This window comes from Oxyura jamaicensis, chromosome 4 (assembly GCF_011077185.1).
Source record: "Oxyura jamaicensis isolate SHBP4307 breed ruddy duck chromosome 4, BPBGC_Ojam_1.0, whole genome shotgun sequence".
Taxonomy (NCBI): domain Eukaryota; kingdom Metazoa; phylum Chordata; class Aves; order Anseriformes; family Anatidae; genus Oxyura; species Oxyura jamaicensis.
Window position 1 is genome coordinate 2,314,900 of NC_048896.1, and position 144,179 is coordinate 2,459,078.

Consider the following 144,179-nt stretch of genomic DNA (forward strand, 5'->3'; position numbering starts at 1 on the left):
TTCTGCGCTTCGGCTTCGGAAATCAGTTTCTCTGTATTTTGTTTCGGTAGTGGAGAGGAATGAGGTGTCTCATCGATTCCGGGGGGGGGGGGGGGGGGGAGGGAGGGGGCAGAAACCGCCCGCATTCGGTTCACGCTGAGCTTGTTTCCGCGTCACAGGGAGCTGCTGGATTTGGTAGAGAGCTTTCAGAAATACAAATATAAAGAGAGAACAGGGAGAAAAACGAACGAACAAAGCAAAAGTCAACGCTAACGACCTAACCCGTTTTTTTCGGCACAGGGAAGCGCGGAGCTGTACCCGCCCCCCCCAAACCCCGCGGGCACCGCCACGGGCACGGCCGGGCCGGGCCCCGCGCAGCGGCTCCCCGGGGCTGCGCTGCGCTACGCGGGGCCTGCGCGCCTCGCCCGGCCGGGGGCTGCCGGGCCGGGCCGGGCCGGGCCGGGCCCTCCCTAGCCCCCATTCCTCCCCCCGGCTGTCAGATTTTTCCTTTCGACTTTTATTTTTTTAAACTTTTTTTCAATAATCTCTCTATAAAAAAAAAAAAAAAAAAAAAAAAATGAAAAAAAAAGAAAAAAAAAAAAACAACTCGACACTGAGAACCTGCCTATTTCTGCCAACTTTATAACTGTACAGTTTTGTATATTAAACGTTTTTTGGAAGTTATTAATTTAAAGAAAGATCATTTAGTTTATTCATTTAGTAACTGATGTATAATAAACGCTATTTTCATTAAAGGTTGCTTTTTTCAACTATTTTATCCAAAATTGCCTATTGCAGTTGCCAACAATTATTTATTTTCAATAAATTCCGCATTATGTTTAAAAAAAAAAAACGTTTCAGAAAGAAAAAAAAATAAATGGGTGTCGGAAACAAATCACGGAACACTGAAAAAATCACGGAGTCGCTGTACGCTTGGTGGTCGACCAGTTTCAGTCAAGGGGTTTATATCGACGCAATATTTTATTGTTGTAAAAGGAAAACAAGAATTAAAAAAAAAAAAAAAAAGGTTTAAATAAACATTTTTACAAAAGCCGACCGGACAGCTTCGTGCCGCCTTGTTTGAGTGCCGGGGGGCGGCGGGGGTCCCCCCGGCCTCGCCTCCTCCCCCCCCCCCCGCATCTCCCTGCCCCTCCCCGCACCTGCCGGGGGACCCCCCTGGGACTCCCCCGCTCCTCACCATCCCTCGGCGGGGCTCGGGGGGGCTTTTGCCTTTTGTTCCTCGCCCCCCCCACCCCGCCGCCGGGGGCGGGTTACGGCGGGGCCGCGGCTGCTGCGCCCCCGGCCCCCCCCCGGGCGGCCCGGAGGAACAATGAGAGCGGCACGGCCCGGCCGGGGCAGGGCGCACAATGCCCGGGGGGGCCGTCCCCGGCACAGTCCCCCCGAGGAGGGGCAGCGGGGCCCCGAACAATGGGGCCACGCTTCGGGGTTCGGCCCCGAGGAGCGGGGCTGGGAGAGAGCCGCAGCCGGCACCGCTGGGGGGGCTCGGGGGGCGACGGGGCCGCGGGCAGCCCCCGGAGGGCACCGTTTGGCCGCGCTCTGCTCTGCGAGGGGATGCTGCTCATCGCTGCCTGGGACGACGAGCTGCAGCTAGGGCAAGATGGGTTAAAACGGGAGAAGAAGGAAATAACAGCCCCCCCAACACCCCATTTCGCAGCCGGCTCCAGCAACAAAACAAACGAGCCCCGAGCAGCGTGTGCCGCGCCACCGGCTGCAGCCGCTACGGAGACGAGGAAAAGCTCCCCAGCCAAACACAGCCGCGGTGGTTACACGGCTCTGGATACCCAGGGTGCTCAGAGGTAATGCCCTTACAGCCAGCGTGGGCTTGGACAGACAGCATTTCTCTGAAATTAGCCTATTTTAGAGCCCTCTGGCCGTTCTGTAAATACAACTACAGCAAGCGCGGGGCTGTTTTGTGATATTTCTCAACAAATTGCATCAAGAGACAAAAGAGACGTGATGAACGAAGAAATAACGTTTATCAGCAGAAGTGCTCCGAAGACAACCCGAAAGCCAGAAAAATCGGGAAGGAGAACGGCATTGAAATGAAGAAAAGGAAATTCTCCCTTCATTATTCCCCCGCACTTCAGTATTCCTGCAAGCAAAAGGAAACTCTTTTGTGCCACCTAATGTTAAGTACACATCACTGTTGTCTTCGCTGCCCACCGCACGCCATGTGCGCGGGAGGCCTGGGGGTGCTGCCCCCGCACAGCACCCAAGGCACAGCACCCAAGGCACGGGGGGGGGGGGGGGGCGGGCAGGAAGAAGCCTTGGCTTCGCTCTCAAGGACCAGGGATTCTTCTGAATTCAGGAAATTATTAAAAATAAATAAATAAACCGAGAGGGGGCGGAAGGAGGCCTGGGGGAATAATCATGAGAAGGACAGATTCCAAATTAGGTCTTGGTTATGACAGAGCAAATCCAGAACGAGCACATCCAGGCTTTGGGAAGCTGCCCACCACCGCTGGAGCCCAGCTCTGGCTGGGAAGCCCTGGGCTTACAGCAGCTCCTGCAGCCGTTCACACTAGTGGAGATACTGAATCCATACTGAAACACCTCATACACTCCTGCAGAAGAAAGGGCTGGAGGAATGCATTTCTCTGGTAGTGATGAATTGCACTGCTCTTGTGATTTTGGGGGAGGGCGTTAAGCATTTTTAACAATTTTTGAGGCTGAATCTCCTTTGCCTTTTAAGTTATTCAAGCAGAAGAGAACCAGAGGCTTCCTTCATATTTAATTCTCAAAAATCCTTAAACCATACTCTCCTCCCCCTTAGAGAAGGCCAGAACCATACGAGGGTGTTCACCTGAAAGCAAAAGTACTAAAAGGAAGCAGAGATGCTGTCTCACCTCACAGCAGTCCTTACCACCATGCACACAGCGTAGGGACCGGTAATCCACACCCAGACTGCACTTGACCAAGAGGCTTTCACAATCCTTCAAAAGAAAGTAGTTGGAGTTTTTCCTTCTTTGTTTTTAAGCAGTAATTTTATAGCTTCAGGCAGAGCAGACCCACAACATCTGGCCACACTGGGCCCTGCACTGGCGTGCCAAAACACGGCTGGTTTTTAGGGCAGCCCTGCACCTGGATGGAGGTACGCTTCAAACCCAAATCCTTCCCCAACAGCCAGGCAGCACGCAGCGTTGGAGGGGGGTGCAAGCTGCAGCCCTTCAGCCAAGGGTCCGGTCCCCAGACACAGTTCATCGTTTCACTCACCAGGGCAGTTTCCATTTAATTTAGGGAGATCAGCCACGCAAACGAAGTTACTCATTTGTGTCTTCGCAAAACCTGACTCCAAGATCCCTCCTGGAAAAGAAGATCCTAGGCAGGTGAGTGATCCTGCCGAGTACCCCTGAAAGCAGAGGTCAGGTCCACATTTGCACTTGCTTTCCCCTTTTCCTAAACCAGTGTCCTGTAACCAATAGACCAGAAAGGCTCCACAGCAATTACATATTTAGGATATGTGATAGCTGCAGTTAAGATCTTTATGACTGATTGCAGGATAAAATTTATTTCAAATGTGCAAGAGCCCGTTTTTAAACCACAGTCTTTCAGCTGGTTTCCATTATATATATTCTGAAGAATCAAAAGCAATTACAGTGTACAAAGTATAAATGGTAAATAATTTCCAAATCAGAACTGTTATTAAAGCAATAAGCCTCTATTTTTGTTAACACTGTAAGATACGGAGAGGGCCAAACTAAATAATTTTTGGTTTAATACAATGAAAAGAAAGCAAGACTTCTGCTCCGATGGCAGGTATGTGAAATCTCATCCCAAATTGATTTTGGGGTGAGTTTTTGAAGATTTTGGAAAGCAGGCAAGGTACCCTCATAGGTGGTGGTGATGTGCATGGTACCTTGGTTTAAACTTGTACCTGTGACCCGCGGGTGACGTTGCCAGCTGCTGGCCATGGGTAGGATCAGGTCCTCAGTTACACTGGTAACCCGGCGTTAAATCCTGGGAGAGTACGGGGGGAAGAGAGCATCATTGATAAGAGCCTGCCAACAAGAAGTTAAAAAGCTAATGGTAAATATCATTTCTGCTGGCTTGCATTTGACTGTATTATCGATTGTCGGATTCTGGCTCCGCAGCCTCGTGCTCTCCCTGATCAATTTGATGCCAGAAAGTGGCAGCACAGAGCAGCACTAAAACAGCACTGAGAAGTCTGCTTCTGCAAAAGGATTTTTAAAAACATAAATATTTCTAGCAGTGATTGTTCAAAGGCAGGCAACAGCCTTTCTCGCCACTGTTGGTTGCTATTAAGGGACTGAAAATGCGACTCCATTCTTTTGCCCCTGGATTTTTCTTTTTAAAAGATGCCAGTCCTTGACTCTGCACCTCGAGTACAAATAATATTTACCCAATGTGGAAACGCCATTTTTGTGCTGAAGCTCTTTTCCTTCTTGGCCAAGGCATGAAGTTTTGTTTTGCATATTTATCTGCCGACTTTGGGAAGACAAATAAATAAATAAATACAAATCAGCCTGCGGATCTGATTAACCATAAAGTGCAGCGGGGCGAATGGCAATGCCTGAACTCTTCCCGCCGTGTCAGCTGGAGTGCACACGGAGGTAACACGAGCTGTGGGGCAGGCCTCCCCATTCAGGGTTTGTAGCTCTGTCCAGATTATGGGATTAGCCTCTGTTACATATATCTACAGTTAGGAACTTGTGATCTAGTTAAACCAGATTGAAAGCCTCCCAGCAGGTGCTGGGAGTCAGGCTCCGCAGCACAAATTCTGTGCAATTGCTGTGGTAAACCTGGGGCTTGCATGGCACGGGGCTTCTGCAAGGCTCCATGCTGGAGGGGGGGGGGGAAGTAAAGTCAAAATCCCGACAAAAAACACACTTGAAGGCGGGGAAAATTAGCCACAAGTTTTCTTTTTTTCTGGCTCCTGAAAACGGAGCTGCTATCACAGAATTACAAATGCCGTTGAAACGTTAGTTTGTTATACTTTGCTGCTCCTGGCTTCGCGCACATTGTACGAACACAGCCCGCCTTTCAGAGCTAAGAAATGCTAATTCTGTGCTAGAATTTCCAGCTTGCAGAAACTGTCCTGTAAATGTCATGGGGGATTACTAAACCTACAGGAAGATTATAGCTCTGCATATGTTTAGACTCTGTTGATTTAAAACTTTATTACCTTTGATATAGCATCTCAGGAAGGAAACAACTAGCAGTGGCAGTTCAGTCCGAATGCAGATTTTGCAGGGTCGAATCCTGCCGTACAGATCTGCTTTCCAACAGCACCGCAGGTACTCCTGCAGCAACCCAGCAAGGATGCAGGAACAACACGGCACCTTGCAAATATGAACCCAGCTCCCAGATCCTGCCCTGCTCAGGCATCCAAATTTTCTCATAACCACAGCAGAGAGAGAATACAATGCACCCCAAATTATATAGCCATGGCAACTTTTTAATTGAAAAAGTAATGGCATAAGTTATACTACTATGTAGTCTCCATCCGATGGTAAGGCTGTAGAACAGCCTAAGTTAATCTGTCTGTAACGGGACCTGGGGAGAAGTGAATTCACACACTCATGTGACTGCAAATGGTTTATCACAAAAACATGCAAGTGCATAGACAGCAATTTAAGCCCAACTCAGCAAAAGATAGAGCCTGTTGCAGTCATCCTAAAGGCAGATTAAAAGCTAAAGCCTGTGGGTTTTTTTGCAAAAAAGTCTTGGAGGGGACAGCTTCCCTTTCTCCTGATGCAAAGGAAAAGCCAGGCGCAATCTGTTGGGAGCTGCCACCACCTCTTGTGCATGCCAGCCGTGGGACCAGCCGGGAAGTGGGGCGAGGAGGGCAGGCACCAGCCCGGCCATATGGGAGATGGGTTCAGGAGGTGCTCGCCTCCAGCCACAGTACGACGATTGTCCTCGGAACAGATTTACGGCAGGCCATTTCTCCCTCTTGCCCCAGCCCAAGCCCCAGAAACGCGGTGTCAGGGTTGTAACGCCTCATATATCCTAAGGAAGATAATAGTAAACTGCACCGCTCTGACCTTTCCGGGGTGTCTGCTGCTTGATTCACTCGCCGCGGCCATCCCTCGTGCTCGCAGCGGTAACCTGTGGGGATGCAGTGCAGCGGGGGCCAATCAGACCGACGAATATTGAAAAGGTTAAAGTCTATGTTTATGAGTCTATTAAATGTTTATAGTCTTTCACAGGCTATACTGGGCATTAAAATTATGATACCTCATTCTCATAACAAACACTGTAACGAGAACAGAAAATGGCAAAGCATGAAGCCATTCTCAAGGCAAAATTTGTAATGAGACCACAACAACAGCACAGTATTAATTCTCCCCTTTGAAGCAGCCAGAAGGGAAGAGATGGCACCACCACCGTGACACAGACGACACCACCACCAACAAATGGCCGCGCACAACATCCCAGTGATCCACCTCACCCAGCAGCTACATCTACATCTTCAGCACAGACCCGCAGCGCATGCTCCAGAAGAAACCTGAACAGAGACTTCAAGTTTCGTTCTGCCCTCAGAGTTGTTAAGCTAAAATGTGGAAGAAATAAAATAAAAATAAAAACCAACCTTTTTGGAGACTCTTGACAAAGAGGAGGGACACCGCTCCTGTTCCCACAGCCTGCTCAGACCACCGTAGGCTATCCATTTCACTTCTACACAGCAGCAGGGTTTACAGGCCAGTTAAATACTATGCATACGTTTGGTTTTTTTTTTTTTTTCTTTGTATCTGTTCTAAATATATCCCACCTTAATCTCGCTCTGTGTCATAACGTCCCAGGCCCTTGGTTGCACCAAGAGAGTGCTGGTTTGGTGCCCCTTGCTGACTGCAGACTTCCCAGTGATGGATGGTTCCTGGAAAGCTGATGGAAACTTGGAAAAAGTGCAGTCGGAATGGGAGTGAGCTTGCAGGAAACAAATTCAAGTCTGAAATAACCAAAGCTGGGAGGAAAGGAACCACACCAAACTGCAGAGCGAGCAGTGGGGGACTGTGGGCACACAGAAGAGCAGCCGAGTAGAGGGCAAAAGAGACCAACAGGGGGTTGTCAAATGAAAAGACAGTTGGCCAATAAGTTACACAAAGACATTTTAAGGATGGTCCCCAAAAGGGGAAGCAGTATTCTGCTTAACTAACCCTTCAGAAACAGCACAGTATGCCTGGTGACTGAGAAAACAAATGAAGAACACCTACTGCTAATCCTCAGTCAAACAGGCTTACCAACGTTCGGATGTGTTACAGAACAAATAACAACCACCCCAGTGGTGCCCTGAACCCACATATAGGATGAAGGGGAAGGGATTTACCCACCAAGCTATGGGTCTTGAAAAACTCCAAGTAGTGGTATTGTTTAAGGAAACCATCAATATGAACCCAATCATGCTAGTTTATACCAGCTCTCCATGTATCAAAACAATATATGGATAAAATCATACAAATGCAAGCATCCTTTCCTCTAAAATTCAACTTTTTACTTGCTGGGCATCATGCTTAATAAACCTCTTGCTAATGTTCAGCTTTCACAGTGGTGATCCCACTGAATTCTTTAAGGACAGGAATATTGTGGTCAATGAACTCGTAAGAAAAGTTTGAGTGCATTCAGAAATGGTAAAACCTTAAAAAACAGTATTTCACCGAATGGGAAACAACCCCGACACCTCTTCCCTAAAGATGAAGCACACGGCACAGCAGGGTCTTGCTGCCTAGGGACCTGGAGATCCGAGCAACCTCATAAGGTCTCATCCCACACCCTGTAAAACTTCTGTCACCGTGAATTGCTGTATCTGTACATAAACTCTCCTAGGAAAAAAATAAAAATAATGTCCCTTTTTGCCAGTTGTAAATGATGAAAATACCAATCCAGGAAGCAAAAATACTCCCAATGAAAAAATACCTTGTGCTCTCTTGAGCTCCTCAAAGGATGAACTTCCCTGAAGTAGTTTCTCTTTAAAAGCAGCCATGAAAATAAAACATGCAAAATCAGTAAATGGATTATGTCCTAGTATTACCTCAAAGAGATTGCTCAGGAAAATTGAACTATTTTTCCATTTTAAAATCACTTTTGATCTCATAATTGGTAATGAAAATAACAGGTCATTTAAGTAGCAGTTATTACAAGTACACGCAAGAAATAGAAACAAGACATCAAATATAACGATGCCATTGCTATTTGTTCTGTGTTCTGCTGGAGCACTAACGCTTTTTTGTTTTATAATAGAGTATTAAAAAACTATGGGCATAAACTATTCTATATGGCAAGGGATTAAATAAACAGTGTCAGCACAACGGCAAGGTTAGCATTACTTACACAGAAATGCCTGATTTAAAGCTAAGTCCCATGCCAGCCCCAGCGAGGACTGAGGTCTCGCAACGCAGGAGCAGAGGACACAGAATGAGGTGGCTGTGCGAGGAAAGACGCGTGCTGAAATGGGCTATCGCAAGGGTTACGTCATGAGTGCTTTATGAAAACCAGACGTTTTGTGAAAGAAGGTCCCCCAAGACTTCATAGTCTTCATAAGCTGGTCACAGGAATTCAACGTTATTTCTTGGCCCGCACCCGTCGTTTGCCTACTGTGTTGAAATGTCGTGAAATTTCCAATTAGAGCCAGGTTCCCCGGTGCAGCTGCCCCGCGCGAGGCGGCTCCGTGGGTGGCAGCCCGGCACCGCGATGACAAGCCCCGATTGCCCTTTGGGGCAGCAGAAATGCCTCGGGCTCTGCCAAAGCCAGCGAGGAGGAAGAGGGGACCCAGAGGGAGGAAAGCAGGAGCACCACAGCCTGCGAGATGGGAGGTTTCCCAGAGGGCAGCCTCCCCACAAGAAATAAAAATGAGGAAAACCTTTAATTGGGGCAGGGGATGTTGCGGAAGGGCAGTGGGAATTTTAGAAGGGAAAATAAAATCCCAGAGTTTTTCCAAATGGCTTGTTGAAAACAAGCAAAATTACTGCTCCTTCCTATGCTCAAAGGAGAGTATTTGCACTCAGTTCTATAGCACAAATATTTTTTTCTGAAAACCTATTTTAGGGTCTCTGAGCTCTTCCACAGAGAAAGCAGGCTGACCATTAATTTTTGCCATCCTTTTTGAGGCTGAAAGTATTAACATAACATGTTCCTATAGCAAATCTGCAAATATACCGGCATGAATCAAAGCAATAAAGAGAATACAGTGGGGTCCTAAAAGGAAGAGCTGCCGAACTGAGCCGACAAGCTTATGATTAGACAAAAATTGTACTTTCTTAACAGTGCTTAACATCTATGCAATGCATCTGAGCAATATATTGTGCAAACATCTGGTGTTCCAGTGGCAAGATGGATCACGTGGATGTGTGATCAAATATTCCGAGTCTCAGAGCTCTTCCGTCGGAGACGCATGGTCACACAGCAAACGCGCATATTTCTCTTGCTCTCGCTGCTGATCTATTGATTTTGAACTGCTCTGATTCCCCCTGTGTCTGCCTGTAGATGCAGAAGAGATGAAGCAACTGGGAAATCAGCAAAGCAGCAAGCTGAGCAGTACAAATTGGTAAAAATTATTTAATACTGGGAAGCTGATCTACTCACCCCCTGGTAATACTGTCAATTAAGTGTTTGAAATTAATATTAATTATCAATAATGAATTGTTTGCAAGTGTAATAATGAATAGAGAAAATAAGAAGAAACACAGCACATTTACGATGCAAAACTGTTGGCTGTCAGTGAATATATCCTCTGAAATCTGTTTTGGTTCCATTAAGAAGTACATTCATAATTATATTTTCTTAGTATTTGAGTTGCAAATCAGCCTAGACAGATTAGTGAGTGCCATAACACAAATGTATACACTGAAATTCTGTCTGATCCACAAAGTTATATTCATTTAAAAAAAAAAAAAATCAGAAAAAAACCCCCACAGGGATGCTCAGCAAGAGCAGTCTTCTTTGGAAAAGAGGAAACCAGCAGCAGTTGGAAAATATTTTAACAAGAGAAGCACACACTGGAATATCACTCCCAGCCCGTGCTGATGCCTATCAACAGATCGCAATAACTTTCTTCTCACATCAGGAAAAAAAAAAATAGGCTAAAATGAAAAGGTAACCACATCTACAAGCACAGAAATCTTAATCTCTGATACATAATTTACAATTAGATTTTCTTTTTTCTTTTTTTTCTTAAATTCTTGCCTAATTTAATTTCTGCACCCAAATTTGGGGACTTGAAGGTTTCTAGTACAAATTACTGGAGTTCTGCTCTGGGACCATGGGAAGCAGAGTGAGGGTTGGGGATTACATCTTTTAAGCCCTCAGGCTCTTACTTGTGTAACGCCACGAGGGGCATTACAAGCCGGAGAGTGAAAGCAAGTTCCTGCCTGAAACACAAGTTCCCCAGCCCTTGGAGAGGATAAGCACACTGCAGACCTTGGCTTTATCAGCCTCCTCTGTCTGAGGTACTGCTTTTTCTTCCGTTCTAGTAATGCTGGTTTATACTTTAACTTCATGATTAAAAGGACAGAAGCCTTAAAAAATGGAAAAAAAAAATCTGCTGCATCCAGATGAAGTTTTGGAGAAGATGCTCAATGGCAAATACTTTCAGTATTGGTAAAATAGCACAACTACTTAAACACAAGTGCAATTCTGTGCTTCTCCATCAGCCTGCAGGAAATGCATTCCCCTTGGTATCATGTCTGCTAGAGGGAACTTTCTCCCTCGCCGCTAAAGCTAATTATATCATCAGACCATATAGTGTATCACATGCTTTTGTTTTGTTTTGATTCACCCTTTCAATGAAACTATTACAGAGCATCAAAAGGCAAGTAAGTATTAAAACCAAAGGACATAATTTGTACCCCAAAAATAGGAATGCAAAATGGTTCGGAATGCAGCTGTTGGTAGCGAAACAGCATGTGCTAGTTCCCACTGAAGCCACTTTGGGAAGCAGAAGCTTCAGACAGAACTCAGTTTGCACCATCCTTTGAAATTGAGGAAAATAATTCTAAATAATATAGGCCCTTGGACATTAACTTTTTTTTTTTTTTTAATAAATTAATTGTAGTTTTATTTCTGAGTCCAAGCCTTCTGCAGCTCACATCACTCCTCAAGGGGGAGGAGTGTAGACATTCAGCTGGTGTAAATGGTGTAAACTGGAACTGGAGCCATTTATGCTTAATGCAGGTCTGTTCCAGAGTACTGCTCCAGATCATCTGAATCCCTTCTCATTCAGTAGAGGGGCTGTCTGAATGTCATTCACGTTGCCCTTTATTTTTATCCATTAGACAAACAAAATGAATGATCACATTTATGCTGCGGACAGAAAGCAGACCCCACAGGCTATATGTTGTGAAAAGAACTCTTTCTACAGAGCAAGATAATGCTTGAAAAGGTGAATGAAAAGATTTCAGTAAGGAGGAAAATGTCCCTGTAAGACCCTTCCTAATTCTGAGCTCTTCAGTAACGTCAGCCTCGCTAATCCATACCTAGCTGTGAGTTCGAATGAAAAATTCATTAACTTTGTGTCCTTTAATTTATTAGGTGTAGCAACACTCCTCATCAGTGGAAGGACTGAAAGGAGGAGACAATCAGTGCTCTTTAATGCTTTTTTGCAGATCTAGGGCTCACAAAGGGAAAGGACCCGTTTGTGAGAAATTACGCTCGCCTAATTAGAATAGCTGCTGTTTACTTCTCGCAGGCGTGCCGAAGCCATCCAAAGTAAAATGTAAAATCTGCCAGCAAAGACCTGAATTGGCCGTGGCTAAAACCATGCCAGGACCAGACAAGAGCGGTGGTACCACAGCAACCATTTCATTCCACAGTGCTACATGGAAAGGGAACACATTAGGAGCACAGATAACAAAGTCTTTTATAGAGAAAATTAAAACTGGAATCTGGACTGGCTGCACTGCAGCAGGACTGGATGCTGGTTTACTTCCACTATGCCAAAACCTGCTCAATGACTCTCATACTCACGCTATGGCTTTCTATAGAGCTTTTCACGCTAACTGCATAGGAAAGCTGAGTTTGGGTGCAGGAAGCAAGAGCAAGAAATGCGAAGGATTTTTCTCTCAGAGCGCTGCCTCTCTCCAGGGGCTCGGGGCTTCCATCCCAGCCCCTCTGCCCGGGAACCTGGGGACAACAAACCGCTCCTGTCTTTTTCATAGGGCTGGTGTTTCAGTTTTATTCACAGCAACACAATATTTTGTCCTTACATGACCCTCCCCGGTGTCCCTTCCCTCCCTCTTTGGAAAAGGAGAAATAATTATCCTTATTTTGTGCCAGGAAACACAGATAGCGAGTGGGGTGACATGGACTGCAGCCAGGGCAGAGCCAGAAGCAGAGCCCTGCCTCCAGCCTGCCAGAACCAGGACCCATTAACATTAATGCTTAATTAGTGTTTACATTTTCAAAGCAAAATGTAAACACGTATCTGCACCAGCCAATACCAGCTGTGATGGGACAGCGATGTTATCCAAAAGCAATTTCTCTCCTTTCACAGGGGGCATCTCCAGTAGGTAGGACCACAAAGCAGGATCTGAATCGCGACATTCGTATTGTGCGTTCACAAAGCACAGCAGCAGGGTCGTATCACCAGTTACAAACTATGACCAGCAACTATTTAGACTGACAAATAAAGACTAAGTAATGTAGTAGGAAAAAAAATACACACAACAAAATCTCCAAAACCCTTCCAAGGATCCTGCAGCAAGTCATATATGATTTCAATTATGGAAATATAAACTGTCTTGATAGCCATATGGATAAACTCTTTGAAGAAGCAAATTATTAATACCAGAATTAATTGTTCTTTGGAACACCAGAAAACTCCGAACAGCTGTAAAAAATGTTCACAATGAAATCTGAGTCTAGTTGAGGTTAATCTGGGTTTAAATTTCTTTACAGATATTAAAATGGAGTTCAGTTGAGCCAGAAGTCCATGAAATCAGCTTGTTTCTCATGCCTCTATCTTGCTCACAAAAGCAATACAGATTCTCTGGCTTTTAGCCCTCCACCCCCAAAACTCCTGCCCTCTTTACCAAAATGCCCAGGACTTCCCTCTTTTGCCACTGGTACCTCCTGGAGGCTGGCTGCCAACACGCCTCGCTCCTTGTGGTCCAAGCTCTCCCACTGCAGGGATCATGTAGATAAGCAGCTGAAAAAGAAAGTCACACAGCCAAGGATTTTCTGCTGCAATTACTGAAAAAAATAAATCCGCAAATATTCTGTCACCGATATTTCTGAAACCTCTGTCACATGGGTGCTCGTATAGCAACTGTTCATGGCTTCATGGGGGATGGATGTGATAGCGAAAGGCTACCCTGTGTCCATCTTTCACCAAGTGCTTTTGTTGGTTTTTGTTTTTAAATATTGAGAATTAGGGAAGGCTTAACATCACCAAAAAATGGAGGGGAAAAAAAAAAAAGTCTCCCTTCTCCAAAGACACTCCTGGAAGGAAATGTTAGGGGCTGTAGGAGAGCAAGTTTCTTGAGCAGCAGAGCTGAAGCAAGGCAATTCTTCTGGAGGGGGAGCTGCACGGTCACCTATTCCTCACCAACCACGTGCCATGAGGAAAACCAAACGTACGTGTTGATTTTGCTGAGGGTGTGTGTGTGGTGTGTGTGTGGTGTGTGTGTGGTGTGTGTGTGGTGTGTGTGTGGTGTGTGTGTAAAATCAGTATTGAGAACCAGGAAGGCCAATGCAGAAAAAAAATATAGTCAGCAGTTAATTACTGACATATGGCCATCGGTGCTCACCTACAACATCCATCCAGTGATGGGCTATACATATATAAGGTGCAGTTTCTTCAAGGAGGGAGACTTAAAAAATATCTGACATGGCATCATCTCTGAGGTCAAAGACAGCTATCCCATAGTGTTACCTAAATGGTGCATAACCTAAAACTGTAAAAACTAATCTGGTTGCTTGGCAAGAACAAGAGATCATTCAGGCTCAAGTGAGCAGCAGCACAGGAAGAAAACTGGCAAGAGACTATAAGCTATACTAAGAAAAGTAAATAACACAGTAATATCTTTATTTCTTCTTATTGTATGGTGGAATTCCAATTTTGGTACTGTGACAAGGAAACATCTGAAAGCAAAGGCACTGGGGAATACAGCCGTTGTCACCTCGGCTTACATAGTCAGCTATAGCGACTTTTCTTCAAGCGTAGCCATAAATATCTCTACTCTAGAGGAATTCCCCATGCAATTAAGAACATATTCATGACTCCAATCTATGCCCAGTCTTTCTTTGACTTCTCCCACAGCCTAAACCCTGCTGACCTCTTGGGGCAAGGAGTTCCACATGTTACATGGCACATACATAATTATGTGTTAGCTTCAAAAAATGTCTTGTGATGCTTTCACATTCATCGCCTTTCACTTTCCCTGAGTTTCATCATTGTTAAACAAGAGACTAATTAAATAAAATGATTTTAGAAATTCTTACCAGTCGTAAGCCTCCCTGGAAGTGAAACGAGCTCAGTTATAGAAGATTTCCCTCCCAAAGACAAGAAACTGTCCACAGGGTCCCTACATCAGTCTGTATCCCTGAAAGCAGGACACTTGAGAGCGAAGGTGTAGAACTGTCCCCTCAGCCAGCAAGGTCACCCTTATCACCAGCTCATGTGTCAGTATGTGCCATGGCTCCCGGTAAAGCATAAGTCATGGGAATCACAACACAAATACCCTATGTATGATTTTCAACAGCACTTGTATTCTTCTCTAAAAGCTTGTATTGGAATCCAGTTGGGTGATTGTCCCCTGAGCGAGGACCACGTCTGACACAGAGCACGTTGCGTTCTGTCACTGACGTGTGGGAATAACCAGGCTGGCTAAAAACCACAAAGTAAGGATTTGCAAAGGTTTCCTCAGTGAAACACAAAAGAGCTAACAGCTTAGGAGAACAAGACGACGCGCAAATACAGTCATCTTCCGCCTGTGAGGAAAGCTTCTGAAAACCTACATAGCCGTAGCAAAGCTTTTTGGAGGTTTATTGCTCCTTGCAGATCTTGCCAGATTACTACGGGTCCGATGTCAGTCTTGCTATAGAATTTACTCTTCTGGATGGCTTTCTCAAATATCATTTATTCTGCAGCATCCCACAGCCCTGAGGCTGGGCGATAAGTGTGTTGCACAAAGCAGGTCTCTCCCAAAGAGGTGACACCACGGAAGCTTCTCAGTAACCTGGATGTTGTCCCTGCCAGGGACTCTGCGCTTTGGAAGTAACAGCTTCCAATTACAGGGGGGTGGTGCCATCTGAAGCACTTATCTGCATGCCACATCGAGCTCCAGAGGCAGGTTGTGCGTTTGTGAGGGCACGAAGGTTGAAAATTATTTATTAAGAAACATAACTTTGCAAAGGCTTAGCTAGACACCTTTGATGTCTCTGAAGAGCACTGCCTAAGCTCATTTTTGGAATAAAGTAGCTAGCTCAATGATATCTTCATTTCTTGAAGACAGTTGTTCAGTCTCTTTTCTATACTGTATGTTCCACATTAAGTCATTATCTATGCTGTTCACTCCATTAATTCTGCTAGTTTTATTAGCAAAGTTCTGCTGCCTGGTCCTGTAGCAGTGACAAGCATTTCTAAAAGCTAATCTGACAGATAATGACTCCATTAAGTGTTGAATACTAATTGGTTTACATCAGGGGCCTGAAATTAATTGATGTAAATAAATTAGCACCTGAGCATGCATCACCCCAGCTTTGGATTTTCCTAAATACCAATGATTTTTAAAGCTTGTATCTTCAGCAAAACGCAACGGAATATAAACAGACAGGATGAGTAATTAAAATGTGGCAACAAAATAAGACTATCAAGATGAGCTTAACAAAGATTGTTTACCTATTGATGGAAAGGATAGTGCCTGCCTGTACAGTCTGTTTACACTGCTCTGACTTGTACAAAAGATACTTTTCTGACAGCTTCCAAAAGATATAATTATCATTATTATTAATAACAGTGAAACTGACCCCACACCATTGCTAAGATTTAGCAAAGTTAGGTGAAGCACAGTGAATGCATGCTATTAATCACAACAAACACCTCCCTCCCTTGAAAGTCAAGCCTTCGATTATTAATTCAGGGAATTAGTAAAAGTTATTTTGTTTTAAAAGGATAAAAACTCATTATAGCGGAGATTTGTCACTGGAATGACACAAATAATGAGTAATTTCTAATGCTTAACTGTGCAGAGACATCGGGGAGCAAGAATGTGTGTTAAGGGCATTTCTAGAGCAGCCAATAGGTTAAAAGACGCCAACAAATACGCTCCACTTTTATAGAGAGATTTACTACATTTATTTTCACCTCTATAAGGAAAATAAAATCCAATATGAAGCAATAAAAACCTGAGAAAATACACATGTCTTGGGAAAGCAGATGTGGTTTGGAGCAGGAAAGTGCATTAAGCTGAGGGCGACACCTGGGCAGTGCCGGCCACCGTGTGGGCATACGGCTCCGCCACCCCGGGGGGCTCTCCCCTGCGGTGCGGTTGTGGTGGGGAGTGGGGGGACAGCCACTGAGGCTGATCGAGAGACACCCATTAACTTCGGCTTTGGATCAACTTTCTAATTACTCACCCAGATTTCAGATTGGATACGCAGATTACTTTACATGCACCAAAGAGCACTTTGTTTCGACAGCTATCACCACTGTGAAAGTATTAACTGACTTCAAGTTAGCTTGTAAAGGATGCAGTCAGAGCTTCTGGGGGCTGGCATCATCTTCCTAAGGGAATTAGGAAACACGAGATTACCAGGAAGAAATCTGCTGAGAAAATTTGTGAGGAACCTGAAGAGAGATCTCTTCAGATATCCAAAAGGCTTTTCTATGATAAGCCACGGCATCCCCACTCCTGCACCTCCACCCCAGCCCTACCACCTGCCCCTCTCCTGAACAGGGAAACCCTTTGGGCAGAGTTTTGCCAAGACATTAGGATGTTGTCAAGTGCTATCTCACCTGTGCTAAGCAAAGCAGGGGGTGGCCGGCAGGCACATGTGCTTGGGAAGCTCAGGCCAGGAGCGCTCGTGTCCACGCGACGCAGCATCACCAACAGAGTAGCACCGGGGATGTGGCTGGGGCTGACGTCTACCTCACAGCAGCCTACGGGCAAAAGGGCTTGTAACAGGTTCCTCACATGCTGACAGAGCCAGACTGCAAGGAGCAGGGGAAAAAAGACCTCTGGAAAGCAGCTGTAACAGAACCAGCCTTCCTTGACTGTGACACCCCTCAAGATTCCTTGTTTCAGAGCTATTAACCACTTTGAGTAATAAAGGTAAAAAATGAGAGTGTTAATAACTGTGAAGAAATATAGGAATGAGTATCCTTTGCCACTTACAATAATACAACTAAAATATACCTGTGAGTGATTAAGCAGCTTTTAAGCATTGCCTGAAGCTAAATAATAAGTCAGAAACATTTTGTAATATCATGTTTTCTGGCACATGCCTCCTTTAGAAGTGTTCACCCGAGAGTGGTGGAAAGCACCAGACAACTCCTATAAGCATTCAGATACTGGGCCCAAACTGTTCCTTCAGTTTACACCTTTTACATACATAATGAGCTTTTCCCCACATAATGAAGCGGCAGAGCCCACCGGCTCCAAGGCAATTCCTTGGGCTGCAGAGAGGACAGCCTTGCGCAGGCGTGAGGAGGCACGATGGGGCCCATCCTCTTCTCAGAGCATTGCCAGAGCAGCCCTGACTTCTCCTGTACACAGATTCTGATTCAGCCACCATCAGAGCAACGCTGGAAATTAGCCAGGAACTAAATGGTGAAAATTAATTACAGAAATAAAACTTCCATGGCTTTCTCCTATTATCAGCATTTAAGAGCAATGGACAACAGAGCTATCAGCCAGCGTGACGGACAGCAGAGCTTAAAGTGAGCTGTTTTCTAGAAGTCACTGTACATACGCTTAATGAGAATTCAAAAGACGTAATGAATTAGGATTGCCCTGTTGGGCACCGAGCATTTCCTCATTAAATTCTAATGAAGCAGGAAGAGCATTAGGTTTGCTCACCCAGTGTACTTCTCCCCTATTTTGGTTATGTTCAGATGCTTTTAGCTGGTCCTCATCATCTTCCTGACAAAGATGTATGCTGAAAGAACATGTTTGTTATGAATGGAAGAAATACGAATACTTGAAGACAGAAAAGTCAGCAGCAAAACTCTGTGCAATAACAGTTGGAAGAATTTTTGCTGCACCATACAGAACCCATATTGCCCGAAATGGCAAGTTGTTTTTGTCTTCAGAAATTATAGGATGAGATGAAATGTTGTCTAGCAATAAGATTACGGCAAATGATGATGTCATCTCACTTGATTACCATTTTTAGGAAAGAAAGGACTAACTCCTGAAAACAGCCAGCGCACAGTGGCAGCCCTTTCACCATCGCTCAATGAGAGGCCTTCACAGGGACAAATCCAAATGGCTCGCTACAGAACCGATGGCAAGTGTGTGGTAGCACTGCCAAAAACAGCACAGGAGAAACAGTCCGTCTTTCCCTACAGTCAGTAATACCACTTTTCCCAGTCATTTTGTGCACATAAGCAATCACAAAGTAAGAAACACATAGTAGGTAGCTGGAGCAAAGGGTTTCCATCCATGAGGAAGGTGATTACGGGCTGCAGCTGCACAGGGCAGTGATGGGTCACTCTGGTTGTTGATGCCTTTAAACATTTGGAACGTTCCTAACGTCCTGCCTCCCTTAACAAAGGGCTTCAGAAGTGTTTTGCCAGAGATACAACAGGAAAAAAAAAAAAAAAAAAAAAAGAAGAAAGGAAAAAAAAAAAGGAAAGGAAAGAAAAGAAAATCACTGATAAAATTTTCACTGCTGAGCACAGCTGGTGGATACCTTCCAGTCTTATATTAGCAGTCCTGCTGCTTGTTTTCCTCACTGGATGATAATGATAAAACATTAAAAGCACCAGCTCCTTCAAGAACTGCTTCAGGCAAGACTGTGGCGCTGCCCAAATAGTGGCACAGGGCTTGGCCACACAGAGCCTGTAGCAGGCAGCCCCACCAGAACCCCGCCGTCACTGAGCACCTCCCTGTTTGGTGCTCTTCATAAGGAAGTCAAGCAGCAGAGAGGAACAGATGCTCCTGCAGCTTTGGGAACTGTTATCTCTGCATCCCGAGTCACTGAGGACTTAAGTGTGTGGTTATTATGAAGAGTATGCAAGTGCAAAAAAATCCGTGCTGCCATTACGTTAAGAAATGATTTCAGGAAGGCAATATGAAGTTGGAGGTTTTAAAGGAAAACATGAAAGCAGCTGCAAGAAAACCACAACTTCTCCACATTTCTTCCAGTATTACAGCACACTGGAAATTAACTGGGGGCAGCCAGACATTTGCAGGCAGGCCTACCTCTGTGCCACCTGCAGCTGGCTTGGCAGCAGCTGCCCATGCAGCCCCCAGCACCTCAGCACACCTCCCTTCATTGCTGCCTCCCATGCCGAAATAAAGGGGATTACAGCACTTTGTGTTCTCATTGGCTGCTGGCAAGGCAGCCAAAGCAATTAGGCCGCTATGGTAATTTTATGGTGCTTATAAAATTCATTACTAGCCAATTAATTAAATCTTGTCACTATTATTATTATTATCTTTTAATGTCTTTTCTGCTCAGGTCTGTTTTTTTTTGTCCTTTTGCTTTACCTTTTTTATTTACTTCCTCACAGACGCAGCCCCAACTTTGCACTCCAACTTGGCCAGGAAGAGACGGCTTTTAGGGCTCCGCTTTGCTGCTCACAATGAGTGTGGAGCAGCAACAGCCAAAAAAGCAGAGTGGATCCGGAGAGCAAAAGCAACCTGGGCAGAGCTGGCACAAATTTTTACCATGGGAAGCATCACCTCCAGCATCAGAGCCAGGGACACTGATTTGTGCCAGCAAGAGGAAAGCCCTCCTGGAGATGCTCATCTTCTGCAGAATGGGCCAAGCATACCCAAAGGGCTCCAAAACAGGTTTCTGAGCATCTTTCAGGCGTGATTTATCTCCAGCTGACCATTCTCGGCAATGTACACTCGTCCAATTTCTGGAAGGAAAACCAAACTTTTTAAACAAAGCCCCTCTTGCATGTTCTAGGTCAAGTTCTTGTTTTTCTCAGATACCTGTGATGCTTCAAAGCAGTGCCTTTTTTTTTTTTTTTTTAAACTGACAAAACAGATAAAACCTGTGAAATGGAATCTTCCCAAAGAGGTGATTTTTAGCGAACTGTTGTAATTCAGAGGTTAGGAACCAGACCACTTGTTCCTTGTGGACACCAGCCAGCTTTTTTCTTTTTGTTTGCATGTTTGTATTTTAACTCTGTATTGGGAATAATCTCTGAGAGACAGTTTTGTAATATTTTACATTAGTTTAAGACCGAAGTGTATTTTATTTGTACACGTGCCAGGATTTTGAAGTCTCCCTCCCAGGTTCCTGTCCTCTTTTCAAACATCTCCCGAGACTCCTTTGATGCTCCTAGCATGAGAGATCCCACACCCCACAACGCAAGAGATTGTCTGAATTGGAAACTTTCCCAGAACAAGTTTGCTGGGTAAGGGGGGCTCTGGTTGCGATGAAATACAGCTTAGTCCACAGGGTCTTACCTTCAGTACTTTCAGGCCGTTGTCTCAGACGGTGTTAACCAGTGCCATGCCAGATGTGGTCCTCTCTCCTGCACAGAGGCCGGAGGACTTACTCACTTCCAAGAGGGGCTGGAGGACATGCTCATGTCCCACAGAGGCCGGAGAACTTTGCTCCTGTCCCACACCAGCCTTGATGTTACCGAGCCGGGGTTGCACAGCCCCGGTGCAGCATCGCCACCTGCAGCGCGGCCGCCAGCACTGCACCGATAAAAAAATCACGGTAAGAGCACTTGTTAAATGTGCGGACAACACACAAGCTCCACATCAGCTGTACGTAACGTTATTTAGGTTGGGTTTCGAGCTTTAAAACTCACTGCTTGCTCAAACTTTCATCGGGCCCCAAAGTTTGGTTTAGGTTTTGCTTTTCAGTACTTCAGGCAGGCCAGTAGCCACTGCACAGTACCACTTGCTATAAATTCAGGCCACATTTCTCAGCACAGAAATCCAGTGAGCTTATAATGCATTTTGTTTGCTGTGCCCCCGAGCTGCACAGAGCCCTAGAGAAACCCGATAGGATTTCCCCCAGGCTGCAGGAAACTCCAGCCTAACTCTCCTGCACACACTTCCTACCAAACAAACCAGTTATAAACTAGTTTTGGAAGTGCATCCCCAGCACCTGAGGTGTTACATCTCACCTGTGCTGCAGCCATCGTGTCACTGAAGCCAAAGAATGCAAAGCGGCCTCATAACATGGCAGGGAAAAAAGGTGAAACCAATCATTAAAATGGACTAGGTGGAAAAATCATATTGGAAAAAAAAAAAAAAAAAAAAAAAAAAAAACAGCATTTGGACACCATAAGCCTGATTCAACTCATACACAAGTCATCAAAGCACTTAACACTTAAATAAACAACTTGCCTGTGTCCTGGCTCTGAGACATGCCAGCAATATGGTTTTGGAAGAAAATGATCAGGAGGGTTAAAAAAAATATATCTGTCCTTATAGGTGGAGGCTCAGCACCCAAAACACACCTCACCTGCTGGGCCTCCGTGGCCTGGGGAGGAAACAGAAAGCAATGGGCTTTCTTTTTATCAGCTTTTAATTCTTAAATTTGCATGGGGAGCAGAAAATGAAAACTTGGTTCTATGGTGCCTTTTTCTCTGTAAGGCAACTTTACGAATCCTTCCCTGTTCTCTGACAAACGCTGCTGAGTCTTACAGGGATGAGAACAGCAACACGAACGCTCCTCCAGCAGCGCGTCCAGGAGGGGAAGGTGTCTGCGCAGGAGGGCAAGTGCTACCTTTAACTCAATATCGCTGGTGGTAAGATCTGATAAATCACTGTTATGTGTCATTTTAAGGGTGAGTTAAGGGGCCACGAGGCTGTTAAGGCATAAAGCACAGAACTGTTGCTGCTTAATAACAAAGTCATCCTTTCGGCTGAAGTCATTTTAATATAGTGCGTTGTTAACTCAGAAAATCATTTGTCTTCACAAGTGATGACCTTTCTATTCTATTAAGTCTTCATTGTTTCTAACTTTCTTCAAGATTAAAGCTCCATCGTATTTAAATAGACAAAAATTGCCCAAAGGTTATTGCCTTCACATTTGGCTGCTTTAGGTGACTGATAACATTTTAACCTATTGCTACATACACATTAGGACTTTATTGCCCTACATTAGTTGAGAAATAAAATTTTTTAGGAACCCAAACTGAGCCCTGACTTACGTTAACTCTCCCTTGTACCAGCACAGTTGATTGGCAGCCGAATGCACCGGGAAGTTCATGGAAGGAAAAATCTGCCTGGCGGTCAGCAGTGTGCCCACAGGACAGCTCCAGTCCTGGCCTGGTTCACCTTCAGGGAACGCCACAGCCATGATTGCCTTCATCCTTCATTTTGTGATACTGAACTGCACCAAAGGTGGTAATACAATAAGCCTTCACTGTTATAGCGGAAAAATTAAATTTGCTGTTATTATGCCTTCACACAAATCCTCATGGAAGAGTTAGCTTTTATTTGCATTAAGCAACTATATTTCATATTGCACTGTTTAATACCAATGTCTTTAGAGGTCATCAAACTCAACAGTTAAAAAAATTAATCTGAGAATTTACAGCAGTTAAATACAGCTAAATAATTAATGATGAGGAAATTGAACTTCCCGTTGAGATTGGATTAGGAGCCAATGTGGGACACCACTGCTGTAGAGCCCGTTTCCCTGGGGAACCTCCCAGCCAAAATCAGCCGCCTTATTGCTTTCCATATCACTAATAAAATATGAAAGCAGAGAATACAATAAGATTTTCATATCATATTAATGACCTTCAGAATGCAATCAGACTAGCAGCTCTCACTGAGCAATTTGCTAACATAATATAAAATCGTTAAGATGATATGAAGGTCACTCAGACAGTATAAAAATTAGTGTAATGACAGCAACTAACCTAGGCCTTTCAGCAGCAGGAACAATTAACTTGCAACTTCAGTTTTGCAACTCATACCTTGTATGCACGTGGCAGGCACGATACCAGCAGGAAGCAACGGGGTGTCTTGGGCTTGGAGGACTTCACCTCCGCAGGCTTTCAACTTGGCCGGCTCCGACCCAGGGATCACAGGCACCTCGCTCCGGTCCTCAACCAGCTCAGTGCCAGGGCATAAAGACAGAATGAAAGAGGAGGAGGAGGGAGCAAATACAAGAGCTGAGATTGGTTTTAGCTCCCGTTTCTCCTTCTGCAAAACTGGAGAAACACTTCTAATCAGTCCTGTCATGCAGACCAGGTGCCTCGAACTCCTGGGAGGGACAGCGCTGCAGCAACGTAACAGAGCCTTTGAAAGGAGGAGATGGACACCTCTCACTGGGGAAAGCTTTGATATAAGGGCATTTATGGGAAACAAGAGAACAATGGTACTTTTAATGGAACCACGTACTTAAAAATATTTTGAAATTATGTTAATAATTTTCTTCCTGAATAAACCAGTGTGTTTAGACTCCATTTTGATTAGCCTAAACATAAGAAATGGAAAAGTTTCTGTGAATCTCTTCTAAATACATCAAATCAGAGCTTTATTTCCACAAACAGGGCTTTTACACGGGTACTTTAGTATTTTGACAGGCAAATACAGCGGGAAGTCATTCTTCAGCTGCACAACGTGGAAGAGGGGTATCTCTTCTTGGAGACTCATTTTACGTTATAAGTCAAAGCCCTTTTATATTCATTTTATACATGAATTGATTGGTATTTAATTAACCTACACTTTATGCCATAGTCAATCTTTAATTAAATGAATCCTTAAGCATAGAATTTAAAGCGTTACCAGAATGGCTTAAAGTGCAGAATGCGTTTTTATGTTTTCCTCATAAACAAGAAACCAGGAAAGCAGCAAATAGCTGTTCAAAAGCGGGAGTCTCCTCAGTCAAGGGCAAAATTTGTTGCAGGGAAGACACCCACCTAAAGCAGGAGACATCTGAACATTTCCCTTTCAGAATGTAGAGTTATGTAGATGTTACCAAAAACTTCCTACAAATTAGTTATTAATTCTAATGTCTTAAGTAGCTAAATACTGTCCAAAAGGTTGAGATGCTGATGGGCTCACGTGCATTTATTTGCACACTGACTTCCCACCTCCAATACAAACGCCTATTTGTATTATTGAGAGACTGTCCCAGGGACAGGGTAACCCTTTTCCTCCCCAGAACAACAACTGTATAGCTATTATCAATGCAACTATTACCAGTGACTGAGTATTTTCACATTTGTAACCTGCTGTGGATAAGGAAGGGTGCCAGGCTGCTGGGGGGGCTATGGATGTGGCCAAACCGGCAGGCAGGCAGCTCTGGAGGAGCCCCCACACTTGGTCAGGTCCCTGGCCCCAGCAGTCGTCATAGCTGAAATTTTGAACAAGTGATCAAATGAAGGATTTACAGATTTGGGCAAGCAGAATGGGACACAAACAGGATAAAAACTACAGGAAAAGCCATTATTTAAATCTATGTTGTTAATAAAATTTACAGTTATTCAGAAGGAGTCAGTCTCCAAATCTCGTTTGCTTTTCAGTATGAATTTTGCTCATTGCACTGTACAATAAAAATAAATGAGCTAATCTGCTCTGTGACGGGGTCCAAGGTTTCAAGGATTATCCTTTAAATATTTCTTCCCTTACCGTTTGTGTTTTCTGAATATTATCACCTCTTGCAATAAATTATGCCTAAAGAGAAATGTTTGCAGCTATATCAGAGGCCAGATATGAACACCTGATTTAGGAGGTCTGACATTAAAAGAAAAGCTGCCACTAGGTACATAGATATGTGTATTTTTTGTCTGACCTGCATCAGTTGGGCTTGGCCTGTCTGAAGGTGAGGCTGTGAACACTCGGGTGGCAAGCTGGGGGTGGGAGGAAGGGGCAGGAGGGAGCTGGGAGGTTTTGGGTGCATCTAGCTGCTCAATAGTCCTTTCATTCAATGAGTCACAATGCTGCCATCAAAGAGAATTGGGTTTTGTTCTTGTTTTGTTTTTTAGGAACTTTAAAAACCACCCAGCAACAAGAGACCTATTACAGTGTCATATCTGTTGCTGTATCAGTCTTGCTAGCTAGATATATATACACACTCAAAGCCACTTCAAAATGATGCCATCAAATTATCAAATTTTCATTTTTTCCATCCTCTGCCCCATCTAGAGTATAAAACGATATACCACCTCTAACTCAAATACCTCATTCAACCTGAAGTTTTTCCACCTCTGAGACAAGGGTGCAATAAGAACAAGCAATGCCTATGCTCCAGGTACTGCACTGCAGAGCAATGTGGCTGCTGCCACAGGGCTGCATTCCACTTTCCTGGCTCTCCTGCTATCCCAGCTGCCTAAAACCCAGAAAATTACATGTGATGTCATAAAATCAATGCTTTATCATGTAATGATGCAATAATGCTGCACGTGCCAGTTGCACAGCCCTCGGTTTCAAGTCTGCTCACAGGAATGATTTCTGTTGACCAAAGAACAGCACCTATATGATGGAGAACCCGGAAAAGTAAGTCACAACAATTTGCTAAGAGTGCTTATAGATGAAAGTTTTCACTTAGGAAATTAAAACCTGCTTTTTCTAACAGGAAAGAAAGAAAATAGGTATGTTCACATGCTGTGCCTAGTCTTTCAGTAAATTAACTCCACTAGAAAGTAAACAATTTGTATGTGCATACAGCAGTATGACTGTATTTCCTCAGTAAAGGGAGGAGATGGAGACATGAAAAGGCCAAGACAACGCTAATGAGCTTCGGTCGGGTCCAAAAAGGACTTACAATACGCTGTTATCTTACAGAAAGAAATGTGTAAGAGTTTCAGAAGAGATGAGATAGCTTTTCATCCATCTGAGGCTGCGTGCCTGTCTGCTAGGACCTTCCTACTATTCTGTTAATAAACTGAATCAGAGAATCCTAGAACGGCTTGGGTTGGAAGGGACCTGAAAGGCCAAAAACGACAGAAGTCTTCCGAGCCCAAGAGCTAAGTTACAGTCCACTGTTTGTTTGTTTGTTTTCCCAGATATTATGAGGAAGTTTATGAATGGGACCCAGACAATGAGAACCTGGACAAAGCAGCAAAGGAAGAAGTAGACAGAAGCACAAAGAAGGAACCAGACTTCTTAGACACAGGCAGTAATTCACCCCCTGCAGCCGAGAGAGATTCTTCTGAAGGGCTAACCACACAGCAGGGAACCACAGGAAAAAAATCATGTAACACATCAAATCTCTAACATACTATAGTCTTGATAACATATATATATATATACACACACATATATTAGAAATAGGAAGAATCCTGACTTTCTCAGAGTCCAGAATAACTGTTGCAAAGCTCTGTGAAAACAATATAGGTTTGGGCCATGTAAGACAGAGTATGTTCCGCATACACATTTCCTACAATAATCTGTACAAAATGCCACCTCCTTTCCCCATTTTATTTTATTTTACCATTACCCAATACAATACAAATCCCAGCATCTTCTCCCCCTGGGCTGCAGTTACCTTGGGGGTAAACTGACTCAAAACAACACAAATAAGAACGCATTGAATTTATTTTGGCAGCAATGCTGACATTTTATATAAACTTGGCCTTTTTCCACTCTAGCTTTGTTAACAACCTATTTTTTATTACCATTCTAATAGTTCTGAAAATAATGTAATTAGGAAATACAACTTGAAGCATGGAAGCAGAGAAATTAATGTAAATAAGGTGAAACTATTTCAAGTTTCCCTGCCGCAATTTTCTCCCCTTCCCCACTCTGAAGCAACCACACCCAACCAAACGGCTCTCAGTTGAATACTGGGAAAATCAATGATGAAGAAAAAATGACAGAAGAGATGGGTTACAGAAATGGCCACTGCTAATTTCTATTTTTCTCTTTGTTTCTAATCCTCAGAGCTGTCATTTTTGGTTCAATTTTGAAACTGAATTTCCAAGATAAGAATGCAGCCACACCATGTGTGTCTGAGGGGTAGCTCAATGGCCATCTCAGTACAGACTCAGTACTCAGAGCAGCTCCTCTGCTATCGGACAAGTTCCTTCTGTACTTCTCTGGAGCTTTAAAATCCATTCTCTGTGATGCTGCACTGAAATTTCTCTAACAAACAACATCAGTACTATGTCTCTCAAGTTGAGATGTATGCTATAAAATGGCAGTCAAGATGTGACTGTAAAAGAAACAGACGTTTCCTCTTCTCAAACTGTGACTCTTTTCTAGATCTAGATTCAATTTTCGGTGAGTTGCCACCAAAGTCACTGATCGAGACCAACCTTCTCTTTGCAAAACCTCCACGTCCAAAGATGTCACATAAGCCATCAAGCAGACTTTGTCCCCTTTCCATTAACACACAGGTAAGCAGCTGGTGTAGACCTGGTGTGCTATGCAGAAGAACACTGATTTCATTTGCTTGTTTTGTTTTTCTCTAAAGCTGATCATGATGTGCTTTCATCAGAAAGCAAATCAACGTAAGGACTTTAAATTACTGATCAAGCTCCACCATGGAGAAGGTAGTTCCTTCAGAAAAGTCATCCTCATTCACAACTCTCAAATTAGCATGAAAACAGCCTGGAAAATTGCTATATCCTAAGAAACACCGAAGATGTATTTTCGAGTATATAGCACAATATTAGAACTTTGACATACTTCAATGCAAATGCACAGAAATAGCTATCCTCTTTTCCTGCAACAACTTAACATCAAACACATTTTCCTAAGCAGCAATGTCTTAACCAACCAAAAATTGTTTATTTTTTTTAAAAAAAAAAAAAGGAGAAAAAAGAGAAACAGGTGGACAAAAGTGTCCTGGAAATTCTTGTAAAGTTGCTTGTTAAAGGTCACTGGAGGTAGAAAAGAAGGCATTCCGGGGAAAGGGGACAGCATCGGTGCCTGCTCGCAGACCCATGACCTGCTCCACATGCTCCACGCTGTTCGAGGATGGTCACTACCACCACGTCCGAAGCACAAACTCCCCGCACTGTAGAAATTCCCTCCCTAGCAGCAGGCAATGGAGGTTTTGATCCATGAGTCTCAGTAGGCTCATCCTCATCTCAGACTTGTTTAGAGTCTGTGCTTTTGCAGTTGTGGTAAACATTTTGCAACTGTCAAATACCTGATCGCTAACGGTGAAAAGAGACCCATTAAATTGTCTTGAGGCACATATCTCAGCAGTCACCGTTCTCTTTAAATGAAAATAGTGTACTGGGAGCCTCCTGGATGCCATTGTGGTCCCATAATACATGTGCATTCCTGGGTATACTTTGCAATTTTCTTTGTATAACAGAAGGAAATAAGCGCTTGAATTTTAAACCCATGACAGCCTAGGTTTCAATACCTTATTATATTCCTAATAGACTCCTATTTTCTGAAATTGAAGATCGTTATGACGGATGAAAAAGGAGACCAGGGCACGAAAGCGGGAGTCCTGAAAACTTGCAAAGAGCCTGCACAAAAACGTGCAGTGCGTCGGTCGGACGCTCCTTCCTCCTGCACCCACCCCAGAGCTGCTCTTCGCAAGTGAACAAATACAGCTCACCACGTGCGATACGCACCTGGGCAGCAACAGCCAGGAGAAGGACGTTAACTTTAGTGCACTTGGTTTTATTGCTGCTTTCTCCCAGAACCACCACCCACTGGGAAATTCTGAGGAGACACCACTTAATTCCAACAAAGCGTCTGAATAAAACAAATAACCCGCCTCTGAGACTGATTTTTTTTTGTGCTATGAAGTGTTAGCCGTATGCAGTTTTGTACATGGTACATACAATTTGTATACAGCAGCAAAAGTTGGGCAGATAACCTGCAGGTAATCCCCTCCAGCTTGGTATTTGTTGGGGAGGGATCGATGCGGATCAGAGCTACTTGACTAACAGAAGCCTCTAGCTGTGCTCACTATGTGGACCGCAAGTCAGGCACAAGACTTTGATCGAAAACCCCACTCTGTTCACCTCGCATCCTATTTTAAAACAACATGAAGATGGCACAACTCATTTTCCTCTGAATGCTGCCTTATGTAGAGGTAGAGAGTAACCACATGGGCTTTGTGTCATTATTTGCCAACTCGCTAATATCGATGTGATCATTTAGAATTTAACATCACGGATGTGTGAATGAAACACAAGAACATGATATTCTACCCTACAAATCCCAACAAGGCAATTTCTAACTAGGCCCAGTCATTTCTGAAAAAAACACATTATCTCGCACAGAAAAGAACCTTCTATATACGACAGCACGTCTCCTGCATTTTCATACAGATTTTCTTAAAAAGCCATTTCTCAGACATCCCACGGGCAACTGTTCAATGCTTTCCCTGCCTGCAGCCTCGCATACAAATCGTGTCAGTCCCAGCACACGGGCTGCCCGAGCAGAGCTACTTGGCATGCCTGGCAGCAGTGGGGCCGCAGCACCACGCCAGGCCTAGCACACCAAAGCACATCTCCCCTTCATTCCTTTCAATAGAACACAAATATGAATTAATCAGTAGAAATTTAAAGCTTGACATGAAGTCACGATGAAGCAGTGTTTATCTTCTCACATTCTCCATATTGATAACAAATGGATAAACAAACTTTGTATGTTAATCTTGCCATACTGAATATTTCACTTGTTAGCGAAATACTGCATTATAGAACTTATTTTAATGCAGTTTTGTCTTTGAATTTGCTTGACTCCCCCCTGCACACCCAGGAGCCCCGTGCTGCCCTCACGCCCTCCTTGTGATGTCACCTCCTGCGGCAAGGACGTGGTGTCACAGGCACCTGCGTGCGGGCAGTGCCGCAGGAGGGACCCACACAAGGACAGTAAGTACTTGAGGGCACTCAGGGAGTGGGGAGCAGCTTGTGACACAGGGCTTTGAGATGCAGTCCCACTTTAGGGGAAAAAAGGGAGAAAAAACAAGTGTGGGGCAAAACAGTAATCGTCAAGTATTGCAAATGTCAAGCTGGAATTTCACGTGCCAGAAACATCCACTGCTCACTGACGTTAGCACAGGGTTCAATGTATGATAATACCCAAGTTAAAAATAAAAATGGTGCTTTGAGTATTTTCCTTATACGATCCCAAGAACTCAGCTAACACAACTTACTTCCAAGAGATCTATGCGTACCAGCAGATCTGTGCTACAATCTGGCCTCGCTGTAGCTCTACATTAAGGGTTTTTTTCTGAGGAAAGCATCTCAAGTGCAACCATTTCTTTTCAAAGCGTTGACAAACATTTCTTTGGTTCCTGACTTACAGTGGTGGAAGGTCACAGCTCAGCTCTCGCCACTCGCTCTCTTTTCCATAGCCGAAAGGTCTCACTGGGCAGCAACTCAGTCTGAAGACAATGATCCATGAAGAGACTCATGGCTTTCCTAGAAAATAAAGTCTGTCTAAATCATTTAAGCGGGATAACACTTTCCTCCTTCGTGGAAAAAAGTCTTTCATGGCCTGTCTTATCTTTGTTATGAAAAAAAAAATGCCTTTCATTCAAGCAGCAACACAATGATCTCGTCCTACCAGTACTAGACATTCCCCCTCACTGAGCCCATGTTTCCTAGCATTGGGTCTCCAGCATGAATAATTGCTGTGCAGGGCCTGGCAATGGACAGAACACACGTTTTCTTGCCATCTCTTCAACAACATCCGATCGCCCCCGGCTGGCTCAGCTCCTTCCCTGGCGGGGCCGGGCCGACCACGTCTCCACATGGTTGCCAGAGGTGGTTGCAGGGAGCTGCTACACCGCTTTGACCCAACGTGAGGAACGGGCGAAACCGCTGTGACAAGGACAGGATTCCTCTGGCTGTGGGTGGTGGAAACCATGCCGGGATTAGTTAGCAGAGATGTGATCAGTAACGCACAATCCTACAGCAAGTCTCGCTGCCAGGACTCCTATCGATCAGTGGTGAAGCTCTGACAAGGGACGTGTCTGTCTGGGCTTTTGCCACCTTTATATGCTGGCAGAAACTCAGCAAGTATGACCGGACCCAGTGGCTGTCACTCGGGCTGCATCCATCTCCACTTCAATCCCCAAAATTACTTCCTGTACTCCTCAAGGCTGGCTACGAAAATAAGCCATTTTTGGCAGAGCTAAGAAAAGGGAGAAGGAAAGCAGCTGCTTAAAGGTAAAAAAAATAAAATATTTAAACAACAACTTTAAGTCAGTTTTAACAGATTATGCTCATTGACATACTTGATGTAATAAAACCCACTACCAATGTTCACACGTCTAAAATGGAAGGTGATGTACCAACACAGAGAGGCATGCCCGATCCTTGGTATTTTGACATTTGAAAGAGCTTTTCACCAGGAAAACAGCAAACGGCATGCCATCATGGCAAGCTTCAGGACAGCCTTTTTTTCGGGGACGGACTGCAGCACAATGAAAACTTTCTGCCTGCCTAAAACAAACCTCCCTCATCAGCATCTGTCTCTGCCCATGTCCTCAGTCTCTGCAATATACTGTTATTTGCTTTGTTTTCACAATATTTAGGATTAAGTTATTACATTTCCAGATATTTCCCCATAGACATTTTCTTAAACAGCTTATGTTGAAATAGTAATAATCCCTTGGATGGTCCAGCTGATTGTTCACCTTATTTCTTTTCACTAAGGTAGGTCTGTAAATTAGATCTCTCTTCTCCAAAGTTTTCTTGGATGAATGGTTTCATTAATAAGAAAAGAAACAGAAATCGATTCAAGCATTCTAAAGGCTCTGAAGAAAAATAATTTCAAAGTAAAAAGAATTTAGGAAATTTCAAAACCCAGAAAATAAAAGGACTTTTTAAACTAGGATTTATAGAAAACAGATAAAGTATGGGAAAAAATACAGCAGATTATAGAAACTTGCCAAGAAATGCAAGACTTCACAGTCAGATATACTGAAATATATTTTTGCACTGGATTTTCTAGTGTTTCTTTCACGATGATACCTTTTTCTTCTCCTCTCAGCTTTATCTTCCAAGACATTAAGAAATTTTGTTTGATCTTCTAAATTAAATTTCCCTTTGCTAGTTTCATCCGAGCACTAAATTGCATGCAGCTTTTTATCTTTGCATCCCGAATAATAATTATCCCCCCCCGATGCTCACACCTTTGGAAAACTGTTAGCAAGGATACCTTTGTGAGACCTCTAGCCTTGTTGAGTATCTACATTTATTGTTCTCAAAGTATTTTCTGCTGAGAAGGAATAGTGCCTGCAGCATGTAAAACCAACGCCCTCTTCATGAGGTAATGATGATTTTGCATATGGGTTTGTATATGTACACGTGCATTTCTGCACACTCAAGAAAGGAAACATTCGGAAGGAGTTTGTTTCATCGACCCCACTGATTATCAGGATATTCCTATAACAAGATCTGCAAGCACACACTTTTGCTGAATGTACCACAAAGCATCACTGGCAGCACATCATCCTATTCTTAGCTCCATATAATTTGTAAGGACATTTGAAGGCATGTACTAGGGCATAAATCATTTACAGTACACAGTTGATTCATGTGAAGTTTAAGTTAGTTCACTCTGAACTCAAAACAATTACCACTGCGGTGATTTTATAAAATGTCTCTTCCCTTGGGAAGAAGGCATCTAAATCAAGCTTGGTCTCAAGCCACAAAAATTAATGATAGGTATTCTCATCTCAACGTGCAGGAAGCCACGCACATAAATCCCCATGTCAAGATGAGGTTCATATAATTTTAAGCATTCCACAAGCCCCAGATTCAAACATAAAATAGGAAACTTAAACTAGGAAAACCTCTCCATTCTAATCTTTTCACTTTTAAGAAAATAGATTATATACGGTCAGAAGAATATGTGCATACAAAATAATTTGTCTTTGAAGTAGCCCAGGAAAATTTAGTTATGTCAAGTCTAGACTGGATAAACTGCAGTCCTAAATGCTGCCCCACACCCAGCTGGCTGGGATTGAGAACAAGGTTGTATCTAGTTCTGTATTGCTTTCTTCTGCCTCATCTAAAGGATATGCCCAACAAGTTTGGGGCTGAGAGAAGACAATAACAAAGAAAGCAGTGACACCAGCCCCAACGCAGGGCAGAGGAGCGTTCCAGCCAGCAGTGGCACATGCCCCAGCAGCAGCACGACCCTGAGGCAAAGCAGGATGGATGCCTTTATTTAACCAAAAATGCAATTTTTGTCCTACAACATGCTTAAGTGTTGTTACTTTTATTTAAAATACCATACAAACATTACTGTCACTAGCAGTGTATGACTTGCCAGTTATTTAGAGCACATTAGAAAAATTCAGAGCGAACACCATTTTGTCTAATTGATTTTAAAAGCAGCAAGAAATGTTTCATTGCCCAAAAATGCCTAGGCCTGATTATCATGTGTACAAGGTAAAGCTTTTTCTCTCTGTGTTCCCCTCTCTCTTGTTTGAGTTTCAGATACCAAAAGGTCCAATCCAATGCAACAGCCACGGATGAATTTTTCCCTGAAGTTTTCGAAGCCGTGCCGACCAGGGTCAAAGCCCAGATCGAAGCCATCAGACTTACACGTGAGTACACCCAAGGCTCACATCTGACAACGTGCAGGGCCTGCAGGGACTGGAGCAGGTCCCTGCACCCACGGGGGGGCGGGGGGCAATGTGAGCAGCGTGGGGCAGTTCAGTAATGTGCCAAATTTACATCTTCCAGCACCAGAAGCACACAGGGCCGCCGGCTGGCCAAGAAGCCCCTGCCACACCAGTCACTCCCTCCCAGCCCTGGGGGGAGCCCGCAGGCTCAAGCCACCCACTCCGGCCTTTGGTGGTGAGCGTGCGGCGGCCGGGGCCACCGAGCCCACGGGCAGGCCAGCCCAATGCTGGCTGGCAGCAGCCGCTGCTCTTCGTGTTTGAGCAAAAAAAGGCACCCCTCACTGCGGCTGCAGCCAGGACCTCTCCTGCACCAGCTTCAGCAGCTGCTCGGATTCCTGCAGAGCCAAATCCTTCATTTTCTTTAGAAATAAAAGCAATGCCGCAGTGGGGCCAGCCGGCATCCCCCTCCATGCAGCAAAGCCCACAGCGGGGACATGTTCAGCAGCACGCAAACCACTCCCCTCAGCTGTTCTCACCCTGCGATAAAGCCAAGGAGCCTCCGGTCACCTGCCAGCCCCCTGCTGCAGCCCCCAAGGACAGCCAGGGGACAGCGAGGGGCAGTGTCTCCCCGCCCTGCCTGGAGATCATCTCGCTGAAGAAAGGCTTCGCTGTCAAGGCCTTCCCTACCTTCAGCCGAAGCCGCTCGCCCCCAGGCCCTGCCAGCCCCCACAAGGCCCTGCCAGGGGCTGCTGCATCAAACAGGGCCGAGGCAGCAGGTGTCCCCGCGGGCAGCCGAGCACCGAGATCCGCACCCTTGGTAAGGCTGAAGGGAAGAAGCAGAATTTGGTTCCCCTGGGGGTGGCCCTCATCCATCGTGGCGGTACCCAAGCGGGAGGGTGGCACATCATACGCCCCCCAGGGATCCCCAGATGCCATGAAATCATGGCTATGTACCTACCCAAACGTTAACATCCTTAGAAAAGACTGACATCTCTTCTTTCACAGCCCGGAACCAGGTGGGTCCACAAATTCCTGTAGAGAGAAACCTGCCCCTTCAGCACTCAGATCCTACGAGGACACCACAGCTCGAAGCACACAGCAGCTCTTCCTGGCCGGTTCACAGTTTAAGAGTGCTTTGATTTTTATTTTTTAAAGCCATGTACAAGACATTAGTGCCACACTGCTTGTTAACATGCAAAGGTTAAAATGTCTGTGTATCACCTAGCTAAATCAATTTATGCATATAGTTAAACAGCACCAATACTGTCAGTGCCTTCTTCCTGCAGAAACAACCCACTCCAGAAGCAGCCTTCCCATAGACTTTGCTTTTCACTCAGCTTGCCCAACACTGGAGCTGTACGGATAATAGAGCAGTTCCCAACAGCAGCCATAAAACACACTCAAAAGCTAGTTATGTATCAAGCTAATAGAATTAGGAAGTAATTTAACACTGAAATTTCACTGCTAACAAAAGGTCATGTTCAACCAGTGAGCATTTTACAAGCGTTTCTAAAGCAACAGTTCTGAAAACTGAGCATTCTCCTAAAAGCAGCTGCTGCAATTCTTGTGATGGTAAGACCAGCAGCAACAGCCCTTAGTAGCAGCAAGTATCTTTAAAAAACATTTTCATTAAGCAACAAACAGGTGCAAAGACCTGGAAGGCAGACCAGGCCACACCACCTGGTTGTGTGTCATGGCCGCGGCCCAAAGGCTGAGCCGCTCATCCTTTGGTAAGCTAATCAAAACTTGCATTGATCCACTGTGTTTTCTTTCTCTTCACTTTCCAATAATTTAAGACATTTTTTTTTTAATTAAATACAAAGGCCTTTCCACATTTCAGCAAATTAATCACTTTTGGCATTTATTAGTTATTCATTTCTGTTTAAAGCATGTTTTATAATTCATTAAACTACCTCAAAAATTAAATTCTTAACAGCCCAAGGCCCAAAATATGTTTAAGTAAGAAAATTAAGCATAGTAATAAATAGTGAAGAATTCTGAAATATTAATTTGGCCTGTAGCATTTCAAATGCTTATTTGTGATAATTAATTTGAAACCAAGTTTACATTGCCTCTCTCAGTAGTTTGCTAGGAACTTTCAGTTATGTTACTAATTTCCTCAGATTTGCCCTTCTGGTAGTACGTTCCATCACTGACAACCCTTCCCAATGCATTTAAATTAGTTCTTTCAGCTGTTTCCAAATTTGATCATTTTCCATGAGACGCAGAAAATTAAGCAGACAGCTGAAGGATATGTTCCCGGCTCGGTGCTGGGGGAGTTTGTTACCTGAGGCCAACTATTAACGCCATGCAATGGTTCTGTGCCCCTCACCAACCCGCGAGGAAAGCACTTATTTTACCGTGTCACAAGCACCACAGTGTCAAAAACTAGTGCACATGCCCCACACAGAGGTAGCCTCTGATACAAATAAATGTAAATTCAGGTGTAAGAAACAACATGCACCTGAGAGAAGCCTCACCCAAAGCATTGCTATGGCTTCCCCCTACGCTGGGGCCTTAAAGGATGTAGTGACACAGGTCAGTGCTGGCCCGTCGCTAATCAGCAAACCAGCCAGCACACTTCTTAACTCAGCCAGGAAAGCTCTTAAATAATTTTTATTCCTGAAGAGTTTTCTTATTCCCTCAAGTGCTGTCTGGTCACCAGCAAGATTATTAAGAACTTTTCTACTGTAGAATCTACCCCGATGTTGAATCCTGCAGAATCACAGAACATTAAACTGCAGTAAGTTCCCTAATCAAAATATCAAAAACGTGCAAAGTTGTGTTCACAGGCACCTAAGTACACATCTAAGCCAGTTCTGCCGAAGCAGAATCCAGAAGCTTTGTACAGTTCACTAAGTGAACAGATTTGATCTCTATTTTGTGGATTTTTAGATTTTTGCTCCTCTAGATCAGAAGCTCCCAACGCCACCCCTATAAAAGAAACCTTATAAAATAAACCCTCGCAATTAAAAACGAAGCACCGGAGCACAAGGCCAGCGGTCGCCGGGGCCGCCCCCCCGCTCCGTGAGCACAGCCCGGGCCGTGCTGCGCGGGGCTGCCGCCACCTCCCGGCCGCCGCGGCCCCGGCTCCGGGCCAGCCCCTCGGTACTGGCACACCGCCGTGAAGTGCTTATGTCGCAAAAGCATGTTACACATGAGGGAAGGCAAACTAATCCTCCTCTTCGCTCACCTGTGTTTCTAACACGCAGGAGAGGAGAAAGTTTGCCATGATTTGTCGTGAAGCCCTGCAGAGCAGAGCCTGTGCGGGCACCAGACGAGGAGCGGTCCGGAATGGCAGGACCCCCTCAGGGCAGGGAATCTGAACCCGGCCTAGGCACCCCCAGGCCGCTCAGTGCCCATCGATGTGCCGTTGCCTCCAGCACAGCACCACACTGTGCCATCAGCGATGGCAACTTGATTCGGTGGCTGCCTGAGGAAAGCCACTCAGCTAAAGCAAGCACCTATTTTAAGGTGAAAATGAAAATGCTCTCAAAACACATTTTTAACATTTTCTACCCCGTTAATTAACATTTTCTACCCCGTTAAAACACAGAAGAAGTAAACAAAGCTTCATAAAGCTTCAGAGATGAATCACAGGCAAACCTGAGGCCAAGCCAAGGTTTGGCCAAGGTTTGCAGGAAAGCACAGCACTACAGAATGTACCTTATTTAGTCTTTTATTTAGTCTTGTTCCTAAATCTCCTCACTAGCATCTCAATTTTATTATTATTTTTTTTAATTCATACCTTGCCTTTTTTCCCAGCAGCAGTCAGTCTCTACCAACCATATAAAGAACACACTACTTGAGAGCTTGGGTTTGTTGGCAGCTTTGGAAGTTTTTTAGTCTGATGTCCCCACCATCACCACCACAATCAAATGGAGCAAGCCACCCTCCTCTGCAAACCTGTTTCTTGCTGCCTCCTCTATGGCTTCCACCACCCCTCCAGGCACCACCAGGGACTTTGGCCATCATCCAGCCCCCACAGCAGCTTTGGCAGCCCCCCGGGGCATGGCCAGCCCCTGGGCACGCTTGTGGCTGCCTAGGGAAAGGCAAAAAGCCCCTGCCACAAAGCACTCGGTCCTCATTTAGCTCCTGCTTCCCCCTTCCTATTTCAGTTACCGACTTACTAATGAAAACATCCCAAAATCTGGAGCACTCTTCCAGACTGCTCAGCAGTTATCTGAGGGCTCCTTCCTCAGCAGGTGATTTCCTCAGCAGGTGATGCCAAGGGCCAGGTGACTCCTGCCACGAGACAGGCCTGAAGGAGACTTGAAAAAGCGCCTTAGGGAGGAAAAACATGAGCCGGGAGATGGATTTACTTCAGACAATTTTAGAAAAATCCTTTATGTGTATTTGGACCAATACGGTAACTGAAAAACGCGACTGCAGCATTAGTTACCAAGTACCTTGTTTTAAAACCACATAATGCACTAAAGTGCAATTACATTGACTTACCTCATACTCATCCTTTGATGGGATTAGCTACATAGCAAAGTGTGCTGCCACCTAGTAGTGATGTTTCAACTTTTGGCTTTGTAGTAATAGCTCAGATATAGGACAAAAGAATTCTATCAGCTGAAGCAATGTATCTTAAATTCAAAACCAAACCAATGGTAGTAGGAAGAGCTTTTCACTACAACTTTTTATGACCTCACGTGGCAAACACTGATGCAGATAGTTAACTGTGCAGGTCACTGCTGTTAATGCGATTACTCTCATTTGCAATGTAAGTGCCTTTATTTCAAAGGACCAGACCTTTGTATAAAATTGTTTCTTGTATACATGAAGTCAAAACTGAATACCTAAAAAAACGTACAGAAGGTAGATTATCCCACCCTGAAGTAATACATCAATCCTATCAGTGAATGTACGGTTTATTGAAAGTGTAGCATGAAACACTTTACTGTGAATATAAATTTATAAACAGCTCTTGATGTATGTGTTGTTTTTGGCAAGGCTTACCAAATAATGCAATTCACAGTACATTTAATTTAGGAATGTTTGCTCATTGATTTTTATATCTTTTTTTTTTTTAAAAAAGTTGAACTTCCAAATCATACATGACCAATTTTTGTCAATTATAAAATATTATGAATTTGCAACCTTTTTATTCTGGTACTCAAAGAACTGCCATCTATTTAAAACTGTACCTTTATCATTATTCACAAAGTTTAACAAAAATAAATACAATTTTGAGGTTCTCTTTGGCATGTCGTAATTCAAGGCAATAGTATCTTTTAGCAGCACAGTGCAAAGAAAGACAACATACCATACAATGCACTACTAGATTCAGCCTTACAAGGAGAAGAGAACGTAGTACAATGCAAACTTTAATGTCAATATATACAGAGCTTTAAAGAAAACATTTTTTAAAATTAAATGAAATAAATACAATATGATACAAAATCCACAATATGCTTAGAGAAAGAAATGACAGTTACAATATCTGATAACGGGGACCTTTTGTATAGTTTCATCTTTGAAGTACCTCAGAGAGCATGTGATTCATTGCACGCTGTTTTCAATTAATGCCCTTTTGTATATTGAGATTTATAGCCAGTCACGTGCCAGAATAGTTTTAGCTCTAATCAGAGTATCAGTGCAAGACGCCAAAGTGCTTGGGATATGATGACACTGCAATTAGCAAATGCTGCTCATAAGCCTAATGCAAAACATACAAAATAGGAACACTTTGTCCTGCAAAGGAGATCCACCTTGAGCATGTTTTTAGTTCTCACACACACACGCAAAAAAAAAAAACAACCAACCCCACAAACCCAGATCCAATGTTATTCAAACTCATTATTGGTAATAGGCTATCTCCCAAATCTTAATCAATAAGAGACATAATCAGAGATCACTTATCATTTAAAGCTTTCAAAGTAAGTTGCTTTCTTTATATAAGAAAATCTCAAGAAAGCCTGTCATCGATTAACGGGGAGGGGCAAGGGGGCAGGTGAGCAACTTTATTTACATAAGATACTGTAATACTCAAATCAACTTTAGCTATACACTAGGGCATTGGTTTTTGTTTTGTTTTGGATTTGTATTGTTTTGTTCAAAGGAAAATACAGGCTTATCAACAAAATAATTTTGGGGAGTAAATGTTTGAGAAAATACACTGAAGTAGGGACAAAATTTATTCAGAGGGTACTTAACTAAAGAGAAGTAAATGCAGAAGGATGGTACATGGTGTGTAACAGTGTATGCATGTTACCAATAGGTATACCAATACATACTCAAGAAAAAAAAAATGAGTGAACTTTCAACGAGCAGCTTAAAAAAGCCTGTAGAGCTGTGATAGCATTACATAAGGACCCTATTATCATGGCTTAAGAAGCCTTCTGAAATCTGCTCCTCCCTCCCCTCCCATAAACATTAGGAAAGTTTCAACTCTGGTAGGATTAAAAAACTTAAGTGCTACACAAGTACATAAAACCCCAGAATAGCATTGATGCATGAGCCTTATTTCATTTATATGAATCAGGATAATTACTATATTACTACGTAATTCATTTAACCCAATCCTTATAAGCTCTCCTAACTTTTTAATTGCAACATTTGACAGCAGAGAGAACACTAGATGCAGCCATCTGTCACTGCAAATGACCAGCATATACTGCAAGTAATTTCCAATTGCTAGATGTAATTTTAACTACTGCACAAATTAAATTCTTCAATACATATATTAAGATTAGCTTTGGAAAATGAATTATAACATGGAAGACAATTCAAGCTCAGTATGACTGACTTGGGTAAGGTTTTGGATACCTTCTCTGAATGCTAGCAGAACATTTAAAACCATGGAACACGGGCCTCAACTAGAAGTATGCTTAGACCACCTACACCTTAGGCTCTTTACAGGGTCAAGAAGAATTTACTACTTTTAAGCATAATGGGAAAAATACACGACATGCTAACAACAGCATTTAGACAAGCCACAGAACAGTAGCTTCAATGAATCTACCCCGTGCACTGGTGTGGGGACTCTTCTTTATGCACCACTGGCAGATGTTGATGCCACTGCGTAGCTTTTGAATACAATACAGGAATACAATAGAGTTCTTTGGTTTTCATCAAAAGAAAAACTGAAGATGATAATTGCAATATCCAAGGAGTGAAAAAGAAGCAGATATGTCAAGTATGGGCTCCAGCTACAGTTCAGGTCTGTAGGTATCTACTCCTTTCAGTGAAAACCACAGACTGCTAGTGAGAGCTAGCACTCATTTATAACTGCCGTTATCAAAATCGGAGTATATGTCATTTTGCTGGCAGTAACGGAGATCACATCCAAAATATCAGAGCAGTGAAGAAAGTTTCTGTATTATAGTATGACCATACCTAGCCTTGAACTGTGAAGAGATGATATGAAGATGAAATACATTACACTAACCTTTCACTCCAACCAAGAGCATGTTCAATAAGTGTTCTTCCATTTCAAACACTGAACTGATAATGCATCATCTGTTCATGAGTATTAATAATTGACTGAACAAAATCTGAGCTTGAAAAAAATATGAAGTTACAAAAGAAATAAAGATAATCATTAAATACCATATTAGAAGTAAATGTGTAAGAACTCTTTTGTATCCCCGTATATCCAAAATGTTTCAAAACCGATATGCTGAAATATTCGTAGCAAGTTAACTTCTTCCCCTCAAGTGATTTAAGGATTAAAAATCAGCATACGCTCATCTTGTCAGATATAAGGATGTTTGTCCATATGTTTTCCTTGTGATAAGACAACTTGTTAACGTTGCAGTCACTGAAAACTTGCCTTTGCCCCAGGAGTACCATTTGCACTAAAGGCTAGTAACGATATAAAAACACACCAGGGATAAACGTATAGATGTTTAAAATTCTTTGCTAAGAATCAGAATATCCATCTTGTTTGCACGTATTTCTTCTAACCACCTTTCTTTTGACAAGAACTTGAGTATCTTCAGCTGCTTACAACTGTATTTGTGCAAAATGCTTTTAAGGTGCTTATAATGTGGTGCTTCTAAGCAAGTTAAAAGAAAATACCAATATAAACACTGTTAAATGATTCATGAATAAAGCCATTAAAGACCGGCTGCTACCTTACGGGAAAGCTGAAGACAATTCAAGTTTGACATTTCAGTTCTGTTCCACTCCTTGCATTACCCTCTACCAACACAGTTTTTACTAGTGCATTACAACCCACGTTATACCTTGACCTTGGTCAAGGTAGCTTATTTCTACCACATTTATTCTACCCCTCTCTACTCAGTGAATTCAAATTCTTCTGGTAATTATTTATAAGTTGACAAACAAAATTACACAGAGACTGTAAATGAGAGGTTTACACAAATACTTCTGGGTCAAGGTCTCTGATAATAAAAAGGATGAACCAACTGCATAAGGCGCAGATTTAGTACTAAACAATAAGCTTTCCAGGAAGCAGTCATGTTCTTTGATAGCTTTCAAGCATTTCAAACAGGCACCTCAAAATCAGGCACAAATGGCCCCAGTATGTTTCCAACATCTATCAAACACTCAAGAAATTTAGTATGGGGTATGTTCTGCATGATACAAATAGCACACCTATGTTTGCTATATTCATTAAGTCTCAAATCTACATATATTCATACCTAACTATTTGGCCAGATAATTTCCATCTTCCCCCACCACAATAGAAGAAAGCAGCTCACCTAACAGTACTTTCAATGCCACCAAGTACTTCACAGGTATAAGCAAAAACCAGCCAGCACCCTCTGCATTTTAAGATCTGAGTTGCTATTGCCATTCTTGGCAGTTAGGCCAGAATTCTTTGGAAAGCTTTTTCTTCCTTTTCTTCCTGTCTTGAAATGCAGAGTTCTGCCATCATAGATGTCTTGTAATTTGCCAAAGCAATCGGGAACAGGAAAATTCAATGATGGCAGATCAGTCAACTACAATTTTTGGTCATTTGCATTCTCCAACTGTTCACAGTTTAACTGTTGGTCACTGATATACTTACCTAATGTTTAAAATGTGTACCATCCTACTATGTCAATACAATTGTAATGTCTACAACTTGTGAAAATATTTTACTTTAAGCTTATCATCTCTGAATATATTAGTTCCCAGTCTACGAGCAGATGCAAGTCAGCACTGGATTTGAGTCAGAAAACTCAAAGGTGATTCTGGCCCTGAGATTTGTTTCCTGTCTATTACAGCACGTAGAAAGAGCTGAAGTCCTAACACTAAGACAGAGAGAACAAGTGAGTGCCGGCAACAGGATATTGTCAGTAACTTGCCCATAACTGTGAAAATTCTTGGTCAAAAATCCCTTATCTGGGCACACTGCAAGGCTTATTTATTTTCCCAAGCTACCCCTACAGTTAGGGGAATAGAATTTTGCATTTATGTTCTGTAGTATTTGTACATGCGGCTAGAGATTCAGATAGAAGCAATGTTCTATAAAAATCAAATAAATAAAATTAAGATCCACATGCCAAGTTTGTTATAACAAAGTGTCAGTTTGTCTCATACACCAAACATACTAAATATTGGATATATTCAGTGGAAACAACTGCCAAGGAAACAGTAATATAGCCATTGTACAAATGGATAGGCAATATATATATATATATATGTTTAAACAAAACTGGATTGCATGATGTTGTCTTAAAATAAGAACAATATTATTTCAATCCTTAATTTTGACTGTTTATACACATACTTACTTTCTCCAGCTCAGTGCAGGACACAGTACCGTTCATGGTAGTAACTAGAAATGTTCATTTTCCTGTAAGAGGCCATTAGTTAACCAGCATTTCTTTTGGGTCACAAGTGATCAAATTGATTTTACAGGTAAATTGCGGGAACTTACACATTGCTTTTGTTTATATTTTCCACATAAACGTATCAGTTACTGGCACCATGCAAACACAGACCTGTCAAATTAGCATTAATGCATTTAATATTGGCATAATACATCAGTCAGGTTTTCAAAGAAGTAATGAAAAAGATAAATGAATTAAGTTGAATCAGTTAAGTGTCCAATTACAAAATTAAGAATTTGTCCTTCACAACAGGATTTAAATATGTGAAGAAATGAAAAAACTTACACTGACACTTTTTTATGTACAACTTGGTCATTGACAACGGTCCCCTAAACCATTTTTTTTTTTAAATGAACCCAGCAAAATTATACAGAATGTGAAATAATATTTGCAACAGATCTCTTAAAGGACGGTGTAGAGAAATTCATTATGGTGTGTACCTGATGTCAAATTAACAGATACAGCCTGTAAAACAACACAGTATGAACCTGTGGATTTTTTTTTTCTTTCTTAAAAAAGGACTTTTACAGAATTCAAGTAGTGTAGCAGGAAACCATAGATGCCTTTTGATCACAGGTCAGGCAAAGTAGAGCCACTTATTGGATTTTCCCCTTGCTTCTGTTTGCTAAGGTGTCCCAGTGGATCTATAAGTCTGTAGATGTTAGCTTTTTCATGCTCCGTCGTTGAGCTAAACTCGAGGCTGCAACAGGCTCTAACACTGGCTGAAATGTCTTGTGATTCAGTGCAGAATATGTAGCAGCCATGGCTCCCTAGAGAACAATGAATTACATGAAAGGTTGTAAACATCTTTTTTTTTCTAAATCAGAAAAAAAAATCTATATTAAATTCTTACAGAATTCTATAAAAATAGGGCTTACAGTAGGTCATATACATTTTCTAAAGTTTGTTCTGAAAGAAAAAAAGATTTATTGCTGAATCCTTCAGGTTTCTAAGCATGGGTGTATGACATCTTTTTCTTTCCTGTATATTTCTTCTACATACCTTAGATGTAGCAGTAACCTCTTAATGTGGGTCAGAATCAGTATCTTCCAAGCAATATTAGCATCAATTTATCAAATACAGCCACTTAAGTGGCTATTCAGGTTCTGACTTATGAACACAACATAATTAAGACTAGCTTTCACAGGTCTTTGCTTTTTAATCCTACAAAACTGATGGAGTCTTAAAAGCTGTTCACATATATTAGAATTTTCTTGTGCATCATAGGTCAGAATCACAGATACAAAACAAACAGATAAAGCAAGTGCAAAAACTGTAGCTAGATTGCTATTTTTTGTTGTTGTCAGGAGACCGTAATACAGTTAGAAACAAATCTTAAAAGGTTTTGTGGAATCATAGACTAATATACTATTCTGAGTTGGAAGGGACCCAAGAGGATCGAGTCCAACTCATGGCTCCACACAGGACCACCCAAAGAAAAAGTAAAAATAAATCAAAACACATCTGAGAGTGTTGTGCAAATGCTTCTTGAGCTTGCCATAACCCCTTTCCTGGGGAGCCTGTTTCAGTGCCTGAATTTCTTGAGTAAGAACGCTAGGGGACCTGTGGAAGTCTCAGATAACTGTCTGAGCTGGCTGCTGTATGGCCAAAGCTACCTTAATCTTTGAAAGCACAAAAGGAACAAACAGAAAAGTCTTAAAAAAATTTACTGATTATTCGTCTGCTTATTGTAACTTAAGTAAGGATGTACATACTAGCAAAGAGAAAAGAAAGCTAAACACAAAAATCAGTTTGCCTGCAGCTCCAGAAGTGACCCAAATCATTGCACATCCATCAGCTCAAGCAGTATTCACTCCCCATGTTTACCTTTACTAGATGTGGTGCATCTTGCCTGTTTAGTTGATAATGTGGCAACTGGTCCCTACATGCTATCCACGAATGTTTTAATACTTGCTCTGCTGTATACCTCTGATGCGGATCTACATGAAGCATATGCGATAACAAGTCCTAGAGAAAAACAAACACATACTGTTCAGTTAAAATAATCTTAATACAGACTATAAGACATTAATTATTGCAGTAATTTAAAAAGGATCTTATGTGGCAAGGATAAACAATGCAAACACACAAATCAGCAGATAAATTGGATCATTTTGTGCCTTGACACTGCAGAACTCTGAAAACAATGTGGTGTACTATAATCAGTTTAACAGAGCAGGCCTTTATTGTAAGGAAACTTACTGTTGCTTCCATGTTTCATATTTCAATTTGTTTATAACATGTCTAAAAGACCAGAAATACTACTAAAATCTAACAAAGTGCTTATGGAAGAATATTATTGGCAAATACCTTTCCTCATTCCTACTATGCACTTGAGGTCTGCAACATACTACAGTTGAATTCGTATATATATTCATTATATACTACAAACAATTTTTTCCTTCTAGATATATAGAAAGTAAAACCAAACAAGAATGAACATTTGTTTTTCGCTGTTTAGAAGTATTAGTAACAAGCTAGGAATTGTAGTGTTGGTCAAAAGATAAGTTGGATGGGAAGTACACAGAAAAGACAGGAATAGCTTGAAAGAAAACAAAATATGAACAAGCTGACAGAATGTTCCCTTTGTTTTAGGTACAAAATGTTAAATGTTCTCGACTATGCGGAAGTGAATTACTTGTGCGAAGGCAGAATCAGCCAACAAGTATTCTGAATCACTCCTATTGGGATGAACAAATAGCATAGTCCCAAAGGATTAGTTAAAAAAATTAATATTAACACCAAGATTTATAAAAGGTAAAAATAGTGACTAAGATACCTACAGAGTAGGCCAACACGAAACCCTGAGAACACATACAGCAACTGATATGCAATGCATGACAGCATCTTTAAACAAAGCAGCATAATCAAGCTGACAGACTATTTGCAAAATATCCAGATATATCAAATTATTAGTTTAATTGCTGAAAGTAGTAACAAAAACACAAGGACCTGAGAACTTCAGTGTCAAACAAGTCAAAAAGAGTGAGCTTATGCTACAGGAAAAAAAAAAATACAAAAACTAGTTGGCTACTATAACATAACTGTAAAAAGACGTCCTTCCATTTAAGTAATACCACATACATGTGGTTTTGGTCCAATATAAACAAAGAATTAAATGATTAGGAAAGTTTATACAGGGACCCATCCTATCTAAAATGGGTATCAGTGACCTGGGTGAAGCAACAGAGCACACCTGTCATGTTTGCAACAAGAACTGAACCAGAAGTGTGGGTAAAGAGCTGATGAGTTCAAGGGCCAGGCAACCACCCAAGAGGACCCAGGCAGGATGGAGTTTTGTGCCAGCCAGCACCTTACAAAATTCAGTGCAGAAAGCAAAAATTTCTCCACTTGGGAAGGAAGAAATCCTTGCCTAGATACAAGCTAGGGACTGACTGTTTAGAAAACAGCTTTGCTGAAAAGGACCTCGAGGTCTTCGTAGGACAGCAAGCTGAACTACCACTGTGACCTGCTATCCAAGAAAGCAGACAGCATCTTGGGTTGAAGCACAGCAACTACACTGAGGGAGGTGATTGCATTCCTTCAGTCAGCACAGCCAAAGAAATGGAGATAGAGGACAAAATAAAACAAGAGGTGTTCTGGCTTTAAATCAGAAGAAGCTTCTTCCTCATTAAGGTAGTCAAGAGAAGGCTGCCTGGGCAGGTTGTACAATCTTCACCCTTGGAGGTTTTCAAAATCAGACTAAATAAAACCCTGAGCTATCTACTCTGATCACAAGCTGACTCTGTTTTGAGCAGGAGGTTGGTGACCTTTGTTGTAATAAACTTTGCAAACAAGACTAGCAAACTAGTGTGTTAGATTAGTCTATTTTATGGCACTCAATAGATGTTTGTTTGAACTCTACAAAATACAAGGAAAAAAACAAAACACATTTGTACCTTTGCTGCATCTGAAACAGTGTCCCAGTTGCCTCCACTTAAGGAGAATTTTCCACTGCCTATTCGTACCAGGATCTCCTCAGGAGTATCATTAGGACCATTTGCAAATGGCGTATAGCTATTGGAAGGGAAAAAAAATGTTAAAGAAACTCTTAAAACCTCATAAATCATTCTGACAAGTTATTACACTACTGACAGTAGCACACTCTATACTATCAAATAAAGCATACATTAGATCACCGTTTCATCTTTGAAACTATTATTTTCTTTTTCCCTGTAATTGTTACTCAACTGTTACTCGAGTAGAATAAATAGTAACACAGCTAACAAGATGTTTTAAGTATCTTAATGATACATCCTAACTAGTGCAGACTTTCAAATCAAGTGAAAATGTTTCATAAAGAAAAAAATGTGTTAGATAACCAGAGCAATTAAGTAATCCAAACCTAGAACAGTACCTCAATAGAAAGCCTAATGAAGCTGGAATAATATAGAGTTTGGGGTATGTATGCACATTTTAACAAAGAATGAGCAAAATGTATTTACATCTATGACTTCTGGGAAAAGCTATAAGAAAAATCAATCAAGATTTGTTTTTTTAATTATTTTTAAGTGAGTTTGGGAGGCTTAAACCACAGATTATTGGTTTGGGAGGCTTTTAATAGTTTACTGGATTTCCTGTAAATTCAGATTATTTTCCTATAAATCCTACTGCAGAGAACAAAATGAAACTGGCAATTCTGAAACCCTTATCTTAATGACTTTTGAGTCATTCATTTAGATATTCAAAAAATACACCTTTTAACAGTATCGGAAGTAGTACAATGTTTTGGCATCTCCTATGGTCATAGCCGAGTACTAAGTTAGTTTTAATTTTTAAAAAATAAAATCTCACTCAAATTAATTACATCATAAAACCCCTCAGATATCATATCAGCGTGACAGCATTAATACATGTTAACATGTTGTATCTTAGTACTCTGAAAGCTCTACATAGAAGTCAACCAACAAAGGTTTAGGAAGTATCCCAACCAGTTTAGTTGTAGTACTTCAGATGATGAGCTTAAGGGGAACAAAATGGAAAGCTAGGAAATCAAGTTGGACCATTCTTCTCCCTTACTTGTTACCTGCTGTGTCTTTTGTTCAGACAATGTTTCTTACACATGCGGGCAGTGTAATACCCAAGATCTGCATGACTGCATATAAATCATACAGGAAACTGAGTTTTGATGACAAAACTCTAGTGGTGGTAGTGATTTTACCAGGAGAAGTTCAGTATGATCAAGAAGTTTCCAAAAGATAGTATTTATAGATAAAGACGGAAAAAAATACTTTACCTGTCAGAACAGAATTCAATGGCAAATTGATAAACACTATTAATTTTTGAAGTACTTTCTAGTCCTTAATGAAAGTTTAGAAGTTTAGAAAACTGAAGAGGTTACAAGCCAGTTCATTCTGTAAAAGGTCCATGAATCAAGGCTGCGGAAAGAGATACGAGAGGATGGACTACAAGGGTAGGGTGGGGAGGACAAAGGGCAGAAGGAAAAAAAGAAGAAAACCAATACATGGTTTTACAGACTAAGAGCTCTCCCCTAAAGCTAGGGAGAGTCATTGGCAACCTCTAGTCACGTACTAGGGAAGACAGAATCCCCGAAACAACCTGCAAGATAAGCCTTGTTTATGTACACATATATAAACTCACAGCTTCCTGTTCCTCTTCAGAGCCTTTGTTATTCTGCATTCAAACCAGTGAGGTAATATCTTACAATTTTAATAAAAGCATGGATTCCTGCAGCATGCTGTAATTTTAGGTAAACAAAATAAGCTAATATTTCTCACCCTGCCAACATTGTGTAAAGAAGAACACCCAAGCTCCATATGTCACAAGCAGCATCGTAACCTTGTCGCATGAGAACCTTTTTTTTAAAAAAAAAAGTTAGAGACTTTTCATATATTAAAAAAAAAAAAAGCTACCCTCCACCCTCAAACCACTACACACACAGGCTGAGGAAGGATAAGTCTGTCCCAATACAGTTTCAGAGGCTTCATTTCTTGTTCAATATACAAGTTACAGTAACTATTGACAATATTTCTGGTTCTCAGAAAGTCGTCTTAAGATCCTTAACAGGCAACCATCTTATTTTTGAGGACAGACTCTACTATTTTTAAAAAGACTTATTATAAATACATATGCACTAGTATTTATAGACACATCTAAGGAAAACTAGCAGGGTAGGTTTCTGTTCCGTTTTAAAAACTGCTGAAAGGATTAAGTATTTGATACATCAAAACCAGTGTGGACAAACTGCATGGCAGCTTAAGATACCTCTGGTGCCACGAAATTTGCAGTGTAGCATGGAGTTAGAAGTAGTCCATTTTCTCCTCGAAGTTGTTTTGCAAATCCAAAATCACAAATCCGGATAGAATCAGCATTATTTGAATCATCCGTATATAAAATATTACTAGGTTTAAGGTCTCGATGCACTACCTTTAAAAAAAGATATTTTAAAATATTTTATTTCAAAGATGTACAAACATACATACATGCAAATTTTACAATTTATAACAAATAATAGGTAGAGTAAGCTAGAGACTAACACTTCCACACAATTATCTAACTTTCAAGTAATGAGAATTGTATTTCAGTAACCTCATAAAAAAGCATACTGGCTCATAATGCAACTGGAACATAACCAACTCGCAAACAAGCATAGAACAAACATCTGCCGTTTCATAGTGAAGTTAAAAGGTTTGCAGAATAATTACATGGGTCACTTATATTGTCTTTTATAGAAAATACTCAAATCTTACCTTCTGCTGTTAAAAAAAAAAAAGCCACTCAAAGCACATAACCAATAGCATTTGTTAATTCTAAGAGCTGTGAATAAAACAAATCACTCACTCCTTGGCAGTGCAGGTAATCCACAGTCTTAGTTATAGTGTATAATACAGCACTAGCCTCTCGTTCCGAGAAAAACTTCTGTCTGAGAATTCGATCAAGCAGCTCTCCTCCTTTCATCAGCTCAGTGACGAGGTATATGAATCTACCGTCATCATACACCTGAAGAAGTTTAAGAAGCACACATATATACACATATATTCATCCAGATCATCCATAATTATAGAACCTGAAAAATCTGAAAATTACAGACTAGATTGTTCACCCATTCACGTATATGAACATAAAGTGCAAACAGCAGGGGCTGTCAAATTTAATTCTGCAATTCGAGAGCTTTAAAGCATGAATTCTAAAGAAAGCTTGTGTCGTTCTGTGAGATGTTCAGATAATAGATTATTAAATCATGACTCAGAATGACATTTCTTCAGTCTAGGAACTTCTGTTTGTAAGAGGAGACTAGCTCTATCACTCCCTATTCCTCTTCCCCTCCAGAGGATTTTTAGCTGCTGATACTTTGCACATAAACGACACATGCAACAGCTTTTTCAGATTCAGATCACCAACACTTTAACTAATTATTTGAAATTAGACGAAATGACTTTTTAACATGTATATCATTTCTCACTTCATTAAACAATCTTTATAAAATATTGGTATCAGGACACTTAAAATACTCTATACTTTACTATATATACTGCTGTCAATATATTTTGCTATGCAAAAGAAACGTAAACCCCAATAAACTCCCTACATCTATATTTATATATAAGTATGTATTGAGTAGTGTGTAATAAGAGGTAGCAGAGATAAGTACATACATCCTTTAAAGTAATAATATTTGGATGCTGTCCATAACGCATGAGAATCTCAATTTCTTCTGAGGGATCCCTCTTACTTTTATCAATGATCTGCAAAATACAGTAACATGAAAACAAATTTTGCAACAGTTTCAAAAATGTCAGGAGTTGATTACTTCTTATTAATTGTGACTAATTCATCTTCCAGCTTCACATCCCTGTTTACTCAGTTCTTGTTCTATCATTGCTACCAGTTAAATATATTAACGCAGCCTAATCTGCTCCAGTGGACAATGGAATTCACTCAACTGCCTGAAGCATCACTTCCCTGCAGGCCAGTCCCAACCTACTGGATCTCATTTATTTTACTTCAGGTGTGCTCATCATACAATATTTTCAGGCTTCAAAACTGAAGTTTCAAAATTAGTTCTTCAATGCCACAACTTTACCCACAAAAACAAGAACTACAAAAGCCAACATGCAATTTCAGTGAAAGAAGAAAACACTGTTTTCGTTTCTCACTGCATATAAACAGCTACAGTAACTGTAGAATTCATGCATTTAAACATCTGCTATGCGATCAGTCAAAATTAAATTCATTAAAAGTACCTTTACAGCAAACTCCATATTTGTAGCTATGTGTATACATCGCTTGCAAACAGAGTAGGAACCAACACCGATATCTTCCTTCAGTTCATATACATCAGTAAACTGCACACTGTTTCCATGAAGTTGCTTTAAAAAACAAACACATACAAGCTGTCATCTAAAACAACAAGAATCTATACACTATTTCCAGCAGCAAAAGTTTTTCCTGCTTGCCCATATCTCTTTTGAATCCTCGCTCCGGAAATGCAGCGACTTGCTTCCCTGCGCCCCCAATTCTGGAGTTAAATACCCTGGGGATTGATTTTAATAATGTGTATTTTATAATAGTCTCCACAACAAAAAAAGAACAAACTGCAAACACTACATACTGGTTAATCTTTGGCATTTGAAAAAAGGTTTACCAAATAAAGAACTTTTACCTGTACTATTGGCAGTATATTGGTGAGTGGTGATATTTTATGATCTTCTACAGTAGTAGTTGCAACAAAACTAAATCCTTTGAAGAGCTGATGTGCATTCGCACTAGGTGGGACTCCTGGAGAATCTAGTTGCACACACATTTGATTAGCATGACTAAAGCTTAGCAAAGCTATTTTTTGAACATTCAGTACAGATATGTTAGAAGAAACACTTTGAGGAAAGAGACAAAAGTAGCACCAGACGTTGACTTAAGACTTCTATCCAGTGATCTGTCTTATGGTATTTCAGCATCACACAACATAAGTACTACTTCTATGTTTCACCTAAAACTGTAGAAATTAGTGTATGAATGTATCTTTTTAGGAAGAAATTTACTGAAGCACAACACTATTTATGAAAAATAAAGATCATAAAGATCATAACCGTGTTCAAGGACTGCCTAAGAGTGCCCATACATTTTGCTACCACAGGAGTATACATATAGAAAAGGCAGAAATGAAGCAATAAAAAAATATTCAATTAGTAAAAAAATACGAAAACCAAAAAATATTAAGCCAAATTTACCTCAGATTCTATTATGTGCACTTTTTAATTCACTGTTTGAAACTTCAAAATAAGCACAGCTTGATAATTCTGTGTAGCCTATCAGAACCACAGACACTCTCCAAACAAATATGACAAGTGGTTTTAAAAGTTGGATGTAATAGTAGAGAAAAAAATCACGTAAGAAAACCTGAAGTGAATACACTAATCAATGAAAATCAGCACTTACTGTCTTTCTTCCAAGTTCACTTATTTAGAAATTTTCCTAGTGCAATCATCTAAGAGACACGTTAAAAGTTAATTTTATAGGCTTCTTGAAACTAGTTGAGAGGTCTTTGAAAATAATTTAATGGTATAGGTCCTCAGTGCTCTGAGTGTTTTGCCCTGAACTTCTCAGGAGTTGCTTTATACACAAAAGGGAACTTAATATGTGAGACTCACATTCAAACAAATTCCATTAAGTACTGACAATAAAAGAAAAAGAAAGCTTGGACAGATTTAAGACAAAATTAACAGGTATTCCCTTTATAGCAGAACAGGACATGCCCTCTACCTTCCTTGTCATTATATCTAGGGAAAACATAATTAAAAGAAAGTTAAAAAGTTAGTTGTATCTTAATAATAAATGCTACAGTTACTTTATTAAGATGGTATTGGGTTTACATCGTTTACCTTTCCCTACATATAAAATTTAAATCTCACCAGCTCCAGTCTTCTATTTTAGCCCAGAAATGCCCAATAAAAAAAGTAACATTTGTCCCCTATAGTGCTATAAGCCTCACCAGCTTATAAAAGGAGGATGCACAGTTACCTTTTGGTGTTTTTGCTGTGAATTCTGGATCAAAACAAAAGGTATCTTCTGGTTTTCCAGAAGCAGGTTTAAATGGGGGTTGAATTTCTCTTCTGAACAGTTTCTGAAGTAGAAAAACAAAGTCATTTAATTAAGAGCGAACGAAGCTTCCATCATTGCTGTAATTTTGTCAGGATAGAGGGTAAGCAACTCAAATGTCATTGTATTAAAACAGTTTTCTGAAAAACTGAATAATATATAGCAATTAGAGAAACTCAATTACATATGCAAAAACAGAGTTATATTTATGTACCTTTCATTTCAAATGCTAAGTGAAATGTTACCAAGCAAGTCAAACAACACACAGCTTTTGCTCTTTTGAATCTGCCTCATCTACCAGATTTGTCCTTTTTAAACTAGGGTAGCAGACTGCCATTTATCACCAGTTCATCTTGGGCTTATTCAGAGAACAGCCACAGCACATCTTCTATCAGTCACCTCAGACTGAGTTCACTGCTATTTTGGACAGTTTTTACCACCCTGAAATATCCACTCCAAAGGGAAGGTATGCAATGCAGTCTTTGCCTCTGTCTTGGACCCAGAACAGAAATAACTCTCACAAGCAAAGGTTTCCCTCTTGGCAAGAAACCGCCAATTCCCAAAACTACTCCAGACTTTTCCTGACCTGCTCAACTAAGTCACAAGGAGGGAAGGAAAAGTAGAACAAAAGCTCATCGTTTTCTTCTCCTTTACTCAACATGCTTTAGAACAACACTTTGCCAACTGTTATCAAAACAGCAATGTAAGTCACATTTACAACGATGAGTCTCATTTTATGGAAAATCTCATGTAAAATTATGTCAAAGTCCCACACAAAGTTCATGAAGTTGAGAACTTTTTTGGGGGCATTTTTCTTGTGCTGTCAGACCTCATACATGTAATAAAAGAGCAAAAAGCACACAAAACCCAAAACCAAGAACACACAAGCAAGAGAGACCTGATTTCATCCCCAAAGAAAATGAAATAAAATACTGAAGTGTTCATTAGTACCACCATAGCTAAATAAATATAAAAGTTAGAACTCCACAGTTTTTGAATTTGCTTGATGGTACTCATTTTGAATTCAGTCCCCTAAAAGCAACAACAAAAACAATAGATAACCTGAAACCACATTACCACACCATTCTCTTACCAAGTGTACTCACATAAAATAAAATTTTCCTGATACTTTTAAGAATCTGCTTGCTAATCAGAACTATGTAGATGCTGCATAAACACAGCTAGAAAGCCACCTTTTCAGACGGAAATATAGGAGATACAGAAAAGGATAATGTTAACAGGCTTTAAAGAACCAGTTAAGAACAACAGTAATGAGCATTGCATGCGGTCACATCAGCATAGCAATGTCATTCCTTGCGCCTATCCTTCTCTAGGCATTATAGCACAGAAGTGTTTGCAGAGTAGATATATTTGATATAGAGCACCTCATTTTGTGAATGTTTCTGGGCAACACATCTCAACAGGCCCCACATCAACGTGCTTGCTAAAAATTAAGAAAGCAACCATGGACTTGTGCAGGCTTCCAATCACCTCAAAGCACGGGAGTCAATACTTCAACTGTACATGGAATACGACTGATAAGATAGGAATGCACTACAGCTAACTACAGTTAAGTCAAAGAGAACTATAGTCACAGCAAGGTTTTGTGACCTGCATGGAAGGCATGAGACATGCTTGTACTGGATGGACACCTACTCTAGAAAATGATTCTTGCACACAGGGAGTGCCAGCACGCTCTCCAACTACAAATGTTGTAACTGACAATTTAAGCTTTAGAATGCTGCAACTCTAATTATTAAACAATTAAGTGTCCAATTTATAATTGATTACTCTTTATACCATACAGTTCCAGATGCCAAGTAAGGTTGCAGTAGAGGCCAGAATCTAAGTCAGCAGTAGTGCAGTGTTTATTGTGCCCTATTCAGAGGCAAATACCTATATGCTGTAAGATAGGCAAAAATTAAAAGGTTTTATCATTCCGATCATTTCCTACTTACATTCCAGTCAACAGTAGAAAAAAAAGGATGTCTCTTGATTTCTTCAACTCCATCTGAACCAGCTCCTGAACAAAGAAAACACTGAATTTAAAACATTTTGAGGGTAAAGTCTTTGAACAAAACTGCAATACCGTGTGGTGTTGTTGTTTTTAAATTTGTATAGGCATGGTTATATGAGGCATATAAAATAAAGCGCATTTGCCTCCCTGATGAGACATACAAGAATAAAAGCCACCCATAAATACAGTATCAATACTCCTTTACTCCGACACTGTCAAAGCTTTGTTCTTGCTGCTAATAGTAACTGGTTCAAGAAAGTAATCATCCATTAGCCAAACCCAGAAAGTCACGACCCACGCTAACATGAAATGGTATCAGAAGTCAAGTCTTACCGACCATCAACACTGGAGCTTGAAGAGTCTCCAGCAACTGCTTTCTTTAAATAAGAAATTCAGCCCACCTACTTTTATTTCAATGATGCAAAGAAGTGAACCCACCTAATCTATTTGATGGGTTCCTTTTAAATAACATTCTCAGAAGACTTTGAGCTTCAGGGCTGAGAAATTGAGGCATTCCAAGTTTTGCCCTAAACAAAAACAGAAAATGACTACAAGAAAGAAATTTATCTTACTAAAAAAAACATGTGCATAAGCTTCACTGCATAATTTAGTGTATTACGGACCTATTCTAAAGTCTTGTCTGGTGTATACATTTAACTCATTAGCTTTAAAGTTTCACATTGTACGTGAGTGGTTTTCAAAAGCAAACAACCCACACCACACAAAAAAAAAAACAACACTCCCTTCAAGATCCCAGAACAAACTTCATGCTAAAACATAGCAAAGCAATTATCTCAGGAACACATAAGTATTTCAAGGATATCTTCATGCCACCAGTAAGTTATCACCAAAATGTCTACCAGAAGCAAGGCGCAAAGAGACTCACCAAATGCAGAGTTATTTCCAATTTGCTATTAGCCCCTAAAGTGATCGCTAACATTTAACAGTTAGTATCACTATAAATTCAAACTGCCATATGTTAAAAAAGCTTTCCTCTCATCCCTTCCTTGAATATCACCCCCTCAAAAGGCCCAAGGCTCTGCATGTGGTCCAAAGGAAAGTCTTCATTAACTAAGCACAAATAAAGATGAGAACATGTTTGCCTAACAACTTGCTTCAGAAGTCACCAGTTTACCCAGTTTGTCCTGTTGGACAGCTTGTGCTGCAACTGAGGTAATGTAATATAGAAATGTGAGCACGTAAGTGCAGTCTCCATATACATGTCCATAAAGCAACACCTGATTAACTACTGCTTACAAAATAAGGTATGCTACAACAGTAGCAAGAGTATATAACAACATGAATGGCAAGTAATGCTGTTCCAATTCACTGTAATGTTATTATCTTTATTATACACCTACAATGAAAATACAAGTTTATCCCAATGATTTTAATTTCTGCAGATACTTAACAGAATTTCCATAGTCTGGGATCTAAACCTTATTTATTGTACATGTGCACGGAGGCAGTACGATGGGGTGGCTTTTTTATTTCTCTGGTTTTAATGCTCTCAAGCACAAGGATTTAAAACAAGCTGTTAGACACATTTAAATTATGTTTTCTGATATTCTAAAGAGTGAGAAAACATACTTACTTCAGTATCATATTCATAGTTTCATTTCGATCTTTACCTTGAAACGGTAGTGTACCAGTAAGCATTTCAAACTGAAAAGAACAAATGTTAATCTAAATCAACACTTTTCCCCCAGTTGCTCAGTGTTAAGTACTATACTGTTTCATATTGCTACATTAGGCAAACTGACTTGACTTTTAAGAGATTATATTATCAAAGAAGTTCACAAATCTAAAATTTTGTTTTTAAATTGTTAGTTCACATTATAACAGTGGCAGTTGTAATGATGATTAGGAACATTTCACAGCCATGAGCTACTTTAGAGTAATAAAATCTCCTCCGTACCTTAATTTTAGACATTGCTGTACTATGAAGGGAGCAAGAAGAGTAAGTTCTAAAACAGTATTTTACTTTTAATGTCTGTATGTATATTTCAGTTTGGTTCTCTAATGCATTACAGCAAAAGCATAAGTACTAGCATTACTGACTCATTACTCTTCTCCACTCCAGCAGTATTCAAACTTACTCTTACAAAAGCAATTAATATTCCATCAAACCAAGTCTTCATCTTTTTTTCTTCAATTATTTTTTGGAAAATAAATATACAAACTGAAGTTTCACACTATGACTATGACTATTCAAAACAACTAAATTGACCAGGTGCATGATTTTTCAGGTTCCTAGTAAGTACTCCTTACCTAAGCAAGTTAAAAGTAAAATTTTATTCAAATTACTTGCTATTTCAGTAGCACTTTGGTCATCAAATTCTCTCCCCCCCCCTCACCCAAGCATTCTTAATTAAATCTGGACAAGTCTGTTCTAGACACATTATTTCACATTCACTTTAGACATATGCAGCATATTTGTGACCTTTAAGCAAGGTAAGCAGCGAAGCATACAGTACCATAAGAACACCAAAGGACCACCAGTCAGCACTCTGGTTGTGCCCTCGCCTGTTTACTACTTCAGGTGCCATGTATTCTACAGTACCACAGAAAGAATAGGCCTTCTTCTCTTGATCTACTGATTCTTTGCTGAGTCCAAAGTCTACAACAACAGCATTACAAGAATATAGCCAGTAAAGAACTTCAGGAAAAAACAATACTGTATATGGCATTTCAAAATGAAAGCGTTGACAGCTTTTGTTTGCTTGTGTTCAGGAACATTATGTTGTTATCCTAATGCTTCATGAAACAAGAAGCTGCACATATCTAGAGGCATCAAACATTTAGTTTACTATATGCCACCAAAGCCATTCTATAAGCTACAGATTAGCCATCAATATTACTCAAAATATTAATACTTCAATATTGAAAGTGTTACATATTCAGAGCCTTAAGATAAGCAAAAGATCTTTTTCTGCTTGCTACCTGCTTTATCCATACTATCCAGACTGCATGCAAATAAATGAGTTTCAAAGATCGTAGTCTGCATGCTCTGCTATTACTGAACGATGAATTAAAGTCAGACTAAAAATAATGTTGTTATATAAGACAATATAGTTCTGCAACATGAATCACAAATTCAGAAGTCTTAAATGCCAGAATACTTTTTTCCTTCCTTGTCTATTCAATGGCCTTGCTGAAACAAGTCCTTGATATTGGCCCAGCTCTCAAGACTCTCAACGTTCCCTTTTACGAGAGGGGAAATGATGGCTAATCAACGATACCCTCAGTCTTCCCACTTTCAGAAGGAAGTGAGAATAAGACTGAATTGGATTTAAGTGTATTGTTTGTAAGTTCCACCTTAAATGTAATTTCTTAGAAGACATTTCCGTTGTTCCCTATAAACCATTTCCCTGCAATTTCATATGCATTTAAGAGTGATAATCCTGAAATGCAATAATAATTTAGAAGAGGTCTTATTTTGCACTAAGAACTTTTTATAGCAAGAGAACCTATGTTCCATTTATAAAAAAAAAGTCTCAGCCAGCAACTTCAAGCCCGGATCAACAACTTCTTGATCTTCAACTAAAAGGCATTTCACAGTAAACCTTGACATAGCTTAGAAACTTTCTGAACTTTAGTTACTAAAACACAACCATTGGAACTAAAGTTCCTTTAAAATAAATCACATTCAATGGCTGTTTTGTATTATCAGCTATATTTCTTCTATTTTAACCACAGTATTTAGGATCTGCATTTTACAGCAATATTACTGCTAATACTGGAACTTGATCAATACAAAGATCAGCCAAAGCGAAAAATAATTTCTGTGGAAACTGCATGGACATCAGGATGTGGTAAAAGAAATCATCTGATACAGTCTCCTATAATCTAAAAATGCTTCAACAGAAGTACTTAATGGTACATAAAGAATCATTATACATCAAAGAGATACTGATTCATATAAAACTCTGACCAATAAGAAATTCTCTAGGCAGCTATGTACTGGCCTCACGCTTCAACTATCACTATACGTATCTTAGGTTTGTAACTATAAGCTTATACAGAGATATACACAGAAAGTGCTGTACTAATAAATATTACCTACCTGTTAACTTGATATGTCCTGCTTCATCAAGCAAAATGCTGAAAATTAAAATTCACATTCACCGATACACATAAACAGGAATGTTTGCATATAACATTTAAAATAAATTAGTTAATTTTGATCTCCAACTTCCACCATTAAATTAACAAACCAGTATTATTGCACTTTAGTTACAAATGCATTTTTATAAGATTATGTAAACAATGTAAAAATATTTTTAATTTTTTACATCACTACAGTAGAAAATGCAAAGCAACAAGCAAAATACACAGAATAGTGGTAAAATACATTTTACTTTACTTTTCTGGCTTCAGGTCCCTGTATACAATTCCCAAGCTGTGAAGGTGATCCAAAGCAAGGGCCAGTTCTGCGAGGTAGAATTTCACATCTTCCTCTGTAAACATAACCTAATAAGAACTGTATAGATTTACCTTCTGATCTTGTCTTCAGTTTTTAAAACTGCAAACTAAAAAAAATACTCCTGTGCCTAATTTCAAAGTAAGTTTTAGAAGTACCCCATAAACTGGTAATTCATTAATTTAACCTAACAGAAATGATACAATAATACATGCTAATCATCACAATAGTAAACATCAAGAACAATCTGCAACACTTAAAAACATTTGCAGTTACCACAGGCAACTAACTTTTAAGATAATGAATTTAATTGTTGCATTTGGTGTTACTGATCACCAGCATTTTCAGTTGCAATCCAATGTAAACTGATGCTGTCCACTGCATCATAGACTTCAATATATCAACAGCTATTTTTGTGTCACTCGTGCGTCTCTGACCTCACACTACCAACATTTAGAAAAAAATAGTCATCTACAGCCTTGGAGTAACAATTTCACTTACAAGCTACTTTCTGTGTCAAATTAAACACAGTCAATTTCATTCAATTTTACCACAGAAGACTTCAATAAGTACTCATGTCATTTCCATAGCCAAAACTCTCATACCCGCATTAGAACTTAAAACACCAGCAAAAGTGTTTTAATAACCTCATACTAATCCCTACTAACTGAAATAATCCTCGTGTATGCAAAGTATGAAATACTATGGGTAATTTACACTCGTGTTATCCACTGTTTTTGTATTACCAGGCACTTTTGAAAACATCTTTTCCTCCTACTAGGAATTAAACCTGTTCCTGAAGTGAAACTGGATTTTGTTTAAAAAAAAAAAAAAAAGGGTGGTGGGGGGGTGGAAGAGAGTTCATGGCCTAACATACTGAGGATATGACCTACGTGCCGTTAAAAAAAAATCAGCCAGATACATTCTTAAATCAGAAAACTGGGTTATCTTTTCTTAACCATTAGCAATAAACATTCAAATTTTTGAAAGCACTGGAAAGCTCTCTAACTGTGAAGTTGTTGGGAAATTTGCCATTTAAAATTTAGAGCTTTATGGAAGTTTTGCAAAAAGAAAATAAAAGCTTAAAGACGGTCATAATACTTGCCATCAAATATTTATTATATTAAGTTTAAGATAAAACAAGGCCAGGCTGCATCATATTCCCTCCTCTGAAATTCTTTCCCATTAAGACAGAAACAAAAAATTTTAGTTCCAGTTAAATGCCAAAATGAGATGGCAGAGGGGTGTCTTAAAAATGCTTGATGTTCACAGTTCGTGAGATTAAACGTTAGGATTTATATTACAGCATTATGCTGCTTTGCAACGCAGCAGAAACCTCTTACAGATATGGGTTTCCAAGAGCACCTAAGCTAACTGTGAGCATAAGAACTATACATCTGCTTTAGTTTTGATGAATTTTAATTTACTTCAATTGGGTTTCCAAGCAACAAAACATTTTCAGACAAAAGGACTGGCCTCTGTAGATAACAGAGAAAAGCTTAGGCTACTAAGCAGTACACACTTAAGGTTACAGCTCATTATTCTACAATATGTAAGGAAAACCCAACTAAGTTCTTAAAAACTTGACTGTGACAAGAATCACAGTGGAAATAGCTATAAAAGAGAACCCTATACCGTCAAAGAAAATCTGCTGAATACTGAGTTGAGATAAAATTTTAGGTACTTACCTCTTTGGATAATCGCGTAAATACATCTCCTCCCCTGAGAAAATCCAATATTAAATATAGCTTCCCTTCAGTCTGAAAGGCTTTAAAAAAAAAAAAAAATCAATAGTTGTGCATGACAAAGATGATCTACAAAACAGATCTAAATGCTTTTACAACACGGAGATGTTAGAGAAATGCAATATTTATGTTTTGGCACTGACATAGTTCAGCAGCCAATACAAATTTACATGAGTTACTGATTTTAATGAATGATTACTTGCTTGCTTCTTCACTGAAGATAAACTTGGTCATAAAAGATCATTAGAATACTGTTCTTTTATTTCTCCTTTGCCAAACAAAGAAACTCCAAGTATGTTAATGACTGTTTCATTTTCACTCAATGAAAAGTAAAAGACTCTGCAGAACTTCTATGAATTTTCCAGGAAATCTTTAATTTCAAAAGTACCTAATCTAAAAAAAAATTATTGTCCTGGTTTCAGCTGGGATAGCTAATTTTCTGTCTCGTAGCTGGCATGGTGCTGTGTTTTGGATTTAGGATGAGATTAATGCTGATAACACACCGATGTTTTAATTGTTGCAGAGCAGCGTTTATGCTGAATCAAGGACTTCTCAGCCTCTCATACTGCCTGCCAGCACAAGCAGCTGGGAGGGGACAGAGCCAGGACAGCTGACCCACACTGGCCAAAGGGATACTCCGTACCTTGTGTCGTAATGCTGGGGGGAGTTGGCCAGCGGTGGGCTGCAGTTGCTCAGGGACTGATTGAGCATCGGTTGGCTGGTGGTGAGCAATTGCATTGTGCATCACTTATTTATTGTTCTCTTCATTGTTATTGTTTTTATTTTCTTCCCCCCTACCCTCCATCCCCTTTCTTATTAAGCTGTCTTCATCTCAACCCACAAATCCCTGCACTTTTCTCTTCCATTTTCTCCTCCATCCCGCTACAAGGTGTTGGGGGGAGTGAATGGCTGACTGCGTGGTGTTTAGCTGTCTGCTGGGTTAAACCACAACGTATATACTTACCTGCATTTGGGTTCCCTCATTGACCCTGATATTTAAAACTGCTAGAACTGAATTTGGGCACTAAAGTGGACACTAAATGTGAGGAAAGTTTTTCTTAATTAAATCATCTTTGACAGCATATTTAAACTCAGGAGTTTATGCAGTTTGGGTATTTGGGTATTCTCCCTTCTGTTTTGGGGCTTGCTTTTTGTGTTTGTTTTTTAATTAAAAAGGCTTTCAGAAAAAGTTAGAAATGAATCTGTTATCTCACTGCAAATTCAATATATCTCAAGCCAATGATTTCTAATTTTTAAACACAGGAGGCTATTACCAAAGTTACAGACCATCTCACAACCAGCTAGTCACTAGATACCAATGCTAAGATCATCTGTCAGAGGGTCCTATGGTGGGAATGATGGGATGGCCTACTAGTGTTAGGACTGAGAAGTAATTAAAGAATGACTAGATTTAGATTCTGAAAACCCAACCAGAAGTTCTATAGAGCTCTTATACTGCTCTGAAGTGTACCTCTTAAATATGAGATACTCCAAAGTTTTTGGTCACTAAAGTATTTCTTGCTGTTGAGACCACCATATTGGCACTAACATATTAACCACAGGTGCTTTTATAATCAAATATATACATTTCCATTTATTCAGTGCACCAAAAATATGTTAATTTAAAAATTGTGTGAGCAGCTTAACATTTTAGAACTTAACAGTCTATCATCAGAAGGAAACCCTCATCTGAATTTCATCTGAGTAAAATTGTATACATGCATGAAAAATATCAGATTTGCAATTAGACACCATGTGCGTTTGCATGCTAAGGCAAAATTCCATAGGTAACAACTGACACATCAAGCTACTAGATCTATATGAAGAGAAACAGTATGAAAAGGAGTAGCAAGGAAGCCTAACACCAAGACTAAAATACAATTATAAAAGAAAAAGGTATGCACATTTAAACTCCTCAGGCAGTTCTGCAGAGGCTACTTCAGAAACGCTGATAGATTTCTTTCACTAAAGGTTCTTTCTGAAGGTCATTGAGCATCATCATGGAAGAACAATTCTTCCAGCCAGACCATATGCTTTCATGTAGCTAACATATATTGGGACACCAGCAATGTTTTGTTTTCTTATCCTTCTTACCAGTTAACTATTATATGCCATCTTGTATTATCATATTTAAAAAGAAAGCTGTGTTTTAAAGCACACCACTTCACTATCAAGAACAGCAATGTTTCAAGCAAAGAAAAACACTACCAAAAAAAAGTACCAACCATAGTGCAGTTTGACGATAAATGGATGATTTACTTCTACTAATATATCTCTCTCCATTTTTGTACGAACTCTATCCCGAACTGGTGGAAAAAAAAGAATACTAGTATCAAAATTTATTATAATATAAATGAAACAAATTAGAATATGGGAAATGTTTAGTGTCCAAAGCAGTACTTTTACCTTTTTAGTGGTAAAAATTAGAAAAGGTAACAATATTTTGTAAGCCTTCCACAAAACACATTTTCAGACAGCAAAACTGCATTTTGTTTCTTGCCTCAACTTTTTTATTTAAATAGAATTAGCTATTTGTACTGAATATAAACATTCTGACTGTTAAGACCACTTTTTCTCTCTTCAACTAACACTCCCCATTTGTACAGTCAATTGCCTTCATTAAGGCATCTTCTGAAAGCCAGAATTAAGTTAGCTTGCTGTCACACCTATAACAAGAATGACTGACTTGAGTTTTAGCCACAGTAAGGTTCTAACTTAAAAGGCAAAATGAAAATTGTTTATTAAATTAATCTGTTCTGGTAGGAGAAACATAAACAGAAATAAATAATGCAATTTTAAACTCTGAAAAAGTAAATTTTACTACATAATTAAAGCTATCTGGCCAGATTTGAACTCACTGAAAAAGTGTTAAGAGGAAGATTATTCTCAAAAGAAATATTTAGACATGTTTAAGAGAGGTGCACTGAAAACCTATTTTCTGAAGTTTAAATAAAACGGTACACATACCTTTTAAAGAAGCTTTTTTCAATACTTTCATTGCATAAAGTTGCCCAGAATCAGGACCAATTATTTTCCGTACAAGGAAGACCTAGTGAGAAAATGCCACCTTTAAAATTACTGCTAAAAATATTATTTATATATTAAAATCACCCTGGTTAAAAAAATCTATTAATTTACATCTTTACTTTTAGCTTCATTGACAGAGAGAGCATGCCCCTAGTCCTATCCCATTCCTCAAAACCTCCACAGAACAACACGATGCCATATATTCACAATTGACATTTTGCACAAGCAAGCAATCAACTAAACAACTATCACAAATTATCTGAAAACTTCACACTAGTTTCAGACACCTTTAGGTATTCTTTCCGAAGCATATGCATCTTTTAAAAAAAGGACAGAATTCCCTTAATCAGATCAAAGGTACATACACCACCACATTTTCTTAGGTAGCCATATAGTCATAGTATACATTCCTTCCTATAGCCAACACTGTAAGTATTCACCAAAGAGAGTGCTCTTATACCATGTGGTTTTTGCTTTACTTTCTTGAAAAACAACAATAACAGGACTGCCTGGTCTGCCACCTCTTATGCTAAGAGATTTTTGAGGTTTAAGACCTGACTCTCAAATACATAACAGGCTATATACTAATGCATTCTGCAAGGGTGGCAAGACTAAAGCAAGGAAACACCACCATTTGTGATGAAAGTACACCTTCCCTCCAGAACAGCAACTCTAACAGGCTTTTCTGCCCTTTTATTTCCAGAGGAGTTTTAGAGATAAATGTTATATAACTTGACATTAGGAAATGCTTAAATAGAATGATGCAGCATGAATACACATATCTCCGTTAATTAATAGTCTAACTACTAGGTCTTTCAATTTATAGAATTGTTTAGTATGTGCTTCTGTTTCTAACAATGGCTGTTAGAAGAGAAACATTTTTTTTTAAATTAGGATTTTGTTTTAAATACAGTTTTTCAATTCAAGAGCTACCTGAAATTGCCTCTGGTCTTCCTTGTACTCACACTTTCCTTATTTAATTTCCTTGATTTATTTACACAGATACTTCTTTAGACATGATTAAATATCTAGAACTAATTAAAAAAATGAACTAGTATGCTTTTTTTATTCTAGAATCAGAAATTCATACACTGCCAATGACGGCGCTGGGAGAGGGGGGGCTTTTGTTGTAATCTCTGATCAGAAGAAAGGCATCGTGTTTCCTGGTTAACAGGCTTTTATTGTTAAAGCTGTGACCAACGGCTGACCTATTGCTTTGCTCCCCTGTTATGTGATGTTGGTGCTCAAATAGCAAGGGCAGTAATTCAAACATGAGCAAATGAGAAGACATCTGTAGGTTAATGTACTCATAATCTATTATACATATAAAGCCTTAATAAGCATGTACTAATGTTTTAATGCTGAATAACTAGCAGCTTTTCATCACGTAAGGAATCCGTATATCGGCTACAAACACAAGCTACTAAGGACCTAAATAGCCGCCATGGTGAAAACTAGTTTAGCACCATCTACTTAAATTTGCAGCCAAATTCTCCATAAACCCACACCTTGCGGAGATGCAGTGGTTGGTTGTTCATCTGTAAAGCATGAATTCAGTCAGACACCTGCTTTGAATTCAGCTCAGCAAGGACCAGCTTCAACAGACTGGGTGCTGAAGCCTTAGACCATTACCCAAGGCTGAACTGAGAAGCTCAATAGCAGACATGAGGTTTAACCCTTTATTTCTCTTAAGTAGTGTTAAACCCTGCACAGATGCAGCAGTACTATACTGCGCCAGAAGAAACAAGCCCTGTGTTTGCTAAACCCAAAGGAAAAGGCCTGGGAGGTACAGAACTGGAAAGACAAAACAAGGATCGTGAAGGCAACAGCTACTGATCTTCATTGTTTGTTTTCTCTTTTGAACAGCAAGCAGCAAACATTAGATAAAACCAGCCCTGTTCAGCGATGTAACAGTTACCATCTGGTTCTTAAAGCTGGTTCTTGAACCAAGTACTGCCAGGCTTTACAAGCTCTGCAACAGACGTCTTGCCAGGCTGGTGGGATTCTGAGCAACAGTGTTCCTACGGCTACCAGAAGCCTGGGCACTGTGAAGTGAGAAACAAACTGAGGCAGGGCTAAGATGTCCATACGAGATGTGCTGAACCCCAAGACAGGGTGAGACATCAAGTTTGAGGAATGAATGCATGGAGCATCTGAAGTCTCTAAAGAGAAGAAGCACATGGGGAGTTGGAAGCCAACTACAGACAATGAAAAGTTTCTTAAGCTAATGTCTAAATTATTTTTCCCCTCTCATGCACCTCTATGCAGAGGTTTGTTCCTGCCACAAGACAGGAAAGAAAACAATCAGCAAAAGAACAGGAAATTGGAAAAATACGTATAGGTGACTGCAAAGAAGAAAAAACATACAAGTGTTGCAAAAATCTAGTTTAAAAGATTGATTTTAAAAAAATAAGTTGGCTACATATACACTAGGATTACTATTTTAATAAATGTGTTTCAAATTAATGTCTGAAATGGTTTTAATTTCATTTCTGCAACATGACTGCAAGTGGCACATTACAAAAAATTACTGCAACATTGCCACAGTTCTTCTATAACCTATTTAAATAATTTTTCACTTAGTGTCTATAACTGTAGATCACCTGACAAATAAGCAAAATGAACATTAAACATTTCCGAGGCTATTTACTGTATTGTTACTTCAGTTCAAGTCCTAAATTACCACAGTCTAACTCTTTATCTACATCAATAAAGCTTTCCCATTTGGGAAAGGGGGGAGGCAGGGGTTGTGGGGGTGTGGAAGAATCAGACATTCACACTTGATCAAGTAGCATCATTAAAAGACAAACCATCATCTCCTCTGTAAATGTCTACCAGTGTTTATTACACCCCTGGCACCCTCAAGCATCAACCTAAACAGCAGAGGACACACAAGTACTGAACAGAGATATTCATTCCACTTCCTCACCAGACACTGCATGAAAGAGTCTTAACGCAGCTGAAGACACCACGATTATATTTCAAATAGCCATGGCATTGAACAAACAGAACATGCCAGAGCTGTTCCATAAAAAACACACTTAATTCTACAACCCAAGTGGTAAAATCCTTTGCTGTTGGTGCCATTGTTTCCACAAAACTGCAGATACCAGTTGAGATGAACCACAAACATGCCTACCTGCTCAAAACAAACAGGATCTTTCCAAGGCAGACCTCTTGCAGAGCTGCTACGGACTCACCCTTCTGCCTAGAGACTGATGTTGTTGCCTATCTGGGTCTGATAAGATTTGGAGTCCTGTTATAAATAGTGCTCCCTTTGCACCAGAGCAAGACTGGAAAAAGGTTGCATTTGTCAATATCTTCTCAAATGTTCCTAGTGACTCAGCTGTGGCTCTTCCTTGCCCCCCAAAACATACGTGAACTAAGCCTTCCCAGGCTGAATGTCTGGACAGGTCTAGAGAAAGATGCTGCTTTTACAGTAACTGTCAATTCCTCCTAAAAATGTAAAGCCAGAAAGGCTGTCATAGCAAAAAACAAACAAAAAAAAACAGTAAAGTAGGGTAACTTCCTCCAAAACAGGGCAGTACCCATAAGCACATCTACTTGTACTCTGATTTATTAGCTTTATACTTAACATGATTTCTGAAATGTCTTGGTAGTATTATAAAGGAAGTAAAACATTAACATGTATTCCTACTAGCATTAACATCAATAAGACAAAGCAGGTTGAACGTGGCCATCAGATGAAAACAAAATGTGCTGTCTTACCTTTCCAAACGATCCCTGACCAAGAACCTTAAGTAGTTCAAACTGTGCTGGATCTGCTTTCTCACATCCTTCTTTCACATGATGGGTAATGGGAATTTCTTTCACACTTCCTTCATCCTATTATTTCAAAGCAAACAAAATACAACAATGAACAGTCCAGAATTAATCAACTCTTATTAGATTTGAATATAAATGCCTTTTAAAAAAGTAAGTTTTAATAAGGCCTAAAAGAAAGCTATTTAAATGGACAAAGTTTCCCTCCATACTTTCTGAAACAAATGCATGTTTTATAACTCTAAACTGAAGTCAAATTCTCATCCAATTGAATAATACTTATTTTCTTTCATCATAAATATTACAACTGGAACAAATGTAAACTTTCTTACATGAAAGGAATTAACATACAGATTTTTAAACGAAATCTGATGTGATCCTTCTATGCTTTACCTTTGGTTTAGTTGCCTTTAGTTTTCCCTGTGATTGCTCTTCTCATCTTTCCCTTTCCTGAAATAGTCTTAATGAAAGCTAAATTGAATTTCATCATTTAGATAATTACTGCTTTTCACAGCAGCAAATAATAAATATGGTCATCCACTACTGTAGCTAAAGGAACATGCGTTGTTTGAAGAGCATAAATATTACATGAGTCATCTTAAGTGCTCTGAGAATTCCTTCATCCAACAGAAGAAATGCAGCTCCGAGGTGCAAGGCTCAGGTTAGACTTTCCTGCGTGGAGTCCTCCTTCAGAAAACTGGGGGCAATTCTGAGGCAGGGAGAGAACTAGCGTTCTGTTGCCTTTTTCCTGTTGGTCTAATCATTTGTTGGGGACAATTGGACCAGACAATCTTGGAGGTCTTTTCCTACCTTAATGATTCTATGGTTAGCAAAGTAGGGCATAACAGCTACAATTGTGAAAAGACAAACATTCATGATGAAAACACATCAGATTACGTATTGCGTGTCTATAAAACTTATGGTGTAAGAGAAGCTTCTGTGAGGCAAAACAACCGAGGTGTCAAAATAAGCACTCTTGAAACTATAAACTACGTGCTAAGGTCTGCAACAGCAACCTGAGCTTGCACATAGCAGAGGAACAGTACCCCTTCGCCCTATCAAGAACATTAGTGTATTTCTTGTGCTCAGCAAATAAAACCCAATGACAACAGAAAATCGCACCCAATTTGCAGTACTTGGAGGTCTTTACGGCATCCAAATGATTAACTGTTCTTCACCTCAAACTTTTCTTAGTGAAGAGAGACCAGGAAAAAAAAAGCCTACAGTGCATTCCTCTCCTTCAGCAAGGAGTCTGACAGATAAAGACATCAGACAGACCACTTGATGAAACAGTTAGTTTTAACAGAAAACATGTTACTACAGTCATGATCAGATTGACTACAGAAAATCTCGTAGCCTAAGAGCAAGCATGAAAGTTTACAGTCAGCCTTATCAGACTTGATAGACACACTTCTAAATGTCATTCTCTAGGTCATGTTACACAGAAGATCAGGAGAGAAATCCCATCATCCAGATGTGGATGTACTTACTACACTAATGAAAAATAACAGGCAACGACCACGCTGCATTAACTGTATATGCATTAATTGCCTTTTGTTCATCCAGCAAAGGAAGGAGCTGAAACGTCCTGTATATTCACTGACTGTAGTGCAGCTGTTACTGCAAGAGTCTCCCCTACATCTCCTATTTCATATTCTTTCTGGAAAAGAGCTGTTTGTTCTGCCTGCTTCCCATGCAAAGGTAGGTATTAACACAAGTCACTGCTGGATAACAAAGTTAATTCTTCAATTCATGCTCTAAGCTACTTATTTCCCCCCTTTCTTCACAAAATCAGCTGACATACACTAATGATACAGCATATATACATCCCAATTTGATTTCATCCATCCATCTTGCTGACTCTGCATATATATATTTACATGAAAGGTGCACATTTCTTTTTTTTTTTTTTTTTTTTGTAACACATGCTTCCCATGCTTGGAATTTAAGGCAGGTAAGAAGACTAGCATTTCAAGTCATCTGATGACAGAAAGCAGCAGTTCCTCTCCTTATATGCCAAGGGGAAGAAGAATCTTAACTGCTCATTCTTTCTATGAAGTGTGTAAATGCTCTATTTAGAAGCATTTTTACCTCAACATCCTAATTTGTGTTGCTTAACACCATGAACCTTTGCATGAGAAAAGATGTTTAAGAGTTCATCTGTTCTTCTATTTATCACCCACCTTGAGTCATTAGCCTGTGACATCACATTTGGTTGCTGCGGAGACAGTATTTCTAAATGTGACTGAGAAGAAAAATGTTTTCCATGCAAATAAAGAATAACTTGAGATGCATTAAATGAGTTAATTTTATAAGTAGCTTTGCCTTTACAAAAGATGTCTATATAATTTCAGCTACTTAACTATCATTAAAGCTCTAGAAATTGGTATGGCTGAAGTATAAAAAAGATCTCTGCATCATCAGCAGTGAATGAGCTGGTAAAGAGTTGCATGGATATATAAGCCAGTTTCATTTTCCTTTCTAGTTTGGCCTCCATGAACTGCAAATTTGGTTATCTGATTTTATGTTCTGCTCTTGAGCAGCAAATCTACTGCAGGGTTCGGGTACCAGCTCTCAGTAATCCACCTTGCAAATGAGGTAACTCTTCCCAGCAGGTTAAACAGAAGGCAAAGCACTGAAAGAAACACCACAATCAGTTATGGCTTTTTGCCATCTAACTTAGTTACAGCTTGACTGGTATGTTGGTAAGCACCCAACAAACAAGCTCAGCAACATCCTTCTGGTTTGGGTACAGTGAAAGACCAAGGCACAATCCATTGCTCATCTTTATTTGCTACCTGGAAGAGGATGACCAGGCTGAAGGTTTATTTACTTACTCCACACCAGGAAACAGACAAGCATCACGTGTTTCTATCCCCAAGAGTTTATTCTCCAAATCACTTAATTAAGAAGTTATTATTTCAATACAAAGCAGTGTATAAGATCTACTTGATACCCTCTTCCAAGATCCTGTTGAAAAATACAGAGGTGTGCGCTGAAAAATGATGGCCAGTTTTACCAAAGTCAGGCATTTCACCACATAAAGTTAGCCTTTAGTTTATTCCAAGGTTTAGCCACCAAACAGAACACTGATCTTCAGCATCTCCTAAAAACGCAAGTTACCAAGGCACTGGACAGGTATTAAGTATCTTCTAGATGCATATAAGTAACTATATTACAAGAAATACTCTATCACCTCTACTTTTGTAGAAAGAGAAACATTAAGCACACAAAATATAAGAGGTTTGAAGTTGAACTGAGCTAGAGAGATCTGTAAATGCTCTCTCCCGCACAGAGAATCTGTTCTTAAAGCACTGCCTCGTGCTGCAAACTTTCCCAAACAATCCACTTCAGGCCCCTACCCAGATGCCATTTTTCAAAGACATCTTTGAGACAGAGCCTCTTCAGATTTGGTCAAATAAAATGACAGGTTCAAAACTTAAATAGCAGGCAATGCCTATTTTTTTCTTCAGAAGGAAGTAAGGCTAATGACTGTCTGAACTGAACGTTTATCAAAGAGACTTACATGGTAGGAATATGGTTCACCTTCTTCCATAGGTTCATCTGCCATTTTAAGGCCATTTAGCTGAAGAGGGGAAAGATGGAAAACGCATTAGACAAAACATTAAGACCAAATAATTTTGAAAAAGCAGAGTTCATCATTCAACCAATTTACATTGGAGCAAATAAGTAGCACACTCTTACATGGGAATACCACAATACACCCCACTTCATCCAACAGTAGAAAGGAGATACCAACCCCTCAGTCACAGTAAGAGTTTGATTTATAGATGATGTTCAATCTCTCCTTAAGTAACAAACAATTCAATGCTGTTTAACAACTAAAAAAAACAAGAATCACAAAGGGCATGCTATGTCCCAACATGCAAAACATTAATTATAAACTGGAAATACCTGATAAAGTGGGTGAAGGCAATTACGGATTTTGCTAGTGATAATTACTAATTTGTTTATATGTTAATTACTCAGCATCACTACCTTCACGTGGCACAGATCCCACACAAGAACATACTAAATAAGATACGGAAACTCACAACTACATTTTCTCTGAAAACAGAAGTTAAAGCAAGCAAGTTCTTAAACTAGGCGATGACTTTTTTTTCCTCGTACTTCTCAATTTACCTAAAATACATGCCTAAGACACCGAAATACGGTACGGTTACCGGTATTACAAAAACTTTCGAAATGCCGTACAGACCATGCCCCTATTTAAGGAAGGAAAACCTGACAAACTGGTAGGGCTGCAGGGACAGGTTTATGCCATCGTGGTTGCGTCATCTAAGCAAACCCTCAACTGCTTGCACTGCCTCTTCTAGAAGGACTCTTGATTTCAAGCACAGCATTTAAGAGCTAAATCCTAAATGAATGATTTTCCTAACATAGCTCTCCAACTCCGGTATCAAGATGCTAGCGCTTATTTTTGGACTACATCCTCATCACTGACGAAAGTAACCAGAGGAAGTAGTATGATGCTTCGGTTACTTTCACTCTTCTCTCAGTTTCTATTTATTTTAACCGCAGTCAGCACACACACTGTTCACATTAACTGCAAGTCTGGATGAGCACGTAGCAGAAGACCCATCTATCTCAACAAGAGCTGGCATATTTAGCACTTGTTTGTCATGCATACGCATCATGCATTGCCACCTTAATCCCTCAAGGCCAAAATTCACTAACCTATTACCCTGGATTCAGAAACCTCACATACACTACAGAAGCCAATGCACTACTTTTGCTGCACAACTTATTTCTTTTTCTGCATTTTTTTTTCCAAGTTAGATATGTGGGGAGGGGAGGGATGCCCACTATACTTTGTATTGAATGAATTAACTGAATACATCAAGGCTTGTTGCCAAAGTTCAGACCAGATATGAACTCCAGCCTCATTTCAAGTGATTCACTGCCGCCCGATCTCTTTTCACAACTTTGTAAGATTACTTTCAAGCGTGAACCAATGTGAAGCCCACCAAAGCTGTCCAAAAACTACTAAGGAAAAGGGTTTCCCCTGTCGGTGCTCAGAAATAAGACGCAATTCTTCACTCATGGACTTAAACTTGAAATTAATTTATTGTACATTTAGCCTTTTCTTTCTTTAAACATTTCAACATTCAACATTTTCAAAGTTTAGTTACATAAATTTAAGCTCTGGAGCCAACATCACTAGCCAAAAGAACTGCAGATACACCAAAACCAGCTCAACTCCAGACAATCAGATAAAGAACACTATCATGGCTTGAATCAGTTTTTGAACAAAAAAATATCAGCGTGCTATCTGATTTCTGCAGTTTCTGAGCACGCCATGCAAGCATACTTCCAGCTTTCTGGCAAATCAAATATACTAAGTTATGGGATACTTATGGCAGGTAATCAAATGTCATCTTAATTAACAATTTCCTGTCATACACTTTTCCCCCTCGTTGCTTGTTTTTTTCCTGTCCAGTCTCTCTACAATTACAAGAACTGGGATGTCTGCCAGTTTTTAGTCCAAATAATTTTATGCTCAAGCACATAAATCTACTTTTATTGCCTGACAGACACAGACGGTTACACTTCTGGCTTATTTGTTTGCAAACCCTGGTCACCAGGTTTGTTTAAAAAATAACGCACCTGTAAGATCACAACCCAAAGGCTAGTAGTTTTAAAAAATAAAAATAGAAAAATGTTAAGTATTCAGTTAAAATGAATCAATGACAAAAAGCAAATCATTACTCTTCTGCCCTGTTACACTGGCCAAGTTTCACTAACTAGAAGTTTCCACTCCCTCTCCCATACCATCAAAAAAAAAAAATCCCTCAATCACCAGCTTTATGGGAAAAAGTACAAATTTCTGTTTCTGCAGCCAACTAGGGCCTCCTTTAGTGATTTAATTATGAATATTTATACACAAACATAGAAAAATTAAAATAGTTCTGTTCTTTATAAGTCATTACTTACTGAATATCCACGAATCCAGAAAGTGAATTTATGACTGAGAATTAGAAGACACCTGTCTATAGATAACAGGTGAAAGGAATCAAGTACCATTATTCTGAAGGAGAATTTCATCCTGGAATCATTTTGCTGTTCAGTACTTCTGAACTAAACTTTTATAATTAACTGAACATTTTCAATATTAACTTTCATTAAGACACAAACTAAACTCAGACATTGAGGCGGACAGTGTCAATGCTTTCCAAATAATTTTCAAATTCAAGTGAATATTCCACACTATATATTCCACAATCGGTATAAAAATTAACAGAAAACAGGAAAAAAAAGATGAGAACAAAGTTGAGATCAGACAACCTGGCATGTAAGAAACTTACTTTTCCAGAGGTGCAGGCTAAAAGACCCACTCCTGCAATGCCAAGCTCTCTCTGAGGTACCGCGGTGCAATCTGCCTTCTAATTTAAATAGCTGCAATGGGTCCCATGACTAGCTGGGCCTATACCATATTACCTTGGGAGAATATCTAAACAGCTTCCGTGGGCTAGTGAAAGGCTTAACTACTATTACGCATGCTTTTCCTCAGATAATTACAGCAGAACAGAGGAATCCCAGAATGACCAAAGATTAGAACCATGTAAGTATAGGTATTTCTTTACATGTTGAAGATGTTTTAGCTGCTTACACAGTAAATGTATTATGGTTTGATGGGTCCATAGCTTTGACCAAAAGAAGTAATGGTCAGTAAACGTGCCTCACTATAATGAAAAACAATGGAGAAAATGAAGTGGGTTCACTCTGTCCTGTTTTTAAATATCTTCATTTCAGCGTTCAAACAGAGGTAAAAATAAGGAAGAAAGCAGAACCAGGAATTTTATATTAATATTAACAGAAGTAAAAATGTGTTATTCATCACGTATAACCTAGCCTGGCTTCAGAAGGGTACCGTTTTACGTATGGATCAACAGCAGTTTCTGCACCTCCCAGGTTCCTCCTTCACTGCCCCTATCTTGCTGATACCGCAGCTACAGCCAGACCAACACCTCTCGGTTCTCCCAAGCGAGCACAAGACAAACCAGTTTGCTTCCTATTTACAGGAGTATTTCTCCAAAAACCTGTTTCAAATGTTAAGACCATAAGCTTACATTAGAAGCCCCTTATTCCAAAGGCTTTGAAAAAACAACTTTTGGGGAAAAAAAAGAAGTGTTAAGATGCCCACATTTGTTCCTCATTTATTTTGAATTACATCTGTAGAGTTTGCATCATTAATTTAATTAACAACACCTTGGCCTACTGAGTCATGTTTCCTGAGACTGGACTAAGAAACTTTGGTTTTCTGTGTGCACCTCAACAGGCAGAGATTTTATTTTAAAACAATGCCTACAAGTCTCGGTGTCAGCTCCAGGCCCCAGGAGGTGCACAGCGCCAGGGAACCCCCGGACCTCCTGCCCAGCCCCTCGCTGCTCAGACCCACTGCTAGGCTCAGCTCCTCTCACCAGACCAGGCTGGGAAATTCCCTCACATCTACTTTAAATGGATCAGATAGAAGAGAGAGATGGAGACATCCACCTTTAGGAAGAGATCCTAAGGCTTTAATCAATTTCTAGGGAAAGTTACGAACTTGTTTTCCTGTGGCAAAGAAAATATACATTCAAAGAGCCTAACAGACCTTCAGTAGCACGTAATTAGTGATTAAGAGAACATTTTGATCCTTTCCATTATCAGATGGAGAGCCACACGTCTCCCATTGGTTACAGACGAGCCACAGACGTGGCTGTGAACACCGGGATCTGCGAGGACCAGAGCTCCCCGCGCTGCTGCCTGACAGGGAGAGGCGTGAAGCTCCGCAACAAAAGTACATAAAACAGCCTCAGAGTCATCTTTTGTGGCAGATAAGACTGAAAACTGATGAAAACAACGTACTTCATCTTATTCCTAATGTAATAAAGAACTACATCCACATACACATTGAACTTCTGTACATCAGGAGGTAAGAAATCACACGTTTCTCCTATTCTAGAGTTACTGGGCAGTTTCTCCAAAGCAGTCTTGCAGGAAGCGAGGTGAGCCACCTCAGCAGAGCCCTGGCTCTTCCAGAGACTCAGAACTCCACAGCTATCTTCAAAAGTGATATATCAAAACACTTCTTCTATTACAGCACTTTCCAGTGCATAAAGACATCCATTGTTTTCCACCTAAGAGTATTTATGTGTTACTCCCCCCATCTCAACCCCCTTTTGAAGGCATCTTGTTCTTGTAAGTCTTCATAAAAAGTGGACATGGCTGCAATGGAAGAGGGCACTCAACTCTCACGTTTTGTGCAACTATTACTTGTTTTTTTTCTTAGCATAACACTGCCTAATTGTGGAAATTTTCAGAGATGCACAGAACTAGGTAGCTGAGTCATCCACGTCACTGCCAGTAATTACTCACAAAGGAGTTATGCAACTCCCAACACTGACAAAATTCAGTGGCCTTTGACAGACCAGGATCATAACATGCTTGAAAGGATAGGCCCAAATCAAAGATAAACTCACTTAAATCGACATGGACAGACTACATACAACAACAGCAACGCTCCACTTATGAGCATGTCTTTTCGAAGGCTTTCAATTCAGCCCAGTTTTCTAGCTGAATACTTTCATTTCCAGTCACTGCTGATCCAGCCTTGCACTCCTTGTCACTTGCAGCCAATTAAGCAACTGGTTTCTGAAGTACTTATTTAACAAATAAATGTGTATGAAGTTGCATTTATGCAATTCACACTATTAATATTGTGAACAGCATACACATGCTAAGGCAAGTGCAGTTCTTACTTTAAACACATGCAACACCACTTCTATTAAGTGAGCAGAAAACCCCCAAAGTACTGTATTCTGCCCATTTCTGAGTATTTTGGCCTTTTGTTAGCTTGGTCAATGAAGTGTTAACAAGTATTCGCCTGTTTCTTTGTAGACTGCAGTCATTTTATTAATCTGCTACATTTGTTTATAATCAATACCTCTATTGTATCTATTTTTGACAATGAAACTACTTATTAAACCTGTATTTCAAAGGAAAGAAGTTCACTGGATATCTGAAGCTTAAAGTGTAGGACACTAACCCTGTTATGTATGCTTAAAGTATTCCCACAGCCACAGAACTGTTTCACAAGTGACACTGTCATTGGAACATAAGAACAGACAAAAAACTTCATGGCAAACAGTTCAAAATCAAATCTTCAGCACTTCAAAAGCAGCCCAACATGAAAACGCACAAAATAATTAAATCCTAAACTTCCTCCAGAAGTTCATGTTATTTTCATGCCTTCAAGCACGAAAGTTTGTTTCCTACCTTCAAGACTGCATTCTTCCTTTGCCAACTGTTTTTAGTTCATCAAGTCGACACAAGTGCTACTTCACTGGAAATGCACTTATTTCTAATAATGTAATTCTAAATTTAGCCAACAAGCAGATTCCTCAGAGAGAGTTGTTTCGCCAATTTTTCCTCCCGTGGTACAACTAATGGACAAAAGCTCTAGTAAGTGCAAATAATTTAGTCTTTAAAACACAGGACCATCTCTTAGTCAACCATAGCTCCTGCAAGTGCAAGGTCACCTAGACCTACCAGATCGTAAACACAGGGTTATATTAAGTATTATAAGCAATAATTAATTCTATAAATGTTAAGTGAAAAATCTAAACTAAACCAGCTTTGTTAGATCCCCCAAACCAACTGAATGTAAAATTCCAACAAATACTACATCTCTCCTAGCTCCACTTAGATTAAGTGTTACAACAATAGTATTTGCTAATGCAATTCGAGAACATCACAGGCAACCTGAAGGAACTGTTTTTGGTATAAATGAAGTTGATAGCCAAATGTAACAAGGACATAACAAATGTGATGTCTCATTTTAATCAGAGCACAACTGAAACAGTTATATGCAGACACTGTTAGTTAAGCAGTTCCCGTAGGGGCCTGAGGGAAGTACCATTTGAAGAGCAACTGCTGCTAACAGGGCTGTTGTGGACATCCATCCATCGCCCCACGCCGCCTTCGCTTGGTGAGCAGGACCGCAGAGCCAGGCTCCTACAGGAACGCATTGCCAAGCTCCCGGCTCTTCACAAACACCCACGGAGGCGTTGAAGATAACTCGGACGTCACCAGAGTCAGCAGAACCACCTGTCTGAGCTTTGCGGTGCTGGAGCTATCACAGGTCCTCCTGCCAAGCCTGCTGTCAATACAGTATTTATGGCAGAGACCGTACACAGGAGCAGCATGAACACAATAGGCTGAAAGTAGCACAAGCTTTGGCAGAAGGGTGTTTGTCCATCCAAAAAAATCTGAGCTGGGCAGTAACCACTAAGTTTTAAATTTCAACTGCAACACTTTAACTTTGTGTATTTTAAATCCTACCATATCGCAACACTCTTGAAGAATAGGCTCAGTGGTGTCAAAAACATTCTCAGACATTCAGTAAGCTTCATTCCTTAAGTACAGCATGCTATTTTTACAAACCATAATAGTAACAAATAAGCTTTAATACTTCTGCTGACTTTTTAATCCTTACCTTTGGCTTCACTAACGTAATTAGGATTTCAGTATTATTAAGGTACATGAACTGCGCTAAGTATTAGACCATTAAAATAGTTAAAGTGTAGCAGGCATGGTGTAGCAATGCATGTCCAGTAATTACAGGGCTTGGACGTGGCACTCTGTAGACACAGCAGCAGAGAATAAAAATAAGTACAGAGTTTGAAATCCCATGGATTTATTCCTATTGTGAACTACTGTATTTTTCCTTTACGTGTATATAGCGACGTTATCAGAGACGTAAACTTCAACAAGATCCTTCGCTGGCGATTATTTCATTCATCCCCAAAAGTGCAGGTAGGCCAACTTTGTGCACTTTGTACACAGAGATGAATCTGCTACAGCCTTCTCCACTCCCGATAAGAAAGCCCTACCGCATCCCAGAAAGCGAGTCCAACCAGTTTGGAGCAGCTTTATTTAGATAACATCTTTTGTGTGTGCAAACGCACCGAGGTGCAACCCCTCACTTGTCACACCTACCGACCAGCTCTGCGATCCTGCGTTTGCGCTTTAGCCGTGGAAAAGTTTCAATGCCCCAGCGTCGCGTCCTGCGGAGCTAACGCGGCACTGGAGCACGACCAGCCGCCCCGGTCCCGTTTGGCACCGGCTTAGGGGCAGAGGCAGGCGCCGACCGGTGCCCCGGAGGCTTCGCCCCGGTCCCCCCGGCGGGCAGCGAGGGGTCGGCTCCCGGTGCCAGCCGCCTGCCCAAGCGCCCCGCGGCACGGAGGCGATTTTCCACAAGTTCAACTAACTTCGCCGAGGCGGCTCACAAGCTCGGGGGCCGCATTTGCGCCACGGGACCACGCAGCCCAGGCCGCCCCCCCCCACGGTGCTGCCTGCCCCCGCCGGGCAGCGAGCGGTACCGGCACCTCCCGAGCTTCGCCCCCGCCGCCGGGCTGCGAGGAAGTGGCGTCGGACGCGGGCGCCGGAGGAAGCCGCGGGGCCGGGCTCTGCCCCGGCGCGGGGGGCGCGGCCGCCTGCCCTGCCCGGCCCGGCCCGACGGGAACGGAGGGACCGGGGGGCGAGGAGGGGGCGCCCCGGGAGGCACCCCCGGGGGAAGCCGGCTCCGGGGCCAGCCCCGTGCCCGGCGGGCAGGTGCCCTTGTGGCGGGGAGCCCCGCGGCGCCGCCCCGCCCCGCACTGACCTCGCCGCCGCTCACGTACAGCTCCATTTTGTGGCGGGGCGCCGGCTCCTCCGCGTCCTCCAGCGGAGCGAACGGCACCATGGCCCGGCTCCGCGCCGCCGCTCGCCTCCCTACCGGGGGAGCCGCCGCCGCCGCCGCCGCCACCGGCCGCTGCTAGGGCTGCTGCTGCTGCTGGTGGTGGCGGTGCCGGTGCCGCTGCGCATTCCGCGGGGGCCGGGAGGCGGCGGGCCCCCTGCCGCCGCCCACGCAACGCGGCGGGGCTCGGGCTACGGCTGCGGCTGCTGCCGGCCGGCGGGGGCGGCTCCGCGCTGCGCTCCCCCGCGCACACCCCCCAACATGGCGGCCGCCGGGGGCAGGGCCTGCGCCGCACGGGGGTGACGTCAGGGCGGGACGGAGAATCCCTGCACGGGGAGGGGAGGGGAGGGGGCGCGGCGGGCCGGTGACGGCAGCGCGCGGGGAGCGGGAGCGGGCTGAGGGGACGTGCCGGGAGGGGGGCGGCCACGGGGGCGGGCAGCACCTGAGGGTCTGTGTGAGGTTGGGGGAGAAGGAGTGGAGGCCTCGGAGAGCGGCAGGAGGGCCTTTAATAAATAAACCAATAAATAAGCACAGAGGTGCCGCCGCCTCAACCCAGAGAGGCTGCCTCCGGCTGAGGGAGCCGCCGTCCCCTCATGGTGGGGGCGGACAGCACCTGAGGATCTGTGTGAAGTTGGGGGAGAAGGAGTGAAAGCCTCGGAGAGCAGGAGGGCATTTAAAAATAACTAACTAAATAAATAAATAAGCGCAGAGGTGCCGTCGCCTCAACCCAGCGAGGCTGCCCCCGGCTGAGGGAACCGCCGTCCCCTCAGCCCGCCCACACGACCCGGGGTGCCGTGAATTCCTGTCACGACCGACGGCAGAGCCTCCTGGGGCTGCCGGGATGCGGGCACTCGTACCGGTGAGGGGACTGAGGGAGAAAAGTTTTTTCGTGCGTCTATTTTTTACTTTTTTTTTTTTTTGTTCAACTCGGAGGTGGCAGGATACGAAGGGGAGGCGGCTGCGAAGCGGTGAGCCGAGCGGCAGGACGAGCCGGGCCCGGGCGAGCCGCGCCGCCTCCCCCTGGTTACAAACGCCCGCGAGTGGGCGGCCGCCTTTGTTTCCAGGCACGGGCTTCGAGAGAAACACCATGGTATTTCCAAACCTGAGGGAGAAATAAAAGGCCAGGGATGAAAAAATAATGTTTTCCCAGCACTGTTTGATGCTAGGAGCTGGAAAACATTAGACGGTACTACCAAAAATCCATAATTTTAAGGACAGAAAACTGCCTCATTGACACCGAGTATTTATTTAAGCCCCACACGAACTCTCAGTGAGCCTTGCCATTTAGATAAAGCTAGAAAAGGAAGTCTCAAACTGTTCTAAATTGCCAAATAATTTTGATGAAATCAGCATGACCAAGGGAGCAAAATGGTACGCTCCATAGTTCAGAATGCTTTCCCCTTGCTGATTTTTTAACTCAGAAGTCAATCGTCGAACAAACAGGTATAAGATGCCTTGCTGCTGCCATCCTTGGTTAAATTCGATCAACCTGTTTCACAAAGCTGACCGTTACAGTCCCCTGCCGCCAAGCCTGCTGAAGGGTTGCCTATTGTGAATGTGTCATTGCATCAACAGCCAGCTGGCATGTCAGCATTTCCATTGCAAACCTATTTTTAAAGGTCTGTAACTCGACCGTGGAAGACAAATGCTTTGGACTGAAATGGGGAATGTGTACTAGGAATGTTCTCCTTCAGAAAATAAAAATTATACGAGAAAATGTAGGACCAAAGTTACCGCTTCTTAATGTTGAGAGAGAATTTACATTCTAAATACAGAACTATTTAGGATAGGTCACTTGTAAACATTATTTTTGTTGTAGTAGGATATTGTGTACCCGGAGCTCTTAGAGCAATCACGCATCGGGAGAGCAGGTGACAAGCCCCAGCTTCCTGAGCCTTTGGTTCACACACTGCCACCTACCCCAGTGCCTCTGCTCCTTAGTGTTACTGGTGTGCGCACACAAGTAGCCAAAAGGGCAAAGTTTTTTTTTTGTTTGTTTGTTTTTTTTTTTTTTTCCCTGTGAGATTAAATATTCATGTACTTGAGCAGTGCCATGAAGCAGATCGTAATTTAAATACAAAGGAAATCAACTGAGAAGTGACTTTCTGAAAGTGCTTGAGTGCTCAGCAAGAACTGGTGTTTAAAACTTGTGTTGCAGATGTTTCTCTGCCTCTGACTTTTTTTAATGCTACTGAGCGTTATTGTCTCAAACACCAAGAGGATATAAACAATGGCCCTGCATCCCCAAAGTCCTAACACTATAATAGTTGAGAAGTTCAAAGTAAAGCCATGACTGAAGAAGTTGGCATTGTTACTCGTTTCTTGTCAAAGATTACAAGAGTGAAATTGTGATACACATAGATATAATAATGGCTGATTCAGAAAAGTAGTTGCAGAATTTCTTTTACTCTAGGTTTCACAACCAAAGAAACAAAAGATATTCATTAAAAAAAAGGCAACAATATGTCACTGAAATTCAAAACTTGGCAAGATCCAAAAAGAAATGGGCTTTTATAGAGAAAGAAAACATCAAATATATAATAGCAAGTCTTTAAGTTAGGAAGCCCAAGGTCTTGTCTCTTGGGTTTCAAACAAATATTTAAATATATATATAAATGTTTTTTTATACCTGTTTTTCAGAGTATCTCATCTCACCCGTGTCCATGACTGTATGGATATCAGATCTCCTTCGATGAGCAATTTTCAGGTGAGGATATCAGATCTCATTTGGTGCGCAGTTTTCACCTGAATATTTTTTGCATTCCAGAAGCTTAATTTGTTTAGCAAGTTCTACTCATGTTCCACAGCATGTTGTTCTATGATCAGCATGACATTATAACCTCTTTTTCCTCTGCCAGGTACATTTATTAGATGAAGGTTTCAAAACAACCAGTTTCTAAGTATTTATTGATTTTAAAATTAATTCTATGACAAGGCAAAGTTGCTGAGAATACTCTTTTACCTACTCTAGTAGGAAAGGGATTATAATAATAATAAACAGGATCTGCAGCCAAAATTCAGCCTGTTCAGTGTCAGTAACACGAACTCTAATCATTCAGTTTTCCTTTTTGTAGAGCTCACAACTGTGGCCAGCTCACAGCATCCATGCGTAGCTTGCTCATTTTCTCTGAAAGTATCAATCATACACTTGAAAATATGAAGAACAGATTATTTATGAGATAAAAATATCCTGCAAATTTTCTGCAGATGATTCCTAGCAGTACTAGGAATATGCCTTCTCAGAGAAGCGTATTCTAGAGCTGTACTCCCTCTTAAGTTTTCTGTCAATCTGTGTCAACCTTGTCCCTAAACAGGATTATTTCAGAAGGATTCCACAACCTTTGTGTTCATTCATCCAGCAAGTTTTCCAACAAAGGAAAAGTAAGAATACTATGATCAGGACAGTTTCTTCTGTTCCCCTTCTCCCGCCAGTTAATGATACTGGAATCTGAACCATGCTAACCATGGCAAGTACAGTGCAGCTCCACCCTGGAAAGCAAAGCAGAAAAAGCAGTGTGAATGTAAGAATATGTGAAGAGTATCTCGTTCAGCAAGATCTTGGGAAGGAAACTACATAAAAAGAAAAGTTTGAGCAAACCGCCCAAGTCAAGACTGAAGATTTATTTTGAATTTACTACAATGGTAAAGCCCCTGAAAGGGAACAAATGCAAATTTAGTTTCTGTAGATTCCGTTCAAGGCAGGATGTGAACTCTAAGTATCAATTGTGGAGGTGGTCTAGGGGAGGATACAGTTAATTTCTTAGGGAAAGTTTATTTAAATTCTGAATTATTTCACCTTTAATCTTTTGTACGATACAATTCAACAACACTTGCACTGTCTGAGCAGTACAACTCTTTCCTATTGTGTGGCTGAATTTACGTGGGTACAAAGCACTCCTCTATTAGCATGACTTGTTCTCATTCAAGAAGGAAAAAGAACTGTCCTGATGCACAGATAATGTTTAGTTGTGTGCTTGTGTCTACACCAGAGCTGTTCCAGAACAGGAACTGATGTGCACAATGGTCAGGCGGTCTGGTGGGTGGGCTCTCACACTGATGTAAGGCAGCGCAGTGTTTTCAGTCTCAGTCCAGGGTCACAGCTGTAGCTAGTAAGCTGTGGAGATACTTCACACACAGCATAAATCGATCTGGCCTTAACAAGGCAAATATTACATCAAGATTTTCACAGTTTTAGAAACTAATATAAAAATACTAAACATTTTTATGTATTTGGATTAAGTTAAGGAAGAGCATCCGGAGAAAATCTTCAATCAATATTGAGTTAGTCTTAACACGAAATAGCGATGTGAGAGGCTGTATCCCATCCTGTATATACTGATATTTAAAAAATGTGAATAAAGACAAACTCATTTTAGAGAACTGTGGTATAAAATATAAACAGTTTCATGTGGTTAAACAGTTCATTATGTAGTATGCCCCATCCTACTAAGGCAAGAGAGGTCAATTATGTGAAGAAACAGCAAGAAACGCTTTTATATTCATTTATGATTATATGAAGAACAAGTGAAGAGGCCCTTACTGAATTCCTGCTTCAGTATTATGATTATATTTTTCCATCTACATCTTTTGTACTTTTGTAGCAAGTTTTTAAAAAGCTTGTTTACGGATAAAAAAAGCAGACCAATTTAAGAGACGATGCTCATAGTTCAATGCCTTGAGAAAGATCCTTGATACTTGATATTTCACTCTCACCATCAAAGCATCACGCTTTTCTCAGGCTATTATAGAATAGTAGCCAGCTAGCCCCACAGGAGAAATTTAGCAACAAGTTTTGCCACTTTCATCCAAAATGAGCTAAAGAAAGATCTCAGACAAGCAGAAAACATAATGAATTTAATCTCTGTTGATCACGTTGCATCAAGAAAAGGGAGTAAAAAATATATAGGCACAGTGAGCGAAACTCCTGCTAGATATTTTTATGCTTATCTCATAATTATTATTTCTTTTCACTTAACACTTTGGACTTGTTCTTCATTTCAAAATGCATTTTGAATTCAAATATCCTACAACGTAATATTTTTGCAGAACTGGGTGAATGCTCCAGACCAGCCAACTTACACATCTCAGAAGTTGTATACTGTCAAACCAAAAGCTATTTACAGTGAAATTAAAGACCCAGTGTCCTGTCTCTGGCCAAGAATGTGGATGCCAGACAGAAAATACAAACAGGGCAAGCAGTACCTAATGATACTTTTCCAGAATTTGTTTTCAGCCTCCAGCCATTCAGGTTTCCTGAGCCCAGGGTGCTGTCTTGTACTGAATAGTCTTGATAGATATTTCTTCCATGAATCTGCCCAAACCCTCCTGAATCTCTACATTTTTAGCAGAGATAATATCTCACAAGTTCCACAACTATACCTTAGTTCAAAAGCTCACTTTTAGCCTACCCCTTAGTTTTATCCAATGTTCCCCAGCTGCATGATTAAGCACCCTTTCCACATCGGTTGTGACTGTATGTGTGGTGTATTTCCCACCTGCACCATCCTGTCATCCTCTTTGTTTCCCAGGCTGAGATTCCTGGGCTGTTTAGTCAGTCGTGAACAAAGGGAAATTACAGTTTCTCTTTACACATTTTCACTAGCAATATGGAAGTAAATACTAAATAGTTACCAATAGTGTGCATGAATTACAAAGGGAAAGGTCAGTAATTAGCTATCAAAGTCCTTTTGGGGAATGACAGGTGACTCAAAGCAAATTACAGGCTTACCACGAGGACTGGATAGACAAGCAGCGATCTGGTAAGGAGGGAGTTTGTTTTGCATCCACAAGGGCCATTGCAGAGAAGGGAGACCGAGGCTTTGTGTACAGTTTTGGAATCTGAGCTTGGAAAAGCACAGCAGCAAACCACAGAAGTACTCCAGCCTCCACCTAAAGATTGCAGTGGAAAACCCAAAGGTCCAGCTTTATCAAACCTGATTGTAAGTGCTCATCAAACAAGAACTTCTTTGGTAGTCCAGTTCTCTTTCCAAAAGCTACAGAAGAAAACCAAAGCAACTGTATTTCTCATATAAACACCTCTGCAGAGCTGAGCCAAACACAGGCCAAAAAAGTAATTATATACTGCAATCAGTTACAGCAGTCTGAACACACCAAGAAATAGCAAATTTACCATAAGCAACTGATCCTTCTTCTTCTTTTTTTTTTTTTAACTGAATCTCACATACTTTTGCATTTTCCAAAATTTACTTCATTATTTTTCTTCAGACCTGTTTAATCCTTGAAACTGAAATGAAATCAGAGAAATCTGGCTTGAATTTGCTGTGAATTTTGCCTCAGAGCACAGAACAAACCATCATGATGTTCCAACATGCAAATGTATCAACAATGATGAATACTTAAGGAATTGATTGCATCTAAAATCATCGTGATCTCAGTCTCCAGGGAAGTTTTTGTGACAGCAGGGGTGTTACTTTTGAAATGATACAGAGCCAAAGCTGTTGCCAGTCCCTAACTTTAGCTAGGAGCCCACATATCATGCCTCAAACTAGTATCCTAATCATCTCAGGTGAAAAATCTTCCAGTTTTGGAAGATTATAATTAACTTCCTACTGAGCCATGCTTAGAAGAATGTCTCAACCTGGAAGATTAAATAGGGACTTAGTATCTGTCAGCAATCATTCAGCGGTAGCTGTTTGTGTCTTGCAGCATAAAGATACTGATTTAATGTATTATATTTAGAAAATGTTTTCTCCTTATTGTGGAACAAAAGGACTTGACTGCATGAGTAATAGATGTATTACTGGGAATACAGAGTAGGTTGCTGAATACCACTTCTGCCATATTAGTTTATGCCTTCAGATAATTGCTGTAACAGCAGTACTTTCAGAATCCCCACTCCTGGAGGAAGAGAAATCACCATGCCTTCCCAACCCACTGATATTCTCTGAGTTTCTGTGGGTCACCATGACTCGGATTGATAGCTATTTTTTCTCTGCTGTTATCAAGGTTATTTCCAAGCCATCTTGACTTTGCTTCTGTTCCAATTAGGGCATGACTTGACTCATCAGTTCTTTATTTGGAACACACATCACATTTCTTCACTTCATCAGTTTTCCTCCTAGTGAGGTCACTTGTTTGTGGCTATTCAATACTTCATTCAGGTGCCGATTTCTCAATTTAATTCATTTTCATACAATCCTGTGCAGTCTTTCTTACAGCCACAGTTCAGCCAAGTACCTATTATGCAGAATGACTTTGGATTTAGCAGGTTATAAGCATATGGGAAAAGCTGAGACCATTCTGAAATGTTTCAGAACCAGTATCTGAAGCCCAAATTATTTTTCCATTAAAAATGGTGAAAATTTTCATAATAATTTCAATGGGAACATGATCATTCTCTAAGTAATTGCTATCAGGAATTTAATTTAAACCTCATTTGACTGACATTTCTTGTTTGCAAGATAGCTATTTTAGGAACAATGTCTTGCTAGTATATCTCTCTTCATCTTAGTCATGACTGATAACAGAATAATCATCTCAACTACTTTTCTTTTCCTGCATAATGGCTTCACTGCATTTTCACATACCAAACACACAAGAATAGAAACACTTAGACAAATAACAGTATTATATGCAGATGAGCAGGTAAGTGAACAGAACTTGCTTGAAACTATCTTGGCTTGGGTAACAGGCTGAGAACCCTTTGCGGTCACGTGTGGTATGTTTAAAAGACTAAGGGAAGATGCAAGGTTGTCTCTGAAGCATGCCTGTAACTTGCATTATTCCAAACTGACGTTACATCCACGTATTAAATACAGAATTTCTATGTACCGTAACTCCTCCCTGCTCATTCCTTGTCTTTCTGATTTAACATGTTGTTCTGCAAGAGTTAACTGTTCGGTCCTGTCAATGCTATCTAATAAAGGACACCATCAGCAAAGTCAGAACTATTTATCCCAGTCACATTGAGCTTTCCCAGGACGAATCTGAAGCAGCTATCACAATTGTAATTTATTTTTAAACAGTAGATTTCGTACAGGGAAATGCCACAAAAGGCTTCACCGTTCATTTCATTATCTTGTTTCTTCTACTGCTTTAATAAAAGACAGCGGTCATAGGGCAGCTGAATGCCAAGTTACAAAAGAACATTACTTGTGACTGTTTCCAGTTCTTTGTAATATTTTCTCATTAGCCATAAATCTATGAGGACAAGAGATTACAGAGAGTTTTCAACGAGTTGACTTTGACACTGAAAGAGCTGCTTCTCCTTTTAATGATGAGCTGTCACAGGCATCGATCAGTAGCCATGGCAGAACAGATGAAAGCAGTAAAAAATGACAGACAAACACACTTCTTAACGATAAGGAAAAAATACAGTCCAAACCGTCTGAGAGGCAGATTTTCATTGGCTTTAATGGGAGGGCTGCTTCTTTTTTTTTTTTTTTTTTTTTTTTTTTTTTTTTTTTTTTTTTTTTTTTAGTAAGCGTTGTGTATTGGCTTCAGTGAGAAATGGGAGCACTTAACAAAGGAAGCATCTAATAGAATGAGGTCAGACTTTTAAAGAATGGCTATTACCCAACAAAGCAGAACATCAGCAGGTCACTACAGAGAAAACAATAAATAACTTTCTATTAACAGGAAGAATAATGCTAGGAGGTACCCTGAAAATCCTAATGAAGCTACAAAAGATCAGCTCCGGCCTGCTTTAGGTTCACAGCATTTCACCAGCTAGTGGTGCTTCAATGAGAATAAGCAAATTAGAATGAAGCCCTGTAGCTGATATGACAAGGCTAAAAAAAAAACAGCAGAAAGGAGCTGGATGTAGAGCCTTGCAGCTGAAGCACTGCTGTTACCCAGACAGTCTTAAAGGGAAAGGGAAAAAGGCAAAGGCTGTGTCAAAATTAAATTCTGTAGCAAGGATCTGGCAATGTTATTTCTCTTTAAGTTTCAGTAACTTCGTAAACAGGCTTGCTCCTCTTCTAGCAGTGCAGGCAATATGTGATTACATTACCTTCCTGCAACAATAACCCCCCCAGCTTAAGTCTCTCTGCTGCACTCAGGGAAGTGCTCTGGGGCTGGTTTTGCACCTTTCCCTCTTTTGAGCTACATGGGTAGCTTGGCCGATCCTGACACCATCTCGTAAATGGATAGATGCTTAAAACCCCAGAGTTTAGAAACACAAGTGTATTTCATAGCTGGGGAAATAAAATTTGACTTTTATTAAATGCTGGGCTTTCAAACTTGTAATTTTGAGCATCAACATTTATCTAATAAAAGAAGAGCTGCTGGTATTTTTTCCTGCGACCCACAGAACATAGCACCAACTTTGGAAGGGCAGCAAAGGCAATGGAGCAGGACTCTTAGAAAGAGGAGGAACTGGTTTCTCAAAAAAAAAAAAAAAAAAAAAGACTTGCTTTTAAAATATGTTAACTGTCATATAAAGAAAAAAAGAACAAAAGAAAGAATGCTGGGTTTGTGTGGGAAGGAAGCATATTTAAATCTGAAATGAATGATGTACCTTGTAATTATAGGAACCATTGAAAGAGATAGTCAGAATTAAAATGCTTTAAATATACAGATTGAAATAATAATTTAAAAAAATTATGTATGTATAAATGCACACAAACAGATGTAGATGACAAAGGGCTGAAGTTCAAATCAACTCAGAGAAGGAAATCAGCCCCGTTAAGTGAAAGCTGAAGTCGCTGAGCTCAACAGGAAGGGTTTAGGAAGGATGCGGCTGGGACAGTGGTTCTGGAACTTGGGATTTAATGCTAAATTAGGGTCTGCAGAGTACCGTAACTGCCTCCCAGCGATTCTTTTCTACAGCACATGAACTCTGGGAACTCCTAAAAATTAAATCAAAACACCCTTCTAAATTTTGAATTACCAAACAATGGATGATTAAGCATAATTATTAAGCTTGCAGCAACAGAAGTAACATATTTCTTCTGTTATGACAAAGTTCTCATTGCTTAATGTGCTTTTATAAGACAGTTATAAAGTATCTCATGGTATTACAGACATTTTACATCCAGCTATTAATATTGCTTACTTAGCTCTCGGGATGGTACATATTTTCACTCAGAGATTATTGTATCTGTTTTAACAGCTAGAGATAAGCCCGTGTGCCCATTTAACACTGAGAAATGGCATTTTTCAAGCAAGGAGTATGCTTATCTGAGCACAGAACCAGCACAAGGCACCTGCAGAGGCATTACGAAGTTAGATAGGTTTTCAGTGGGATTCTCTTTCTGTAGAGGAGAATATTTTGCCATAAAGTTTTTTTCATAAAAGACTTTTCTTTCATAAAGCATCACGTTGAGCGCTCAGCGTTTCCTTCCGACTCCCCTCAAGTCACACTGACAGAGCTGCATAGCCCACAGATCGACGCAGCAAGCTCAGGGGAAATGAAAATTGTCCTTCCTTGTTTGTTCGACTGTTTGTTGAACATTAATCCAGCACTTCTGGCTTTTTCCAAAGTTGTTCTGAGACTCTGGGAATGCTTGTTTTATTGCTATTGACACGTCAAAGTGACATCTACATTTCATTATACTCTATACAGTTGGAAAAAAGATAGATCATCTGCAAAACGCCTTGGCTGCTGAACCAGCATTTTACCAAACACTGCCTCCAACGAGGGTGATTAACTTGCACAGGTTGGTGGTTCAGTCTGAACAGCACCTGCCAAAACTGCTGCCAATGCATTTCACTTCAAAATCGTTGAAATATTTGCGAGGAGAAAGGGCTTATCCACAGCATCAGCTTCTCTATGGCCTGGACACCTCCACCTCTCTCCTTTTCCTAGCAGTGACGTGAAAGATGCTGGGCCAAATCCTGCCTAAGCAGCCCGCCGTGTTCACCACCTAAGTGGATAGGTTTGAGAGACTTCATTTCATTATCAAACCCTTCTCACTTTGGGAAGGGTTAATTTGGAGAACATTGCAGCTTCTTGCTCTGCGTGTGGGTGAGTGTGGGGGTTTCTGTTTTGTTTTTGAGCAGGAAATCATATTTTGAGCTTTTACTGAGGGCCTTAACCCCCCAAACGACAAGCACGTTGATTGGCCCTAATGCAGTCCCAAGCTCTTCTGTGTTTTTTTTCCCCATCCCACTCTCTATGTAAATCATCTTTCTTCTGCTTTGTCTCCATAGACTGCAATGCCTCTCAATTTTTGTTTTAATTTCTTATCGAGTGTGCTGAAAATTATTAAGCACATTGAGTGCTACCGAGTCAGCTGTTTTGCCTCCAGACTGTCCATCTTTCAGCTGGCATCGATTTCGCAGAGAGCTGTTAAAACCTTATTGCATGGCCCTCCAGATTTCCTGAGAGATTCAAAGTCTTCAGGGACCTCAAGAGCTCCAGTCTGCCACGTGGGTTATTATAAATCCTGGTGTGCTGTATCCAGAAAGCTCTCAGAAACACCATCTGGGCAAGATCTGCTTCAGCCAGGCTGTCCCTCTGCAGCGGTCAGCATCGCTCCCGACCAGCACTGCACAACGCTGCTCCGCGGCTCCCAGCTGGTTCTTGCAAGAGCCCCTTAGAAGTTAAAATTCTTCCTTTTACTACAAATTAAAAACATGCATTTACAAGCTCTGATTATATTTGAATGACTAATACGCCGAAGGAGTCACCAAAAAAGCATAAATTAGAGTTATCAGGTCAGATCTGGATAGAGGAAGTTGGTACAACTCTGTTTATTTCCGAGCATGAGGTGAATCAGTTCAAGATCTCTTTCCTTGAACAAAGACATACTTTTAGAAAAAATACTCATCATTTTGAAATTGTTAGGATATGGAAAACAATATGTAACCCAATGTCAGTACTAGATAAGTGTAAAAACTGCCTTTAAAATGCCTCCTGATCAGGACTTTTACTAACTGATTGAATTTCTGCTTTTAATTACTGGATTGCTTTTAATACAAATTATTACTCTGTGAGAATCACAAAGTGGGGAGGACAGGAAATCTCCGTTCCTTCATCCAAACTTTCCCTTGCTCTGCACCAGCAGAGCCAGCTTGAGGAGTGCCTGCGTCCCCATGACCAACAGCTACCACATCTAAACTGCGTTTGGCACCACATCTGCTGAGGAGGGAGGCCGTCCCATCACTGCTAGCAGCCCCTAGGAGAACCGTGGTGGCCAGGCAGTGACACCGAGCTCTGAACAGTGTCAGGTGGGGAAGATGACGAGGCACCACAACGTTTCCCACAGAAACACCAACTAATATGTATCTTGCCAAGTTGGCCTCTGCCCCTGTATTTTTAAGAAAAATCTGAAATTGATCTTTCATAACTGCCTGTGGTCAGGATGTTAATTTGAGCTCTACCCAAGAAACCCAGTGCAGGAGATAAACCAGCAACTGGAAGGCTGTGCTGAGACGTTGACGGTGCTGTGACTCACAGAGGTGCCACCCACCGAACCTCCAGCAGCCTCCTTGGATGAGCTGCAACAGATACACACGCTTCCCTTCCCCTGTATACATTTTCAATTCACACAGAGACCTATGAGTGTGTGTATATATATACACACACACACATTATACATCGACATTTAAATATAATATACTGCCAGAGTTATGATTTTTTAAATATCTGAAGGATGTGGTATCTTGGAAACCAAATGCTTCGAGCTGCCCAAATCAATTACAGAGTGAATCAACATATTGCCTCAGCGTGGGAGAAGTGAGCAGCCGGCGCTGCCGCTGTCCCCATCCCGGGAGCTGCGGGGCTCTGGCAGCCCCCGGTGCCCCCACCCCCCGGTGCTGTGCCCAGGGCACCAGCCATGGGGGCTGCGGGCACGGAGCCAGCAGCTGCAGCAAGCTTTTGGTGGCTTCTTCAGCGGAAAGGTGTAAGGGCCTCCCAGCGGGAGCAGACCATTTACACAGCACACAAAGGTGGCTTAACTCTTTCTTGTGTGTGCCTGCAGAAATTCAGGTTTTTTCATTTCATTTTCAATCATTGTCTGTGTTTGATAGTTGAGCAATCAAACAGAAACAAACACAAAAAAAGAGTGAGCATCATTTTCTGCGTTTTTTTTCTTATTTTTTTTTTCTTTTATTTTTTCCCTAATATGCCATTTACACAAATAAGCGACACACTCTGAAAATTAAGTGGTGTGTTCATCCTGTTTCCTATGAGGAAACAGACCATAGCAGGCAGCGAGTGAGCTCATAGCCCACTGATGGCAGCACGAAACGACATTTGGATATTTCTGAAGTGTGACTGTGACATGTGAAGTGTGACGCAATAGCGTATCCACCCATTTCTCACGGCTCTTAGCTCAGCTGGGAGGCAAAAGGCGTGCTCCGAAGGGGGCTGGCCCTTTGCTACGCAGTGATGGTCACCAACACCTATTCTGGTTCCCCACGTTCTCAGAATTTAGTGTAAAAGAGCACTTTGAGCTGGTTATTGCCAATAAAGAAAACGGTCAGTGCTTGCTTTGGGAGGAGCGAGCAGTGGAAATTGTAGGGCTCCACTTCCCTAAGGGTTACAAACAACGTCCCTGTGCCAGGGGTCCGTGCACCCAGGGAGGGGCTGGGGCTTCCAGGGCACAGGGCAGGATAACGGCGCACACAGGCTTCTTGATTTTAGGTTCAAACCCTGCTGCTTGCTCGTCCAATTTTCATGGGAGCAGTGAATACCACGATCCACAGATAAAAGCTGACCAAGTTTGTTCGTTTTATTCCTCTCAGATCAGTTTCGCTTCTTTGGCCAGCTCTGTGAAAATGCTGAAATCTTAAATAATGGTCCAAAAATGGGATTATGTAGCTAGGGGAGTGTGGGTTGCTGAGAGAAGAGATTGCTGAGCTAAATATTTGGCAGAATTAAGAAAAGCAGGAAAGACATGTGGGCATAAAGAAATAATTCAATATTAAATTTCTGGCAGAATTCATAAAATCTGTTTATAGTTGAGATCACAGTGAGCCATTTACTTACTATTATTGGAAAGAAGGCCCAGCATCGGGGGGATTTGGCTTGCAATGGTTTTGCAGATATTAAAGAACAAAAGTATTAAGAGAACATTTAAATACAGGTGAATTCCCCGGCGGTCTCTGCGGTGAGAACCTGCTCGCGGGTGCTGTGGCCATGCCGTGGCCGTTCGGGCCGTGCTCTCCTGGTGCTCTTCGCTGCCCTCATGCTGCAGGCTCAGGTCGTCTTTGACCGGGGGGTGCTTGCTGGTTGGGGTTTTTAATTCACTTTTAAGTGCCTCCATATGGTTTTGTTCTTGATCTCCATCTCCACCAGCTTTTTCTTGAGTCTTTTGCTCATAATTTCCCACTTTGTTCAGTCTCTTTTCATTCCTTGTGAAATAGGGAATAGCAAAAGGGGGGATAGAAGAGCGCTTCTGCTCACTGCCTGCTGTGTAGCACGTCTGGGCGTTTTGCTGGGCAATTATTTGAGCGACATAGGAGAAGCAAGGAGGCAGCAGCCTGGGCAGAAGGATCACCTCCTGCTGGATTCACATGGATCTGGCAGATGAAATCCTGGGAATGATGCTGTTTTCTGGGATGGGGTTTACACACAGCTCCACTCGCCCTGAAACCCTGCTTCCCTTCAGGAAGAGGCAGATGACACAGCTGGCCTCCTGCCCGAATACTAACAGTGCATTTTTGTTTCCAAGGCTTCCCAGGCCAAGCGACAGGGCTGATTCAAGCAAGTGCCAGTACAGGATCCTCCCCTCTCCCCCACCCCCGTTCTGTGAGGCCAGCTGTACCCAAAACCCTGCTGAAGAAACAGACCAGTAACAGAGCATTAACTGAAATTTCACATTTAACAGAGAAAACAGGTGCAGAAAGATAGGGACTAGGGAAACTTTACTTTCAACAAAATAAAAAATAAAAATCAGATTTTCTTTTTTAGAAAAAAAAATGCAGCCAAAGATTATTCCAGATTTCCAGTGGAAGGGAAAAATATCTAAAAATTCAGCTAAAATCGCAGATAAGGTCAGGATATTCTCAGTTCTCTCTGGCAGGAATAACAGCTTCCCTTTCCTCCTTGCCTCTTCCCCACTAAAATGAAACAAACAACTGCAAGTAAATAACCAGAAAACACTTTCCGTTTTTTTTTTTCCTTATCCACTGCCTGTAGACAAGGCCAGGGAAGAGCTGCTGGGGAATATTTAGGATGTGGATGAAGCTACTGCACGAGAAGAACAACCAATTGTGTAAAAGTCCTTGTGTGCTCTGTTTGGCCACATCAGAAAGAGCAAACCCAGCCCTGCCCATGGACACGTGAGTATTTTGGTTTGCAGCCGTAGCACAGAGATGGAGTGAGCGGCCCACTTGCTGGCTGGGGGAAAAGAAAGGGCACAGGGAAGCTTCTTACCATCCTGAGCAGTATCTGGCATCATGGCTAGAGCTTCCAGGCATCACCTTCCAGAGCAGCTCCCTGGGTACCCTACACCTGCCTCTTTGCTGGTGAAAAACCATCCCTCTGCTGAACGCCAGCTTTCATGCAAGTTTTCCAAATCTTTTTCTTGAACAGTTCCTGCACTTTACACACACAACTCCTCAGTACTCCTCAGATGACTGCAGACAATATTTTATCTTCTTTCTGATAGCATTTCTTTTACAGGCATTTGTTGTAGAAACACAACGTTCTGACAGGGAAGACTACAAAATAGCTGGAAGGCTCAGCATCATGTTGCAAGTCCCTGCATGCTTGATTTCTGGGAAGAGTTTCCTTGAGGTTGGGACAGACCCAAGAAATTTGGTTTACCTGATCCACACATATCCTTGTCCTTTTTGTGCTCAGCAAAAATACTGGTATTGAGACTAGATATTATCCTGAAAGTCCTCTTTAGTTACTACTTCTGTACCACACTGGATTTCAAAAACGTTGAAGTAGGACTGACTCGGTTAGTTTAACACACTGGTTGAATTTCACCAGGTGCTTATGAAAAATTAGAGACAACCAAATCTGAAAGTATCCCAAAGGCTCCGGATCTCCGCACCAAACCCTTTGCTCTTTCCAGCTACACACACGTGGTGTTGAGCAGAACATCCATGGACAAACAGGGGGCAGAGCTAAGGCTGCACATTCAGCCTGGTCTCGGTCTCCTGATTTTTAAATGCTTGATTCCTCAGTTTAATACTGCATTTATTTTTCATATAAATTAAAAGAGTTACTCGTGAAAAATAGTGTGGGAACAGCGTAAGACATTTTTTCCCAATTACGAGGTTTTCGCCACCAGGTGGCAATGCAGCCACAGCCATCACATCTTTTCTTCCCCCCCCCGAAACATTCAATTTCAGTCACCTGCAAATTTGTTACTAAAGCTTTAGTGTCTGACACGTTTGCTTCCTCTTCATTTATCTGTTTTTCTCTCTCAAACTTTTTTAATCTCCTCCTCTGCATCTTTTTAGCCCCGTAACTGTGCTCCGGCTGCCACCAGGAGCACCAGGCTGTGACGCTCGTGACCTCTACAGCTTTTTTGTGGGGGGGACATAACTGGAGCTGTGTGGCTGCGTGTCACTGCCAGAACGTAGCTTTCACCTGCTCAGTTTTTGGCTTCCACCTTTCTCAGAGCTGAACTCTCAAGCCTACAAGCCCCCGGTTTGGGTTTGCCCCAGCAGGTTATGGCCGCACAAGAGCTGCTGCTGTGGGCACGCTTGGTGCTGAGCCCTGCCCCAGGGTGTCTGGGGACATGGAGAGGGAGGAGAAATGACTGAAATACTTTTTTTTTTTTTTTTTTTTTTTTTTCCCTGAATGTCTAGACCATAACAAGTTAGTCCTTCTAAAGCATGACTTCGCCCCTCTTTGCTAATGGCAGGGACTTATTTGTAATGTTCAATGGAAAGAGTTTAATCCTTGCCAAGGCCCGTTTTGTGAGATTGGATTGGGGCTTAACACCAAATTATGGACGAACTCAGTTGACGTCAGAGGACTGAGAATTTTACTAACGAAGCTTCTGTAAATGAGCAGCAATCAGGCTCATATGCACCTGCAGCTGCAGAAAGAGGTGAGCACGTGCGCCCACACACTACAATGCCTGAGTATGTCCGCAGCTATACTGCCACCTGGCAGCAGCTGTGAACGCGAGCCCGCTCAAATCAAACTGATCAGGCAGATGGATGGGTGCTCACGGAGCCTTGTCCCAAACAGTGCCAGCAGCAACTCGTCCTGGAGGGGTTGTGGGCTTGTGCCACGAGTGGAAGCCAGATCCCAGGCACCAGAGCCCTTTTACACAGCATTTCCTGCAGCTGTTTTTCTCTCTTGCTAGTCCTGGTCTTGGACTCATTTAAGCTCTTCCCCTTAGTGCTGTTGTTTGCAGTGCAGGACCACGTAAGTTCTCCAGAACAGCTGTAGTGCTTTGTTATATTCATCACCTACACTTGTTCAGACAGCAAACAGTAATTGGCACCTCCAAGTTTTGGCAGATTTCTGTCACCGAGCCAAACAAATTATTTAGGTTCCCAGCTGAAGTCAGAGGCAAGTGTATTTAGGAGATTAAGTGCTAAAAGCTGGTATCATGATTAGCAGCAACTTAGAGCTGACATTTATCTTAAATCACTTAAAAAGCACTTTAAAACATTAATGGCTCACCCGAATTAGTGTGATTTTATTATTTTTTTCTCTTGTATGTTAATAACTAAGTCTGTAGTGCCCTGCTAATTAATCTATAAACTGATAGTGGTTGGCTGAACAGTTCACCATCAAACAGCCCACGTGAAGGGCCGTACCTTTTCAGGCCATAGCACATCCATCCCTCTTCATCTTCTCAACGCAGACCTACACGGACATCCGGACATGAATGAGGTTCCACAAACGCAGCGTCCAGTTTTATACACGTGAGTTTTTACAAGACAATACAGAAACTGAGAACTTCATGTAGGAAAAGGAGTTAGTTAACCTTTATTTCATTTCTCCATAGTCCCAAACTTGACAGACGTAGAAAAATATCCTTGAGTCTAGTAGACAAATTTACCAATGCTAAATAGCCCTTTGCTCTGACCATTTGGGCCATCCTAGATACATTTGTACAAGCATTACTTCATTTTTTTTTTCAGTGAAAGGTTTTGCTAAACTATAAACAATAAGCTACAGAGAAAAAGCTTGTTCCACCGAAGCATGCGTATGAAGATAATCTTTCAAAACTTTACAAAAAAAAAAAAAAAAAGGAAAAAAAAAGGAAAAAGAAAGCATCAGAAGCATCAGACACACACTTGGAGGAGAAAACAATTTAGAATAATTTTAGGAAAAAAATAATAAAAATAAGTCAAAGCAAATTCTGTAAACCAGCTGTGGATAAGTTAAAATATCTATGGCACAACTTTTCACAAAAAATAATAATAATAAAAAAAAGGCAAAGATCAACATTTTATATAAAAATAGCTGAGCAGGCTTCTAAAGAAGGAAATAAGCATTTCTTATGATGACTCTGTTAATACAGAATTATAAATACCCTTATATATACAGAACAAAAATATATATAAATGAATGGAGTATTTCACTAGGCATCCATCTCTCAAATAAGCCAAGATCATCCGTCCTGGACTATAGTGGAGGTACTTCAGTTTAGGATTTATAGTAGTTTCTTTGCTACACATACTGATACAAATAATAAAAATGCAATATAAATACTGATTTTTCACAGAGAGTCATGAATACACTCATGTTACAAGGCTTGACAGATTGGCCCAGAAAGAAATCCTACTAGTTTTAAGCTGGTCAGTTATGTTACGCTTTGTAAGCTGGTGAAAACATCCATGATACAGAATAATGTTTAAACTTTGAGAAGAAAAAATAAGTCAAACTAATACCTTTAGGGAAATTAAAACAGAAGATTCATTACCTCTTCATAAATACAGCAGTTTGTTTATATGCCAAGAGCACTTAGAAATACCATTACTAGGGGCATTTTAATGCATTTCCAAGCCTGAAGTTATCAGTTTTGCAGAGCTGAACTCTAATCAGTATTTGTAAGGATGTATTTTACTCCTTTTTAACCTTTCAGAACTATGTAATCAATATAATAAAACTTACAAAAATGAGAGCAAACCAAGTATACTTTAGATGAGTTACATTAGTATTTTAAGTGAAAATATCTTTGTAGGTGCTAATAGGTTGATCGTGTTCATGGTATCTGTGCACACTGTAATTATGCATACATATGTTCGTTTACACTCTCAGTACTTCTAAAAATTATAGAAATTACTTCCCGTTAGAGAGCAGTATTTTCCCCAACACAATTTAGTGGATTCTCCAATGACTTTACAAGCTGTACTTCACAAAATCAGAGATAAAGTAGAAGCTCATATTGTCCAAGGTGTAGATTTATTTATATATATATATTAATAAAATCCCCCAGACCTTCGCTGCTGCCATTCAGCTGAAATGCCTCCTTGTATCTCATTCCCTCCCCAAAGCCACAGCTTGAAGAGGCTTGTTCATTCTGTCAACCCCCCCCCCCCCCAAATATTTTGTAGAGATGGGATGGGGAAAATTATAGGGACTTTGTTACAAAATATGATCTACATTTACATATAAGCCTTAGCTTGCCACTGACTCATTTTAACTTAACACTTGCTTACAAGCAAATCAAAATAGTTCCTACAAGATCATACACATGTTGTTATGAAAAAAATAATGGCTGGCACTGAAAGAACATTCTTATGAAATGTTTCATCTCCGAAAATGTAAAATCTTATTCCTTCTCATTACATTGCTGAGACTTGTTATTTGACTGATCTCTCTGATAATCTACAACGCATTAAGAAATATTACGACAATCATTTAGTACCAGAGTATTTCTAAGTATAATACCCATTTCTTACAACAGCTATACCAAAAATTGTACAGCTACAAAAATTTACTGTATCATCCTTGAACTTTTATATAAATATTTACTACCATTAGCATATGCTATTCTTTTTTTCGCCAGTATCACATCTTTATTACTTCCCTGTCCATAGACTGTGTTTAAGAGAAGTACATAAAATATACTAAAATTACAAAAAAAAAAAAAAAAAAAAAGAACATACACAACTAAAAAACAAGCACAAAATTGAAGAATGTGTGTTGGAAATAATTTATTGCCTATAAAAACTTTTTCAAATTCACATTTTCTGTGTGGTTTTAAAGGTGGTGTTATGTTTCAGAGGTAGTGTGTGTAAAATGTAATACAGAGTTTGAAAAGATTTACTTAGTTCCGTCATACAGTGAAATGTCCACCATAACCCAAGCACTGACCTGAAACCATTTTTCTTACAGAGACATTCTTTAGCATCATTTATTGAAGAGGATTGCTTATTTGTCTAAAAACAGTAACAACCACCACGAGCCCGAGGTTCTGCCTCTTTTCTGTGTTGACTTCTGACCAAAATGTCAGTCACTATCTTAGAGAGACGAATACTCTTTAGTCAAGAGTAAAAACCCTATTCTGCCACAGAAAGCATTTTGTAGTACCTTTTGTCTTATTTTTTGCTCGTAACTTTCAACATTTGGCCAATGTAACAAAATATGAATTGGTCAGATAAATCAAACGCTGTAAACCAGCTCCTGTTTTCTCTAATACCTAGCTGGAGCTTTCTTACCATCCTCTAACTTTGGCCAGGCACCTCACAACTGATAACCTAAAGTGTTATGATTATTTTTGGGCAGAAAAGGCAGAGTCCTGAAATGAAAGTTGAGAGTTAGAGAGCTGCTAGTTCCTCCAACACGGAAAGCAGCCTTGTAATTCACGGGCTGACCTGAAGGATCCGGGCAGCAGGACTGGAGGTAGTAAATTACACTTTTGGTTGCAATATTACAAATGACTAATTCTTCATGTTTCAGATATTCTGTGTGCTATTCCATTTATGCATATTATTTTCTTATCTTATTCTATCAGTATCCTGAGACCAACAGTCAGCTACGACTATAGTACCTAAGGAAAAGTTAGTGCTGTGCATTATCTTCTTAACGTTACTAATACGGTAGTGCAATAGAGACCCCAAATCGGATAGCTGATGAATTTTAAGCTGTAATTTCCACAATACAGGTGTGCATGATATGGTTGATTTGTCCTATCATTTCAGCCCTATAACCACAGCGGTGCATATTACTGTCCCTGTTTGGTTAATAGACCTGACAAGCTGCTTCCCAAATTTAGAAAATGAAGCTTTTTTGTTTTTCTTTTTTTTTTTTTTTTTAAACTCAGAGGACTGCAAAGCCCATGATCTCCATGATCTGCTTGTCATTTTCAGACTTTTTATTGCCTTAGCGAAAAAGAAATACTTGAAAGATTAAAGTGCAGTGCTGCTTCAAGAACCAAGTACTCAAGAAAATTGACACTTGTATGGTACATCTGTTCACGTACTTTTAAATCTGCCAAAATTAACCTATTAGAATATTTACTATTACTCCTGTTAGACCTATACACTTGACAGCAGCAACATCTGCAGGGAAATGAAAAGAGGCATAGCTTTAGGAAGCAGCTTTCTTAAGAATAAGCAAGCTTGCTAGCAAAGAACTGCACTGCTCCTTAAGAAAGGAGAGCGCCCTGTTCCTGTTGTCAAGAGTCTGTTCTGAACTACCTTTTTCCACTTTGGTTTCTTCAGAAAGATTGGCCATTCACGTTCCAACAGATGCATTAGGAATCAACAATGCCTGCCAAGTCATCTTCCATGGACCAACAAATGAGAGCCTTAGCAGCAAGACAATGAAAACATCAACACATAGCACTTCGGCTGTAGCGGTGATGCACGTTACAGATCCAAGCCAAGGAAACCGGGAGGGGGACTTCCTTCTTTCATCACGACACAACGCAGTATTAGCGTTCTCTGTCATGGAAAGTCTGTGCTGATGCTGAACCAGCTTTTGTGCTCATCCTATGAGCATAGGAAATAAACACAAACCAAAACCCTAAATATGTCATGGGCCCAGAGAGCTGTCACTAGCATTTTCCATCACCTGAAGAACTCTCAGAATGGAAATGAGCATCCTGATGGCTCCACAGCAGAACCTGATGCTTCTCAGCACAATTGCTGAGACAAAGCTGGTCAGGAATAGGGATGGCAACAACGCCAAGTTCCATCATCCTGTTCCAAGGTCCAGCTGAACTGATACAAGTTACCAGGATCTGGAAGTAATCTGCAAATTTGAGGGGCATATTAAGTCTGTTAGGGACACAAGCAAACCAAAAAACCAAAATCACAAAGCCATAAAGCATGTGTGGTGCTAGTCCGATCTGCAATACTTCGCTATGTGCTTTCCGTACTTCTGAAGGACCGGTAAGCTTTGTGTTACAGAGCCTCAGAAGCGAGCGTGTTGCTTTTCAGGCGCTGAACTGCAAAACTATCGTTGCTGCAACATTTTAAATAACCAGCAATGGTAATATTGCAGTAAGAGTTTTGTTTTACCTATGACAGGAAATACATACTGATATTGGAGAAAGCGCGCAGAACAGCTGTGCAGTATGATCTTACACACTAATTCATTATACAGGAACATAATTCCTACCTCTTCCTCCTGAATAGCCTGTAATATTGCCACATGTTTGTGACTACTTCACTGTGTTTTGTCTTGTCACCCTACAGCAGAAAAGGACCAAAGAACATGTCCGAAGGGCCGACGGGGGTGGTGACTGCAGCTGGTATTTTACCTGCACATCCTAAAGACGATTCCCACTTGCTTGAGAAAAGGGGTTTGCGTAATTGCTTGAATCTGACAGTAGTTCATTCAAAATTAATTCCTTCAATTTATTTGGCACATCAAATAAAAGCAAGACAGGGCAAATACCAGTTATTAGCAATGAAAATTTTCTTGTATAAAGGTGGATAACTTAACTGACCACAAAACCAAGAGCTCTCCGTAAGAGTTTCCTGCCCTTTGTCATGGGAATTTAAGCAAAAGCAGCAGGAAAACAGGGTCCAAATAGTGGCAAATCTCAGTACTATTTTTTCATTATTTCAGCAAAGCTCATAGGAGACAAGAGGCTTTATTGTCAGTGGCAGAAGTTTCCTATCTCAAGAGAACAGTAATAGAGAGCATTGTTAACTCAGTATAAAAAACCCTTTATAAAAGATTTTTTCCACAGTGAGCAGAATTACAGTTGAGCCCTATCTCACATTTGAAGGATAGCATTGTGATCTTTGCTCACAAGCCTTAATTAATTTTAGATTGGTGGTCATTTCAGCAGGGATGTAAAATAGTGTTCCTCCTTTGAGTAAGGATATGAGGATGTTTCTGCCAGCCAGGATGGGATATTTCAGCTCAGGTGGGGAGAGGATGAACAACCTGCCCCTTACACACTGCTTACGCAGAGTGCCTTCTCTCCCTCAAGGGCTACTACTTTGAATTTTATTAACTCAAATACAGGTCCAACAGCATCCTTTTTGTGGGGTTACTCTGTATAACAGATGGCAAGAGGTCTTTTGAGGACCAAATACTAACTGAACTGTAGAGTAATCAGAACTGTGAAACCTTTTTTTTTTTTTTTTTTTTTTTTTTTCCCCTCTAAAAACCTTTTAAAACTGCTACTATCCTTTATGCAACTGGCATTTAACAAGACAGTTACAAACTCCCCATGCCCAAGGACAACATGGAAACAAAAAGAGAAAAAAGAAAAGAAAAAACAGAGCTCACTACAGATACTAAGAAGAGCAAAGCTGCAGAAGTAATTAGGGAGGAGCAGACCAGACTGAGAAAAAAATGAAGTTGGTGAGTTAATCCCAGTATTAAAAAAAATGTTTTTGTCCCCACTCCCACCCACCCAACACTCTTGAATTTTCTGAGCTACACCTAGGACCTACCACTGAAATTAATGGGACTACTTGCTGTACTGCATGAACAGAGATTCATCAGACTCAATTATTATTTGATGTAAGGTATGTTGCAAAAATGCTTGCTGAGGAATATTCAGATTAGGAATTACAGAGCATTAATATCAGGAGCATGCACCTACATGCCCTGCTAAGTTTATCTGAATGTGTCTGCACATCCACTTTCAGATGAGTGAAGAGAATCAATGTGAATGACAGCTGGGAAGGGAAGAATTCATTTCAGTCACTGCCTGCAATCAAGCTCACATTTTAGAAATGGCAACGGTAACACAGCACATGCCAAAAAATTCGTCAGACAGGGACACTTCTAAAACAGGTCACATGAAGATCTGCAATGCTCAGTTCCAAATACTGCCTTTCGGGACACAATGACAGCCGTGGATTTAAGACAGTGTCTTGATAAAGGGGAGTAAAGTTTGTTGAAAAATATGTAAACGATACTTAAAAACAATGAACTTTAGCATTCAGACTTGGACAAAGAAAATCTGTAACTACATTCATAAACCCCAAGCAGTACTGTAAACATACTATTTTGCTATTGTGATGATATCAGAAAGTCACATTCCACAGCTCTCAGGTTTCCCACAATCTAATTTGTTACAACACGTATGGACTGCTTCTGTACATTAATAATTTATTGATGATCATTCAAATTATTCAGTTAGGCTTTCAAAGTGTTTTTGGCTATTTTGGTCAGAAAATAGAAGATTCAATAATCTGAAGTCACGTAATGAAGAACACTTCAGTTTAATTTCAGCTTTTCAAAGGGTTCAAGCACAACTCAAAAAAAAATCATTATTTTATTTGGATTCCCAATTTTTAGTCCGCCTACCTGAGTAAAAATGGAGAAAAATATAAAACTGGGACTGGTGAGCAAGCAACTCTGAAAAATTACTTGTCTGGGTAGTAGGATACTTGTTTGCCATTCTTGGATCCCTGCTCAAAAGGACTTTGCTACAGAGCAAGTGTTATTCTGGAAAGTCAGAAGTTATCCTAATCAAGGCCAAACTCCTAAAAGTGAAACATTTCCTCACACGGTTCTTTCGTTTAGCAAAAACAACACTTGAAATTTCTTGACACTGCAAGCTGCAGCCATTACATACTACAGTCATCCTTCAGGCAGGTCTACTGCACCTTGGGCTTTCTGGTTTGGACTGAAGAACAGTGGATAGCAAAATGCTGTTCTCTTGAAACCTACACGTTACACGGGGTTTCTTTTTGTCAGTTAAAAATAATTGAAAAAAAAAAATCACAAACTGTCTGAGGCATTTTTCTCCGATAAAGACGACAAGCTGAATGAGGTATCATCAGGCTCTGGGGACGTGTGATTGAAATCCATTTCTTCTAATTCAGGAGGTAAGTCTGAGAGCAGTGCCTACAATTTAAGAAATGTTACAATGCAGTATTAGGTGTATGTTTTGTATCAGCAAGTAAATATCTTTCAAACATATAGTGAAAAAACCGTTGAGCTTTTTGGTGAGCATTCATATTGGATGGGTTAAAAACAACCAACCAACCCCCGCAAGGTCAGTTCTGACAGATATTGAAAAGAACGTTGTCCAAGATGAGCATCTTAGAACAAAAATCCCATAAGCTACTTAAGCTGTTCTCCAAACAACTCAAAATATTTTTCCCCCAAACTGGACAAAACCACATGATCTATATTCATCTATTTTATTCTGACATTTTCGACATGCAAAAGCTTTAATGTATCTATCATCATGCTACACTATGAGCACGCAAGGGATAGAAATGGATGTTGTGTACAAGATCTTTACTGTTACATTATTTATCTCAAAAGACTTCAAGTTCACTTTTCTTTATATTCAGTTCACATTGGTATATGAAAGGATTATAAAAACAACTAGAAGACAAAGTTATTTTGGAGGGGTTCTAAGTTTCTTTCTTGCACATTACAGTTACTATTTATACACCTGAAAAATTGCAGACTGTAAAGGTGAAGAGAAAAAAAAAGGCAACAAAATCCCTTAAAAAAAGAAAAAAGAAAAGAGAACGTTAGTCATACAGGACATGATCCAACCACATATCACGAGAAGTGCTATGTATGAAATGCAGTGCAGTGAAACTGAAGAAGCCTGGCTTTTTTTCCTAAATCCAACCCACAACAGATGAATCAAATTCACTCAGTGTATGCTGTTGCACTGGTTGTCCCTTTGTAAAAGAAATACTTCCCCCGTGTCATTGTTCATGTAGATTGTGAGATGTTTCTTTTATATGTTCAACTTTTCTTTGTCTGCAAGACGTTCAGCACAATGCTGCCCTAATTGTAATTGGAGCCTCTGGGCACTAAGGAATAAAAACAAGGAAATGACAGAACACAAAATGACAAATACCTCCCATTATTAAAATCTCCTTTAAGACTCACCTGCTGCTGTTCTTTATCATCTGATTTAATAGCAAGTATCAAACTCCGAGTAAACGTCTGTAATTCAAAATACTTCTGTTTGTGATTCTCCAACTCATTTTCAATGAATCTGACTTCTTCATTCTGTGGGGGAAAATTACATAAAGTTCTGGAAATAATAAATGCTGAATAAATAAGTACTGCATCATTTTAATGACACCTCAACAGATTTGTATTTAATTATTTTTAGTGAAAACAGGTAAAACTGTATGTTATCGTTCCTGCCCAAGTCAGTACTACCTGAAGAAATGGCATATGCCATTTCCCATCTCACTACCCTCCAAAAGAGATGTGTACTGGCAAATCACATTACAAGCAGACACGGCATTTCAGAATTCCTGCGTTCATTACCAGCATTTTCTAGTGCAGCCCAATTTTGTATCATGAAGCAGCAGCTTACCAACCTCCCCAGGAACTCTCCGGTTACAGAATGAATAGCAACATATGTACAAAAATGGAGTAATTTTAGTAATCTCTGTATAGTGTGGATGAAAAGACATTTTTCCCAACCTTCATATAAATAAACCATACATGCAAATCACTTCTTTTATAGAGAAATAACAACCATCTTGATTAAAAATTCAGATTTGATACATACTTCAGTTTATTACAAGTGTCTCTTTTCCTTCAAACTTATCAACTGATTGGTATGTAAGATTCAAATGCTAAATCTATCTGTTGATCAGCGTAAAGCTAAAATTAATTTTCTCCCTTTCAATATGGAAAGGATGTAGGAAAAAAAAAAGCAGTCTTTTATTAGGCAGCCACATGACTAATTAGGTTGGCAGTGCTGCATATAAAATGTTCCTTGATGGCTGATTTTGATGGCAGTAAAGAGTTACATAACAGATTCTAATACTGAACTTACAGAAGTTAGCATTTTGTTTTAATAAAAATATTTTTGCCACAATACAGAACGATGCTCTGATAGTCCTGCTTAGATTTGCTAGACTGGCTGTAGTTCAACTTTAGTTGGTTAGAAATGGTGAAAATACATGATGAATGGGAAGTATGTAGCAGGCCTTCAAAAGTAGTTGTCTTTCGTTGTATTTTATCCTGAAAATTCTGGTGTCTTCAATCAAAACATTGCTCACCGTACTGTTTCAGGTCATAACAGCTCTGAGAGTAAGGGATGAATATTTAGGCTATGATTTTAAGGTTTTCATAAGGAAATGTCTTTCTTTTAGATAGAAACTTTTCTATCTTTGAGATAGAAACAAGTTGCCTATGTAGCAATAGATTTTGGCCAGCCAAAGATGGGATTCAGATTTATGCGCAAAACACGTCGCCACAAAGACTAATCACCAATGTCAAACAACAAAACAACAAAGAGGATTCGGTAGGGCATGCTGTCACAACAAGCCTTTCAGCTTGGTGACAGGTGACATTATGAAAAGGTCATTCCCTATCCATATTCATTCTGCACTGCCCTTACCAGGAAAATCATGCTTGAGGGAGTAATTTTTGTTCTGAACAGATGATCTATTTATTATCTTGATAACGGATTATCATTAGTAGAGCATACCTGTACCTAATGGAAAAATGTAGCTAGATGCATAAAAACCCGCTCAATACACAGTACAGAACTGTGGCAACTCGTCTGAGAGCAGTAGCACACACACAACCTTTACCATTTGGCAGAAGACAGCAGCTGTCAGGTATCCAACTGATTTTCCTCCAACCCACAACTACCGCTTACAGACACGTCCTGCACTACATTGTTAGGATGACTTATTTCTCTGTTCCCTCCATTTTATTAGAGGATTCCAGCTGTTATGTCCCTTTCCAGAGCTGGCAGCAACATGCTGCATTGAAAATCAGGCCATCGCACTCCAAAGAACAATTCTGGCACAGCAAGATGAAGTTTTGTTTTAGATGCTAAGGAAATTGTTGCTTTGTTTCGGGACACATGGCAGGAGCTGCAGATGGCTACAGCTCTGGTAGCAGAGCTGCTCCACACAAAGGGAGTTTTTCCTGCCTCCCTCTGCACTAAAATTAGGGTAAGCGCCCTGTAAATGGGACGAGGAGACGTGACTGGGGGGATGATGTGTGGTGCCATGGCTTCCTGACCGGGGAGCTGCAGGCTCCCACAAGCCTCTGCACAATTCCTCGCGGACGGACCTGTCAGCACCTTCTGTGAAGGACTACCCTGCTTAACATCTCGCAGCTCAAGTTACTCACCTTATAATCCAGAAGAGAACTCATTTGATCCACTTCAGAATTACTTATCATATCGCTTTCTTCATCATCTATAATTTCTATTTTCTGAAACAGAAGTAAAGGGTTCACTCCAAATATGCAATGTGTAAATCAGACAAGCAACCTGCATCTCGAACTGACGGGACAGGATGAGGGGAAGAGGACCCGTTTGCTCATGAACAGTTCTGAACTGTGAAGCACCCGTTAGGTGGCAATCATGCACCTCAGCCACAAGAGGAATCAGAGCTGAAACTGTGCTGAGAGCTGCTGCCGCGGTGACTTGGCCACGTGCAGGAGGAGCTGCGCGCCACCACGCTTTTGGCATGAAGTCGCATACCGGCTCACTATGGCCTGTGTTTTATTCCATAAGCCATTTATTGAAGACTTCCTAGAGAGCAAAAACTATCAAAGTTTATTCCTCTGGAGCAAAAAAGTCATTACAGAAGTGACAGGCAAGTCCTAACTAACCTACTTCTTGCCAAAGAAATAGAAGAGGTGCCCTTTTGGCCTACTTTGGTCATAGGGAAAGTCAAACGCCCCAAAAAGTGTAAGGCATTGATACAGAAGACAGTCCCAAATGCATAAGCACGGACGTTTTCCCTTAATTTGCAACAATTCTTGTGAGATTTTTATGTTGGGTTTTCTAAAGATATCTAAACTAAAATGTTAAAGGCCAACTTTATGCTGTTTAAAATACAGAAATACAGTATTACCGTATCTCAAGTTCTAAAACATTCACGCACCTCTACACATCGTGTTTGTTCTCCCCAAAAGAAAGACTTCTTTAGACAAAACTGTCTAAAAAGTTATTTCCATGGGAGAAAACACAACAATTACATGTTTTTAGTGCATCTGTAAGAGTTTTAGTTTTATTCCTATCTAAATCAGATGTCAAACAGATGGACCAAATTTGAATTAAATGGCAACAAGGGACTGGCATTTCTAAGCAGGAGCTCAGGGATCACTGCTCGGATAAAACTACAGATTTCACTGGATCTCTGAGAGGGGAAGCAGTGGCAGTGTAAGAAGAGGGGATTTGGCTGTTTTGCTGTTTTTTCTATTGTTCACTGTTTTGGCAGTTGTATGCTTATAATGGAGACTGTATCTAATAGGTTAATTTTCTTACATTATTCAGTATGCTATGTAATACAATGTGGGTGAGGGCCCACAGACACAACACGCTCTGATCATCAGTTCTTGAGGTATTTAGAGAAGCTTTTGTCACTACAGCATAGATGTGTTTCTTCCATCTACCTGCAGCCCTGTCATTGGAAATTTCCTTCTCATCGCCCGTGAGAAATCCACAGAGGGGTTATTGCTCTCACTCGCAGATCCCACCAAGCTCACCAGCATGTGTTGAAGGGAATGAAGGAAAAACACATTTTCTGTCCTTCAGCATCTGACAACCCAGCTGAAGTGACAGCATTTCAAAGGCTTAATGTCACAAAGATTGCTGCTGTATCATACACTGAGTAACACTGTGATTTCAATATTTTTGGTTTTAGACTCAGCTTGAATAAAAGTTTCTAAATAAATGCCAAACAGTCACACTATCTTATAATTATACACTTTAAGATAGCAAGGGAAAGAATGGATTAGAATTTCAAATAAGAAAACTCTCTTAGCAATTCCAATTTCAATAGCAAACATTTTAAAAAAATTACAGTGTTTTCAAAACAGAGTATGGAAAAAACTAGTCATCTTTTTTGCCCCTCTTATTGTGACAAATTATATAACGCTGGGGTTTAGGTAGGCTGGAGAACTGAGGCTCTTGGACATCACCTTTGCAAACCTTTACCTTTGTCATTTCACATTCTGCATCTCCATGGCAAACAGAGCAGCCTGAGTGATTATATCTAAGGTCACAGCAGGCTGCTAAGGTAAACAGAAAGGAAAAGGCTGCTGCTTCTGTTCAGGCGAGCCACAGAAAATACAGCCATGGGATTTCGTTTTTTCCAAAAGATGATCTTACAGTAACATAAAAAAACATTCTCCTTTTCACACACACACACACACACACACACACACACACACACACACACATATACACACACACGGAGGAAAGAGAATCTCCTGTTCATTGCCCCATTTCAGGTTTTGTGTGATTAAAGTAAAACAAATGTTTTAGTCATGTTCTGAGCTACTGTTGTCTCTGACTGCAATAAGAGTGTTACTGGGAACTGGAACCATCCCCTGTTCATTCTCTAGATAACTTTTTAAGATAAAAAATACCCTACCACTTGGGGTCTTCTCTCCTCTTCCTCCTCTCCTTTCTTCTAATTTGAGAGAAGGCAGGCTAAACAAAGGGACATATTGCATTATTTGCCATGACTCCTCCCTCTGTCTTTCCTTCCTAGTCTCACTGCAGTCAATTAAAAACAGCAAGAACAACTGTGTTTGAATTAAGGTGAATGCAAGTGAGAAAACAACAATCATCTAAATAATGCCCTAGCAAGATTATGGGACCGAAGAGTACGTATCACCTGGTTTATCTCACAGATTCAAGGTTAGGAACAGAGAGGAAGCACTAGCAATATCTGACTTTCTGGAAGCTACAGAAAAACATTTTCAATTTTTATTTCATTCTTACTGTTTTACTGTACTATATACATGTAGAACACTACTCAAGCATTATGCTTTGCACTCCAGAAAAAGAATACAGTTAGAATACAGAAACATCTGTAGTATTCAATTTCTACTGAATGTGCAAAATTCTCTCTTCTAGTACTTTAAGTACAATTTCTTTTAGCACGCAAGCAGTAAGGGAGGATTCTCAGCACACCCAAATGAAGTCTTCACCTAGTGAAAAGCACTGGTGTTGGACAGCAACCTCAATGTTAGACATTAAGGAGGTCGTATTAGTGGAAAAGGAAAGGTATACATACCACATTATCAGTAGATACGGGATTCTGATCATCTTCTTTGTGATGAATTTCTTCATTTTGAAGACCTTCATTTGTCTCTTCTGCAGAAATAAATCATTTTTCAGATTTCATTCAATTTAATGCTTAAGAAACATTAGTAGTCTTTACCACTAAATATGTCACATCTGCTAGATACAAAAAGAAAGTCATTATCAGTATCTACGCAAAAAATACTGTATATCTCATTAAACAAGACATCGAATCGTGTTTCAGGCTAGTCATGACAATCTCTGGTTGAAAAGACAGAAGTATCAGTTACTCTCTTGCAACCTTTCAAACTGGTCTTAGTTTTAGGTTCACATTGGAATCTTCAAAGTTGATGAGTGTGTCACATCAGAGGTGCCCAGAACTTTTTAAAAAATAAATTAATACATGAAAATTCCAGCATGCCCTGTAATTACAGGGTACATGTCAGAATCCCACCTCCTTCTTGCATGCGCTGACTACTTCTGTACAGAAAACCCATCATGCGGATTATTTCATTCTTGTATGGCAAACTGTTAAGCCCTAATAAATCTAAGCTTGTTTCCTATATGTAAAAGCAAGGTACACAGTTGAAAACAGCAAATCTTAACCTCCAGTCCCAGCCACAAGCCGAGATGATTCTATCAGCCCTGACTATGGCCAAGAGCAAAGCGAGAGAGAAGCACATTTGTTCCTACGATTAAGTTCGCTTCTCAGATTTACTTTAATTCCTCCCCATTTAATGTGCAGTCCGGAAGAAAGTGGTTCACAGAAACAGCAAATTGGGAAATAAACCAAAACAGCGAAGTCGGAGTGCTCTGCTAAGAGCCTTAAATGCCACCATTCACAGGAAACGCACCGCAGAGCTGGCGCGACGGGGCCACTGGCCCAGCTACCAGGGAGCAGAGAGGCGGCGTGGAGGGCGCCTCCAATGCAACCAGAAGTTGTTTCAGCTAAATTTAATCTGCCACCGGCCACAACTTCAGAGCAAAGCTTCTGCTAGAAACAAAAGCAAGTGGTGGCAAATGGGAGAAGTGTGAAGCAGGAGCCACCCAGAGCCACACGGCCACCCCTGCGGGACGAAGGTCACCGACGAGGCGCTCGCAGGGACTGAAGCAGTCCTAGCCCCAGCAGCTCCGTCACCCTGCCTCACCCCTTCCTCCATCTGGCTATTGAATCCAGCTCCCTGCAGCACTTCAAAGTCTTTAAAAATTCATCCTCAGCTAATACAAACCGGCAGAGCTGCAATGGCCTCCACAGAGCCGTGTTCATTTACACAAACTATGGATCCAATTAACATACCTTTAAGAAAGGCACGGCGTTAGAGAATCTTAGCGCTTAATTTTGCCTCAGAGTACAGCCTTTTTTTTGTTGTTTTCTCTTTTAATATTTACACACTACTCTTTAAAAGCCAGTGCCACCAACACTTCTGCTCTAATTAGGCAACTAAAAATATCATTTCTTTGAGAGTTGGGGGGGGTTGTTTGTTTGTTTTGTTGTTTAATTAGGACCAGAAGTTATATTACCATCAATCACGCATCTGTGGCTGAATAGCATACAAGATTACTGCTGTAAGTATTTTCCAGGAATTCAAAACAAACTGAACTGCAGTAGGAAAACCTACTGTTTTCAGCTGCAGGAGCAAACAAACAATTCTTGTGGTAGAATGAAAGAGGGAGAGGGATTTCTGGATGCTGTGGAAATCCTATAGGCTTCTTATGCTTCCTTATGTCTTGTAGCCATCTATTTATTCATAGTCTTACAGCTCTGCCCTGTTTTAAGAAAGTCTTTCAATAAATACGGTGTTATTTTTCACTTTAAGCCGCAGAAAGCTCAGATTCTTCCCCCATTACCATTTTCTCCCAAACAGATCCGACTACATCAGCTCCTTCTACACCTCAGGCAAAGCAAGGACTCGGGTTCTGCACCTCACTTGGCTTTCAATCATTTGACCCATTTCTTTATCATATTATTCTCTCTACAGTGCAGTATGACAAAGCTATCACAAATTCATTCCCAGCAGTTCTCCATTTTCTAGTTCTTTCCTTTAAATTGTTCAGACAAAATGACAAGATCAAGTCTGGCGTATTAAGCTGAAATAGCATGCGCTCGATCAGACTTTCTTTCAGTATAGAGAGCAAAGGCTTTATTGATCTCTTCTAATCAGAAGCACTGGGAGCAATTAGTTGAGCTTGTGAAGCTAGTGAAACGTGCAGAGCAGCAGTTCATCCGCCCTAGGCCCAGAGCACAAGTGTACAAGAGGGGAAGGGAGAGATTTATTCAGCGTGGTCATGCGGTTCTGTGAGGTGGAGTAAAAAGGGAATTAAGTTCAAGACACTTATCAGCCGGGATCATGGAATTTACTGCGAACAAACACGCACCTGGGTGTGCAGTTCTAAGGCTTCCCGAACAGTCCCCTGCTGCTGACTTTGATCTTTTCTGCAGATTTGTGTTTGCTTGTCAGAGACCATGCGCACACCTCAGACAGCTTAATGACGCCTTCTGCCACGCTCTGACATAGTCTGAAGCTCTTTCAGTTCAAGAGCAAGTTTGAGCCAATATATTTTCTGATCATATCTCATCAGCAAGAGTTTATTATGGAAACTGTAATTACATAGTTCTGGTCACCTCAGAGCTAGCAGGTTCGCACACATCAGTGCTTGTTACGACAAGAACTGCTGATGTGGCTCACGCTAACAGGAATGGATATTCAAGCTGGCAGAGTAGAACTGGCAAGTTAGCAGAGAGCATTTTTCTTAGAACCCAGCTCCTTAAGGAAGCAAGACCTACGCGTTTGTACTGTCTGTTCATCTCTCAGTTGCTCCAACAAATTGCAAACTTGGTAATTAACTTCTGATGAATCTGGCAGAAACACAGGTCTTATGAAGAAGGTTTCTGCAAGCTTTGAGATAAAATTATCAACAAAACTCACACAGAAGTAAAAGAAGAGACCAAACAATACCTTCAGCGTAGCCAAGGTACACAACTTGCAACTGTTAGACACTGTCAGACATTTTTGAATGTGTACAACAGAGAATCCAAAGCATGCACACTGCGTAAAATTAAAAATATACGCACAGTAGGAACTGCATTGTCAAATACCTTGTGAGCTTCCTTCAGATAAGCAGATTGATACTTCATCATTCCTATCATTATCATCCCCCACTTCAGTAGCAGTTTCCTCTCCTGGATTAAGTGCTGATTTAGAAACAAATTCAGATTGATCAGAGAAATCAGCAGGACCTCCTCTAGGGGGTGGGACCTCAATCCCCATTAAACGGTATTTCCGTCTTCGATTCCCAATCCACGTCTTGCAAGAGAAATAAACATGAATGATATCAGAAACTATAACAAAAGCAACAGGCCCACAACCAAGTGAAATTAGCACATCTGCCTGCACTCTAAGAACAAGAGCATAGCCAGCAATCCAAGGGAGGTAATTATTCCCCAGTATTGGACCTTCACGAGGCTGCTTCCTGGAGCACTGTGTTCAGTTTCAGTCCTCCAGGACAAGGGAAAAGGGAAAGTTGGGCAGAGCAAGAGGAAGAGAGGCAACAGCTGCAGGTCACACAAGGAAAATTCTGATTGGAATTAAGAAAAAAGAAGTTTTACAGTGAGGGTAGTTCAGCACCGGAACACTATGCCCACAGTTTTGGCATCACCAACCTTGCATGTACTCAACATCTTACTGGACAAGGTCCTGGAAAACCTGACCCCACTCTGGTCAGTCGTGCTCTGAATAAAGAGTAGGATTAGGTGACCTCGTAAGGTCCACCCCTACCTGAATTACCGTATGAATTTAGCGTATGATCTTTGATTCAGGTTCTCCCACTCTGCAGCTTCCAGTGGGACTGAAGCATCCAGTGACCCAAATGGTCCATCTGTTCTAGGATTTCCTACAGCACTGAAGAAATTGTCCAAGGTGGTAGCTCTACATCACTCCACTTTGGCAGAAGTAAGCCCAAAGCAATATTATCTTTCACTCCACTTTAATTGGAAGATGAGTCTTTAAGAAAATTTGCTTGCAGTAAGGTGTAACAGTAGTGGGAGATGAAACAGGGCCAGGACCAGGGAACTTGGAAACCCCCTTCATGATCAGATACCTATGGATGCTCTAAATTCATTCTAAATCAATAAATCTGACTTACTTTCTCTGATAAATTCTAAAGGAAAATTATGCTAAAATTATTAAAGACTCAGAATAGAGTTTAACATGATGCATTAAGAGTTGCCTGTACCTCTACCTTTTAACTCTCTTCCTTTTGTTGCATTACTCAGGCTTTTGATATCTCATCCAATTTCAGCTCTACTTATCAGCTCCTGTTCCCAGACACTTTACTCCAAAGTCAATTCTTCACTGGCATTCAAAAGTCATCTCACAGCCAGGTATCAACTTATTTGCTTATTTTAACTTCTAGTCTTCTTGACCTGGCTCTCCTCCCCTTCCACAGTGTCTATGAGACGCCAGGAGCAGTGCTGACAGCACTACAGGCACCTTCCACGTCGTCCCAGGGGATTTGGCCATGTAAGCTATGGCTGTGCAGAGTCTGCTCCATTACTGCACAGCATGGCCATTAGTAGGTCTTGACTTACCTACTTAGTGCTAGAACTTCTGGGTTACTAAAAACCAAACATACCTCTAGAAAGCACACACAACCGCTATTTTTGAATAATTCAAAATTAAGCTGCATCTCTTTAGCTAAAAAATGACATGCTTAGCACTGGTTTTGGTAAATCATTTTTGCTTTCCCAGCTCTAAATTTCCTCAGTGATGAATGCAATACAGGTATACAAAAAGCTAATTCTCATTATATCCCTAAAATATTACCTCCTTAAAAACTTCAAACATCCGTAGAATACGTCATCAGGCTCACTAAACCTACCTAGAGCAGCCCATAATGAACTCGGCAGCAACTTCCCCTGCTTCATCTGAACAGGTGACCAGCAAAAACTGGGGAAGAAAGGGCAGAGTCCCGGCAGAAGAAGCCAGCAAATGCCCTGTGCCACTGTAAGCGATCAAATCCAGTGGAACTCTGCATGGTGGCAAACTTTACCTTTCCAGTAATACTGATATGTTCACAGTGCTGGCAATCGTTAAAGCAAGCACAGGGTCATAAGGGTCAATCATCTGTACTTCTGGAAAAGCAACATTTATCTGGATAAAAATAATGAATTTCCGCTGAAAAAGCTATTGAAAGGGAAAAGTGGAGAAGTGTATTTAATTGAATTGAAGCAAGCTACAATATGTATATAAAACTATTTTACATAGTTATGTAAATATAAAATGTGTAATATAAATATATATGAATGTATAAACTAATGTATATATATACTTGTTTCGTGTACATATATATATTTCTGTATTTATTACTATTTTATTTTGTTATGTCACAAATGGAGAAGCAGTTGCTGGTTGTACACTACCTACCTAGAATTGAAGGTCCAGGGAAATACACCCAAAGGCAACAAGGCCTGTACCTTTACTGAAAGTGGGGAGCTTTTTTCCGTAGAGCCTCTTAGTGCAACTCTTCTTGGCTGAGCACGGAGTACAGAGCACAGACTTTATGGCTCACTCAGACCTCGCAATACATCACTGCTGCGTCCTGACTATGAGAAAGCAAGCACCCTGCACTCTAATCTCCAGACATTCGTGTTTCCTCCTGAAGAAAACCCAGGCTGGCACATAAGGAAGGAAGCGTAACATATTCTGCCTACACAGAGCCCAAGAAAAAATTAGGAGAGATTCCAAAGCATGCTAAGGAAATTTCCTATCCACATCTGGGACACACGGTGTGCCTTAGAGAACCACCAGCAGGAAGCACTGAAGATCACACATGCCCTGCAGCATAAATTCAACAAACAAAAAAAGTGTAGCATGATGCAGGACCAACCTAAATCTCACTCTAATTTCTCAAGTCTGTTATAGAGAGGAACCGCAGGCAGAGGTAGGTCAGATACTGGTAACAACAATCAGCTACGATGAAGAAAAGAAATCTTTTTCTTTGTTTATTCCTTCGTGTGTGTGTGCACACCACAGAGTTTTATGGAGTTCACCTGAGCCTGGTACATCTGCCCTGAAGACAGAAGCATTGAAAGATGTGCACAAAACTTCACCAGTAAGGATGTTCTTAAGGAAACAAAGTAATGGAGGCTAGACAAGGATGTCAATCCTCCTGTCCCATGAGTAAGGTACTATAGAGCTGGAAGTCCATTTTGAGACGCTTTCAGTAGAAACAGGTTCACCTTTCAAAAAACAAACTGAAGAGCTCGAAAAATACGGAGAAGCTTTGTTCTCTAGAGATAAAAAAAATACTTCTAAACCTCCAAAAAATGCAATTTAATTTTTTCTTAATTCAGATGTGCTTAGGAAAACAAGCAAGTAAATAACCAGATCAGTGTTCAGTACTGAAACCAACTCTGGTAGCAGTTTGATACATCGGTCCAACAGAGATGGCCACAAGAGAAGAGCTTCAAATAAGGGCTCCTACCTCATCTTTTGCTTTGGTAGGCGATTAAGAGTAGCATTTGACCTTTTATGTATGAAAGTTTTATGTTCTATTAAATAAAATTACCAGGCATTTTCCTTATATTCCTCCTATATTTCTGAGTAGTGTGATAGTTGTCATCCTGTCTTTCTCAAATAACGGCTCCTATCTCCTCTTCTGCTTTGATGTCAAAATTTAAGGGAGAGGTGGAAAAAGATGACAAAGGCTGAAAGGACTAGTCACAATCGTCATGCCTGTTATGATGGGAAGGGAAGACTAATGACATTTTTGTACCAACTGCAAAGACAGTCAGACTATTTTCTGAAGAATGGAAGCACTGAGTGAGTAAGACAGTCACAGATTCAGAGCAGAGATGTCTGGTAATTGTGAATACAGTGGCAACAACTGATGCTTTAACAAACTTCCCCAGCTCTGGAGCAGATGATGTGGAGTGATTCTCAGGAAGCAGGTCATCTACACTAAACCTGTAAACCCTAAAACAACCCTTTGTTCTTTTTTATGTGTTTATTTTTCCCTATGAGTATTAATGGAAAAATATTTTCCCTCTATTAGAGAGGCTTCTTTGAATCTTATCCACAGTATAAATGATAATGCTTTTAATTCTTCTAGGATATCCCCAAAAACATTTAATGCATTTACTCAAAATCTCACTTGAATCTGAAGAGAATGTCAAATGGTTCATAGTGCTACTCCCGCTGCTGATCGATAAGACTCTTACCTGAGGGCTTTTTTTCTATATATAGACTGCAGAAAGAACAAGAGAGCACTTCCCAACATGGTCATTCATTATGTAATACATGAAATCTATTTCAAGCTTCCTCATGAAATTTTTAAAAGCTTTCATCTGTCCTATTTTTGCTTCTGCACCAAGCTAGGGGAAGACTCTGGATTTCTTACCCGCACTATTTCACAGTCAACATTTAACTCTGCAGCAACAGCTTCAATTTTCTCTCTGCAGACTGAGCCCAGGCTGGTCATGCCATTATCCCAGTATTTCTTTAGGGTAGCTAAGTCTCGGTCACTAAATTGTGTGCGGTCCTGTAACTGTAAGATAAACAAAACAAAAAAATACTGTTAGATTTAAAAGAAGTCCTCACACTCTTCGTTTAATTTCCAGAGGTCTTGCATGCAGTAACACATGTTACACTGTCTCCATGGCTCTTCTCTTTTTACTCTCCCTTAAGATTTTTTGTGAGTGCTGTTTCCCACCCATAGTAGAGAGTTCCCTGGGATTTGCCTGAAAGACAGTGCCAGTGCTGAAGCAAGTCCAAAGCATTTGGGCTTTGTTTCCAACTCCACCTGATTTTTTAATTTGTTTTATCTCACTCTATAAGGCTTTACTGAAAATAACTGTTTCCCCTCGTGCTGTTTACTCTCTCCACCCAATTTATGCAAATTATTCCTTAAGGCTTTTCAAGTTTCTCACCCTCCCCCCCTAAAGTTCTTTTATCTTACTGCAAACTACAATACATGCATAATTCAAAGGATTCTGGGTTCCTAAAGGGAATACTTTAATGTTTATTTGGTAAGCTTCAGAGTTTAAATTGGTTCTACTGTTTATTTGCAAGTTGCCTGGCTCTGTGTGTATATTTATCAACATACATGATAGTAGATCACTGATAATAAGCAGTAGAACTGAGAAACGAAGCTAGACTTCCTACTACTTCTTCCTACCACTTCTATGGGCATACAGTAACATCTGTTAATAGAACTTAAAAGCATTATCAATAGATGCTAGCCCAGAATTTTAACTAATACTTCCAGTTTCTGTACACCAACCCACCTTTGTCATCTTTCCTGCTCTTACAGGTACACAAATGCAACCACAAAGTGCGTCAGTAGTTGCTGCTTGTGCCAAGTTTGTCATTACTTCAACGGCTGAATTTTGTAAGCAATGATTGTGATTTCAGGTCTGAAACCTAGGTCTGCTCATTTAAAAGCTGATAAAAGTTAGGATAAAGTAACCTTAAAGTGCAGCAAGAAGAAATTTTGCAGAGCTAGAATAATTTGGAACATGTACAGTTATCAATTGCAATCTTTGTTAGTCCTCAGAATATGGTGATCTTTATAACATTCTTTTAAAAATGGCATTGTACTTCTCAACACATGAGAAGCAGCTGAGTCTCCTTAACACACTGGTATGGAAGCGGGGTGGCAGAACCTCGGCTGCACTCTCACACATTCAGGTGAAGAAGTGTAGGAGCCGTCTCCATCCCTCGCACCCAGAAGCTGACACGTTAGGCAGGGGTGCTCAGGCCGGGAGCTCCTCCTCCCTACATGCCACCTTTAAAGAAGGAAAGCAGGGTTATTTCCCGAATCACTGTGACAATATTTCTTTTTGTGGCTGTTGGCAAAACAGACTGCAAATTCTGAAAACGGCGGGGAGAGTTCTCCCTTGTTCTGCATGGAGCAGTCGGGGAGAGGCAGCCGAGCGCCGAAAAAAGGGAAGGCAGGAGGAGGCAATGTGACAGCAATGCTAAACCTACAAGGAGAAACAGGTCACTCTGGCCTCTCCAGCTTTCCTGAACAAGCAGGGAGCTCAGGGCAACTCCACCTTCTAAAGCACATCGAGTGTTTTTTAAAGATGAACAGCGTTTGTTGCTGCTGCTGGAGAGGCCACTGACAACACTGCTGCTACACTCAGCAGCATCGTAGGAGCTTTACTGTACTTAATATGCAAAGAGAACTTGGAATTTTTGTTTTACCTCCTTCTCGGAAAACTCCCTAGTGTTTAAGGTGACAATACATGTTTGTGCTGCTCTTGCAGTGACTGTCACATCAGGTTCTTCACCTTTTCTCGGTGCTGCAGGACTCGTGCAGCAGCACATGAATCACGCTGATACTGATCATAGGTCACAGAAGGAAATGGAGAACAAGCTCTTTCAGTCAGCTGATATGAAAGAACAAACACAAAGCAAAACCAAAAGCCTACAGCACATACTATGTGAGAGAGTCCAGACAGAAACAAAACTGAGAGGAAAAAAAAAAAAAACAAACAAGTGCAAGTAAGCAGAAGATGGTATTCTTCAAAAATAAATAAATAAATTTTGAAGTAGGGAACAGTTAAAAGCTATAATGAAGGGTCAGTTCCGTCTCAGGGCTGAGGATACCAGCCTTACTGTGATGCAGGACTCAAGTCTACCCCAGCAAACTCAGTGTATCCTCCAATTAGGATCTCTCATTCCGCTTTAACTTTTCAACATGAGTCCGCATCTGATTTGTGCCATTTTTCCCCACCAAGCTCAGCACCGAACAACCTGCTACAAGCAGCCAAGCAGGTAGGAACTGAGCCTCCTCTGAACAGCTCAAAGTGCTGCCTTCAGAGGGACACCTTCTGACAGCCGAAGTAACGACTTCATACAGCTCGGCGGTCTGCAGCAACGAAAAAGCAGCATCCAGCCATCACCGGACCTGAAGTGTTACCAGTGCCCCAACAGGAAGGTTCTTGATGTTCGGGGGCTCAGATTCACCGGCAAGTGAGAGGGCAGCAGGTTACTGCATATCAAACAGAGCCCAGTGGCTGCCTGCCGGCACTGCTGCTCCCAGCACACGGGCACTGCGTTACGCTGCTTCAGAGGGAGTAAAGGAGGAGCATCCTTACGCTGCTCTCCCGTGCTGCTGCGATCAGCCCCGACCCTTAGGCTCACCAGACGTAAATTACACTTCAGCTTGTCCACAATTCAGATCCAGACTAACTCCTCTAATTGGCCACGCCATACATCTTTTCACGATTTTTTGGGGGGATCTACATTCAGTTACACGATTATCCCCTTGACAAAGATGGTGCTTGGACTCCCGCACTCTGCGCTGCTCAGACATTACATGATGCTCTCAAAACAATCAAGGTCTTTTGTAAGAAAACAAAGGGGAGAATCCCTGCATCAGACATACAACGGCACTTCCATCGGTTTACTTAATATTAATAACCTCTGCAAGCTTAGCATCATCAGAGGAACTGGAGAAACAAAACCCGCAGTTCTACAAATCCTGTAGCAGTGATGGGTGCGCATCAATTACCGCAGGGGAAAATATCAAAAGATAACACTGAAAAGCTTCATATTTAGGGTAATACTTCTTGTAGCTCGAGACAAGTCAGGAATTCAGTTCCCATTTTTACTTCATTGTAACAAATATTATGAATACAATTCTAATTTCCTCTCTTCACATCCCCTACTTGCTGATCTGAGGCTCGCCTTTATCCTCGGGAGCGCGAACTGTCTGCGGAACACTTTACATTTCTCTCTTCTGTTGTCCGTGTTTTGGAAAGCTGAGAGAAGCTCCTTCCAGCAGAAAACAGACCATCAACTCTCAATGAACAGCAATCCTTGTGAGCAAATTGAATCAGCAGTTCTGCCAAGCTGAGGGTTAAACCCTGCTTATCCCCTGACCTCTCAAGTGTAATGACAGCATTCTTAGAAGAGATGACCCAGTTTATTACGGGCACTCCTGGCCCTTGGCCAAGCCCCTCGTAATACCCACAGTGCACGCAGTATTTGTGGTGCAAATCTAGTGGCTGTAATTGGTAGGAATAATTACATTTCAGCGGAGTGTCCTTATCCTGTCTGTCATTAAAGCCTGCTTTTAGATCAGTTTTTATGCATTGGTTGAAAGCGTTTCAGGCCACATGTGCAAAAGCTACCCAGAATCTTCAGATTATGAGGCATATTCTGAACTGAAAGAACTGGGGCTTTAAAATAGACGCATTGACTATTGCATTTCTGCTGCAGCTGAGTTACATATGTTGTTACAGACAAAAAGATGTATTCAAATTCCACTGGAATTATACGAACAAAATCAACAGCTCAGTTGTGATGCTCTGTGACAAAGTATTCTAAGGTCACAGTTATTTCTAGCAAACAAACTTCTCATGAGAAATTTTAGTTGCTACCACTCAGAAGTTCTGTTATGGAGAAACAGCAAGGGAACTCACAGCATTTCTTTCTCTCTCTCTCTTTCACTCTCTCTCTCTTTTTCACACTTTCAAGGATCTTCTCTGGCAGCCCAATCTCTCAATCTCTATCAAATTCTTTATCTAAGCTACTCTACATAAATCTGCTTTTGGGCCAAAAGCAGATTTATTTAGCTTCATTTATCTAGCTTCATTTGATGCCCATTCTTACACTGAAATAAATGAGGCTGTACTTGCTCCTCCACACTTCTCATACTTTCAAAGATCTCCATCACACTCCTCCACCCCCTCCTGGTCACCTATTTTCAGGTCTGAAGAGATGCAGCCCATTTGGCTGCTCACGGTATGGTTATTCCATGCCTTTGATCACTGGCTTGGTCACTCTATTATATTTAGGGAGGCACAGGATGATCAGAACCGCAAACAGCCTACAAGGTGTGACCAAATCCTAGATTTTCTGTACTTCTGACATTATTTTGCTTTGTTCCCCATTCCTAATGGTGTCAGCATTCAGCTCTTTGAACTCTGACACTTCCAATCATCTAGTTGACTTTTTTTTCCCACAGAATTATCAATTCATTTATACAGATCTAATTTGTAAGTGGGAAGTTATTTCTGAATTAATTATTCTGTACATACTCCTGCTTTCTCATCTGTACCATTTAATATTATTCTTACTCTTCAGTTTATTATTTCTTAATTTGGTTACCCAATAAACATGCCAAGTTTCTTACTCCCTAGCAAACATCATAATTTCTTGTCCAAAGATTAATATAGTGCATCTCTTAATAGAAAGGATAAGCCAGTCTTCAGTCAGACACGACTCAAGAGTTTAGAACTTGCTTTATTGTTACTTCACTCCATCATTTTGATGGTCTGCATTTTCTCTTAACACTATCAGCACATTTAACCTTACTAATGCTATGCCAAATTACACATTCCTTCTACTTGAGGTTTTAAGCTTGGATCTCAAAACCGCCTCCCGCTTTGGTGCCAGTCCCGTGACTAATCCTGCCGCACTGGATAGCCACCGATGTGCGCACACGGCAACAGTGCAGCCCGAAGCACCCTTGAAGAGCTGTATGTGCCGCAGACGGGTACGCTACGTGCACTTCTACCCTGTAAGACTCCCAGGCCATACAAGTTTCTCCCCTGAGAACAACAAAAAAAAAAAAAATAGAAGGCAGCTGGTGGCTTAACTACCAAAACAATCCTGGTTGGTTTCTGGACACAACCCTTCCCCAGGACGTGGCAGTTTCTTTCTCCACATATGGGCAGACAACTACTCATCGCAAGACACTTCCAATCTTCTTAAGATGCAGAAACATACCTGAAGGCCCCCAGCAAAACAGCTAGCAGGGCGGTTAGAAAGCTGCCTGGCAGAGAAGGACCTGGGAGTGATGGTTGACAGTCGGCTGAGTATGAGCCAGCAGTGTGTTCAGGCGGCCAAGAAGGCCAGCAGCATCCTGGCTTGCGTAAGAAACAGTGTGGCCAGCAGGGCTAGGGAAGTGATTGTCCCCCGTACTCGGCTCTGGTGAGGCCACACCTCGAGTACTGTGTTCAGTTTTGGGCCCCTCGCTACAAGAAGGACATGGAGGTGCTCGAGTGAGTCCAGAGAAGGGCTATGAAGCTGGTGAGGGGCCTGGAGAACAAGTCTTACGAGGAGCGGCTGAGGGAGCTGGGACTGTTTAGCCTGAAGAAAAGGAGGCTCAGGGGTGACCTTATTGCACTCCACAGGTACCTGAAGGGAGGCTGTAGCGAGGTGGGGGTTGGTCTATTCTCCCACGTGCCTGGTGACAGGACGAGGGGGAATGGGCTAAAGTTGCGCCAGGGGAGGTTTAGGTTGGAGATTAGGAAGAACTTCTTTACTGAAAGGGTTGTTAGTCACTGGAATAGGCTGCCCAGGGAAGTGGTTGAATCACCATCCCTGGAGGTCTTTAAAAGACGTTTAGATGTAGAGCTTAGGGATATGGTTTAGTGGAGGACTTGTTAGCGTTAGGTCAGAGGTTGGACTCGGTGATCTTGGAGGTCTCTTCCAACCTAGACTACTCTGTGATTCTGCGGTGTTACCGCCAGCTTCATTCGGAGCCTAACACCTGGAGAAGACTGCAAGCTGCACAGCCTTCAGACAAAAACGTGTTTAAAACAGACGACGAGGAAAGCAGCATCCGAAGGCACCCTTAAACTATCACAGCTAACATAGCACTAGCACACAAACTTAGATTTCCAGAAAAGAGACTTTTTGCATTTTTTTCCACTATGTCAGTAAGCTTTCAGCTTGCTGAGTGAGGCAGGACTGCTAAATATTTTAATGTTGGCATGCAGTTTTAAAACAAAAAGGTACAACTGAAATGCACTTTGACTGCAAGTAGTTTTAATCCCTGTGGGTGCTCATTTTACTTTAAAAGCTGCTTGAAGACATACTTTCTCCAGTGCATGTTGGCTTACTCTGGCAGCAGGAGTTGTCATGAGACTCTCAGAGCAGAGCCCAGTGAGGTCCTTTCTTCAGCAGGTGTAGTGATGTACCTACCCCACTTAGTGTCCTCCACGCGTACCAGCTGTCAGCGCCCTGCGCCCAGACGTGCCAGCATAACTGGTGGCAGGTCTCACAGCGACCTGGAGTTAGAGCCGGTCCTCTACTCGATTCAAAGTGCATTTACTGTGTTCCTTCTGTGACAGGCACAACTCTGAGGGGAGCGTTGTAATGCCGCTATCTCCAGAATTTTATTGAAATAGTCCATATTAAATCAGCAATTTAAAATCAAAATGCACATGTTCAGGACAGGAGCCCTGGGGGACTCCCACATTTCGGGGGAAAATATCTGCTCACCGGTCTGAGAGGTCAGAGAATGCCAGCTGAAGCTCTAGGCAGACTCAGCTAACCTACCTCCAGAGGCTTCACCAGTCTGAGAAGCACACTGTGCAAGGATTCAAAGCCGTCGCTACAATGCAACCTTATTCCAGGTGGAAGGAAAATACAAAAATCAGCTCCCTTTTGGGCTTTTTCTACTGAAGGCGATGTCCCCTTGAAACCTTGCATGAGCTAGCCCTGACATTAACATGAAAGGCAATAAATTTCACTGAAAATCCCAGCCAAAATACATATGTGCTGCATACTCGATGATTTACTATGTCTGCTTCTGAAGGATGTTGGGCTGAAATAATTCTAAAACCTTAATCTGTTGTCTTAATATCAAACCTGGAACACGAAGTCACTAATACCACTAGAACTATTTCTTTTTGGGAAAAAAACAAAACTCCCTCCCACACACACACACAAAAAAATAATAAGAAAAAAACATCCACAGCCCTTGGCTGTCCTCCAGAAACAAAACTCCCCAGCTAAGCCAGACACAGCTTACCCAGAGCCAACACCTGTGAGAAATGGGGTCTGTCGTCAGCACACTAGGTTATAACATGCCTTCCACGTTTGATATATTATCAACACTAACCATTCTGTTAAGACATCAGATGACATGACTTAAGAACAGTTAGTACACTTAAGACTGAAATGTAAGGAGAAGAAAAAGATAGAAGATATTTTCCCCTTTTTTCTTTAACCAGTATCTTCATCGCTATCTTTGAATCCTCGTCCTTTCACCACACTGTGGGGAAAAAAGAATAAATCAGTGTATTCATAAAGGGCAATGCACTGCACGCACCGTAACTGTGTGGATCTCCACATTTTCCAAGGACATTCTCATGAATAACTGAGTGATATTTCTAGACTAATATTCATTAACTGTCAGGATTACATCATCTTAGGGCATAGCTGAGCAGACTAGCAAGCTTCTACAGATCTGCACAGATAGCTCTTATTTGCCTCTTGATGCAGTTGAAGGACAGGGCAAAGAAAACAAAATATCAAAGCAGAAGATTAAAAAAAAATCAGATCATCTAAAAGACAATCTTCTCCATTTTAGATAAAATACAGATCAGCCTTTTCACTGTTTGAATGGCAGTAATTGCCATAATCGCAGCCCTACAACTGTATCCATTCTAATTCTGTTCCCTCATGCTCTTTCTTCAGAAGAATTTCACGTTTGAATCTGAAGTTTCATAGGAAGTAGGTGCTTGTTCTCCCTTTTTAGTTTTCTTACACTCCTGTCTATGCTTCGGCTTTGGAGCACCAACTCCTAAACTTTTCTCCTCGAGAAGAACAATTATGCATTCAAATTGGAAAAGGGCAACCCACAAATCTGGAAACAGATGCTGTTGGATTGGATTAAATTAATCAATAAACTGCAAAAGCTGTTGCATAAAAAAGACACAGGAGAGAAGGTCTAAGGAAATCCCTAATAACCACCCTTAACAAACAGGCATTCCCAAATCCTCGAAGGATCACCTTCTACATAGATTCACCTAAGAAGTCAGACATCCAAATGTAAGTCAGATGAGGGTAAACATTGCCCTAAGAAGTAGCTTATCTGGAGTGCCTGACAGAAAGGTAGGATACTTTCTGCCCTACAGAGCAAAGGAGATACACCATTTGCGATTCACTCTGTGCTGTGAAGACGGCTGCCTTGAAATTGTCTGTTGCCTTCTCTGTCATAACAACCTCCCTGTAGCAGCCACAGCGATTGCTTACATCTGCATTTTCCAGCTGGGTGCATCCCCATATGGCTTGATGGAGCAAAAAGAGGAGAAAGAAACTGAACAAAACCAACCACCCCCCAGAAGTTGCATACTAACTTTCTAAACAGTCTAAGTCGGGTGTTGCATTCTGGCTGGCAGAGGAACAGGAGAAGTAATGAGAAAAAGAAATGATTTCATTTACGTAGGGACTTCAGAGCAAAATGGCTTGGAAAAAATAGTTTACACTGTTAAACAGGTGATTAAAGTTATGGTTTAGGGAGAAAGGCGATGCTAATGCAGCTGCTGATGGTAATGGAAAAGTCTTCCCTTAAGTGTTCCAAATATCTGAAGTTCAAGCTAGAGAAGTGTCAAGTTGTAATGCTTACCTCAAAATAAGAGTGGGAGTACAGCATGCTGTGGGGAAAGGCAGCTATAATTGAATTGCCAGAAGAAAGTGGAACCACCAGCCCTTCCCCAGGAGACACTACCCCTGGAGAGATTTCACTTGTGAACAGAGAGCAGCCTGGCACAGTAACTTCCCTTGCTACAGAAGGAATTAGTCAGCGGATCTGTAGTTCATCAGGATATTGCCCCAGTTCTCTGCAAAAAAATATGCCAACTGCAGCACAGAGATGCTCATGTGCCTTCCCAAGCAGCAGAGAATTCCACCCCCACGTATACTTTCTCTCACCCTTCCCCACCATACACACACTGAACGTACTCAGGCCTAAGTGGCTGGCTGATTTTCCAGTGTCCATAAAATGCTTTGTGAGACATCAGTTGGTACATACAGAGAAGTAGAAACTGATCGGAAAAATGTAATATGCTCAATCATTAGTCAGTACTGAAAACCATCTGAATTGAATTTCAACTGAGATGAACATAGACTGTCACAAAGCCTGAAGGAGCAAAGAACGGATTACTCTGTTCAGAAACATGAACTTCTAACTTATCAGTTTAAATACTGTTAAAAATTCAAGCTGTCCTGCCTAAGCATTACCCACTGATAATTAAAAGAACTGGAGAGACAACAAGGCATTCGGTGTTATTCTTAACAGTCCTGCAGTGCTCTGCACTAGGCCAGGGCAGAATCTGGCCACAGGATTCACAGCACCAGGAACGCTGCTTTCACCCACCAGGTCACTGCTCCCAGCCACAAGCTCCTGCTGCCTGCTTTGAGCTGGCTCTGGCACTCACCTGATCCCAAGTACGTTCAGCTCACTAAAAGCAGAGGAAATACAAACTGAGCAGAAGAAAAACATATCTGACAGGTCAGATGTTCGACCTGGAGTACCTTTCAATTAGATACCAGCACCAGTGCCATGCCTGAGTGTGGGTGGGAGGGAAACTTCCCCTTTCAGCAGTGAAGTGCTGTGAAATCAGCTCAGCCAACTAGTGAAGCTGTACCTTAGGGCATTGCCCAGCTTGATGTTTTAAATGAGTGCGGGAAGGTGCCTTCCAGAAAAAGGCCTACATTTACAAAAGCTTACTCAAAAAAGCTTGTATTTGGAAGGGACAAAATAGACAATCGACCAACAGGACTGCTGTCACCTTCACCTCAATGAACAATTTTATACAGGATTTGTATAAAAGGAAGAGCATCTTCCTCTGGGAAGTGCTCTTCTAAAGTACTCCCTATATAAGCAGAAATAAAAATGATACTATCAAAGTCTGAAGAAACTAGACATGTGCCACTCTTGAAACCTAGCAAAAGTCTGAGAAAACAATTAAGGTCAACAAACAGCCATGGGTACACAGCAGGGAAAAGAAGGCAAGGCAAGGTTCTTCCATTACCTAGACATCATTACCAAAGCAATACATATGACACAGCTCAATGGTGTGTAGTCTGGCTATCATGATAGTCATCTCCCTGAGTATTGCTTCTGATATGGTTGGACTAACACGTAAACGCCTCTTGAGAGCTTAGTTTGTACCACCCAAGCTGCAGGTTTTGGGTCCGTTTTCACTGTAAGCAAGCAGATTCCCCATGCTCTGCAAAGAGAAGTTCACAGGCTACTCTGGAACCAAAATGCGGAACAGTAACCAAACAGAAGAGTTGGATACAGATATGTTCCTTACAAAAGCTGTTTCATACCTTGTATCATGCTTGGAGTAATTTGTGAATTGAAGATACCAACCTGGCTGATTCTGCCTGATATAAAATGACACATGGATAAAATGAGATTTGAGAAAGTTACTACAGATAGCAGGGACTAATTCTGTGGATGTGCACAGAGTAACTGAAAAGAGAGTTACTCGCTGCGGCATTTCATTCTCTCTCAAATAGAAACCATTCTATTTCAGCTAATAGCACAATTCATACACCCAGGCATCACATTACTTGACCTGCTTTTAAAGATAAACATCAACTTCATGGTTACTGAAGCATTGTAGCTGTAGATTATGCTTTGACTAATACAAACATTAAGGGAAAAAAAAAAAAAAAAACCACCCAAAAAAGCACCCAACCTAAACCAAACTGAAATTTTCAAAATAGCATTTGCATGAAATTTTATTCCTCTACTTCATACGTTATATACTTGAACGGAAATATACTTACTGCTCTTTTTCTGGAACAACCTGTAATCCAAGGCACAGTAAGGTTTCCTGAAATCTGTAGAGGGGAAGGGGAAAACAGAACAGAAAACAACAGCAGTTTAGGTTGCTACTATAACAACAGTGAGCAGCTTTCAAAAGACTTCAATATTGTGCATTTGGTTCTGATAGCAGTGTATTGAAAACAGTTTAAGATGTAGAAGCAAAACAGACTCACACTTGCCTTACTGTTATAAGGCTAAAAAACAACTGGTTCTTTGGGTGAGGGTGACAACACAACCGCAACTCAGGCCCTTCTGTACTTTTGCTATCTCAAAACTTGTATTTTAAGAATTTAAGTTTTCATCTTCTATCTGTCACAAAGCTCATAAGATTAAGCAAACCGGAGTTAGGCAAAGGCCTAATGTTTGACGAAAGTGCTGTAATGTATTTTTCAGTTACGTCAGTTAAGCTTTCAGAAGAAAAATATGAGGACATTAGTAACTGAAATATTTAACATTGAATGTTAAGGATTCGTAGACTATCAGCAAAAATAGGGACATTAGGCTGGAGAAGGATGGGGAATGGGTGTGAAGGTGAAGGTTAGGTTCCTTGATTCCTATTGCTCCCCCACCATTCCCAGAGCCAGGCTTATCAAAAATAATCTTGTATTATTTTCCCTGGACATGGGCAATGCTTCATAGCCTGGAATAGTTGAGGCTTATTTAGGATTCCATGTTCAGCTTCTGCGGCAGACAAGCAATGCTTCAGACTAAACATAGCTCAAGAGATTAATCAATCTCAAGTTGTTACACACACTACGTATGAGGAAGAAAAACCTACTTGCTTCTGCTGACTATATCAAGCTATGCTAATAGTTTTTGTATTTGGGAAGGGCTCTAACAATGCATCTTTCAGCATGAGTATAACCAAATATAGAATACCTGGTACAGTTTGTCTGTTGTACAAGTACGTAAGATACTTTTATTCTTCAAGCTTTTAGCTGAAAGTGCTTGAGGGTTACCTGATGTCACACACTTTCCCATTATAGCACAAGGAGGGCTGAGAGGGAAGGCTAGAAATGAACACCCTCCCCTCCTCAGAGCAAGTCTGCACCAGGTTTCTTGACTAAAATGTCAATTTCTTAGTGGCACACATTTCAGAAACTGATTAAAAACAAGTTATGTCTATTACAGTTTCCTACCCCACACAACAGAAAAGCAGTGCGAGTATCCATACAATTCCTGCCTATTTTTTATTTTTTTTTTTCCTGCTAAATTAACTACAAGGTTAAGCCGAATTACTTCAGCAACGGATCAGATCCAACACTGCTTTATATTCTTATTCCTCAGAAGACCAACAAATTTAAAGAGGGGCTATGGAAAAACGTGCTTTTTTTGTGTAAATAGAAGGATTGGTCTGGCAGAGCATTAACTGGATTGGAACACAAACGCACACCAGTTCTGACAGATTATGATGCCAAATACAATAAAGTTTAACTATTTGAAAGACACTATGCATGGAAATATTCTAAACTGGCTCTATAAAAAGGCAGAAGGTTTTCTCTTTGGTTGTCTTCCTGCAGCAGCTCGAGTCCAGACACCCGCAGCTGTGACCCCTAGTCCTGCTCCACCTGGAGCAGCTACGGAGAGCTGCAAAAATGGCAGCCTAAGGCAGCTGTTGAAGTCAATATATTGTGTCTCAGAGGGAACAGCGACGAAGAGGCAACTCTTGCAGATGCTCCAGAAAGCCCCAAAGTACTGCACCACTAGCGTGTTACCAACTCTGTATCTTCAAGCGATTAGGCAACAAAGGTCCCTGCATAACCTCCTCCCCATTCACCCTGATGTCACTGTCCCGGGTTCGATGCCCTGGGACAGTTCCAGAGCCCCAGCCAACACCTGGGTGCTGTTTCCTGGAGCTACGTGAGGCCCCGTGCAGTGCTTTTGCAGCCTGCTCACTGTGGCTCTCCTCCTCAGCAGGCCCACGGGTTCTCTCTGCTCGTGCTGCTGGAAGCAGTTCATCCCAGAAATAATGGGCAGACACCAGCTGTGACAAATGCAGCTCTGCCTCTGTTACAAGAGTGTCAGGAAACACTTTGCCCAAGATGCTTCAGAAAAAAACATGTTGCCTGTCCCCCTGCAAAACGCCGTGCTGCCCAAAATTAACAAGAAAGTCCTCCTCTAGTCTTCAAAAAATCTCTAAGGACTAAACAAACCACTTTGGCACATTTAATAACACAGAAGCGAGTTACATTTCCTTAAATAAAGCAAACTTACAGCTCATTCATATAAAGCAGTATCCTTAAAGTGGATCTCAGTAATAAATAAATCCAAATTATATATACCTACTCTGCTGCACGGGCTGCAGTGTTTAGGATTTTCCCTAGAAGAAGATGGGACTAAATTAGATTAACCATGCTTCAGGGTGTAGAACGAAGTCATTAAAAAAACACACATACTTTCCACAGGACTTTTGCCCCTTAGGGTTGCGGAGGGAGTAAACTGAGAATAAATGGGCTCTGAGCCTTGAGGACAAGCAAGAATAGCCTCTCTCATTCGGGGAGCTGAAAGCCAAAGTAACCAAAGTAAGTAGGTTGAACAATTTGTTTAGCAAAACTGCTCAGGCATTAAAATTGATCATTTTATTAAATTTATTCTTAGGTTACACTAACAGGAATTTGATTAATTGAACCAGTAAGGAAGCTATAACTAATTGCTAATTAGATGCCCCACCAATGCACAACGGTAATCACTTCATCAAAACACCAATCACGCGTTCCTGCCTTTAAAGAAGCATCTGCTTGGCTGCTTAACTACTCTAACAATCCTGCAAACTCGGGTTTCATCTATTTTTAAATTTAGGAAAATGTCCCTAAGTTTAAGGATCTTCATTCCTAGGCTGATAAATTGGCTAAACATGGGCAAGAACAGTAACAGAACTGGCTACACACAAAAGAAGTGTGATCCTGTATACGTCTACAAGAAGTTAAGACAGCACCAGGAAAAAAAAAAAAGCTCTCAAGAAGAAAAAAAAATAATGAATTAGTACAGTTATAAAATACAGGTCTCTGGAAGTTTAATATATAGAGGTTATTAAGGCGTAAGTAAAAGGAGTGTCTACAAGAGCTACCAGTCATACTAGACTTGGGTTTTTTTTTTTGGCTTCCATTAAATTCTGGGAAGCAAACGAGTACTTAATACACTGCCCAGCCTGACCTGAGGACCACAGACAACCGAAACCCAGCCAAGGAGTGCGTTGGGTACAGAGGACTGTTCTTTCCCCTTTTTCCCTCCTACTTGGGCTGAGAAAGGACTGCTAAATTCAGCCAACAGAAAAGTCATTCCTCTGAATTCCAGCTTTCAGCCCCAAACTGGAACTACTCTTCAGTCCACGTCTCAGGGAAATAATGCCTCAGGGGAGCTGTGTTGCACCGCACAGCCAGGGGGCAAAAACACAGCAGGAAAGGAAGGGGGAAGCAGTAGGCTTCTTAACTGAACCTCGGTATTTGATCAGAGCAAGCCTTCCTACAGTCCATGGACAGAAAGGGGATAAAAGGAGGGCTGACAACTCCCAGTTTTAAGAGGAGCACTTGGGGAGGGAGGGAGTGAAAGCAGTGCAGACCTGATGAGTTCGAGAAAATGTGTTAACAGCCTATTGGGGTGCACTACATTACAGATAATGTTGAAGGTGGCAGGTGAACGTTTCTTGTAAAAGTGAGATGAGTTTTGGAAGTGAGTCCCTGCCATACACTGACACGTCCTAAGATACACACCTCACTGTTGCATTGTTCTGCAACACGCTAAAAACTCTTGTCAAGGAATGCAGTGATGTGGAGAAATCAGCACCATCATTTCTGCAAGGCTGTACGAACCTGTCCAGGCTGTAGGACACTTCTCCTCTGCAGTTGCTACAAAACCATGATTCCATACACCCTAACCCCACAGCTTTTGTCTGCCCTCATACATTTTCTGACACTGACGAGTATCATCTCAGAGTTTCACAGCATGGATGCTTACAGCACCAAGTCAACTAACAGCGACCTTCCCAGTTTTTCCAAGGCTTAAGACTGGGAAAGGCAAAGAACGCCACAAGAAGCAGAATTTTGCCCAGCCCAAGCTGCACTCCAAAAATCCATAGAACAGGGTTTGTTAAAGACAGCCATGGAAGTCCAATAGAGTAAAGAAGAACTCCTTACTTACCAAACAGGTACATCTTTGTAATGGGGAAAAACAACAAAGAAACAACGACAACAAAGTAAGCTACAGAGATGTCCTTGTTCTGATCCACACCGTGCCACATGGATAAAATGTCACCTGCCATGAACCATTCTACCTATAAAGAGGCTCAGTCCCTACCCCCAAAATATCCCAAATCTGAGTTATTTCAAATTTCTAAAAGAATAATAATAATAATAATAATTAAAACAAACAGTAATACATCTCACTGATGCTTTTTCAAGAGTGAAATAAAGTACCATGAGCATACAGCTGGAGGTATCAAGACTGTATTTCACTATGTGAAACTGAAGAGAAGTTTCCTGAACTGTATTGTATGCACTTTTGCAGCTTTAGCAACCCTTTAAAGAACAGATGCACACATTTACAGCTTTTCTTCTCCCATGAAACTGAAATTTCAAAAGTAAACAGCATTTAATGAATTTTGTAATTCAAGAACAGTAATAGCAAACACTGACAGACCATCTGAGAGCAGATGGGAAGAAGGGGAAAAACAGCTCATCCGAATTATTTGACTTTAAAAAGGCCATAAATAAGAACTGCAGATGTCCCATCAACTGCACAGAATCAAGTCCAGAGAATGCATGTTCCTCAAACCTCAGGTTTGCCAAGAAAAGCAGTAATCCTGATGATTTCTAGTGGAAAGTGCTACACACTTGGACTCAAAAACTTTCAAATCCTCACGAGATAGGAACATGTCAGGAAGAAGATGGAAAAAAAAAGATAGAAAAAACACCACAAAGTATTGTTCCCTACACTAGTGAGCAATGCACAAGAAAAGATGGTATGTTTTTATATGGTTCGTTTTTGGGATAAATTTGAAAAAGTAACAGACAAAAGCACAGAAGTAACACAGGTAATATAACATCCTGTCAGTTGTAAGCCTTATCTCAGTGTCTATAGATTATGGCATGCCAGACAGCACAAAAATCCATTAAAAAATCAATTTGGATGTTTCCTGCACGATTATCTCTCCACTGTTTATAAAAAACTAAAAAAGGTAAGTGTATCTGTGTTACAGCTTCTTCTGAAGATCTCGTAGTTCTTCAATTACCTGCATTTAATTTTCCCCTCTCAGTATCATTGAATGGGCCCTGTTGTAGGATGAGGAAATAACAGGATTGAATGTAAAACTGATTATTTGAATTAGATGCTGTGGGAGAGGAAGAATATTTGCTTGCTTAGTGTCTTCCATCATCTTATCCAGCTTGCGAGAGATCTAATATCAGAAAACTGGCCCAAGGTATTGGCAACTGCATAGTGCGTAAAGGCAGTGCTGATGGAAGAGCTAATCCAAGCTCACATTAATAAGGGCAAGCAACTGTACAGCACACAAATGACAGTGTGATCCCATGTAGTGCCCTCTGCCACATGCAAAGTGTGCCTGCAGAGGAACAACCAATGGAATAGCTGTGACATGCACTGGCAAGCCAAGTCAGGACAACACTGACTTGCGTGCGTCAGCAGTCATAGGTATGAGCCTCTTGTAAACAAAGTTTACCTATTAAAACCATAAAGTCCATACTGATCCTCATTATATGGCTGCCCACTACAGCCACAGGCTCAGCTACACAGGTAAGTGCTACCATACTTTCGTCCTCCCTTCATTTCTGTTTAAGAAGGAATCATTTCTGCTGAAAGATGTAAATCAAGCACAGCTTGCAGAAATATGAACCTACCCGTTACTAGCCACCAGCTTTCAAAGAACACAGTACTTATCTACAGCCTTGTCTTCAAGATTTGAAGACGAATAAATTGACAGATTACCTGGTAATTATTTTGGTTTTGTGACAGCCTCAGTTGACTTGAAGATGTAAAATGAGGAGAAAAAGTACTTCTTGATGGATTAGCACTGCTATATAATGTACTGGATGTTGTATGCAATGAGGCCCGTGCAGGCAAGTGGTAGTCTCTGCTATGATACAGAACACTGTCAGGCACGTCCCTGGCATTCACCAGCTGAGAACTACAGCTCACGTTTCTTCCTGGCCCCGACAAGGCCGCGCTTTGGTTCTCTACTCGAACAGAGCTGCTACTTTCACAGTATCTTGAATAGCTTTGTATTTGTGCTCCCATGGATGCCAGTTCTTCTTCTCTAGCATACTCATCATCCACATCTCCAGTTTCCATCGCAATGGACAGACAGCTGCCTTCCCCCGAGCAGTGCTTCTGTGCCGTGCTTCCTCCCACAATTCTTTGAGGTTGATCTGTAACCGCCAGAGAAAACACTTCACGAATTTCCAGGTTTTGCGTGCTACAAGAAGGGTCCCTAGTATTAGCCCTTTGTCCGGGGGACACATGCGATGCAAGAGCTGCATGTTCCGGTTTTTGTAACCTTTGACATCCCACGGGTTCGGCTTTACAAGGTCTGTGGCATATCATCGGTTTCTGAGGTAACACCAACTCTGCGGTCTGCACTGATGAGCCACCATAGCTTTTTTTTGTGTGGCTATATATGGAGTTCGCAGAATTCAGTACGCTTGTTTGTCTAGATAAAATAATAGTCTTTTCCCCTACTAATAGGGAAGCATTTTTACAGTGTGGTACTTGTCGTCCTATAGGGATGTGCTGCTGCTGAAAGTCTGTGTCATTTTTTCCCGAGAGTCTTGGAATAGAGGTTTTGTGTATTTCTGCCACTGAAGCATTTGTCTGCTTGGTGGATCCTTGCCTACTGGATGAACTAGCAGGACTGTATATACCAGTAACTATTACATCGTTATTAGAAGAGGTCCAAGAAGACTGCTGACTTTGGGATCGAGCAATGTTTACCACATTTCTAACTGCTGCTTCTGGAGGTACTGAGGGAGTAGTAGGGGCAGTCCCTGGGGGAGTGCCTCCAGATTCTACAGCACTCTTGCTGCTCATCTTCCTTCTTTTATTGCCAACCCACGTCTGCAAACAACAAACAACAACGACAACAAACACAAAACAAAGCATTAAATAAGCAGAAAAAAATAGGCATTTTTTTAATCTTTAAGCAGATCTGATGAAATGTTAAGTGCTCAAGTTGAGACCTAAGTTTACAAGCATATAAGTCATTTACTGTTATGCAAAGTGAACAATGCAGGGTGGAAATCCATGTCTCTCATGCTTGGGATTCACACAGTAATACACATGAGAATCCCAGTCTCAATTCCAAATCCCTAGTTTCTCAAAAACTCTAAAAGACTGACTGTATCATGCCTCCTATCCCAAAGTTATCGTTATGATTTATTTCACTGGCACCCCTGTGATGAGTTCCCCCAAATTTTAGTTTTTATATTTAGCACCTTGGGATCCCAAATCATCATTGAAATATATGGATGAACTTCTAAAAGAAGTAAGATTCCTCAAACAAATAACTTGACAGACTCAACTTTCAATACTGCCTTGAACAGAAACTGTTAATTCTTGATTTTAGATGAGAGGAAGAAAACAAGAACAGGAACAACTCTTTCTGTTGGAAAATTATAAAACAATTTTGTGAAGTATTTAAATCTATGGACTAATTCCTCTTCTGCCAGCTACACGAGTCAAGATCTGATGTCAAAAACTGCTCTTAAGAGACAAGATTAGGACTACTGGGGTTGGATTCCAACAGAAGTTTCCTAGTATGGACATTTCTGAAAGTGACTATGACAATATATGGATTTGTGTAAAAGATGATATCCTTTTTTCAGGTAGGTATTTTTCCCCCTGCTATGGGGGTTATACACATGACAAAGTAAACTGCTCTTTATTTTAAATAGACAGGAAAGCCTGTCCTGCAAGTAATAAGATATAGCTAAAAGAACTTAAGGGGAAATACTAACTTCAGTGTTTCAAGATAAAGAGAATTAACCTGGTGGAAGCATCAGCTCTAGCACTGGAAGTGTAAGTACTTCCTAACTGCCTCTGGAAGCTTACAGGATCAACGAGACAGGACTTGCTAAATTCTGTCACCATACAACGTCTGTACTGAATGTGACAGCATAAGGGAACAAGACACAAGCACCAAAGAACTAAAAATAAGCTTTTGCATCAGCTGACGTTGGTTATTGAAAAGAATCAGATGTGTATATAAATATGGTGGAACAGTTTTCTGTACCACTATGGATATCATCTGCTGCACACCTAAAACCAAACCAACACAAGATCTCAACACTGAGCAAGCCAAACCAGTTGATTTAATCAATAAACCACCTCACCCCAAAAGAAGCAACTGCACCGAGTATCTATCTTGGATTTCCATCTCATCTCATGAAAGAAGGCGAGCTTTCTTCACGTACTGACACCTACTAAGGAAGTAAATAGATTTTCTACAGCAAGATATGCACTCCTGTCATACAGAAATATCTTGAAGTCTCCAATCCATTCTACTCATTTTCATTGTCAAATTTTACAAAATGCCTAATCTGAGGCATGATTCATTGCATGCAAAAACCCTCAGTTACCACTGACAGAAATTAGCTTCACAAAACCAAGTTTAAATACACAAAGTTACAGGCACAGGTCTCAAGTTATTGTCTTTTGTTGCATAAAACAAATTTAAATGATCAAATTTGTTTTTCATTATTTCTTCTCAGTCAGTAAGCTTTCAAGATAGAAATTATAACTAGAGACACTGCAAATTTGGGGCCAGGAAGAAAGATCCCCCACCCCTAACTTCTCCAACTGCATTAAACTAAAACCTGAAGTTTTCCTAATAACTTTCCTAAAAAGGAGTCAACGAAATAAAGAAATGCAAATAACTTACTAGCACTAATATTTACTTGGGATTGAAGTAAAGTTTCATAAGGCTTCCCAAGTCAGATTTGCCACTGCTCAGAGTCCCATTCTACTGATTCTATCCCCAGGTTCTTGCTCGCACCATATAACCTAAAGCACCCACCTGAATGATCTGTGGGTGTAACTCCCCAAAAGGGTATAACACATGCTCCTCAGCATTCGGTGATAACTACGAAAAATCGTCAGAGAACTTCAACAAGACATACTGCTTATACTTACTGCAAACACAAAAAGCAACCAAGAGTAGAAGTATGCTAATATTAATGAACACAAACATGCTATTCAAACCCTATGTAGCTCAAATGCATCTCTATCCAATTTGAAGAGTTAGGTGATTTTCCCAGAACTAACTTTTCCACATTTCCTAATTTTAAAAGGGAGAGGCATAGTTTATGTATTGTGGTAAAAAAAAAATATATCTGTAGATGTTTACACCAAATCATAAATAGCACTCTTCAATCCATCTAACGATTAGAAAGACTGGATGTATTTCTATGGGATAAGGCTATAGAATTCCCATTTTGGGAAATTATTTATCTGTAGAGTTATGACATTTCAATTATAACACACATTTAGGTAATTCATGTTCCTATTACAGTCTTATCTACAAGTATCAGCTGCAATCTATGCATCACTTCGTTAGACACTGTACAAACTACTAATTCCTGTCCAACAGTCCTACAAGAAAAGAGAAGGGTGGGAATTCAGAGGCAGAAAGGAGAGGTATGAAGAAGAGAAAGGTAAGATCATTGAAAGTATGACAAGCGCAGGACAAATACTCAGTCTGTTTCCACTGCGTTTCACAAGCAGGAAGAGTATATGTTTTGCAAAGAAGGGCACAATAAAGGAAGAGAACTAAAGAAAAAGGCTATGACACATTATTGCAGTAAGGGAAAGAGAAAAGGGAAGAGTAATAAGGTGGATAATGAATGAGGACTGCAAGCAGAGCAGACTAGCTGCCTCCTCTAGGTCCTTCAGTCAGAATAAAAATAGAAAAATAGGCCCAACTGCATCATCAGCATCCAGATTCCTGTTACAACTGTTTGTCCCAGGGAGTCTGAATTTCTGGCTGACTTTCAGAACTTCCTGAGCTGAGAAAGTTAAGTTTAGTATTTCCAGAGCCTTATAAGAGAGGGGAATCAAGTTAAGAATTAAGGGGCAGGAGAAGTTCTCATTTTCAATATACCATAGGCAGATATCCAAGAACTAGACTGGTCTTACTTCGTGCTCCTTCATGCCCAGTGTCACAGTAACTCCTAGCTCCACTCCCACTGTTACTTTTTCAGTTAATGCTTCATTATTTTTATTTCTGCTCTAAAACAACAGCCATTTTATTGTCTAGAGTTTCATAAAGAGATTATTCTTTCCCTTCACATTGAATTCTAGACTTTGGAAGAGCTCATGTTAGCACTATTGACATTCTTGTTCTCTAAGAAAAGAATGTACTCACTGTAAATAACAACGTGTAAGCATAATATTTATGATTGTGACATGGAATACAAATGTGGCAGTGTGTTAAAAAAAAAAAGACTTCCACATTTTTTCCCAAATACATTAGGTTACAGAAATTGGTTTAACTTAAGAATAGTTTCCTAATAACATGACCTTTCTTTGATACAAGACATTTCACAAAGCTTCCATAGGGCAATTCTTTTTTTTTTTTAATTAAACTGCAAATAAACAAAACACAACAAAATACAAACACAACACCATCAACAAAAGACAAACAAAAATAACAAAATAAAAAATAATTAAAAACAAAACAAACACTCCTTGTGCAATCCAGGCTCCTGCTTAATACAGCAACCATGTGATGACATTTCAGAGCAAACAGACTATAAACAGGCTCACTGGATAAAAATGAACATTATACAAGCGTGAAGTCCGATTTAGAGACACGTATGAAGTTAAAGACTTCAGCCCTCTGAAGATATTTTATGTAAAGAAATGAACGTGTACAACTTTAACATACAAATTTGGAAGGCCTCAGTACTTACCCTGACTACACTGAAGTCCAGTTTAGTTTCTTGTGCACACTGTAATATGAGCTGAAAGCAATTTTTACTTTGATTTGTCATTCCATTTTCATAATAACGCTGTAATATCCTTTGTTGTTCTACAGTAAATACAGAACGCAGATTCATCTAAAAATAAAAGAAGATACTCTGAAAGTTGGAATAAAAACTGTAATGCTTGTAGAATGCACAGGCTCTTATTTATGCTTGTGGTAATGCTAAGTGCTGACATCTTTAAGGAATCCTTTACCCATACTTTTACTTACTTTCAGAAAAACTAAGAAGACAATGCTGTTACAGTCAGCATTAGTGACTCCTTTGTGATGGACTCAAGTTGAGCAGGTGAACTGCATGTTTGGAACAACACTGACAGCCTTTTATAAGCAAGTATTACATTGAATTGCTAAGCCGAAGAGCCTCTGCTTTCAGACAAAGAAAAAAGTTTGTCACTTGAAAAAAGGAAAAAAAGGCATTAGGCAAAACAGAGTAACACCAGCTGCTCCATCAATATTGGCAGATTTGCATCCCCTCCCCTACCAAAAAAAAAAGAGACAATCTGAGATAAAATGAAGGTTACTGTCTGGCATGAGTAGTTTCCACCGTCTCTGACTTCAGCAAATCCTACACTCCATTACGGCCGGTCAATCCCACTCCTCCTGCTGTGTCAGCACCCGCACTTTGCAGCTGCAAGGTTGAAAAGATCAAGGACCAGAACTGAAGACCAACTCGAAAGACAAAAACAAAACAAAACAAAAAAAAAACAAACAGAAAGGCTTTGGGAGTTCAGTCCAGCCCACCACAATGCTAATGCAGTAATACTAACACAAAGGAGGGACCACACGATCCACAGCCTGCATTTGGAAAGGTGAGAGATACCATGAAACTGTACCCTGACTACCTTTTTATTTTTTTAAAAAAAGAATGCTTAAGGGTTGTTTCACAGTGGTATAAACCAGCACTGGATGCTGAATGGAGCCCAGCGCCACAGCCGTCAGGAAGCCTTCCTGCCCCATGGCTTTATCCAAAGCAGTGCCAAGTTTTCCAGCCCACTCTGCCAGAACCAAGAGACCTCCCCCGCTCCCTGCAGAGTTCATGGGAACCTGGCGGTGCTTTCGCGTCTTGCCTCCAGCACCGGGTTTCCCCTGAGGGCTGCCCCAGAGCGTGCCCACAGCCCGCAGGCTCCATGGCGAGGGTGCTGAGGCGGCCTCTTTGGCTGCAGCCTGGTGGAAGCGTCAGACCAGGCGCAGCCTCCTTACATGTGAAATTCACACCGGGGACTGCAAAAGGCAGACAGCTGGATGTTGGCACGTGTGAGCAAATTACTACAGAAGGGACTCCATACTGGCAAAGTTGGGTTTCGCACTTGCTATATGGTCTTCACTATCTAGCTCCAATTAGTATTACCAAAACTGGTAGGAAAAGCCCCATCACCACAAGATTTCCAAAATGAAGCCTTTATTTTGTCTCACTCAGAAAGCTGCCAGCTGAGACAAATCAAGCCACCGTCCAGGAACAGCCTGCATCTGACTGAGTGCTTCAGAAAAGGAAAATTGCACCAGCCACAAGTTATTTTAAATACTTTCAGTATTTACATAAAAACAATGCAGAACAAACTAAAGAGTAAGAAACCATACTGTCACCCTGCAGGAAAATAAAGCGATGGGAGAAACCCTTTGTAGCAACCAAGTATTAATTATTGTTTTTGGAAATCTCAGATGGAAAGGAGGAGAAGGGAAATACACTTAATCTTCTCAGAACAGCAAATAATCGTTAAGGGGTCACGAGCAGGAGCAAACACCCAAGACCTTTCATGTTATTAATATAATTGTGCTATTTAATGGTAATGGAGATTTGAGTTCAATGGGCCCCTACGAAGAAACACTGAACATGACAGGACAAGATCCAGTTTCTGTCCCAGTACCAATGGTCCTGTTTTTATTTAGCTGAGATCAGCACCCAAGAATGACCTCATCAGAAATAGCTATGAACCTTCTGTCTTTCCTGATGCAGAAGATGAAGCCTGTCATCCAATAATAATCCAAAATACGCATTGTATGACAGACCTTGCCTACCTAAACTGAGAAGAGGTCACAGTCTGGTTTATTAAACATTGCATTTTTGTGGTGCTTTTCAAGTGCTTGGAAGTTACACCTGCCAACTAAAACATTGGTAAGATTCCTTAGCTCCTTTTGCCTTCGAGTCTGATCAAGCACAGCTCAGAGTATCTGTGCAGAGGCAATCAGGATTGGATTTAAATAAACAGATTGCAGGACACTACCAATACAGAGTTCTGGAAGCTGAGTCATAACTTTATTGTTAGAATGTAAGCTCAACTTTCAAAGGAGCAAGTAAGAATTTATTAATGCTTTTTGCATTTTATACTGAACCCGGGGTCAACAGAGAGCTCTGTACTGCCTCCCACTGCCCAACCTATCCATACACATTTACCGAAAATACAGAAAGGGCAAAAAAATACTCTTTATTTCCAGTTCCAACTGATAAAAAGCCTCACTAGCTATCCTGCTCTGTCAGACAATCTTATTCATTCTGTTCTGCCAATTAATTCATGGAATATCCCGAGTTGAAAGGGACCCACGAGGATCATTGAGTCCAACCCCTTGACTCCACACAGGACCACCCAAATCCCACACCACGTGTCTGAGAGCGGTGTCCAGACGCTTCTTGAACTCCAGCAGGCTCGGTGCTGATCCCTGAGGATCCTGTTCACAGAAGTTTTTAAAAACTGCCTTTTACCAGGCGCAACAGAAACATAGGGGTAAATAGCAGAACACACCAGAAGACCTCCACAACACTAAGCGGGCTTACACAGGCAGCTGTACCTTCCCAACAAAAAATGAGGTTCAAATTCTACCCAAAGCCAACTGACTGACCAATTCTGTGGCACTTCACTGCAGCATTTCTCTTACACCCCACAGCACCGTCACCTAAACTATAGCTGTTCAGCATAACACCGTCACTAACAAGCAGGTGTTAAGCTCTAGAGTGTACAACGGATAGATAACCTCAATGTACAGCACTAATGTCAGGGATGAAGCCCAAGAAATCCATCCTGCCCCCCAGGAAGCTGCAGTGGTTTTTGCTATTTGGATTGCAGATGTAGCAAACCTCACAAGACATTGATAGCTGGGCAGGAAATGCAACTGCTCATGAAGATCTCAAATTACAAAGAACAAGAGGAAGGAAATCAGGAATCACCTTAATTTCAGATGGTGAATTGTTGGGCTTTTTTGTTTCGTTTCTCTGTGTGTTTTAATTGTCTACATAATTTCCAAC

At 41.0% G+C, this 144,179-nt stretch overlaps 2 protein-coding genes and 2 long non-coding RNA genes across 9 annotated transcripts in view; 1 reads left to right on the plus strand and 3 right to left on the minus strand.

Moving 5' to 3' along the window:
- Positions 1–38,750: 38,750 nt before the first annotated feature.
- On the minus strand, positions 38,751–80,427 carry RPS6KA6 (ribosomal protein S6 kinase A6). Of its 4 annotated transcripts, none has more exons than XM_035324694.1 (22): positions 80,073–80,427; positions 71,915–71,974; positions 68,335–68,451; positions 64,546–64,627; positions 63,804–63,884; positions 61,522–61,601; positions 59,777–59,883; positions 59,477–59,514; positions 57,888–58,030; positions 57,005–57,075; positions 55,849–55,937; positions 55,352–55,416; positions 53,316–53,418; positions 51,961–52,085; positions 51,542–51,667; positions 50,954–51,043; positions 50,139–50,297; positions 49,563–49,724; positions 49,076–49,152; positions 47,237–47,354; positions 45,165–45,305; positions 38,751–44,107 (listed from the first exon to the last, which is right to left on the minus strand). In XM_035324694.1, exons 2-22 carry the CDS (start codon positions 71,957–71,959, stop codon positions 43,982–43,984), a joined length of 2,145 nt encoding a protein of 714 aa, XP_035180585.1. In that variant the 5' UTR covers positions 71,960–71,974; positions 80,073–80,427; the 3' UTR covers positions 38,751–43,981. The 4 variants fall into 4 exon arrangements, with proteins under 4 accessions (XP_035180585.1, XP_035180582.1, XP_035180583.1 ...); XM_035324691.1 differs by having other exon boundaries at positions 80,054–80,427; XM_035324692.1 differs by lacking the exon at positions 80,073–80,427 and adding an exon at positions 72,094–72,167.
- On the plus strand, positions 78,629–88,416 carry LOC118166085. Its single transcript, XR_004750340.1, has 4 exons — positions 78,629–78,643; positions 80,626–81,747; positions 82,769–82,835; positions 85,175–88,416. It is a non-coding gene; the product is annotated as an uncharacterized LOC118166085 (long non-coding RNA).
- Positions 81,537–83,922, minus strand: LOC118166086. Its single transcript, XR_004750341.1, has 2 exons — positions 82,758–83,922; positions 81,537–81,816 (listed from the first exon to the last, which is right to left on the minus strand). It is a non-coding gene; the product is annotated as an uncharacterized LOC118166086 (long non-coding RNA).
- A 14,989-nt stretch (positions 88,417–103,405) lies between the features above and the next one.
- HDX (highly divergent homeobox) overlaps positions 103,406–144,179 on the minus strand; it is a 62,183-nt gene continuing 21,409 nt past the window's right edge. Inside the window, exons 3-12 of one of the 3 annotated variants that reach the window (XM_035324696.1) lie at positions 140,868–141,015; positions 138,974–139,039; positions 135,892–137,016; positions 129,912–129,965; positions 118,765–118,911; positions 114,464–114,671; positions 111,359–111,438; positions 108,456–108,539; positions 106,236–106,358; positions 103,406–105,224 (exon numbers count right to left, since the gene is read on the minus strand). In XM_035324696.1, coding sequence (XP_035180587.1) covers positions 105,099–105,224; positions 106,236–106,358; positions 108,456–108,539; positions 111,359–111,438; positions 114,464–114,671; positions 118,765–118,911; positions 129,912–129,965; positions 135,892–137,016; positions 138,974–139,039; positions 140,868–141,014 — 2,160 coding nt within the window. In that variant the 5' untranslated portion in view covers position 141,015 and the 3' untranslated portion in view covers positions 103,406–105,098. Of the gene's footprint in view, positions 105,225–106,235; positions 106,359–108,455; positions 108,540–110,710; positions 110,770–111,358; positions 111,439–114,463; positions 114,672–118,764; positions 118,912–129,911; positions 129,966–135,891; positions 137,017–138,973; positions 139,040–140,867; positions 141,016–144,179 lie in introns of those variants that run through there. The other 2 variants (XR_004750339.1, XM_035324697.1) reach the window with 2 other exon arrangements.

Bases quoted from the DNA above. Each gene is read 5' to 3' on its own strand.
- RPS6KA6 (XM_035324691.1), bottom strand. From the start codon at position 80,134: ATGGTGCCGTTCGCTCCGCTGGAGGACGCGGAGGAGCCGGCGCCCCGC. The intron at 68,452-71,914 runs GTAAGTCTCTTT...TTGAAATAATAG, and splicing joins GTGAACCATATTCCTACCAT to GATGAAGGAAGTGTGAAAGA. The intron at 49,725-50,138 runs GTGAGTGATTTG...CTTTTTTTAAAG, and splicing joins ATTACCTGCACTGCCAAGGA to GTAGTGCATCGAGACCTTAA.